Here is a 144,179-nt window from a genome sequence, read left to right on the forward strand (position 1 = left end):
GTTCTAGTGGAAACCTAAAATACAATTATGAACCTGGAAATGAGCATGATATGTCCCCATTATATGCAGAAATTGTTATTTATATATATATTTTTCACACAAATTACTATAGAATACAACTTGATAGTTTTTCCTGCCCAGACTAAATAATTTCATCCTCTCTGAACGGATGTAAACAAACAGAATACTGATTTTGTTATTGCATTGAATTGGGGAAGATTATCTCCCGAAAGCTATTATCGATTTGATTGACAATAAGTGAGTGAACATGTGGCGCTGTGAGCGTTTCCTCCTGCCTGTAATCACATGACAACAGCCAGTGTTAATCAAAGTGGACCCCGACAAGCTAGTTAAAAATGAATAATTTTCACATTAATGATTGGTAATGACTACAGATCATTTCTATTAGGAAGTTATCACCCACTCATAACGTTCAAATCATTTGTTGCCAAGTGGTTTGATATGAGCCATTTATTCTGACAGAGACTCATCAAACCAAACATTTTAATAAAAAAGAAAAAAAGAAAAACTGCAAACGCAACAAAAGCAGAGGCTCTTCACTCAGCAGGAAGCAAAGAGCGAGCTGCAGCGAGTCGCCTGACCTCGCCTCCTTTCCAACCGCAGGGGCCAACCGAGAGCCCGGCTCCCCAGCAACAAACCACACACAGCGATTTCTGTTAAAAACAAAACAGATTTTTATTTTTTTGTCTCCCTCCACTTGATATGATTTTTAACTCCACTTCATGGATTTTGAAAAAAAAAAAAAAAAAAAAGTCACACTCGGAAATAAAAGTCAAAGAAGAGACACGTTCAGCAAATAAACGGATAAAAAAAAAAAAGTACAATCATCGCTTCACAGCACTGAACACCCGTCAGGGTGGAGGACAAATGTTTTGTTCCTTTCATAGTTTTCTGTCATGTGTGTTTACATCGACGTAATGCTGCCTGTAATTCATGAAGGAACCGAACATGCCCTGTGCAGCTCGGAGAATACACACTCACACACATACTGTTAGATGCAAGCCCCTTGAATTACTCACGCTCATTGTATTGAGCTCAATACACACTTGCACATAGACGCACAGGTACACACACACACACACACACACATCATTTATATCAGCAACGTCAGAGTGGGCAAACCTGGAGTACCGAAGGGTGGGAGGGCAGAACTTTTTCACAGGTTATCTTCACACAAAAAGAAACGGAGGACAGGAAGAATGAAGTTAAACTAAATGTGTGTGTGTGTGTGTGTGTGTGTGTGTGTGTGTGTGTGTGTGAGAGAGAGAGAAAGAGCAAGAAAAGAAGAAGAAGAGGAGAGAGAGATGGGTTCCACATTCAACACCAGCCTAAACCAACTCATTCCCTCAATTATACACGGTGGGTTCTCTTCTGGTAAAATATGTTATTAGTTTCCAAATGAGACATTTTCCATTACTCTGCAGCGAGGGTTCCTGCAGTCTGTTCACTGTTATTGCCCTCTCGAGGCACAAAGCACGTGACCGGTCCCTATCACACATCCTGTCATGTATCCCAGCCTCCGGCGCACCTGACGTGGTAATAAGACAGTTGTAGCCCGCATCGGTGACTTCACCGCCAGCCTCGCCGCCGCATAACTGCAATATAAATCAGCACAAAAACACCAGTTGGTGCTGTCACTTGTGAAAGAAATCCAAGTTTCCCCTGTCAGTCCTCAGCACCACAACCAATATTTACCCCTCGGTTGATTGACAAGGAAAATGCCAGGCGTGGGCTGGTGATTCAGAGAGGCCAAGTAACGGGAGTCTTCCCGTGTTGGAGATGTGAGGTGGGCGACTTAATGACTAGGGGAGACGTGGTGGGCGAGATGCCTCCATTGTGTCGCCTGGTTCGTGTGAGCGTTGCCGTTGCTCAAGTGGTGGCGGCGGAGTGCAGCACGCTGTTAATTAGCCCAGACGCTCCTGTTCTTAGAGAGGTGAGTGATTGACAAGACGCCATCTGTGGTCGCGGTGAGGAAGAGGGAGAGGCTGACGTCTCTGTGGCCCGACATCTTTGCTGCAAGCTGAGGTTTTAAATATATACAGAACACCTGAATGTGTGAGAAAACTCAGCTAATTACTAACACTAAACACAGCACTAAAACATCTATCCATCTATCTGTCTGTCTGTCTATCTATCTATCTATCTATCTATCTATCTATCTGTCTATCTATCTATCTATCTATCTATCTATCTATGTATGTATGTATCTAAATCTAAAGTATTAACCCCCTGAGACCCGATCCAGACTGACTTTACTGTCTTTCCGAGGCTGTAGCAGGTTCAGTTTTTATACATGGGTATCATATGAAACTAGAAAATGTAAGGAATCCATTGGTGCCATGTCGTACTCTCTTGTCGGGAAGGAGGCTCAGTAACGCTCCAAAGTTGGGCTTAATTTTTGTGAGGAAAAACCGGCATGGCCATTTTTAAAGGGGTCCCTTAACCTCTGACCTCCACATATGTGAATGTAAATGGGTTCTATGGGTACCCACGAGTCTCCCCTTTATATACTGTACATGACCACTTTGTGATAATCACATGCAGTTTTTTCATGCAGTATAAATGCAGTTATTTTCGCCTATACTAAAACGGTGTATTTGAATATTTCTGCATACTGCTGTACTAAAACCATCTTGGAATTACATAAACTGGGTCTCACTGTAAAGCTGAGACTCTTGTGGATCCAATGAGCCCAACTGTATTCATCTGTGATGATGTTAGTCCTCATAGGAGACATTTCATTGTCGTGAGACCATTTTTAAAAAATTTGACCTCACTGTATAAAATGACCTGTGGTGACCTCTAGGATAATCACAGCCTCATGAAACTTTACAACCACAAACTAGAGACCTCGAGCATTCAGAGGATGGATGGCTTTCCTAGCTAGATTGACAATAAGGAGGTTTCTGAGCAGTTTACGCATCAGAAGTGCTCGCCATCCAATCGCCGAAAAATGCTATTCTTGCAGAAATATCAAAATATCAAAAGTTTTTGATACCAAATCACAGCATGGCTTTTTCTATGGTGTTCCTCAAGGTCTTGGTGTCTTAATGTGGTATTTTGGAGGGATTATTGATAATTTTTATTGATTCTTGATTGGTAAAAAAATGGTTAAATTTAGCACCAACCTGTGTAACAAATGGTATCAACCCCAAAATTGCAGCAACAGCTTATGAGACATAAGTGAGCATGAGGATGACCATCATATACTTCTATCATAAAGCTCTGACACACTTTCTCAATTTATTTGAATAAATAGATAAATTAATTCATGTTTATTTCTGATTTATGACTATAAGAACTTGACACACGGTGCTGAGCTGCATCTCAAATTAGTCTTCAGGTTCTCAGCTTTCAGATGATGTTCACCACTTCTATGTGATGTCTCCTGTTGACCTTCTATCTGCCCCTAAAGACCCCCTGTACCTGGGTCTATTGTTGGTCTCAGAGGGTTAATGAACACTGATCTTGATCTACATCCTGTGACTGTCATGCGACTCTTTAATGAACAAACCTGATGTCGTTTCAAACACCTTGCCGCGTGCTCATGCTCACTGTTATGGAGACTTTTCCTCGTCACAATCCCGTCTAGCATGCTGTTTACTAATGCACTCATTAGCTGCGGTAATGGAAAGGTACTGGGGCCTTAATAGACTTGCAACATGGACTTTTGCCCATGAGAACTGAATGAGCCTGTAGATAGTTTGGTAAACAATGGATAATTAGGATAATATATGGGAATTAGGCGTGCTTTGCTGTAAAGGACGTGAGCGGGGCATTTAGAGCGATGATGATCATTCATATATAGTTGTCTCTCTGCGTATATAGCCTTTTGGTATACCGACTGGTGCTGCAACGTTTGCAATTCCTCACAATATTCAATTATAATCTGTTACGTATAATTTCTTGCTATTGTATCGCGCGCTCACATCTTATCTTTGTGTGTTTTACAACCAGACATGAGCCTCTGGATACACATTCTCAACAGCTGCTGATATTGGCAACTGCAAAATGATCCAGGTTACATCTCTGTCATTACTGATAAAATATAATGCAACATTACAGCAGCCACTGGAGTGTAAAAGCCCAGGGAGCATGTACGGTTAACGCTTTATTATGTAGCAAAACAAACAGCAGCCCGGATTGACTCGAAAAGAAAAAAAACAAATGATTAATTCTTCATTCCCTGCATCTGAACCGTGGCTCTGAACACATAGTTTACTGAGCTGACATTACAGCTTGCCCAAATAGTTTCAGAGAAGGGTTTAAAATCGATGCGCAATTAGAGGTGTCTTGTATCAGGCATGATGAATGATGCTCTCTGTTCTAAGGCTGGTCTATAGACACTTGATCAATTCAGCTTCTGGGGACCTGGTACGGCAGGCCGGGAAGAAATTGCTCTATTCCAAAGCCATTCGGTCGAACGTATTGATTAACCATTGCATTCTGAATTGAACGTCGGTCCGGGATCTGTTCTATGTAGGGAGGGTGTTGTAGGAAAAGCTACGGCGCGAGCCTGCCACATACAAAACTGAAGAAAGCAGTACATTCAAACCCTCTCACTATTCTACAGTCTCGGCTTTAAAGCACCATCATTATTTTACTGCAACAGTTCAGGAACAATGTGCGGTATCTGTCCTTACACCCTGAAGAGCTTAATTACCTCTCAGCAAAGGCACAGTGCTCTGAAACTATTAAACGTATTTCAAAGTATTTTACAACACTGTATATGTTAACGAAAACCAAAAGTGCCATTTACAACTATATACATTCACCTCCTTTTCCACCTGTGTAAAACGATTAATTGAATCTTAACACCCTTATAACAAAAGAAGTATACTTCAAGTTTATTTTATGATGTAAGCTTAAGTATAGTTCAAGTATAATCCCAAGTATACTTTATGTAATAAGTATACTAATATCAATGTACTTCAATACTTCTTGGGACTAAATTGGCCCACTTTCTAGTTTACGAAAGTATACTTTTAAGTATACTTTAAATGTAAGAGTAGTAAACTTTGAGTACACAACTAGTTTACATCTAAGTTGTATTTTGTATTGCAACTTTATTATGAACTATACTACAAGTGAATTTATAGGTATACTGTTAGTTTACCAGTTATATACTTGTTGCCCAGTTTTTGGTTTATGAAAGTACACTTTAAAGAATAGTCTCGGTAAACTACTAGTTTAGTTTTTTACTGCAAGTATACTTGTTAGTTTTCTTTAAGTGAACTTATAATACTTAGCCAAATATACTTTTCTGTATACTTGCCAAGTAAACTTAGACTTTTCTGTATACTTGCCAAGTACACTTAGACTTTTCTTTATACTTGCCAAGTACACTTAGACTTTTCTGTATACTTGCCAAGTAAACTTAGACTTTTCTGAATACTTGCCAAGTACACTTAGACTTTTCTTTATACTTGCCAAGTACACTTAGACTTTTCTGTATACTTGCCAAGTACACTTAGACTTTTCTTTATACTTGCCAAGTACACTTAGACTTTTCTATATACTTGTCGGTACAAACCAAGTATACTTCAGTATAATTAGTTCATCTCTGATAAGTACATAAACAGTAATCTGAAAGCATACTCTCTTATTCTAAGTTTTGAAAGAAGTATACTAATAGCAGCATAACTTGGATAAACTTCTTTTTTGTAAGGGCATAAACAAAAGTACCGCTATTACTGTAAAGTGCAACACAACGCTGTAAACTGGCACTCCTGTTCGTGCTAGTTTTGTGAGCACAAAACAACAGCTTCCTTATTAACAGCGACTCTGTAAACAGATCATAACCTTCAGCTGCAGGAGCCAATCAACACTTTCTCATCAGGGTGCGCCGAATGTAATTAGAGGCCGAGCAAACGTCTTGTTTATATCACTGTAAACTCATTGAACCCCGGTTGGGGTGTTATTTATACACTTAGAAGTAGGCCAGACTGTGTTTGTGATCAAGGCTATGTTAATGCTGTTCATATTACATAGTGCAACCATAAATAGAGTGTGGTACACCTTCCCCTGGGGAAGACCACGGCGCTCAAGTTTGGAAATGCAATATGAGGGCCTGTCTGTCTTCCTCCACTAACTGGAGGGTTCACAGTCTGGTTGGTGTCATCCCATCTCCCTCTGGCTCTCTGCGATTTGCATTGTCAGGGTATCCTCCCACAGGCCCGTCGGACCGGGTGCTATCTCAACAGCTTCTACCCTCAAATTATGCACCCAGGGGGATCTGCTGCCTCTCTGCTGACACCCCCCCGCCCTCACTCGCACCACAAGTGTGACTCATTTACATACATCATGACACATGAAAACATATTTGTACAAATGCCCACATTCTGTTTATCATCACTCCACGATTTCAAGTCATATTGCCCGAATTATTCCCCTCCAGTTTTAACCCTTTACCCATCAACCCTGAACACAACATACAATGTTTGCTTGTTTCTTTTTTCTTTTCTTTTTTTTTTTTTCAAAATCCACCCACACACGAACATTGACGTGCTTTTTTTCAAACCCACATTAAGAAACATGACAGTATGTTATTTTTTTGTCCGTGTTTTTTTTTTGTTGATGTTTTCTTCTATTTTTTGTTCTTTTTTCTTCATCAAGGACAGATTATGTACATACAGATGTTATATGCCACTGACAAACCCAGTGGGACGATGACATGGAACAGTGTACAGTATTTGAGTGGGAAACAGAAGAAGAAGAAGAAGAAAAAAAAAGGCAGCATGAAAGACCGAGAGGATTGAAAAGTGACAGAAAAAAAGAAGCACTGACCAAACGACCTGCTCTTGTGCTTGAAATGGAATCCGTCATTATTTTCGGAGCAACAAGACGCATGCACAAACAGTGTGTTCTGTCACACGGACGACCCGACTACACTGCAGAGGGCAAGACTTTTTGAGTACAACATGTAGTGTTTTAGATTAAGGGCCATTTAAACAGAGCTTCACAATCATTTCAGAGTACTGTACACAGTAAAAGTACAACAACAGACTTATTTGATATACCTTGTTAATGTAATCTTTTCAGATATTACACCACAGCTTTAACCATATCGGATACCTCTTGCACAGTAGAGTTAGGGGGTTATTGCTGGTTTGAAACAAACAAAACACATTCAGACAATTGATTCAATACGGAGTAATTCCCCTTTAAGGTCGCAGTAGTCAGGGTTCAGCGGGGGTAAACTCATCTCTCCATGCAGGCTCGTTATGGCAAATTTGCATATAGTCGCTGCATGTGAGTGGAGCAGTGTTTCAGTGGAGAAACGAGTGCCACCATATTGAAATATGGGCTTACCTCCCACTGTTTGTGCTGTGCGGGGGTAGCGGATGGATAATTGTGCCTTGGGGTTTTTGTAGTGCCCATGCCTGCATGTCACAGGTACACACCGGAGGGAGGACTGGTGCACCAAGGCGAGGCTGTCCTTGAAGAGGATTCCTGTCAGTGGCAGGTATGAGCTTGATTTATGGGGGCCATCACAGGCTGGCAGGAGGGACAGGTGGAGCCCAGGCTCTTTCACTTAGCCAGCCACAGGTGATGGCTAATTACATCTTTATCTCCCCGCGGTCTGGCCGAACAAGAACCGACTCACAGCAACGATCGGAGACTGACACGGATCCAAATCATTTATCTAGCTGGTCGGAGAGAGACACACTATGATAACTGGACAGGTACGCTGTAAATGTGTGATGCAGTTGACAGCATGACAAAACAAAGTAGTCCAATACATACAAGTGTTACAAATTATAAATTACATCATCATTCACTGCTTCTGGACTTGGATGAAATAATCCCTCAGGCTGTTTCAAATGCGTTTTTAAAAAGCTTGTCATGGCAAAATAGAGCACATCACTTCGAAAACTTTACATGTCTTTTTTTTTTTGTTGTCGTTTGTTTTTTCGTTGTAGTCGTTCAATGTGTGTGACTTCTCAGAGTAAAGTACAAAAATTATTTTCCCCCACGCACGGCTCATTACCATCAGATTTTGATCTTTTTTTTTTCTCACATGGAATTACTATTCATAGTTATTCAAATACTTATTAACATCATCATCATCTGTACTATTATTAACACCAAAAAAGTAAAAGCAGGTAACCTTGCAGAGAAAAACAGACACAGTGCGGGGAGGGAGGAGAGGAGAGGAGAGGAGAGGGAGTGAAGGGAGTATGGACTCACAACAGGAACATCTCTAACCGGTACATGCTATCAACAAGCGACAAAGAGGACGGAGTCGCAGCTTTGAAACAGAAGATATTGTTGTCACTTGGACAGTCTCTTGCTGCTTCAGAAGACTGGAGCGGAGTCGAGGCTGATGGGAGATGTCGTTCGGCGCCGGGCGACTTGAGGTCGCCGGCGTGGCCTCTGCACTGCATATATTTACACTGGGGAGGGAGGAAGACGGAGGGAGGAAGAGGAGGAGGAGGAGGGGTGACACGGAGCAGAGAACACTAAAGCGATGCGAAGGGCGACTAGACAGAGCACGTTGAACAGAGGGGCGGAGGGAGGGGGTAAAAAGGTTTGGGTAGTGAGGGGGTCTACATGCGAAACCTTGGTATAAACCCCCCAAATTACATAAAGGGGGAGTTAAGACTGACGCCGTCACCACCCACCCTTTTTTATACATTTTGACATCATTCATAGCAGCTTCACTGCTACACAGTTAAAATCAAAAAGCCATACACGTGTGTTTGTGTGTGTGTGTGTGTGTGTGTGTGTGTGTGTGTGTGTGAGATCAGAGGGTGACACTTCACATGGCCACCAGTTGAACAATTTCCAAAAGGTCACATGACCGTCAGTACCACATTAGAACTATAATTTCTATAAATATCCACCATAATATTGAGATTTTATGTATCATTTCCATAAGGCAAACATTGTAGGTCAGTCATTAGTCTATGTAGTATATTACATAAATGATCGTCCACTTGTTAGATTATCTGTTTTTCTCATTGATCACCGACACAATAATCGTTAATATACACTCTTTATCAACCTCAGCCCGGTGGAGATAATGAGGGGAAACGAGGTGAGGAGGGAAGTACCGAGTCAGACTAATCTGCAAGGCATTCTGGGAGACAGAAAGAGAGAGACAGACTGTGTGTGTGTGAGAGAGAGAGAGAGAGAGGGGGAGGAAAAGATGATGACAATGGTTTGACCTCGAAATTGAATTGAGGGTGCGGGGGGTTTTAGGGGTGGGGGTGGGGGGGGGGGGGGTGGGGGGTGGTTGGGGGGTAATGTGGTCGTGTGTTTGATGCAATGATTCAATGGCTCCTGGAATAATGCATATTCTTTTTGTTCACAGTGATGGGTTCGTAATTAAAGAATTTAATTTCCTTCTTCCTTCCGTAGAGGAGGGGGGGGGGGGGGGGGGGGGGGGGGGGAGGAAGAGGAGGGGGGGTAAAGGGCGGGCGGGGACGGGGGGGACGTTTAGGGGACGATTCCAGGTGGAGCTCGATCTTTACACCTTCAGCAGAAGAACAGCAGAGAGGGAAACCCAAACACACACGCCGACACTCATCCCGGCACGTAAAGCGGTCCCTCGGCCCTGTATGGCGCCCGGTCCTGGAGGAAGACAGACGGATCACAAGAAGAGAGGAGGGGGGGGGAGAAACGTGTAAAATACACAGAAACAGTTTTACACTCATTACACCATCTGATGTTTCTTTAAAGCTTTGTTTTTCTGTTTTTGATGAGGGGGTGGGGGCATGTAATATCCTCATGGCTGTGACACGAGGGCCGACATATCGACTTCCCTTACGAAAAAGTAGTATACTTCAAGTTTATTTTATAAACTGATTACCTGATTATTGGCTCTGACAGCCGAACATGCAGCAACCGGTCATGTTGATGCCGGTTACAGTTTTAATTCAATGTTTAAAGCTTGCTAACTCATCTGGATGGTACTTCCGTTGCTGACATGCATATTTTTGATGACGTCGGCTGTATAAAATTAACGATGGCTCTGTCCCATTTAGGTGTGCCAGGAAGCCACGCTACTGATCACTACACGCACAATATAAGCACCCAGGAACTGGAATGTTATTAGTGACGCCTATTTGATACGTCTAAATGACCACCGTGACAGAGGTCTATTGAATTTCCTAATTTCGTTAGGAATGCTCACGTGGTTAATATCAAGTTACAAAGCCATGCAGTGCTGGAGTTTACATATTATAGGCTGTCAAACACAGGTGGAACTATTGACATTAATCATGGCTCTGTTCCATATATGTGTGCCAAAAAGAAAGCCACTGAGCCTGCATGCACAGTACAAGCACACAGCCATTATTAATAATAATAGTTACACCTATTTGATACGTCTAAATGACCACCCTGACAAAGGTCTATTGAATTTCTTAATTTAGTAACACGTATATGGTTCAGGGCTTACATTTTGTCTCGTCTAACACTAATAACATTGATAATTGCTCTGTTCTGAGCCAGCATACACAATACAAGCACCCTGGCACTGGGACACCTCATCAATGCAACCCTTATCAATGTCATTAGTTATGCCTGCGTCTGACAAGTCAAAATGTCCACGGTGACCAACGTCTATTGAATTATGCAATTCAGTATGTTAACATGGTGAATCTTGAGTTACAAAGCCATTGAAAGTAGCAGAGATAACCTCAGAATGGTTCTCCAGAAGGCAAAATAAAAGTTATTTCAAAATACCATCAAGAATATTGTATTTGGGACACAAAATGACATCACGATTTAAAGGGACGATTGCAAGAAACCTTCCCTCTTCCTGTTTTGTGCCATTAGGCGATCTAGTAGATTTCCAAAATGCAACCTGGTTTTTAATGTAACAGTGTAGAGTGAAAGCTACAGTAGTAGAGGCTGCCAGTGGTCTAATGGGCTCATTGGCTGAGGGTAATTACAATAATGTGCCAATTTTTGATGTGATGGTGGGTTGTTGATATTAAAATGCTACACGTGGCAGCATCTTTAAAATGGTGAACAAAAGAGGTACAAAAGCATGGAAACAAAGTCGGCGGAGGCAATGACAGTGAGGGACGGTGCGTGAATAGAAATGCCACAAAAGTATCCGATTATGGTCCGATTTGCCGTGCCTGGTCCAGAACAGAAAGGGATTTGTTGTGTTCTAATGATGGCAGGAGGAGATTAGGAAGGAAAGAGGAGGCAAAAGGACAGATGATGGAGAGATAGGCTGACAGAAGTGGCAGCGGCGGTGGAAAAAAAGGAGAGCAGGAAGATGTATGGGTCTGACGAGGGAGTGAGTCATTGAAGGGAGACTGGCCGAGATAATGGGTAAAGGAATGAAAGAAGAAAGGGGATGGATGAAGGACTCACTTAAGATGGTAATGCTGAATGCACTAAAGGGGGAGGGGGGGGAGGGGAGGAAATCGCTCATTGGGGACGGTTAATGTGAATTGGGCATGGAGAGAAATGACAACTTCTTGGGTAACGGGACAGAGCAGAGCAGAGCGGCTGTGTGTGTGCATGCAGGAATGTGTACAGAAGAGAGATGGAGGGTGAGAGCGTCAACGAACGAGAGAAAAAGAGAGAGAAAGAAAGAGACAGAGAGAGAGAGAGAGAGAGAGAGAGAGGGAGAGAGAGAGAGAGAGAGAGAGAGAGAGACGGTAATGTAGGCAAGCAAAGCTTTAATGGGGCGGAGAATAAGGAAAATGGGGAGCAAGGAGGGAGGAGAGGGCTGAGAAAACACTGTGCTGTGTGCAGAGCAAAAATGAGACGGGGCGAAAAACAGTGTGTCATTGCAGATGTATCGTATGTCACGTCTGTTTGATAGTCACATCAGATAAATGTGGAGCATTATGTGGAAGCTTGGGATGAATGCATACATGTGCACACTCTGTCATTGTGTACATGTTCCTGAATGTAACTTACGAAACAGCAGCATGCTGGCGTTGGAAGCCCCCAGACGGTTCGAGGCGAAGCAGGTGTAGTTGCCAAAGTGTTTCTCTGTCACGTTGGTGAACAGCAACAGCGAGCGCGTCTTCTCGTTTTTGATCCTCAGGGTGTTGTCACTCTCTACCGGCCTGGGTGGTAGCGGTGGGTGGGGGGAGCGAAAGAGAAGGAAGGAAGCGGGAAGAAAAAAGAGTGTGTCAGGAAAAGACAGATAACACAACGTAACATCACACCTATAGTGACTCAGCCCGCATAAGAGGCTTTTTTCCTCCGTCTCTCCAGAGACACAGTCTCCCTCCACACACCGGATCCGTCTCACCTTGTACTAATAGTGAAGTCTAACAGTCCATAAATAACAGGGCCCTCCTGCTGGGGCCCATTATACTCTATTAACAGCTCTCTCTGGCTGGCAAAGGCTCGTCTAAGTACTTCTGCGTCTTACTTTGGATGATGCCAAATCATCCAAACTCTTCTATGCTCTCTGGGACCTTTTACAAACTTGGAAGGACAGATTATGTGTGGGTTCTAGAGAGCAAATAGGTTTCCAACAAGCTAATATTTCTCCGGAGATAGCAAAAACATACATGATTATCTCAGGCCTATAGTAATGTCAGAGGTAAGGCGGATGGACGGCAGCCAAGACTGCATACATCCACAGTAAATGTTATTTATGTGTGAATATGAGCAGCTTTTTCACATTGATTTTGTAAAGATTTCATGTCCCCACTGACAGATTCAGCCCGGTTATTATGCTGAGTCTCAGCTAGTTAGATCTCTGTTCTGTGTTCCCTCCTTTTCTCTGTTATCACCTGCTGTATACACTGTTTTTTAATAGCGCTTGACTCATTCTCATTAACGTACATTCTGTTCTGTTGTCAGTAGAGCTGTCAAAGTTAAAGCGCTAATAACGCTTTAACGCAAATTCGTTTCAACGCCACTAATTTCTTTAATGCAACTTGTGATTTTCAGATTGTAGCGGCTCAGTTTTAATGCTTGAGTGAAGATGCTTGCATCATGTGAAACCTAAGGAACCCATCGGTACCAGCCATTTCATACTAGCTTATCTCGAAGGAGGTTAAATAACACTCTGAAGTTACGCTAACATTTTGGCGAGGAAAAACTGTCATTTCTTCAAGTGTGCTATTAAAAGGGGTTCTATGGGTACCCACGAGTCTCCCCTTTACAGACATGCACACTTTATGATAATCACATGCAGTTTGGGGCAAGTCATAGTCAAGTCAGCACACTGACACACTGACAGCTGTTGTTGCCTGTTGGGCTGCAGTTTGCCATGTTATGATTGGAGCATATTGTTTATGCTAAATGCAGTACCTGTGAGGGTTTCTGGATCAATATCTGTTATTGTTTTGTGTCGTTAATTGATTTCCAATAATAAATATATACATACAATTGCATAAAGCAGCATATTTGTCCACTCCCATGTTGATAAGAATATTAAATACTTGACAAATCTCCCTTTAAGGTACATTTTGAACAGATAAAAAATGTGTGATTCATTTGCGATTAATCGCGATTCAATATTTGAATCGATTGACAGCCCTAGTTGCCAGGGCAACTGATTTGTATAAAACAATAATTTTTTTACAGGCTTATAAAAGCTACAATTTAACCAGGCACGGTGTTATTGACCAATCAACGCCACAAATCAAAAATACAGGTTCATGACGACACCTGTGTGATTGCCTTTATTGACTGATTTAAAATGTGTGCTCACGTGTTGAATTAGAGGGAAAGTTGTCTTCTTAAGTTCACCTCCGCAGCCCCCAAACGGCGTCTGAGCAGGCCTACACGGCTTTGTTTCAGGAGCTCAGTTTTACACATCAATACTAAATTGCAAAGCTGGTGTTTATGGATTTTTCCACTCTGTAGAGCATTTTTCAAAAGGCTTCATTTTGTGTGTAAAAAGCATTTGCTTAAGGAGGACCGAAGGCCATGGCGAGAAAAACATGCATTTACAGATGAAGATGGTCTCACCTGTGGTCATCTCTGTACCATTCGAAGACGGCTGGTGGGACCGCCATGGCTTCGCAGCGCAATATGGCCGTCTTACCCAAATGAGCTGGCATGTTTTTCATGTCTGTGATCATGGGAGGGTCTGGCAGGGAAAAACGAGGGAGGCAATTAGTATACATCTGCATTCACCGAGAAGTGGAGTCAGGTCGCCACGGGGTCGCAAACAAGGTTGAAAACCCCCCGGAGAGGGCGAATTAAGATGTATGAATTCATACATAATAATGCATCTACAGTATTAACATATACCATTAATACATTAACAGGGAGGTCCAGTGCGACTTGAATTATCACCACTGTGCTGTTGTATGACGCAGAGAGGGATACTCACAGTTGACCGTGACCTTGACCTTGCGCTGATCGGGTGGAGCCACTCCATTGTTGGTGATGCATTCGTAGTCCTCGGCCTGCTGCCTCTTGATCTCTGTGATGTCCAAGAACTCGCCGTCACTCACTAGCCCATCTATTGACAGAAGGCAGATGTCAGGGGTCACTATTTATCAAATGCCAGATGACTCTGATTTATGGTTTACCAGTTGAGATCCCACGGCAGGCAGCCTGACACCCAACTTATAGCTAAGATGATTTAAGAACATGGGGGGAGATACATACAGTATATCACATAACATATAGTGCATATTTAGATTGATTCAGGAAAATAAGCTCTGTCAATGAATTAAAATATTCAAATTGATTGTCCATAGTTAATCTTTAATCGCAAATTAATTGCAAATTTTTTATCTGTTCAAAATGTACCTTAAAGGGAGATCTGTCAAGTATTTAATACTCTTATCAACATGGGAGTGGATACATTTATTATTGGAAATCTAATAACAAAACTAAACAATAACAGATATTGTCCAGAAACCCTCACAGGTACTGCATTTAGCATAAAACATATGCTCAAATCAAAACATGGCAAACTGCAGCCCAACAGGCAACAACAGCTGTCAGTGTGTCAGTGTGCTGACTTGACTATGACTTGTCCCAAACTGTATGTGATCATCATAAAGTGGGCATGTCTGTAAAGGGGAGACTCGTGGGTACCCATAGAACCCATTCACATATCTTGAGGTCAGAGGTCAAGGGACCCCTTTGAAAATGGCCATGCCAGTTTTTCCTCGCCAAAATTTGGCGCAAGTTTGGAGCGTTATTGAATTATAATTGAATTATCGAAAAGCCCCGATGAAATATCTGTAATCAAGAAAAATAAATTGCATCATATTTGTCACATGACCTAAAGCTTAAGGGCTTCAAACTGCTTTGGTCAGTAAAATAATGGGTCAGCTGGTGAATTCTTGATGTGAACATGATCTGACGGCAGTGACATCATTACTTTTATCGTGTCAGGGGAAATTGTAAGCTTTCCTTCCAGGCAGTGGACACAGCAGGGGGGCGACGGCCTGTTCTCTACATTACGCACTGAGAAGAATATTTGGCTGTTATTTGATGTTGACAAACTCCCAGGTGCCCCCAAACCGAATTAGTCAGTCTCGCACTCGCACTCTTTTTCCTTGGAGCGACAAACAGCCACACAATCTCTTCAGAGGGGAAAGTCGAAGGGACGGGCTACAAGTTATTGCTCCTTCATGTGAGGGAATGGATGTTGGGGGTGTTATTGGATCGACAGCGGCGGAGAGAGAAGAAGAATGAGAGTGAGAGTGCACCCCCCCCTCTCCCTGCAAGTCTCAGCAGCCAGCTGTCTCACTGCCTCCAAAACCATTAGGCCTTTTTTTTTCTCCCCTTTACCCCATTAAAGAAGCCAGACTGTGGAACACGACATAATATATAATCTCACCGCTAACAAGGAAATCCAGCTCTTAAATTGCCGCTCACTTTTCCCTTTCAAAGCCCCTCTAAACATACACACAACCACTGTCAATCAGTGGACCTTTACTTCCCCTCGCAAACACACCAATGGCGCCTGAGCACGTTTGCGAGCAACACCGACGCAAACACACACACACACACACACACACAAAAAAAGACGCTAAACGCCATGATTATTCCTGTCAGAGATTAGCGCGGCGGTTCTAATTGAAGATTATACTGGAGGATTATTAGTGTGGCTACTGAGCTGGAGACGATTATTTGCAGCTGCTGCGGCAGAGGCTGAGCAGCGAGCGACAACCGCGGTGATGGTTGCTTGTGCCACCCGAGCAAGTGCGGACAGGCGCTGTGGCGACGGGGTGGGGTGCGGGTGCAATGTTATTCACTCATTCCATTAGTTTAATAAATATAGCTCTCTTGTGACATCTCTGTCGAGCAAGAAGAGCACCCAACTTTACCAGAGGGGGGTGGGAAGCGGAGAAAAAGATAGAATCAGACAACTAGCACTGGAGAAATCACACACAAGGCTGTTACAGATGACTTCCAAGAAATAAAAAAAAGACAAAGAAAATAAAAAATGAGAGCAATGGAGCGTTAGAGAGCGAATCACAGACACGGAGAGAGAGAGCGGTAATTTGCAAGAGATACCGAGCAAGACATTGAAAGAGATACGCAGATATAAAGATAGAGGAAAAAGAGAGGGATGTCAAGTTGGGTATTTGATGTGGTTGGTTCTTTCATGGACTTTTCCTCCTCAGCACCTATGTGTGATGTAATATGACATCGCAGAGCAGACCTCTCTTTCCCTCCCTCCCTCTCCATCCCCTGAGATCTGTGGACCGGCATTGCACACCTCTGTACACTTTGGTGGGAGATCATATCTGACTGGAGCCGGCCCCTGACACTCCTACAATGGCCTGTAAAATACATCTCCATCAACTACTTATGGCTTTTGAAGGAGCCTGACTCCTGACCACCAGAGATAGTTGGATTGCACCTGAGAAGAGAGAGAGAGAGAGGGGGGGGGGTGTATGAATGAGAGGAGGGAAAAAAAGGATCAGGGGTTCTGGCCTGCCTTACAGTGAAACCGTGCTCTATTTCCCCGGCAGCACTTTGAGCCCGACTAGACCATCAGGGCACTTGATTTCTGGGCTCCTCTTATCATCATTTCCATTACAAAACTACCATCCTGGCAGAGAGGTCTGATGTCGGGTTAAAACAGAGCAGGATGGACGGACCGACCGACTGTAAAAATCTGTCCTGAGATGTGTGTTAGTTGAGCTAAATGAAGCTACGGCAGAATTTAAACCTCCTTTACATATGCTTAAAATGAATCCATAGCCTTCCATCCAGGTAGTTTACTCCACATTCTTTCCATTCCTTTTATTTTTTTTTCTATTAAAGCCTGACAAATACTGGATTTTGGTGCCCAATACCAATATATTATGTTTTATTTTTTTATGGTCAACAAATGAAGCTTATGCGTAAATTCAGTCAGGAAGACTAGGGGTGCAATCTCATTCATTCTCATTCCTTCTGGGTCTCTCTCTCATGGGCTATTACTATGTCAGCTGATTATGGGCGTCTCTCTTTTCAGTGACCAATCAGATCTTGCCATATCTCCCTAAACCAATCACATTGTTGCTGTCAAAAGTTTAAAAACCGTTCTCCTCTATGCTGTTTTCAGTGTCAGTATCAGCACTAACCGATGCGACCCTCCACCACCCCATCACCTCCACATTCATCCAATCAGAGCAAACCTGCTCCACTTCATTCATTGGATCTGCATCAATCTCTTCACTACCACCATCACCAGTGTCTAGACCCGGAGGGAATAATCCTAAATCCAACTACGGCATCACTTCCCCCTTATTATGTCACATTTGATCTAAATCGCCAAAGACTGTTACTATTCATAATTCATGCACTTTGTAATAAATCATCATTCAATTCATAGGAGTCTCTCCTGATTGAAATAGCTAAAGCCTGATATTCCTCTGTGCCATAGACCTTCATTGTTGTCCAGACTATCACAAACATGGGCACGAGTTTATTTAGAGTCAGTAATAGAGTCATTCACCGTCCTGCTGCTGTAAATACTCACTAATGTGTCTTAATCCACGGCTGAAACTAGCTCCCAACAAATACAATATTTACTCCTGTTTGAGTATCATGTGCTCAACACTACAGAGCGTGATTTATTTGTCAATTAAAAAAAATAAACTATGATTTTTCAGACCAGCTTTTCAAGATTTTTGTCTTCAGTGTGAACAAATGAGCTTGAGGCTGAGAGCCAAAGGGTCGGGAAGTGGGAGACACAGACTAACACACTGTTGGTTTTGTTCTTTTAATGGGATTTGTTAACAATATACAAAAATATAGAAAATGTCCAACCTTAACCGTTAACATAAAGCACATGAACATTTTGATAAAGACCCATTACATTTGTTCATTAAAGAATTGTGACCAAGACATGTACTAAACTGGACGTTTTAAAGTTGAAAGATAAACTTGTGAGCGCTCTCTGGCAACACTACCCTGCCTTTTCCAATTATCTGATTTTCACTCTCAACCTGCACACCTGCTGTTCATTCTCTCATCAAGCCACACCTGTCCCTCATCAACTGCACTCAGTATATAGACCCAGACACAAGCCCTTGTCCTCTGTTACACCGCCCTAACTGCTGTCACTATAGCGGTCAAGCCTCTGTTCATGATTTCTGTCCATTTCTGATTTTGTGTGTCTCCTTTTTGGAGTTGTTTGTTTCCGCTGACTGCCGACCTGTTGCCAATCTCAGTCCTGCTCTGTTGAGTTGACACCCAAATCTAAAAAATCAAGCTCCCTGTCAAATGTATACACTCTTTTTTGCTAACTTATTATTAAAAAAGGCATTCCTCTTCCTCTCAACCACCACAAGCATCCGTTCATGCATGCTAAGCCTGCGTGTAACCGTGTGTGTTTTAACGGATGGGATGTCAAATGATAAGGCCCCGATGCGCTGCTGTATTTAACTGAATGAGACAGAATGCCTGTATGTCTCTGAGTGGGTCAACTGATGGATGCCAGTGAGAGTGGCTGGGTGTGACAGATTGTATCTGCGCTTTGGTGGAGATGATGGAGGTGGAGCCTGCCAACAACAGTACAGAGCAGCGCCACTATCTGTATGTGAGTAAGGACCGGTAACTGAGGATAAGTTGCAAAGGGATTGAAGACTTTAAGCAGTTTCACCTCTAAGGTGGTGCACCTCCTCCTATCACACAACCACCTGACACACACATTTTCCACTCAATCCCCACGTCCCCTGTTCTCTCCCCTTCCTGCAGTTTCTCTATGCAGTCTCTGAGTAATGGGGACAGATGGCTGGCAGCTTCTTGCTGTTTCTTTGGGCTAGTCCACCCCTCCTTCTTTCTGCACCGCCCCTGGTCTCCTGCAACTGATGGCTTGGTTGCACAGACTCCCACGGAATAGCAATGCGGGCCCTATCTCTATCTCTGCAAGCTGAGGGGTTATTGGGGGAGAGGGGAGAGGGAGGCGGTGAGAGATGGCGGGGGAGGCTAGAGAGGGAGGATTACTGCTGACAGAGGAGAAATGCTGTAGGCTTGCAAGTGAGGACAACCACACAGAGTTTGTGATGTAAGCTTGTGTGTGTGTTTGCTGCAGGTGTGCGTTCATGCATGCTTTATATTTCTCCTCTATATTTTGGGGTGTCTGTGATCACTATGGGCTTGTCCCTGCCTGAGGTACTGTGTAAGTTCACAAACACTAACTGTGCAGAGAAGGACATTACATGCACAGCAGGCTAACCCAGGGACAAACAAGGGAGAGAGGAGGAGGAGGAACAGACCTCTGAACAAAGCTGTCTGTAAGTACAGCAGTACAGTATATGTAGGCTGTGCATTTATTCGCCTAACAGTATAATTACAGCGTGTTGAGTAGTTGTTCACACTGACCTATTTGTCATTACTGTGCTGCGTTTGATCAGTGTTTCTGCTGCTGCAGTCGAGCTACAACTCACCCGACACTGCTGTGTGATGCTTTAACTATGACTTTTTTCGACTCTGATGCAATTCCAACCTCACAAAGAGTAAATAATTTGACTTTCAAAACACTGAAAAGTCTAAAATAATAATCCTTGTTCTGTTATTGCTCCATCTGGGAAGTTCAAAAGTTCAACCGAAGATGTTTTGGAACTTTTTGGCATGCCAATATCGCACACAAAAATTCAACGTTCATATTTCATCAAAGAGGTCATGGAGCTCATGCAATATGCAATTCATTTTAGCCAAACTGATAGGAACAACACATATTTTATTAGAAAACCACACAAGCCAAAAGAGACAAGCATTCTTTATGCTGACAATTATTCATTCATTCATTCATTATTCGTGACCGTTTATCCCATTCGGGGTCGCGGGGGGTGGGGGGGGGGGTGGGGCTGGAGACTATCACAGATCTGACTCATAGAGACAGACGGCCATTCACACCTATGGGCAATTTAGAGCCAACAATGAACCTAACCTGCATGTCTTTGGACTGTGGGAGGAGGCCGGAGAAAACCCACGCTAACACGGGGAGAACATGCAAACTCCACACAGAAGGGCCTCAAGCCTGATCGGTACCTGAGATCCTCTTGCTGTGAGGCGACAGTGCTAACCACTGCACCGCCGCGCAGCCCTGCTGACAATTACTGTAGTAAAATACATTGAGGAATATTGAGTCATAGCACAATGGTATATTGAGCACATAGCACATAGCAATTTTCTTTATGTGCCAAACAGATGACACAGTGCTGCCATTACAGCTCTAACTAAAAAGGTGCACTCAGCAGAGGGCAGATCTCCGCCAGGTGTGTCTGCAACAACCACTTCTGTAATGTTTTCAGTGAATACAACCCACAATCGGCTAACCCCCCCGTCTAGACTGCAAACATGTCAGACACGTTTTTCACTCGCACGTCTCACACAAACGCTCTTATTTTAATTTATGCAGATGTCTGCACCGGCTCTGTGCAGGCGTGCTTCTCAGCTGTGTCTCACGGGCGTTACTGCTGTTTGAGGCACGGAATAACTTTGTCTCTGACCGTAGAGCAGCGGCTGATGCAGTCAGTGTACTGGTAGTTCCGCTAGCTGTTAGCGGCTGCGATGCACTCATATGTGTGTGTAGGCTACTGGTAGTTCTGTTAGCTGATAGCCAAACACACCGTCCAAAACTATAAAAGTGAACAAACTGTTTTCCAGCGGCTGAGCGGCAGCGACGCATTCAGCTGTGTGATCACTTGCGGCCCCTACTGGCCGGCGGAATGTTAGGAGTAGTGAGTCAGGATTCAGCAGTAATCAATGGCAGTATCAAACAAACAACCACGAGAGGTCCTTGAACATGCATCCATAAATGAGCACCCAAAATGGTCTGCAGTTTGGTGCAGCAGTATGCAACATTAGCTGTGGACAGACACACAGATGCACACACACACACGAACACTCTCATTATCTCCTGGCAGAGATAATAATAAAATCATACAATCTCTAGAGGCCATGTAATGCTTATTTGCCATTAATGGTGACAGAGATGGGAACAGATAGGAAGCAAATGATGTCCTGATCCAATCAAATGGATTTGACTTCATCTGTTAAGTCGTGCATCCTGACCACTCTGAACTTATTCTGATTCCACACAATGATGCAAGCTAAAAATAGCTGATTTAAGTGGCTGTTGGCACCAGTTGGCACCGTGATGCCGGTTGACAGGGTGGATGAAGACAGATGCTAATGATTACAGGTGGCACGGTGGGGATAATTACGTATAATGTGTGGTTATTTGGGACAAAACATTGGGAAAATACGGAGAGTATGAATTTTAGATGGGGACAGACTAAGCAGCTGGGTTTAAGAGTGATGACACAGGTATGTGGGATAAAGACATGGACGAGAGCTGAATGCTGATAAGCCTTCAGGAAGAAAAATAATAATAAAAAAAAGCGTATAAAAGGTGGAACAGGGTTAGGGATGAATGTGAAGGCAGGGAGATAAAGGTGAAGCTGTGAACAAGAGATCTCCGGATCTGAAGACAGGCAAACAAGAAGGGGGTAGCTTACATTTCTGGTCTTTCCAGGTGACTGTGGGCTCAGGTCGACCCACCGCCAGACAGTAGAGGTTTACATTCTCTCCTTCGTTCACCGACACGTTTTTGGAGATGTTGACGATTCTGGCCGGCACTGAAAAACAAGATCATGCTATTAAAATATGACCTCAAAATCTCCTTTTATTTCATAAATTATTGATGAGGTATGGCTGTACAGCCTGTTAAGGTGCTTAAAGCATGATGCAAATCCCTGCAGTAAGACAGAGAGGCAATCAGCTGATTAATGATCTGTGCTTACTGAACTGTGCAACAATATGCTTGTCCGTCTACTTAAAATGCGCTGAATTCTAAATTGCTGCAAATGGGCATTCAAATCTCCTGACATCTAATCCAATTTGATATTTAAAGAAAATAAGAGAATTTGTAGAAGTAGTAGTTGGAATTTTTACGTTTTCAGGCCAATGACCTCTCCTGGATACCGTTTTGCCGTTTCGTGTTGGAGCCCTATGCATGTAGTTAGTTTGATAACAAGATGGCCCTTGAATTTAAATGGCCCATTATCATTGCTTTTAATGAGCTTGGCCCCGAGATTGCTTTTTTTTTTTGCAAGACTTCTACCGAGGATCCTATTTTTCTCTATCTTGCCGGAGTTGAATACTTGCAGCGATAAAGCACAGATTGGAGTGGCGGTGAAGCCGCTCCCGCTTGATGCACTGACTTGAGGGTGTAATTATTTTGTGTGATATCAGGCTAGGGCTGGGATGGCAGGCGACTTGGAAATTAGGTATATATGGTCGTCCGTGCCAAGCTTTGCTCCCTGCAGACGGGACTGTTTGTTTGGCTGCAGTGCGATGTGAAAACTCTGTTAGTAAGCAGCGGACGTTGTCTCAGCCACCTGTGAGCCAGGCCTCCTGTTTTCATTCCAGCAGAATGTACTCTCGTATATCCTTTTAAGAGCTTTCAGTTTCATTCGGCTGGTGTACAGTATATAGATACAATCTGCACAACACACAGTCCAAAAATATGCATGAAAATTGACACATGCAGAGGAGGAAAAGGTCTGAGATCCAACCTCCGGGCAGTTCTGCGCCGATACATCATGTCACTCAGGATCAGTCAGACTCTCACTCACTTAGCTGCTGACTTGATGACTGAGTCCCAGTCGTGGTGCTGCACTGTCAGTTATTTAGTCAGGCAGTTGGACAGCCACCCCTGTGTACCAAATCTCCTCCACGCACACCCTCATCCATCTGATCAGCCTAACTTTCTGTTTATAAAGACAAGTAACCCCAACTGGCCACATGGAAATAACAAATGGGCTTGGACTTCTTGTTGAACCTGACTTCCTGGTTATCTGTCACCTGCACTAGGCTTCCTTTACTGTAGCCACACACACACACACACACACGCACACACACACGTGCACATACACGTTGGCCAACTAAGCTTTCAAGACATAATTGCATTTTGATCTAACCATAAATACTAACCTTAAATCCTCAAACATCATAAAAACATTAACCACTAAGTTTTCTATCATAACTTTAAACATGATTTAACAGAAAAGGAACACTGGAATGTAACCAAAGAAAATCTTAATTGCTTCCCCTGATGCCAAACCTCAATCACACCCAATAGACAGCCCTACGCTTGGATGAGTGACGCAATGCGTAATTAAGTCATTTAGTTTGTATCCGAGGCTGCTTGCAGTAACATCGGTGCACACGTATCTATTTTAGAAGCCGCAGTGGCAATCAAATCTGCAGTCTGTGGATAGATCAGGGAAATGAGCCAGCACTTATATGCGGGGAACAGTAAACACTTTAACTCATAACGGATTCCTGCGTTGCTCACCTTGGACGATGAGGTAGACGTGGGCGATGCGGGGCTTGTTGTTGGCCTGGAAGGTGCAAGTGTAGGGCCCCTCGTCGGTTATTTGCACCTTGTCGATGTGGATGGAGAAGTCACTGTTGTTGCTGTTGGCCAGCGTCACACGTTTGTCCAGCGACCACTTGTCCGTCCCCGTGAACAGGATGTTAGAGCGGTTCAGCCAGGCCTTGTGGGTCACCTCCTCGTCGATCCGACATCTGTGAGAGGACGGGAAGGGATTAACAGGTAAGAGACCTGTTCTTGACGTTATGTTTAGGGTTGACACTGAATTCTGCTGACAGGTGTTCATTTATCATCGGTACAGATATAGAAAGGGGTGACATATCAAAGGAAAATCCAACACTGAGTGTCTTTGCACAGTGTTGCGTACACCAGAAAAGCTTCAATGCACCTCGGAATAGATTACACAAGTCTCTTGAGGTTTACTGAAAGGACGGGACGCCATTTTCCCAAATATATACCAACTCTTGTGTTTTTATGACGGTGGGGGAGTGCTATCGAACATGTCGGTCCAAATTCTCCCATAGGTGTTCAGTTAGGTGGAAATACAGTGACGGTAAAGGTCATAGCACATGATTCACATCCTTTTCTACTAATCAAACCATTCAGGGACCCCTCCTGCGTGCCCTATAAGAATCTGCATTCGTTATCTCTTCACTCATTTTTTCAGATTTTTGCAGCACTAATGATTAAATATCACTCCTGTTACACAGGCAGAGAAAATGGGTCAAATCATACACAATATGGCTGAGATCAGTTATAGAACAGTCAACAGGTTGTGAGCAAAGCGTTGCATGAGAAGTGGTTGTATACCATTAATACCATTAACAAAGCTGGGTTTTGTCTGTAAGATAACATTAAACATGAATGAAGTCTAAGGTAAATAATATGTAATAAGGAAAGATATGACAGAGTTAATTATTATAATGGTGCAATAAATCACAGATGCCTTCCAAAAGGATGTGGCACGCTTCAGAACCAGGAACCATGGTCCAAAGGTGTGAGTTCAGTTCTTGTCTTGGCCACTAGATGTCCTTACCCAGCTTCAACCAGCTGTGGGGAAATGCCTCTGTAGTCCTCATGTTTAATTGATATGACCTGGATAAATATCACGGTCGAGGTAGATCTTAGATCACCTGCCAAGTCAGTGGCAGTGACACCACAATGCATAACAGCCACAGTGCAGGTATGCCTGGAAGTCTTTAACAAATCGGCTACAAGGCACTAGGCTGACGTTCAGGTGGACACGTGACCTGAGGACAAAACCACTTGGAAATAATGGAAAAGAACAAAAACAACATGATTTTGATTAAGATTCAGTCGGTGGCTTGGTGGGTTTAGATAAAGAGACGATACAGTAAGAAATCCCACCATAAAAATTCATTATCTGTGTACAAACACTCTATTAATCTATTTTTAAAATTAATCACTTCTGCACTGATGATGTTGCTACAGGACCGCAAGCCCAGAGGAAATGAGCACCATAATAGCATCAAATGTGCCCCGTCTTAATGGCCCACATCAAAGCCAACGCAACAGCATTGTCTCAAGCATAACGCAAGTTATTTGTGCCACTTGGGCAAAAGTGATTTTACATGAAAATGGAGTTTATTTATAAAGCTGTTTAGTCTTCTGTTTGTCAGCTATTGGCCGTCCACGGCGGACAAAACTTACACACACATCTCATTACAAAATATGCCATCGCATCTCTACCGATGAAGCCATAAAGGCAGTTCTGTAGCGTGAAATCAAACCTCAAGAATAATATATGGAGTACAGTTTTAAAGTGTTGGGAACCCCCAAACACAAGCCTGAGGGGTCGTGAGATGGTTAACAAGAGCAAAACGGGAAAATGTATTTCAGAGTTTGATCTTGAATCTTTGTGTTTTTTCTTGTGAGTTACTGGATAATGTTACCTCTTTAAACGTTTTCATATAAAACACACTCAGACTTTGGTTGAAATGGTCAAAACCTGTAGACTTATGCAACATGTGTAGAGGAGCCACAAGTAGTGCCACAGGTTGTGTTTTAACGGTCGAAAGTCAAAAAGGTTGGGAACGACTGGTTTAAAGAACTGAAGGGGATTACCTAACATGAAATATTTTTAAAGGGGACATATGCTCACATTCAGGTTCATACTTGTATTTTGGGTTTCTACTAAAACATGTTTACATGCTTTAATGTTCAAAAAGCACATTATTTTTCTCATCCTGTCAGTCTGAATATCCCTGTATTCAACCTCCGTCTGAAACGCTCCGTTTTAGTGCCTCTCTCATTAAGCCCAGTCTGCTCTGATTGGCTTGAGAGAAAAACATGGTGCACCTTTGCAAAGATAGCTCTCAAGCTGTGGGCGCTATATTCTAATAAGCCTGTTGTGACATAGGAAGGGGAGCCAACTCTGAGTGGCTTGTTGAATCACATGTTTTCTGATCTAGGCAGCCAACAAAAAACTGACTGTTGTCTTATTTCACAGCTTGTGGGTTGGTAGGCAGTCCAGATACCCAAATGTATGCAACGTATTTTCATACAACGGTTCTTATGAAATCTTACGAAAAAGTTGTTCCTCCTTTTTACATTCGTTTTCCTATTAATGTCCAGCAACATGTGTCAATTTCTGCTTGTTACATACATGCAGTTTTTTCAAAATAAACAGTTTCACAGGAAACAACTTCCTTAGGTTTAGGCAACAAAACCAGTTATGTTTGGGTTAAAATAACTCCGGAAGTTGCGTAACTTGAAGCGGCAGTGGGTGGAACTGGAGCAAATATGATTAAAAATTATTTTTATAAAACTGTCACTATATCCTGACAGTAGTGCATGAGACAGGTAATCTGAAAAAAATCATGTTCCTCTGTGTGCTCCTAACGGCATCTGCAAGATTTCACAGATTGGAGGAAAACAACCAATCAGAGCCGAGCTGGAGCCTGACATCTCTGAGCAGCTGTCAATCACTCGCGAACTCCGGGCAAACGGTCAAACCAGGCAGCGCTGATCCAATATGAATCAATATTCTGTTACTGTGATGCCTATTTCTCTCCTCAAATGTTTTCAGAAACATCTTGTAGTGTACTGTTTAACTGTAAAATTAGAGTTTGTGACCTGGCAGCCATGTTGAGATCAGTTGAGGAAATACCAAGCACCGCCCACCAGCCGGAGCACAGCCAATAGGAACGCTCTCTCTCTCTCTGAAATGACCTGTGATTGGCCAAAGTCTCCCATCACAGGCTAGATTTTCTAAAGCCTGAAAACAGAGCCATGAGGAGGAGAAGTCTAGTTTTCTCTCAGAACACTTGAATTACAATATGCTGAAAGGTTATTATGGATTTTTTTGCCCAATGATGCCAGATACATACTGCCTACTGCAGGTTTAATGTTACATGTCAAATAAATCAACGTTGACTTCTGGTATGTTTTGACCCACCTGTCCAACCCGACCTCCTTCCTTTGCAGCGCACGCCGCTCTTTACATTTCCTGGTTCTCGATTACGTGAAATACACACACATTTATTTTGTGGGATATACACAAATTACAGTGCATTACTTTCCATAGGTATAGTTACAAACAGTGTATGAGACTATAGCTAATAAAGCGATACTGGCACTGAAAAAATGAGGGTTTTTTTTTTATGATATGTTCCCCCCTAACACTATTTTATAGCCAGAAAGAAAGAGTTGCTTGTAAGGTAACACTGCTGCACAGCTGACACCAAATTGTAAAAGAATTACAAGTGACATCGAAAGCATAGATTTCACCACCCAGGTGCATCCAGTTTAGAGTTTCTGGTGTGAAAACACCCAGATAAATTCTATAGATCTGACTTCCCCACAGCATCAATAGAACAGCTTCAGGCTACACGTCTTGATGACATTATAGATCAGCATCCTGGTTCTTTGATTCCCAACTTTGAGAGAGACGTGTTGATGTTAACAAATATTGACAGAGCTGTACTTCAGAATAACATATTTGATTTTAGCGGAAGGCCTGCTCTTCTTTCAAGAGAAAACAGGGACTAAAAGAGGAATTTGTTCAGAGATCTGAAGAGGTGCAGGCTTAAATGTGATGAAAGTAAAGTTGACTTGTATTTTTTTTTAAATTTTTTTTTTTTATGTACTGCCAAGCCAGGTCGCATCCACACAAAAGGGAAAAAAAGCAAGTTGGCTTGTTTTTCTGCTTGGTTGAGAAAGCTGTGATTTCTACTTTATCACTCACAGTTACAAGTGGGCAGGTGTGGTTGGATGCGGAGGAGGTCCACCCACTGAGCTGACCTGTGCCTCATTATTGTTACATCTAAGTAAAAGGTGATTGCAGACAGACGACATCTGACAGGCAATATCATCCAATTAGCTATAGGACAGACAGAGCTGGAAAATATGGCACAATGTGGGACGCCTAATTGAAGTTATGTGATAGAGAATTGGCAATTAAACAGGTGGGGGAGGAAACGCAAACATGCTTTTCATGTAATTAGCAGGTGCAGGTGTAGGATCAGGAGTTACCTCAAAGTGACGCTTTCTCCTTCCAAGACTGTAATGTTGTCCGGCAGGTGTCCGAATTCTGCTCCGTGCACGCTGGACGCTGCCAAGAAAGATGAGAGAAGACACCAATGAGCATCCAATATTGGCACCAGACGCCGGTGTTCATCAATCCCAGGTCAGGTGCTTGAGAATCGACTACCTCACCAAATTAAGGTTCCCTTCAGGATGCAGAGCACATCCTGAAGGGGGAGTGGGGGAAAGTAATAAATATACTAAACAAAAGAGTCACAACGTCTGCACTGACCCCCATACTTGAATAATGATTCGGTTTTACCCTGCATTCTGGTGGGATGCGCGTTCATTGAACAGCGCTGATAATGAGCCAAGGGAAGAGGATTCACGCGGAGCTGCCGGAGCGTGAAATGAAGGGACAGCAACGGTAACAGAAGGCATGCTCATCCTGCCTACCAATACATACACACACACACACACACACACACTCAAGAGAACAGAGGCACATGCTTACAAAAGCACAGAACAGACACACATACTGAGAGCCATTAGTTGAAGAGCGAATACAAACTTGGCATCTGTGAGATGTGTTTCAGACACTCGCAGGTGAGAAAAACACTTTCGAATGGTTTGAAGTCATTTTCGTGAACTTGCTTGGACTGCAAAGAAAGATAACCAAAGACCTTATATGCTGGCAGTGATATTGCCCCGCTGAGGCAGTAAGACACCTGGCTCTGTCCATCTAAACTCCGCCAAATCACAGCGTGACACCAGATACCTCAGCTTGTGTCTTCCTTCCATCTCCCGACAATCTCCTTCCTCCCGCCGCCTGCAAAATGACCTCAATATCTCCAATAGGCTTTCGCTGTGTTCTAGCCTTGAGGTTTAATAAATGGAGACTTTATGAAATGAAGCCGGTGCAGTGAGGAGCTTAGAAGCACCTCAAGGTTTGTCAAATAGCCGCACAAAGACGCGTTAAGCATGCCGATTAGGAATCCGCTAAGAGATGCGACCCAAAAAATGACGGCAATGCAGCACTATGCAGGAAATGTGGGGTTTTAAATTAAAGGAGGGTCTTTGTGGAATCACGGTTTGATTACAGAGAATAATGAGAGAGGCTTCAGCATTACGACGCACTTCATGGATTGCTAATCAAAAGGTTTTCAAACCGCATAGCAGAAAGTCCTGAGAAGTGCCAACTACACTAAATATGAATTAATCATCTCTTGAATAAAGACTAATTATGCCTGTTCTCCCTTTCTGCGTGTGGTTGGGCATATCCGTGTGGATATGCCATAGTAAATATAGGCTGCGTTCATTGTGTATTCATATATTCATGTGTGTATGATTGTGATGCTCAGCAGTTACAGTAGCTGTCTGTTGCTCATTTGTGTGAATGTGTACGTTTGTTTGCTGACATACCGGTGGAGAAAAAGAAAAGAGGGCAAACTAAACTCAAAAGAAAACTGGCCCTGAAAATCTCCCGCTAAAAGCTGTAATCGCATTAATGGGTGCTGCTGCTGCTGCTGTGTTATCTAGGCCGGCCAAGGATCCCAGAACTGGCTCCATCTCTCTCTCCATCTCTCTCTCTGAAAGCCTTGGGGGAGGGGTGCAGCACATTAGCCATTGTGTCCAATGTTCAAAAACTGTCACAAGCTGTCGTTTATCTGTGGTTTTTACTACAGAGTAATGTTGCATAGCATCGCTGTGCTCTTGCTCCCTGTCTTAGACTCAGACAGTCCTCAGCTCCAGCCCTCAGCTACTCCCATTCAAGTGCTCTGTACTCTACACACTAGACTTTATTTAGGTTAATTCAATTCAGTTCCAGGGCTCGGAGACGGGTGTGACATGCTGTCACAAACACACACACGACCTCACATACGCAATCACAGACACGTCGAGTAAAGACGCTCTCTATCACAAAATGTAACCAGTGGGACAACACACATTTTTTGATTGAATGAATGATGAATGCATACGCCGAATGCTCCAAACAACGCCGCGAAGGTTACAAACCAGCGGGGAGCAATTCCCATTTCCCTACTCAATTCCCATTTTCACAGCTCGATTGGCACCTCGCATTCTAAAACCTGTATCACCCTGCCTCCACTTCCAGACGCCGCACGACGCGATAACCAGGTCAACACGTTCAGCCCACATTTCCCTCTCGCACACGCTGCACCTCAGGATGAGCCAAACAAGCAGCGATGGAGGTCCCGCCTGAGTTCATTAAGAAAACGATAACCGCGAGGATTCACTTCACATTCTTCCATTCACTTCTTTTAGACACAAATATCTAGCATTCATTCTTGCTGATTTATGCACACTGTAACCCTTTGTGACCCCCGTCACTCATTCTGAATTCTCAGCGCACAGTGAAGGCTTTGACCTTGGCACAGGCTAAGCGAAAACTGTGTGGAAATCAACAGCTTGTGTGGAACAAATAAACAGGACCAGCATCTGTATTTGAGGGATGGGAGACCACCTCTGTCCTGAGACAAAAGCTGGTGTTCATACACTGCTAACAAAGCATTGCGTGAGAAGCAATCATATATCAATATTTGCTTGACAGTTGGACTACTTTGCTTTGGCACCAATATACTGTAATATGGAAAACCTAAGGCAGACCACGATGCATACAACCCAAGCCCTCAGGAATGTGGGCCGGCTATAAACTGGCTGCAGATCATAGTTAAGGTTGATGACAATAAATCAGTCACGAGAACATGCACAGATATGGGAGAGAAAAAATCCCTGATGGTATTTTGACCACCGTGGCTCCACTCTCCAATATATATCTGAACTCTTGATACAAAGAGGCAAAGACATTTTGCAGAATTCTAATAACCCCCCAAAAGTACTGTGCAAAAGTGCAAAACAATAAATCACTTTGGTGTCTTGAATAACAAGACTAAGTACTAGCAGCACAGTGGTGCTTTGAGCAAAATGCCAAAAGTCTTTTTTCTGCTATTTTGATGAGAATGTGTTCTGGTTTGACAGCAACAAAAAATCTATTATGCACATATGATGCATTAATCTGATACAGTTGTTTTCAGTTTCCAGCCCGACATGTAGGAGTGCAGAGTATTACACATTGGCCGCAGCAATCAGCGGTTACTGCTCCTACGGATAACTGAATATAAAGTGTGTATCTGCAGCGTCTCATTAATGGGAGAGCTTTGGGTGTAAACATCATCTGGCTGAATGACAGCATGTGTCTCAAACCTTTTGATGTAATCCACATGATTTATCCCTTTTCAGGAAATAAATTCAAATGTTGCTGGCCAAACACGACGGACGTGATCAAACGGAACATTAATGAGTCCAGAGTGCGTCCAGCAATGTGCTGCTGCAACGGCCAAAACAGAATCGCCAGACATCCCTTTCAATTCCTCGGCTACTTTTGGCTTTATTGATCTCTCTCTCAAATTCTGCTTTTTCTCTGCTCCCTCCCGGGGCTCAGCGTGCCGGCCGATGAACTGCACCCCGCCAGGAGTGTTCAGGAGTCTCGCCCGTTGACACTCTAGAAACGACGGCATGCTTGCCAACGGGGAAGCTTAAACCGCCAACTACCCTGCAGACTCTAAATGCGGAAACACAAACACAATGTGAATTCCAAAAGGAAGCTTTTTGTCTTTACCGCTTTAGTGCTTTACTAAGACAAAACATGGATTTGTTTATGAGAGAGAAGAATCCTGAGCCTATATAAAAACAGCTGATAGCTAACCATGTACAGCAGTGTTGGCGGTGAACACTGCAGAGGCCGCTGGTGTTGCTGTGGACGTGGGCACGGGAAATTTCCCTGCTCGCAGTTGTCTACAGTAGATACAGTCTGGTATGTCGTGTCCTTGCTATGACCTGCTGTTTTGGCACACAAAAGGAAGCCCTATCTCCATACCATACATGCACACACACACACACAGACACACACTTGTATTCTGTCCAAATGACCCCCCTGAAGCCTTCGTCTGCACACAGCATTGAGCCTCCGGTCTGGATTTGTCTGGCATTTTTAAGAGAATAAAATTTTATGGACATGCCTGAGGGATTTACACACAGCAAAACACTGGGCTAGCAGACCATTAATGCACCTATACTGGAGGTCTTTGTCGATCACTTCAGCTGCTATAATGTACACCCTGCAAAAGCAGAAATCTGTTTTGCTCATCTGTGGATAACACTTTATCTTTTGCTGGCCCCGTAGGTAAACGTTCATATAATTCTCTCCGCTCGTGCTTCAGCGTTTTTGTCTCTGTGCTCTCCTGCATTGTGTTGCAAAGGCTGCTTGCTCGGTACCCACGAGACATCCATTATGTGATTTGTATTCTCTTGACTTTTACATGTGCCTGTTTGTAATTGCACTTGCTACTGGCAGACTCTTACGAGTAGAGCTCTATTGAGCTGTATAACTTTAGCCCGCGTAGTCCTCGCAAGGCTGTCTTTGTGCTGTTCATATTCGGCATTGCCCTTGACGATCAAATAAACACAGAAAAGGAGGCAAAGCTACTTCTGAGAGCGTGATTGGCGTTGAGACGGATAACAGCGGAGGGCTATAATGGCGGCCATAACAATAATCCGTTTTAGCGGAGGGCTGCCGTGGTTTTGAAAATGAAAAGAGGAGGAGAGAGGCACAGCGCCGGGTTAGAGGGGAGAGAGGTGGAAATAGATAGCTAGGTGAGGTCCTGAAAAGAGAAGTCACTGAGAACGAGGCACAGCTGTAGTGGTATATGGATGATGTACAGGATGATGTGGAGCAGCAACCGTAGATAGTTGTAGCAGTGTGGTGTGAGGTGATAATAGCAGTGTTGGCGTTAATAGTAGCAGGAAGAGAAGGAGCGATGGAGTGGCATCAATATTAAGGGGAGAGTTTGGTGCGGGGACACAGCCAGTAACGCTGGGGCAGAGAGCAAAGCAACGGAAAGACACACCCGCATAATTAACACCGGCATGCTGCAGCCAATTAAATATTTACAGAGGCACTTCCCTCCGACACCTTGATGATGAAGAGAGGCAGCCCAAGGATTATCAGATGCCGGGAGCCTTAGGCAAGAGACAAGGGGTTGGGGGTGGAGGGATTAAACATTAACCGGCACAGATATCCCTTTCTCTTCCTCGTCTGATCCCATTAACTCCGGATGGCCCAAATCCAACCTCATGTCCACCTCTCCGAAGCCCCATCTTCCAGCCCTCCTCCTCCTCCTCCACTCCACTACTCATTCAGTCCCTCCAACTCTCTATCGATGAAATCCCCTCCTGGCTCCTTCCACCCTCAGCACCACCTGTCAGGGACGGAGCAACGGGAGAGCAGGGAGAGAGTGATGGGCGAGGAGCGAGAAACCACCTGGACGCCACGCTCAAACAGCACAACAAGATGGATATGCAGGTCGCCCGCTTCTCACAATTGCCGGTGAGGCAAAATGGATGTCAGCAGGACTTCACTTGACAGGAAATCTGTGAAATGTCAGAGAAGTCACGCCGAATGAATTGTTTTGAGTCTGTCCGGTAAAGTAATTTTTCCATCCTCTCAGACCAAAAGGTGTTTTTTTCCCGTTGGAGAAATGTGGTGGAATGACTAAAAGGAGTGTTTACATGATCTGTGTTTAACTGCTCTGGTGAGCTTGTTCTGAGGCGTCAAGAGGATCGGCTGCACATTTAGATGCTCGATATTCAAGGTCATATATTTAGCTGGTCTTACTGGCCTCCATATTCCATCCATTCTGACACACATCGAACACAACTTGATCTCAGAAGCCTGCCAAAACCATCAGCACTTACAGAGAAGCATCACCCTCGGGTGTCTGACTTGGCCTTACCAAAGATGTGACATCTGCCCCTTTCTTTATTGTACACATGCTGCATCCACAATTCTGCCTCTGGTCGCTCTGCCCACCCCTCCCTCCCTTCCTCGCTTCCTCCCACCCAGCATCTCCTCCGCTCCCTCCCACCCACCCACCCACTAATCCCTCTTCACACATCAATCAATAGAGCACTGCAGAGTGCACGGAGCCATACAGTACTCAATGCAGCAGTTGTACAACTTCAATGGGCAGCCGCAGATCTTTACCATTGAATCAAGCATGGCCGGGGAGAAAAGCCGAGCGTGCTAAAACCAGGGACGAGCCCCGCTCCGCTTTCTTTTACCCCCCATTTTCCTTGGACTGACGCCTAAACCCCTTAGCACTCTTGAAATCAATACAGTAGTTAAACTGTTACTTCCTTTCCCAGTGAGTAGACACACACGCCAGCCTTCCACAAGGCCCTGTAGACCCCCCCACCCCTAAATACACCCTGTGCTCTGGTAATTTGACAGATTTGCCGTCAAGCGCTGTCACTGTTTTAAAAGAGACGCTTTAAATACAGATGCACCCAAAGTAGCTCTGCATCGAGCATCCTCTAATAACTCTATAAGCAACAAAAGGAACAAAATAAAGTCATGGTGCCTTCAATAGCGCTGAGTAAATCTGATCTGTAAATTCACATTTTAATGGTATGTTATAGTAAAATCATACAGTAAAGGATGGATGGATAGGCTGAAATATTAGTGTCAGTTTCATGTTCATATTCATGTCTACTTTACTGGATATTGTGATAAAAAACATCTGTATTATATTAAAAGTACTCTTGAGGTTTCTTGAAAAAAAACTGTTTACATACAAATTGATGTTTACATGCAGTGTCTCCTCCCAAATGCATTTTCATATGTCCTTGAGGTCTAATAAACGTGTTGATTTAATTTCCTTCCTCAGAGAACTTGAACATCCTGCATTGTTTACATGTGTGTCTGCTAGCACTTTTCTCCTTCCGTTCTTCCTCTTTTTTCTGGTGCATTCACACATTTCTTGTTGCCATAACGTCGCCGCTGACTGTTGAAATCGTCGACAGGAATGTGACTTGGGTTCATGCGTGTGTAGAAAAGCACAAGATACAACGGGGACCTGCTCTTCAAAGCATTGCTCCGTATGGTGAAAAACTAAAAAAACATTAATAGGAATATGTTTCTGTCATAATGCACAGCAAACACTGAGATGTTGAATGACTGATGACACTCAAGATATTCCGTTAAGGTTAAAAAATAGTTTGAAAATGATGGGACGACCTCTAGCTCACCACAGCATGTAGACTCAGTCTTAGTAGCTCAGGTTCGATTCCGACCCGCGGACCTTTGCTGCGTCATCAACTCTCTCTCCCCCCTTTCCTGTCATTCTCCAGCTGCTCTAATACAGGCAATAATAATAATAATAATAATAAAGATAAAGATAATAATAATAACGCCCCCCTCCCACCAAAAGAAAAAAAAAGTTTCAAAATGAAAGTTGTGCCGATGTCCGGGACGTTGCCAAGCAATCAACTGAACGTCGTTGCTGGACGTTCTATAGAAATATGTTGCTTCCACGAACGTGCTATTTTGCTAAAGTTTATGTTTATGTATCTGGCGTGGAGAGGAGGTCGTGTTGCTCGGGCTCGTTTGGCGTCGAGAGGAGGTCGTGTCGTGTTGCTCTGGCTCTATCTGTTTGGTGATGCCGGGAAGCTGCTTGACATCCTCCTGGATCCACCTTCTCACATAATGTTCACATTATATGTATTATTTTTTGTCATATGGATTGTCTGTGTTGTATTTTCATTATGTTGTTACTGTGTACACACAACATCTATTGCACGTCTGTCCATCCTGGAAGGGGGATCCCTCCTCTGTTGCTCTTCCTGAGGTTTCTAACATTTTTTCCCTGTTAAAAGGTTTTTTTTTGGTTAAGTTTTTCCTTATCCGATGAGAGGGTCGTACTGTAAAGGACAGAGGGTGTCGTGTCCTGTACAGATCGTAAAGCCCCCTGAGGCAAATTTGTGATTTGTGATTTTGGTCTATACAAATAAAATTGACTTGACTTGACTATGTTCACGGTGTGCATTCATCAGCTTTATACATCCTAAAAACGTACGTCAACTAAGTCTAAAAATAGTAAAGGTGAATTTGGTTTTGTCTGTCTCTCTGTGTGTCAGCCCTGTGATAGTCTGGCGACCTGTCCAGGGTGCACCTCGCCTTCACCCAATGTCAGCTGGGATCGGCTCCAGTCCCCCCGCAACCCTGAATAGGATAAACGATTACAGTTAATGGATGGATGGACTTGTGGTTTCACACGGGACACTAACCCCGGTCTCCTCGGAGAGTGTTTGACCCATTCATCCACCACGACCTCCCCTCAACATGGACTTTGTCACTCTTTTTACTACATCACCTGACTTTCTGGATGAAAGCCCCGAAGGCAATTGTGCGATCGAAGACAGCTTGGATTAATCTGAATCTCACAAACACCACCGGCTTAAAACAATGAGACAGGAATATCATTTACATGTAGATATACATAAATGCAAAGATGTGTTTTTTAAGTTAAAAAAATGTCCGTTGAGTAATAAAGTTACTGGTCTTTGGACGTCACAGTGTGGCTGTCTAATCACAACCATTTTACAACCAAATAAATTGTCAATCAAATGTTGTATTAAATATAACAGACACATGTGTTCACTTTTTTCATAGCAATAATATGATTAATATTTCCTGGTTTGTAACAAAAGAAGAAATGTCACGCGTCATCATCACGGGTACAACACGTGCACAATAAAATCTGGTCGACATTTGCCGATATTGAGCCAATAGCAACGCACGACCTCAGCTCCAGTGCGCCTGCGTCACACCCCATAGCTCAAGACCGTGTCCCAGCCTCTTTCCATAAGTCTTGGTTTGTAAGAGAGGGTCTGACTAGAACATTATTGGATGTGGAAACAGCGTCACAATCTGGCCATCCACCTCATAACCACGTTGTAGCTTTTGGCATCCGACCGGGACCATTTTTGGTCAGAAACACGACGTCCCCTGCTGACCAGTGTTTGCTGAATATCTATTATAACATATGGCAATACACAAAATCCAACAAGTCGTCCAAATCAAACTGATCCGATCCGACATGCTGGACAACATCATTTGTCAGCGCCTTCAAAAACTGTTACAAATCGCTGTTGCACAAATGAAACAGTTTTCTGGCATTTGCTGAAACAACTAATTCTGTCATTTTTTCCTGGGAGGACCGGCCTTAGACTATAATGCCAGAATAAATAAATAATAAAACTGTGTAATAAAACTGTGAATGTGTTGTGGTGTTCCATATCTTTACTGTTTATAGGAGCTCTGTCAGATGCTGCGAGACTGAACAAATATTTCCAGCCATGCGGTTAAGCTTCCAGCACAGTGGCGAGGCTTACCCTATAGTTTACACTTGAGCCTCTAAGAGGCTACAATAAAAACAGCAATTACTGGGCGATAGTGACAGCAGACAAAGGAGTGTAATAGCATGGGAGCAGTTATTTTCGATAGGACCATTGGCTGTAAAGTGGAGTCAAAAAGAATGAGGCATCAAAAAGTCAGTTGAGTGTTGGGCAGTATGTGTGTGAAATGGATGGCCGTGCAAGCAACGCAAGCTGCCAATGGTCATTTATGACACACTTGAAAAGTAGGACTAATGGGGGGGAAACAGAGTTTGAGAATTAACTGCCGCTGTTGTTAAAGCTTCAGTAGGTAACACGTTGTTGGCATCATTGGGCAAAAATTCCATCATAACCTCTTCATGACTCTGTTTTCAGGCTTTAAAAAACTCTAGACGGGAGACTTTGGCCAATCACAGGTCATTTCAGAGAGAGAGCATTCCTATTGGCTGTGCTCCGGCTTGTGGGCAGTGCTTGGTATTTCCTCAACTGATCTCAACATGGCAACTTTCTCATTTTACAGCTAAATAGTACACTACAAGATGTTTCTGAAAACATTTGAGGAGAGAAATAGGCATTAACGTAACAGAATATTGATTCATATTTGATCAGCGCTGCCTAGTTTGACCGTTTGATCGGAGTTTGCGAGTGATTGACAGCTGCTCAGAGACGGCAGACTCCAGATCAGCTCTGAGTGGTTGTTTTTGATCCGGTCTGTGAAATCTTGCAGATGCCATGCAGGACACCGGAGGACACAGAGGCACATGTTTTTTTTTTTAGATTACCTGTCTCATGCACTACTGTCAGGATATAGCGAACGTTTTATAAAAATTACTTTTTTAATCATATTTGCTCCATTTCTACCTACTGCTGCTTTAATCTGAACTTTAACTTACACTGAAAGAGTTGAAATGATGCAATTTCCATCAAAAACAAAATACGATGTGCTGAAAATGCATTCAGTGAATTTCTAACAAAATCACGAGTCAATGTGGAGCCGAATAAAAGATCTCATTTAGCTTTTGTTTAGATATATATATATATATATATATATATATATATATATTTGCATGTATAAGCTTTTACGGTACCACCACTGACTTAGCTTATTAATCCCCCCATCACCATCACCATTCATTTCGTACTGATAATGACATATTTCTGTGGAAATATGCAGAATATGTAATATACTCAAACAGAGTAATAAGACCAGTTAATTGTGATTACTGAATGGAGGGCAATTAGCCGCTGTCTGAAGCCGGCGTGGTAATGAGCAATCTAAAATAAGTCATTCTTTGTCTGTGCCTTTTGCAAACAGCAAAACAAAAGGGAGCAACATTTTTGGCTACAGGGGAGCAGCAACATTTTCACATCAACACACTCAATCTCAATGACTGCACAAATAACTGCTGCTGGAATGTGGCGGCTTCAAGTGCACCTGGGTTACATCTCGGCATGTGTGCGTCCATTCCTGGCGTGTGTGTGTTTGAGTGAACATTTTTAAAGTGTGTGTGCGTGTATGTAGGTCCATCTCAGCATGCATGTGTGTTTGTTTATATGTGTGGGTGGGCTGATGTGGTGTTCAGCACCACTGGGCAGCTCGTCCAGGGGTCTCGCAACCTGCACCACATGGGGGAGGTGGTAAGAGAGTGGGATGAAAGGAGGAGATCCGTACAGGGAGGGAAGGATGGAGGGTGCAGGCAAGGAGCGGGGAAAGAGTTGGGGGCAGAAGCGGGAGGAGGTGAGGCCCAGAGCCCAGGAGTAAGGTGCTGTCAGGATAATTCACAGCAGCAGTAGTTGCTGCGAAGAACAAAACAGAATTACCTGAGGGAACAGAAATCCGCTAACACCTGCTTAGGAGGGAGCTCCTGAGGGACGGAATGGGAGAAGGAGCAAAAAAAGAGGGGAGGCATGGTGCAGTGCACTAAGACGCTGGCAAGTACAGATGAAGTACGCATCGCTGTGTGTGTGTGTGTGAGAGAGAGAGTGCTTGTGTGTATTTGCAAGCTTGTGTAAATCCGTTTGCTGCGTGCGTGTTTGTGTCTGTTTCAGTGTGTTTTCGTGCACGTGTTTGCATACTTCCGTCTGTTTGTGTGCAGTCGGATTCCGCCTGGCTGTGCCCACAGCCATCCTTACAGCTGTGGATGGGCTTCATTTGCATTCTGAATCACAGCAGCTCTCGCCATTGTCGCTCCACTGCTGTGACTCGGCACCCGCTAGCTCCTGCAACACATAAGCCGCCGGTGCCAGTTATGTTTGGCTACAGCTGTGCTGGAGAGCTTGTGGCAGACAATCAAAAACCGCCGCCACCGCCACCAGGCTCGGGCATCGGGCTGGAAGTTGGAGGGAGTTTGGTTCAAGTCATGTTCCTTTGTGGGCTACCTGGTTCGCTAGGCTAGAGTGCACTCTCCTCCAACAGATCTTGGAGCTCCCTTCGCTTTCTCTCTGCGTCCCTGTCTCACACCAGATGGAAGGCAGATGACACCCCGGCTAGCTGTTGGCGCCTCCGGGGTGCTGTCACTGCTCAATTGCAGGAAAGCCCCTTCCCATTCCCTCGACAGCGTGATAGTCTCGCTCACATGCTCTTCATCTCGTTGAGGAGAGATGGAGTTAAAAATATACCCCGACTTTGAACACAAGTCTTCCTCCCTTTTCACCCTCCAACCCCTTCTCTCCGCCCAGGTGATGACATGCTTTTGGTATTTCTTTGAGGCCAGAGAGGCTGGTGTATTAAAGAGCAATCGATAGAGAGCCCATTTAATCTTTGCAGCTGAGCAGAGCTGAGAGGGGTCTCGTGTATGACATGCAGAAAAAAAATATATCAGAGAATCAAGAACGAGAATGGTAAAAGGTGAATTAAATTGTCACAGTCTTTTTGAGGAGGAAACAAGCATGCAGCCAGTTACTTGGGGCGAAGCTAAGCTGTGTGTTTATGTGAGCCCTGGTGGACCGAGCCACTGATGAATCTGCTGGCTCATCTTACTGATGAAGCTGTTTTACCGAAGCCTGAGGCTATCGGGGAACATGAAGAAATCGGGGGCATAACTAAAGCTGTGATAGAAGTAATTAAATACAACGCCACTGGCTAATTTGCCTTTCATTTATCGCTACACATCAGTTTCTTGGGTGTTTTCTTATTGTGTTTTCTCGCAGAAAGGGTTGTATAACTCATATTGTGGAGGTTATTAATCTTTCACTGTTACAAACATAAACAAATTCCTAAGTCACCATAAGTTATTAGGGGTCCGTCTCCTCGGAGCTGTTTGAATTGGATTAATGCTCCTTCATGTGGAGCACTGAAAATGATCTCTGGCTCCCGTTTCCCTCATGTGTGAGTGAGCTGCAAAAACAATTTTACTACCGTGCCACAAGCACACGCAAGCATGTGACGACTTCAGACATTCCTTATGCATATGCATAAACCCACATAAAGATGTAAAAGCAGGCATTATATACACATATAGGCTACACATACTGTACATTTTCACTTGCTCTGTCACCTTGACAGTTGTAACCGGAGAAAACCTGGAGAATCATTTAAATTTCAAATGTCTTACACTTTACAGTCTACAATACACTAGGGAACAAAGGGGCATCAAGACGTAGCCATCTTCCTGAGACATAAGTTGAAATATTAATAAGAAAACAAGCACAGCTGCCAGGAGCAAATGTCAAAGACTGAGAAAATATGAATGTATATGGCAATGAATCCTGGCCAAGTAAAAGTTTACTGTGCTAAAAGAAATAATTTCCCCCCAAAATACTACAAAATTAACAAACTCTGTGAAGTGTTAAAGAGGACCTATTGTGCTTATTTTCAGGTGTATACTTGTGTTTTAGGTTTCTACTAGAACATGTTTACATTCTTTTATGTTCAAAAAACGCTTTATTTTTCTCTTACCGGCTGTGCTGCAGCACCTCTATTCACCCTCTGTCTGAAACGCTCCATTTGAGCTCCTGCCCCGCCCTCCCAAAAAGCCCAGTCTGCTCTGATTGGTCAGCTGGCCCACTGTTGTGATTGGTCAACTGAACCAAACTCATTGGACTCTGCTTCAGCTCTGCGCTAACTAGCTTTGTTTGAGGGTAGGGATGCACCGATACCAATACCAGTATTGGGTATTGGGTCCGATACTGTACTCATGTGCTCGTACTCGCAACACGGCTCCGATACAACGGCACCGATACCACTTTACGGTGGTGCGCCCGACCTCGCTGGGCTGGGATCCCACCTCAGCCGGCGTGCGCTGGCCCTCAATTTCATTGCGCCACGGGGTTTTGCTTGCACCCTCTGACTCGTGCGTGCGTTAGACTCCTTGGTCCGTGTTTCAAGACGGGTCGGGTGGGTTGGCAACATCGCCGCAGACCCCTGGCGCCTTTTACGTTGGCCGAGCCCCGATCTGCAGCACGACACGGTTGGGGCGCACTCAGGACAGTCCGCCCAGGTTGACAGTCGCACCGGGAGCAGGGGGTATTTGTACTCGGTCTGGAAAAAAGTGGTATCGGTACATCCCTATTTGAGTGCATGTGAAACTAGCCAATAGGTATGTATTCTGCAAATGTGTTACTTAGTGACATCATCACGTTACGGAAGAAAAGGCAGGACTTCAAGTGAGGTTTTTCAGGCAGTTCAGCAGCAGTGTTTCTGTGGAGGAGAGTAACTCCCTTTTGCAGACCTTTCACATGTATACAAATATAACAAACTAAAGGAAAGGGAAAAAGCACAAAAGTATGATAGGTCCCCTTTAAAGCTGCATGCTAATGTAGCAAAACATTTGTTATATAGCCTCAGTTTAGTGTAAAAGACACTAAAGACTATCAGACAGCTTCCTTAATTTACATGTCATTCATTATTACTATTCAGCAAGTGAGCAAGTGCATGTGTCATAGCGAGATTGCTTTTTAGTACATAATTTCTAACCTTTTTACGAGCTGTCTCATTATCTTTACTCACTCCGTACTGCATCGGCACCGACTTCATCTGCAAATGACCCGACAAAACATTAGCCAGATGTTTATTCGCCACATTTGCACAAGAGTCTGGAATAAAAGATTAAAATCAACCCCCCGAGACATAAGTTAACCTCCAGCAAGACATTATTGTGCCTGACTCAGTACATTCAGAGCCTGATTGAAAAACAACTCTTTGAACAAAGAGACGATGATGGAGAAGGTCGGGTGAATATATTCAGGGAAAAATCCTTCCTCGGATTCTTTTACACTGTTGCGTAACTTATCATCAATCTGTGATGTTCAATGTGCTCCAGGAGTTATTTTGTGGTGAAGTAATTTCCATTTTTTCCTGTATCGGCCTCATCCACTTCTGTTAAAGCTTGAGATTTCATGTGGTTCCTGGTATTGCAGGAAACGAGTGTGATGTGAGATTGAAGAATTCTTACTCATAATACAATATGTCCTTGAAACGTAACTTTCTTTCTTTAACCTGGTTTGCAGTTCGTTCTGAGGCTACTGTCCACTGATGAATCTCATGAACTGAAACCAAAACTGCTGATTTTGTATGCGATTTTGTTGAGTAACAGAAACCACAAAAGTGCAGAATGTGTTTTAAAAGCACGGTGCAATTTGCCACGAGATCACGCGAGAATCGCAGGATCACATAGCATACAAAAATCCATCTAGTCAGTCTTAATGTAATGCGTTTGTGTCCGGCAAGCCAGATCACGGACCAATCAGCGACCTGTGAGGTGCTACTGGCGGCTTCGGGCGTGTCTTAGGTGTGTTCGACGCGACGACACGGAGAGGCGACTGTTCGTTCTAAACAACGACGGCAGCTCCTGAAGAGGTTAGGATAGATGCTGCAGTAGCATGAGTTCTATCTTGATTGAAGGACGATGTTTTCGCTCTTCTCCCGACATGGCTTCGGCAAGACTTTGATTGACAGATCATCCGATCACCTGCCAAGTATTTTTTTGAAAGTGCCAGCCCTTTTCCAAACACTTTCCAACGACGGCTTGTCAGATGGTTCTGTGTAACAAACCATCTGGCACGTCAGTTTAAGTCTCTGGTCTATATATTCCTGCCTCTGCTGAATTATTTTTACCCTCCTCCCCCTCATAGTGATTAATGCTACTTCACCTAAAGACCATATAATATACCTTAGAGTAAATTTTTCAAAGTATCAAAGTAAAGTTCTGCAACATGAGAACAGTCTAGTGCAAACAACAACTTTCACTGTCAGCGCTGGACCACCTCCTTCCCTGCACAGAGTTTTGCAGAGATGTGGGTAAAAGAGGGTTCGACAGGCCGCTGACGACCCCTCTACAGGAAAGCAGAACAATACGTCAGAAGTCCGTCAGCAAAGCAGAGTGTTTCCCTAGTCTGACAAGTAGGCATATACTGAAGCCTCTTCCATCTCCACAGTATGTTTTTCTATTAAATGTTGTTCTTCGCCTTTCGGATGCTCCCGTTAGGGGTCGCCACAGCGGATCATTGATCCGCTCATTGATGTGGTATAGGTTTTACGCCGGATGCCCTTCCTGACACGAGATGGATGCGGGGATACATGTTTTGGAACACGAGGAGAACATGCAAACACTAAATAAGTGTTTTGCACGCCTGGCTGAGTGGTGCTATCCATGGTACTGAAAGGAGGATTTAATTCTGGCATGCATTTAACCTTTTTCTTTGTTATGATGTGTATGATCACACCCCCTTTGTGTCCACATGAGGAAAGGACAAGGCAAGACAGTGAAAATATATATAATATAATATATAAAGTGCTACTTGATGAATTCTATGGATTCAAATATTCCTGCCAATGCTGTGGTTAAGTTTCCAAAATTGTTTTATTAAAGTTCACAATTATTCTATAAATGTTACTTTAAACAGCTGCAAGGAATAACATAAAGGCTTCATCGCCAACCGTGGTCCGTGATTTATATTCATGAATAAAAACGTTTCTGAAACATCCCCCCTTATTTTTTCACAAATCGCACTCTGTTCAACAGCATTAAAATGTATTTTCCTCGAGGAGGAGGAGGAAGATATAAGAAGCTGACAGGAATGAGCTGCTGCTTTGACTGTTCTCCCTTTCTTTACTGCTTCATCTTCCTGTTATTTTTCTGACCTCACACCTCCGGATACGAACGCTTTACCTCCTGCAGCAGTTGTTAGCTGTATTTCTGTCAGTTGCAGTCCTTTATGCGCTGAGCTGGACACATTGTCAGAATCAAATTTGATGTTTTCTTCACTCTGCTTTCTCCTCATTTATCTCTATGTAGCTCTATATAGTTATTTGCATAATTCTTTTACTCTGTGTGTGCGGCTGTCAATCTCTATGTTGTCTGCCATAGGGTATACAGTTTATGTTTGCATACAATGTTGTGAGCTTGCATGCAGAAGCCACATATACTTATGGTTGATGCACATGCATGTCTGAATACATATTAATCTGAGGACTGACTATTCAGTTCTCTAAACATCTCCCACGTACACAGATTGTCTCAATCACAGCCTAGCAACTCTATTTCTCCACATGTTGATCCAGTGTGCATGGTAAGAGCATTAGTATAGCAGAAGTTTGGAAGGTGGCATCTTAGATTTAGTCTTTCCAAAACGAAAAAGCAGGAGAGCAAGAGGGATGCATAAAACAGTGTTTGGGCTCTAACTTGCATGTTTGGCTAACTAGTTTACTATGTAACCAAGTGCTAAGGCCTTTACACACTGTGGTGTGACGAATAAACAACATGAAAAGGCAAAATACTCGCCTGTGAATTAACATATCTAGGGCTTTTATTGTGAAAGGTAAGAACGGGAGGAGTGGATCTGGTCTGCGGTGCCTTTGTCAAGGTTGAAAGGATTTATGCAATTTGCCGCCTTGGTTCAGACTACGGAGCCTTCGTGTTGTTGTTTTATAATCCGAAGCGACATATTAAAAAGAACGTTGCTTTTTTTTTTGCTTTTTCGCCAGGTAATATTTGCGCTCTGTGTTTTAGAACTCATGACAAAAACAACAGTTAAAAAAAATATATTGACATGCAAATTAATTTCATGAAAGGCCTTTACTCCCGAGGCCAAAGAGCTTAACTAACTACATTATTTTTGGGGTTAGATCTAGAAGTTAATTCACGACTAACATATCCTCTGTACGGAAATTGGATGTTTTCAGACATTAGCAGCTCTACTCTTACCCTAACCCTAACCCTAAGATAGAATGATGTTTGCCAAGCATGTCAGTTAGTCCTCATCCTAAATGCCTTTTCTCTTGTAACATTAAAAATGAAACATACCATTTTGAAAATACAAACAAGTATGTACCCTATAGGCTCAGCAACCAAACTGGCTTTTGTTAGAACGAAATAACCGTTTGATTTTTACTTTTTGTATGTAGCTTAGGAGCAGTCTTTTAGCACAGTTGTGCTAAACGTGAAATGAAGTGCACAGGTAAGACCCCTTTAATAAGATACTTGTTTTAAAGGTCCAGTGTGTAGGATCTGGCGGTATGCTGTAAGAGTAGCGTAGGTCATATGGAGTAGAGCCAGTGCACAGTGTGTGTTTGAGGGAAGTGAGTGGTGAAGCAAGAGAGAGAGAGAGTGGCGACGACGACGGGAGTGAGTAACGTTATCGACTCGACCCAAGCAGGGAAAGTTAAGAAGAGTTTGATTTGTCCGTTCTGAGCTACTGTTGAAACGTGGCAGTGCATCATGGCGGACTCCGTGGAGAGGACCCGCTCCGTATGTAGATATAAACGGCTCATTCTAAGGTAACGAAAACACGATTCTTACTATCAGGTGATTTTACACTAAAGAAAACATACCCATTAATATTATATTCAATTTCTGCCAATAGATCCCCCTAATTGTTACACACTGAACCTTTGATATAAATCAGCTGGAAATATTAAAGAGTCAGCGTTTTTAAACCATTTCATGGAGCTATTAAAGGTGAGCTTAATTACCTATATCGAGCTATAGCTGTATTTCAGATGTCATTTTAGATTTCAGCAGCCAAAATCAACAGACGCTGGCAAGAAATGAGAGGCCTGCTTTAACGACCCAATTTTAAAAATTACTTCAGATTTCGAACTGTAAATCTGCCAGCGTTGTCTGAGATGTCGACAAGCACATCAACCATAACTGTCCTCATCTCTTCCCCTATCCTAACCTAACCTCTTTTCTCTCCTTTTGCCATCTTTGTTCAACCCCCTTTTCCTCCTCTCCTCTAACCTCCATACTTCCTTATCTTCTCACCTCCTTGCTCATCTCCTTTCCCCCTGCAACGCCACAGCTGATCGCCTCAACTCTCTAATTCAGCAGCTTATCTGAGCATGCAAGTTCCACAAAGCTCCATGATCCCTGTCACCTCGTAGCCGTCGTGGGAATCATGAGTCAGTGCTGCAGATAGATGACGGGGTAAGAGGAGGGGGATGGAGGAAGGTGGGAGGTTGAGAAGGTGACAGAAAGAGAGAGGCGGAGGAGGATGAGGAAGAAGCGCTGCCGGGGGAATGCTGAGGAAGTCAGAGAACGAGGAGGAGGAAGGGAATGAGGAGCAGAAAAGAGGGAAACGATAATAGAAATGTGAGGGGTCACAAAGAAAATAATGGAAATGAAAGAGAGACAATAGCATCCAATAAATGGGCAGCATTATCTGCAGATTATGTCAAATAAAGCAGATATGCCATGAAGAGAGAAACAAAGCAGAGGTAGATAATGGATATAAATTTAAAACATATATGGAGAGAAAGAGAGGAAAGAGAGTGAGAGACTTAGCTCCCTGGATAAAGACGGAGACAGACAGATTGTCGTTGTTAGAGATTTAGTACAGATGTGTCACACAAATCCTGATCTTTAGTCTGACAGGCACAAAGAACATCTCGCTGCCACACAGAGACCCCCCGTTAGACGTCCTCCTCCTCATCATCTCCCCCTCTCCACAAGCTCCCCTCTCTGTTGTCACTTCCTCTCATTTCTCGCCTCATTTCTCCATTTGCTTCACTCCATTCCTCCCGTCTTTTTTTCCCTCCTTTGCTCTGCACCATCTCTCCCTTCTCTCGTTTGCTCAGTTCACCTCAACCTTCTTGACTCAATTTCCATGCTCCCGGTCCGTCTCTTTCCTTCGACTCTTTTTCCTCTCGTTCCTGCTCTTCTACATCCTTTTTGAAAGCGGGCGTTTCATTAAAAAGCTTCAGAAGCCAGTTTCTGCTGCCCTGTCTGCTCTGCTCCTGCTCTCTCGGTCCACTCTATTCCCTCCTTGTCTCCCGGTGTGTCACTCTCCTGGTGGATTCTCCCTCGCCTCTCTCCACTAATGAATTTTGGGCACTTTGCAGCCACAGATGGTGCAGCAGGCGGCCGCTGGCGGCAGGGCCCTGGCTTAACAAAGAGGGAGAGAAAGACAGAGTGCTGCAGCGGTAGACCGTCTGCCATCACATCTTTTAAAAAAGAGGACAGAAACCAACTCATCGCTATATACAGTATGACCTCACCTAAACATCCCTTCCTCCCAGTCGCATGGAGAAACTGACATTCGCTCTTCAGCCAGAGCTCGAGGACCACTTACTCTCTTTTAGTGTGTTTTCTCTTTTTGCTCTTTTTCCCTTTTTTTTCTACGTGGCTCTCTGGTTAATTGTAAAACCTTGTTTTCTTCCTGGCAAGCTTGTAACCTCCTTCCCTTCAAGGGAGCTTTGAGGCAAGGACAACAACCCCCGAAGTCGTGCTTCTCTCCCGATCTTTTCAACCAATAACACCACACCCTTATCTTTTCTCTTTTTTTTTTATTCAACTCACACAACTTGAAGGATTCAATGCTTAATTCATTCTGCCCTTGGCCTCTGAGAGTCTAAAAAGGTATCAGAGTGGGTGAAGGCACCCGTAATGGAAGTGTGCATACCGTAAGGTGATGGAGAAAGTGAGGTTTGGAACAATTATTCGTTCAGTTAAAAAGAAAACATCCAAGGTCTCAAAGAAAATCTTAAGTGTTATTCATGTGATAACATTTTTCTTACCAAAGTAATTGCTGTCAACTGGAAACATGGCAACATATAACACGCAGTATATAGATAACTTAAAACTAACCTCTAAAAGAAGCATATTATACTCAACTGAAACAATCTGAGAAGGAAAAATCTATCCGTGGTGGAACATACCAATTTATTAACATGTTACGAGGGGCTGCAAGAATGTAAAAATGTTAGCAGTCACTGATCTAAACGACATTATTTGGAGGTAAAAGCGAAAGTGAGCTCACCCAAATTTACATTTTGGTTGAGCTCACTTTCCCATTTCCAGATTTAAAAATCTCCGTGCTACTAAGACTCAATAGGGTGGGTTTAATAAATAGCAATTTGTGTTGGAGTTTTATACACTGCATTTGGTAATGCCGAGTTATCCAACGCTTCTGGAGAACAACTTTGGAATATTTGAGCAGCTGTTTGGGAAGGAAATACCATTATCTCCAAGATTAAGTTTACTATGGGACAGAAACCAAATACACAACATACCATTAAGAAGAAGAATTTTTATTAATCATGGTGGGCATCCCAGTAGCTGCTAGGACAATACTTAAGATACTGGAAAACACCCAAATCTCCAGAGTTAAAGGGACTATTTGTAACTTTCAGAAATGCTTGTTAACAGCGACACCTGTGGCCGTGAAATCAACGAAAGTCAGCGTCGGGCTCGCGCTTGCTCGCTCTAATTATACCTGAACGAGCATCGCTCAAAACAGTGAGGCGACACACGTCAGCTAAAACCACAATATCACTCTATATTTCAGCTGCTTGGCAGTAATGTTAGCTGACCAGACCAAGGTCTCTCCATGAATCAATGCTGATCCTAGTGTTGGCTTTTCCTGTCTCAGTGCAGGCTGAAGCAGCGGGGCTCTGCAGCGTGTCTCCCTGCACTCTCCGCCCGCAGCCGGAGAGAGCAGGGAGACACCGGCACCCAGTCGGTAACGGGATGACAACGTAACTCTCTGCAGAGCTCCGTCACTTCACAAGACACGGGAAACCTCTGTTGGTCTGGAGGAGCTGCAGCATTTATTTCTGCACAAACGTCCACTGTACATTCACTAGATATTCTCAGAGCTAAACTAACTCTTCTGCAGTGTGGAGTGTGCGCGCGTTCACGTCTAGAGGTTGAGCGAGAACGCGAGAATGCGCGCGCTATCTGAGTGAAGGCAAGCAGGCAGAGGAGCGGGGACGCCGGCCACACGCGATCGCGCATATGCGAGCGCGCATGTGTCCTGACCCGGTACATTAATACGCTTACAAAGTTACAAACAGTCCCTTTAAGAAGCTGGAATCAGAGAATTTTAACTTTTGTTTTTCTTACAAAATTACTCCGATGACAATTAATGAATTATCAAAATAGTTGGCGATAATGTAATAGTTGACAACTAATCGATTAGTTGTAGACTATCTAAAATTACACAAAATAGGTCCGTTAAATGATCCTTTAAGAGACGCATCCGCTGCTACTGTGCTGAGCTCGGGTGTCATTGCCAGGTGAGCATGTTTGGTTCCCTTGGCCCAACCTTCCGCTCTAGCATCATACAGAGAATACTGTACATACAAGGACATCGGAGAGAAGACTGTGTACTCAGTGTATCTTGTGTGGGCGTTCCTATATGGTCAGCACATCCTGAGGTAACACTGAATGATTTATGAATTCTGGAGGATTTAACAAGCTCAAATGGTACTGCTCTACACGATTCTATGGTAACCTCCATAGAGAGCTATGTATAGTACCAATGGGCATATAGGTTAATTGTACTAACTCAAGGGCGTCCCAGCTGTGGTTCACTTGAGAGTTCTACTATTATACATTTTAAGGCCAAGCAATCCCTCCCCCAAAGCTTTCCTCTCCCCTCTCTTCTCTCTCTCTTACCCTCCCTCCTCTCCCATCTCTCTCCCCTCTGCGAACAAACTGCCTCGTCATCATCATCTTCTCCCTTGACAATGATGGTTGCTTTCGGTGCCCCAGGTGAAAGCTGTTCTCCCACGCAGAGGTCAGAAGTTCAGGTCCTCTGTCTACTCACAAACTTTCTGGGAAAGTGGGCAACATCACCTTGCTGTGCTTTTTGTACTCTTGACATTATAGACAAAGTACACGTGACGAAAAAAAAAAAAAAAAAGAGGCGAAAAAATGCTGGACTCAGGATGTTCAGGGACACAACACACAGAGTATCGATGTAGACTTGAAGTTCTGTCTGTTCCCCCGGGTGTGACAGGATTTTCAGTGTGGCCGCTGCACTTCCATTTAAAATCTCACACCATTTCTGGAGGTGTAATGGCAGACTTACGTGATGAAACATTAACAAACATGTTATATAATAAAGTATTTAATTTATTTTTTAATAATTGTCTCACATGGTTTAGCACCTCTTTTAGGAAAGCAGAGCATTTCTTGTACTGCTCGCTTTAATCACCGTTAACCTTAACAAACTGAGCAGTGGGCGACGTGAATAGCATTTTTTATCACAGAATATCTAATTTCAAATCATGATAGTGCAACGTACCCTCATATAACGGCTCGTATGATATCTTACGAAAAGTTATTCCTCATTGTTTGTGTGTTTTCCTACGAATGTCCAGCAACACGTGACGCAAGTGTCAATTTCCGCCCCCAGTCTTTTCAAAATAAACTTCCGTCTTTACAGGAAGCAACTTGGTTAGGTTTAGGCAACAGAACTACTTAGTTAGGTTTAGGAAAAGATTGTGGTTTGAGTTCAAATAACACCGGAAGTGATGTAACTTAAGTACGGAAGTTAGGTGACAAATAAATCAACATTGACTTTTGGATTACATACAAATTGATTTTGTGGGATATATATGAATTACAGTGCATTACTTTTCATAGGTATAGCAACGAACGGTGTATGAGAACAGCCTGGATAGTTATAATGTCATATAGTACATTATCTTATCTTATTATCCTTATCCTACTATCTTATTATATAAAGGTTAACTTTGGTATTTTTCTTCCTTGACCCTATTTTCTCATGTTTCTGTGTTTAAGTGAGAAATAAAATGTAACGTAAAGCGAAGGTACCAAGTTGCCCCAAAGGATTACATTACAGCTTGTTTAGCGGCTGCCGTCTGCAGCGTTCTCCCTCAATACTGGACCAATTTTGGAAATTGTTGTCCCCATCAGTCACTTAGACACAAAAAACATGGGAAAATAGGGACCAGGTTGAAAAATACTGAAGTTGCCCTATAAAGTTTAAAATAATAAATTAGCAAACAAAATGCATGCACTTCAGAACAGAAGTTACAAGAGACAGAGAGAGACACAAGTCAATAAGTAAGAACAAATAGTGTATGATCCATAAAATAAAAGTGGTAAAATCAAGGGAGCCAAAGAAAACAAATGGGCTTCAAGATGGTTTTAAAAGACGTCGACCGATTTGGCTCCTCTAAGACTTAATAACAGAAATAACAGATGGGGATGACTGTGTTTGGCTAAACGATAAAGAAACTCTAATAGCAATCGAGTTCAACTGATTATTTTCATCGACTCATCTTTTCATTTTGAGCCCAAGGTCTTTAGTCCAAAAAGCCAACAAAGTCCTTTTCTTACAGTTTATAGAAGATGAAGAAAAGCAGCAAAAATCCCAACATTTGAAAAGCTATGAATGATTTATCAATAATCAAAACAGCAGAGCTCACTGATTTGAAACATTGCTCCAAATGGACAACAAGCTGTGTTTTTAAAGAAATAGCTACCATGGGTCAAAGTGGTTAAACATAACATCTCTAACCTGTTGACAAATCTCGCTTCAAGGTTGTTCTATCTTCACATCTCCCAACTCTAAACTGAACTACTTCATCCAATCAGAGCAGATGATGACTGTACTCCATCTCCTCACTTGCTTTTACTAACACATCACAATCCTCACTTGCCCATATACAGTCCCTCCTTCTATCTCCCTCCAAGAGGAATAAACAAAACCACAAAACAAGTTTGCTCCAACTTTTTTTTTTTTTTTCCAATTCATCTCTCATCATTGCTCTTCTCCTTTCTGCTTCTCCCTCTGTCGTTTTCTCATTCTCCATCACTCCCCAAGGTAGGCGGCGGTGCGGGGGAAACTGACAGCCATCATTGCATCGTTTGTCGGCTCGGCTGCTAATCTGCATGGCGTTAATAATTGATTGAAGCCTGCAACCACAGATCTATGATGGACTCTCTCCCCCTCCATCTCTCTCTCTCTCTCTCTCTCTCATTCGTTCCATCTTTTCTCCTCCGCCTCTAAATATACTCCCACTTCACTTCCCCCATGCTATCAAAATGCATTTTTCTAGCATTTTTCTTCATTCTCTCTCTCTTGATGAATCTACCGAACCATCCTAATTCCCTTTCTCTCTCTCATACATACGCAAACACACTCTGTGCCCTCCTCTCTCTCGCCGTGAAACCTTTTACGTCTCTGTTTCAGCTTTTCATCCACCTGTTCAGTTTCTCAGATGAGCCTTTTCAAGTCGTTCAGCTGTCTCTGTCTTGTGAGGTGGCTTTATGTATCCCTTCTCCAACAAACAGCGACTGAACAATGCTGTGTCAATGCCTCGCCACCTGTCCTACCGTAAGCAGCGCCACGTTAGACACACACACACACACACACACACACACACGCACACACACACACACGCACACAATTTTTTACTTGACAACATAATCCTGCCATGCTGCTGTCTGTGATTTATGAGACCCAGTTAAAAGGATGTGAGGGTTCTCTCTTCCCTTCACCTCTCTCTCTCTCTCTCTCTCTTTATATCTCCAATGTGTGTGTGTGTGTGTGTGTGTGTGTGTGTGTTGTGAAGGAGGGGGAGCATCTATATGAGGCGCAGGGTGAATCAAGTCACTTGTGTACCCCTGTGATTTCTAACCACAAGCTCTTGCACCAAAGCACTGCAGTGCTCATCACTCACCGGCCCGGTATACGTACATACGTACACACACCAACATAAATGCATGTAGACTGAAAAAAAAAGCGCATACGTGTGTGTGTGCATGAATGCTCGGTATACTTAAAGCTGAAGGAGGTAGTATATTTTTGGCATCATTGGTTAAAAATTCCATAATAACCTTTCAGCATATTGTAATTCAAGTGTTCTGAGAGTAAACTAGACTTCTGCTCCTCCTCATGGCTCTGTTTTCAGACTTTAGAAAATCTAGCCTGTGACGGGAGACTTTGACCAATCACAGGTCATTTCAGAGAGAGAGAGCGTTCCTATTGGCTGTGCTCCGACTGGTGGGCGGTGCTTGGTATTTCCTCAACTGATCTCAACATGGCTGCTGGGTCACAAACTTTCTCATTTTATAGCTAAACAGTACACTACAAGATGATTCTGAAAACATTTGAGGAGAGAAATAGGCATTACAGTAACAGAATATTGATTCATATTTGATCAGCGCTGCCTAGTTTGACCGTTTGATCGAAGTTCACGAGTGATTGACAGCTGCTCAGAGACGGCAAGGCTCCAGCTTGGCTCTGATTGGTTGTTTTCCTATGCGCTTATGCACACATCATAGGCGTTTTCATCAGGAAAGGGGACAATTATTTCGGCGCTTAGTACATTTTATTAGCACATATAAAATGCTCATTGTATAATTTTTGAAAAAGACCAGCTACACAGTCCATGAATCAAAAGCTCTGGTGGTGTTTCACCAGATGGAAGGCAAAAGGTCCTCTCCTGAGCTGCCCGTTTCAGCTCTGGCGCAGCTGTCACTGGCGCTGCTTCTTGCTTGGAGCCGCGGCTTATGTTTGGCCGTCTAAATATGATCTTTTATAGCAGCATTGTGCATGACCGAAAATGTGACCGACTTTCTCTTCGGCATGACAGCTAACTGTTAGCGTACTGACTGCGTTCTGACAGAAAGAGCCGCAAGTGTCATAGCAACAGCCTTAACAACGACACATTGATCGATCGATTTGGTAGTGAATGTTGAAAACCGTCTGGTCACCGTACTTTAAGGGAACTCCTGCATATTAGTCTTAAGACACTGTAGAGTGGCCATATCTCAAAATCTCATTTCTTATTCTTCAAGGCCACCTTGGGTGGACCTCAATACTTTTTTGGTACCTGCCGTACCGCTGTAATGTGTCCATAATAACACTATGAACTCAAGTCGCAGAAGATGGCGTCGAATGTCTGGTCAGTTTTGTAATCTTGTGTACTTATTCTGATCCAAAGGAAAGTAACTAAGTACATTATTTCAAATACTTTACTGAAGTACAATTTTGAGGTAATTGAAATTTACTTGAGTATTTCCATGTTCTTCTACTTCAATTCAATTCAGAGGCAAATACTCCACCACTCCACCGTTTTACTCCACCAGTGTACATTTATTTTAGAACTTTAATTACTAGTTATTTTGCAGATTCAGATCAATAATACAAAATATAATCAACAAATAAGCCACTAATTTCTTTAACGCAACTTGCGATTTTTAGGTTGTAGCAGGCTCCGTTTTAGAGTGAAGATACTGGTATCAGATGAAACTATAAAACCTGATGAATCCAGCGGTACCAACCACGTCATACTAGCTTGTCATGAAGGAGGTTAAATAGCGCTCCAAACTTACGCCAAATTTTGGCGGGGAAAAGCTGGCATGGCCATTTTCAAAGGGGTCCCTTGACCTCTGACCTCCAGATGTGTGAATGTAAATGGGTTCTATGGGTACCCACGAGTCTCCCCTTTACAGACATGCTCACTTTATGATAATCACATGCAGTTTGGGGCAAGTCATAGTCAAGTCAGCACACTGACACACTGACAGCTGTTGTTGCCTGTTGGGCTGCAGTTTGCCATGTTATGATTTCAGCATATTTTGTATGCTAAATGCAGTACCTGTGAGGGTTTCTGGACAATATCTGTCATTGTTTTGTGTTAATTGATTTACAATAATAAATATAAACATACATTTGTATAAAGCAGCATATTTGTCCGCTCCCATGTTGATAAGAGGATTAAATACTTGACAAATCTCCTGTTAAGGTACATTTTGAACAGATATGTAACGTGTGATTAATTTGCGATTGATCGCGGTTAACTATGGACAATCATGCGATTAATCAATTTTAATGGATTGACAGCCCTAATAAGACAATACCTTTAAATATATTTTAATGCTACTTTTGTACGTACTTTTACTTAAGTAGAAATGTGAATGCATGGCTTTTACTCGTAACAGAGAATTTTTACACTTTATATTGCTACTTGTACTTTAAGTACTTCTTCCACCCTCGTTTGTACACAAACAAGTATCAACAAGTCCCTCAGGTATCACATCAGCACGAGTACTGGAGGATTCTAAACCATATCTACGCACAAACATTTGTGTTTGTGTCAAATTACAAACTATCAGACACAAAGCAAACCTGGGGCAGTATAATATTCTAGCAGAGCACAGTGCTGGATTTCAGCATCTCTAGTCTGCCATGTGCACTGTACCTGATGGATACTTAAAAGCAACAGGATGCATACTTAATGGGAGCACATAAGGGGGGCTGAATAGCTAATTTCTGCCCCGGGGCCCCCTTGCAGGTTAACACGGCCCTAGTTCAGCATTTTCCTACGCCGTACACATGTATGCTCTTTCCTGCTGCAGTATTTCACATCTGCACCATCAATCTCATCTGTCCATACAGATGCACTCGGCACATACATGTTTGTTGCACTCGCACACACATCATCTACCCTGCGGGCATTTAAATTCATAATAATGTCTTAAGGCAGCCAACCAAAGCAACATAAACACATTTAGAGGAATCTAAGCAGCAGGAGACACAGTGATGTGTTTGTGTGTGTGTGTGTGTTGGAGTGTGGTGTGCACGGGGGCTTGGCTTGGGCCGGTGCTTTGGCAGCAGCCAATCTGCCCAGGCTGTTAGTCACGACGCTGTGACACCCCCAGCTCCCAGGCACTGCACGGGTCATTAAGGAGCAGCAGCACAGCCGGAGGATGACCATCACACACACACACACACACACACACACACATGCACATTGACACACACAAGCACACAAACATAATATATTGTGTTTGTTGTATCCATCTCTTAGTCCCCTTTAACCACCCCACAAGGGTGCTGATGTACAGCTCATGCCACACACAATACAGGCTACTTCAGCTATCGTCCACAGGGGGAGCCGGCACGGCACGAGCCGGCCAAATGGGAATCCTCTATTCAATTACTTAATTAAATCCAGAGCCCCTGAGGGCCCGGGAGACTCAGGAGGAGGCTAATTGAGAGGATGGGATCCTCGCCGCAACCCCGGTGTTGCTCTGCATCCTGACCCTTGCCATCGCATGTTACTGAGGCCCAGCAGGACAGCACGGGGACGGGGCCCCAGATATGATCTCCAGAGTCCGAGCGAGAGGGGTCAGAGCTGTATGAATCGATGAGATTAAGTGGATTAGAGTTGATTTCTGCTTCCGTTGGCTTAACTTTGAATCTGAGGTGGGGTAGCAACAGGATAGATAATCGTGAATAGTTGTTGTGGCAATATATCTCCATTGAGACCCCCGGAGAGCGGTTGTTTACCATAGCAAAGGGGAAAAAGGCATTTTTATGACCCCCTTTTTGGACTTTAATTGCGCTGATGTATAGGCGTAATAAAAGAAGCTGAGAAATAATCAGTGTTCCAGGGAGCGTCGGGCGGTTTCTCAGCCACCAAAGTGAGATGCTCCCCACCCGGAGAGGAAAGTTGTTTCTGTTAAGGGCAATGGAGGAGGAGGAGGAGGAGGAGGAGGAAAAGTTAAAGGGCTTTTAATTAAATTTTAATCAAGAGATCATTTCCCCTTCTCCAAACCGGTTAGGAGGAGGAGACGGATAGACCTGAGTAGAAGGCGAAAGAGGGAGCCCCATGGCCTTGATGGATTGGATGTGTAAACCCTGCAGAGAGCCCATCACTGGTGTCTTGTTAGAAATGAATTGATCAGTTGATTCTCAAATACGCTGCCAGACCTTAAAAAAGATGAAATTCTTCAATCCGGCTTGCCCCTACTCATCTGAGGACAGTCCCAAGGGGAAACCTGTTGTGTTGCTTTAACGTCAGGTCAAAGGGAGGCTTTGTAAATATGTTTGTGCTCTGAGAACGAACACAATTAGTCTTGTAGTCCCTTTTGGAATTCTGACATTACTGTTGATAATGCCACCACCTTCTGTACAGCCAACATATTCGCTTGGCCATCAAAAATGACCCGACCTTTAAGCAAAGCCTGGTGCTCAATACGACTTTATTACTTTATTGACTTGACTGGCTTAGCAGTGCCAGTGCTGCACAGTAGACATTTCATCCCGAATGTCAGACTGCTGATGTCATAGTTGCTGGACCTATCTTCATGAAACCATAGAGCCATGTAATCATCTAAACCCCTCAACTCCCCCTCGCTTTGCTCCACTCTCTGCTCTTTATGAGGTGCTTGGTGGGGACGGGACGGGCAGGCTTCGTTCTGGCCTGGAGCCTGACCACAACATTACATTCTCCTCACTGATGTGCTGCAATATAAGGAAGCTCCAACAGTAATCACATTATTATATTCACGCAGCATCTGTGTGACTTAAAGAGGAGCGGCGACTAGCTGCGAGCTGGATGTTGCATTTGGATTACATTTCAGCTGAGTGTTTCCCGCCGTTACGGATGGCTATTACTATTATCACCTTCCTCACTAGGCGGGATAGGCGCGCAGTGGCACATAAAGTGAAAATGTCACGGGGGTTTTAGAGGGTAGGAAGAGGTTTGCAGGGGGGAGTGTGGTAAGAGGCTCCGGTGCACAGGGCAGAGTGTGTTTCTGACATGGTGTGTGACGAGGGGCATCGCGCCGACCCCTGCTCATGAATAAGACATGGGCTGAGAGGGCCGCCGGGGTGCCCGCTGTCCATTTGCCATTTGCACGCTTGGCCAAAGCCATGGAGGACGACTGGTGAGGGAGTGCTGTACGGAGTCGCTCTAGGAATACAGCGTGGAGATGCAGAGTACACAGAGGAGACTGCGGCGTGCAGCTGTGCCATTTGTGGATTGAGGTTTTGAGGTCTACTACACTACCATAATTAATGAGTGGCTCGCCTGATTACATGGGCAAGAACAGCACGTCAATTTGACTGTGTTTTTAAGGGAAAGCATCTGGGATTCTGATTCGTGTGGCTCTGGGTCTCCACAGCACTCTCCTCCTGTATCGGCATCCTATAGGAAAACAATACAACATGCTCTGTATTCCTGTTGAGTGTGTCAAGCATATGACACCAGTCGAACGTAGAGAGAAATAGCTGCAGGGGAAGATTTAGTAATGCAGAGCAGTGCATCTCCAGTGCTTACTTCGGATACGGATATTTGCCTTTATCATTTCCGAAGTTGGCCTTGAGCTATCGAACTGATTGAGGTATCTTTTGGAATTCAAATAAAAACTAAAAAATTATCTTTATTTTGTTTTTTAAAGCTCAGGCTGGCACACCAGAAATGGTTAACGACTTTCATCCGAAACGCATCCGACCCCCACCCCCCCCACGGGAGGTCAAGCCACCATCGATCCACCACCCTCCCCCCCGTCTTTCTTCATTTTCTCTTTTTCTCCTCCCTTTCCACCCGACCAAGGCAGATGGAAATCAATAGAAAATCAAGGAAACAGCCGGAAAATAAGTTGGTCGTGAAATGTTCCAGACTGAACTTTCACTTCAAAAGGAACTTCTGAAACGGGCAGGAAGACGGACGCACCAGTCACAGGAACTTTGAAGCCCGGGCCTTGTGGATGTGAAGCAGCAAATTGAGGTGAAGAGACAGAGGGAGGATGCCGGCAGCTCAGATAAGAGGTCAAAAACACTACAGATGAATGGGACAAATAAGTGCTGTGCTGTTAACACAACCTGACACCTGCACAGGAAGGCTAACCCTTGTTCAACATGGCCGTGATTGACTGGCTATTCTCCGGACAAAGGCTTGTCGAGGGGGTTTTCAGCTCGGACAGGAGCGTAATGACTGGAATCACAGCACCAGTTATGCCTCCTCTGTCTTTCTGTTGGAGCTCTGATTGGAGTGTGTACAGTCCTCCCGTACAAACAGTGTGAAACTTGCCCGCTCCCCTCAAGGCTCAAATGTAAACAACTCCAGCTGGTTGACACAGCCTTAACCTCCAAGCCCATGGGTCTCCTCAAGCTTTTAATACACCTTTCAACTGAAAAATGTGTATGTCAGGAGGCAGCAGGATAGTTCACAGGAGCTGTTAACCGCTGACCTTGTGGCTCTCAGTGCCTGTTAGCAGATTGACATGTCTAACCCAAATGCACTAGGCCAAACGAATTAGGCGATAAACCAGGGGAAGGACTGGGGGCACCCAGCTGAAAGCTTCAGCCACAACAGCTCCAGTTGGGTCCAGTGGAGAAGCAGCTGCGGCCCCGTGCTAAAATATCTCTTATATAATGGAGTGCTGAAGTGGAAGGGAAGACTATTTGCAGGAAAACCCCAGGATTGATTGGGTCTGTCTAGACAAACCTGCAGAAAAACAAACTCCACAGTCTGCAAATCAAACAGCCACGCAGCTTTTTAACCCATACGTTCAAAAAGGAACACGTTCGCCTCAGCGTGCAAACAGTTGGTTAAAGAAAATGACTCCAGTGTAGTACAACATTAGAAGACATAAATGACAGAGATACCCATTAGCAAGCGGCTGGCATTCATTATGTAACAGATACGTATTTAATGAGATCACACTACATGGCTGCTGCACGCTCAAGGACGAGGACAGAGAAGTAGAAAATGGGTGTTCATATCAGAGAGCCTTTAATTAGAGCTGAGTGGAAAACATCTAGAGGACCAGGAAGCGCGCTCAGCGGGGACTGTGGTTGGACGGGAGGGGAGGAATGAGATGAAAAATATTGAGAAACAATTGGGTTAAAAAGGAGGAAGGAAGTTGGGCGGTAATTGCGAACAAGTTGGAGAAAGGTAAACTTCTGTTGGAGGATTGATGGAGTAGGTGGAGGTGTAAGACAACAAAGGCCCCCAGCCCTGTAGGAGGGAGAACTTTGGTACAGTAGGTAATCAAAGGTGATAAAAGCAGACTCTTCCAAGTGAGCAATGTAATGGAAGAAGGAAGTGGATGGAAATAGATTGAGGCGCGGAGGCACACAGGTGGGGGGTGGGGACAGGTGGCAGGGCTGGTGATGTGGTGTGGTAATTGGTTGGCAGGCAGCTAGGCTGAGCCTATTTCTGCACTCCGCGGCAGTTTGGTCTGTGTGTGTGCTGCAAAAGGGAGAGAGAGAATTGATCATCAGATTTGTTCATTCCTGTGGAACGTCTGGAGTCAGGACAGGATACCAGGGGGTCAGAAGAATTGGGCTTGTCTAAGTCCGATCGAGGGAGAACAAAGGTAAACAAGGGAGACATGGAGAAAGAGAGAGAGAAATAGTGGAGGGAGCGTGGAGATGAAACAAGCGGCAACAAGGAGAGAAAGAGAAACACTGACTCATGGGAGGATTAGGAGTCGAATGCAGCGGTGGAAAAATAAGAAAAACTCATTTACAGAAGCCCGTCAGAGGCTTCTTCAAAGTTTCGGAGTCGATCACAGAATTTCAAGTTAGCCAGCCAGATTTCCGCGAACTCACTCCGAACACCGGTCCACTGAGAGAAAGACATCTCTTTCCATTTAAGTGGCTCAGACAGCGGAGGCGCATTATGTAGTTCACTCCAATCGTTCCTGTCCGAATTATAACTTTAAATAGTGCAGCACTGCTTTGACATTTTTATTTATTTTTTTTTAACAGGAAAGGCAGGAAGGTTGTCGAAATGTTTGACTTCCTCCCAGAAGGGCCGAGGAATTGGAGTGCTGTAGCGGAGCTTACTGTGTGATGAAGATTGAGGTACAAGTCTGTGATGAAAAAAAAAAAGCAGGGTTTTCTTCCTTCCATAACCCCGGACACACGCCTCAGCAGTCCTTGCTCAATCTGCAATGCTTACATAAACTGTCAGCGAGCAGCATTATCAAGCATCCCGAATGTCTACCTTAGTACAATGTTCGAGTTCAACCTTCACAAATATTGTGGGCTCACACCTACACATTCTACACTTTACCTCGTGAGCCGGCTGATAAGCGTGCACACCTGTAAACCCATCGGGATCAAGCGGAGGAGAAACGCTGTGAATGAAATGTCTTCAAACGTGTATGTCTTGCTTTAATGTAAAAAAACTTTTTTTTTTCATTTTTTTAAATCTCCCATGTGCAATGGGATTGCGTTTGGATATGTCAATCACAATCATTTTGAAGTGTAGCTGGAGAAAGAAAGACACCGCGATAGAAGGAAGGGTAACAGGACGACAATGAGTGGGAAAAGAGACACTGTGAGTCTAAGCTAAAGCAACCAACGAAACGATAGAAAAGGAGAACCTCAGATGTTTTGTCGCAGTCGCATTGCAAATCTCTCCAGAGAGGAAATGAGGTTAAGGGAGAGGATGGGCGATGAAGACATTAATATTGCACTAAGTCAAGCAAGACTAAGGTGTGAAAATGGCCTCCAGTTGGTTTCTCTAGTACTACTGCCAACCTATCAGCCTATCCCCTTCAGGCAAATTCCCCACAACACTAACAGACACTCATATTCATCGAAAGAAAAAAAATGTTTTCCTTGCGGCAGATAATCAAGCTGCAGTTGCGTGGTGGTGCTGCATTCCTAATGTGTTTTTCCCTGCTTAGGGTGATAATTCAGGACTGAAGGATTCTCAAACATAGCCTTGGTCACTCCGCTGTCGAGATTATACTGTAGGTGAGACATTGATAATCTTCCATGAAACTGGCTCAAAAGTGAGCAGAATAATTATACAAGCCCAGAGAGAGGAGGGAAGGAATTGCAATGGGAGAGCGAGAGACAGAAAACAGACACACTGGAAGAAATGAGCAAGCTGTCTGTCTCTGAGCACCCTTGACCTACATGTCAGGCCTTGAGGCTGAGCCACAAAGCCCACCCCTCATTTGCATGGCAATACATTTTGGCAGCAGATGCTTTGATGTCAATCAGGCGTCCTTCATGAATTTAAACAAACTGCTTTTATCTGAATGAGGAGCGCGAGCCAGGAAGACGGGTAAACAGAAAGCACAAGGGAGAAGGAATTCAAGGCTTGAAAGACAGGAAGAGAGAATAATTGGTCACTGTACTCTAAAGTAGCGTGCTTCTCCCATCCTGAAATCCCCCCCCCCCATCCTGCAGCCACCCTCTTGAACCCCAAGTCTTTAACTCCACCTCCCCCAACTAGCAGCAGCCCAGTCCTCCAACCATCCCCCTGCCCGCCCCCTGGAGGCCGCTCATACTTCCTGTGAGTTTCCACTTTTCAGTGCCAGAAACTGGAGCTTGTTGCCATAGAAACAGCCTTGTATTGGAGGGGAGGGGGAAAAAAAAAAAATCTCTGCCGCATTGCTCGACTTGGATGAGTGTTTTGTGTGTGCGTGTGTGTGTGTGTGTTTGTCTGATAGAGACCTTATGAATGAGTGTGTAATCAGGCACTTGTGGAGACGGGATGCTGTGTGTGTTTTTGTGTTTGAGAGAGAGAACAGAAACAGTGTGCTTATTAATTATGTTTCAATGTACATTATGAAGTAAAGTCAAACATCAGCTTGTCCATCATCCCACTTAGTATGCTGTGTATGTGTGGTCGTGTCCATGGACGTGTGAAAGTGTGTTACTGATCCCATTTCCTGCCCATTAATGTATAGCATTAATGTAAATGAGACAGGATGTTTGATTGGTGACAACACTTACATTTGCTGCATGCACGCCAGGCTCATTACGCGCCGCGGCCCGATTTAAAGCCTCTCAGCCAATCCCAGGATTGCTGTGGTGGAATTGAATCTGTTCAATTTGCTTTTGGATCCCAAAGACCTTAACAGCCTTTACTGTTGGCGGCCCATCCCTCTCCCACCCCCCATCCCCCAACTCCTCTGGCTCAGCCCCTTTGGTGACTGAGGTGACATATTGTATTAGACCATCAGAGGAAGGTTACGGAGCCTTGGTCTGCCCCCCCCCCCCCCCGCCTTCTCATTCAGGCCCAGCCTCGGCCTCCTTCGCCTCTCCAGCCGCTCAGCAGCCCCCGTCCTCTATTGATCCCACAATCTCATCAAGCACGTTTCCTTGAAGATGCAATTTCCACCACATCAACACACACAGTGCCCGAGCACTTTGTTCTAGCCGCGCCCGTCGTGTCATTGATCTAGTTCGCCGCTTGCTCGCCGGCTCCCCATCCTCTCCTCCCCGTTCGGCCATCATCGTACTGTTGCCAGCGTCACCTCCGGCCCCCAGCCTCCAGCCGCCAGCCGCCACCCCACACAAAGACAGCCACTCCCCACCCTCCGACGCCCCGTGAAAAACACCTCTCCGCCCTCCCTCCACCTCGGCCAACGTTCGCCCGCTGTTCACTTTCCATCGCTGCACGCACTTTTGACTGAATGAGGTTCAGTGGAGCGGTGAACCATAGTGCCCCCGCAGGCACACACACACACACACACACAATGCGTATAAACACACACAGAGGCAAACACACAGACACACACAAGTGCAGGCATATGCCCCCCATCAAAGCAGTGGCAGCAAAGGCCATGAGGGACTCAATGGAGAGGTATCCTCGCTCTGGAAAAAGAAATCCTCCACAGAAAACCGTGTCACACTCAATCAAACCTTTACACACAGCAGCTCTCACCCGCTATTTATACTGTACAGTAGACAAAACCACCAACATAATCATTCTCTGCAACCTTATTCCCTTTTATCTCTCTTTGTTTCACACACACTCTTTAGTACACCCACACAAATCTGTGCACAAAAATATCCATGCATATGCTCCAATACACACACCTCATCTGCTGGGCTTCAGCGGTGAGGTCATGGCGGTCTAAGTCTACACCTCGGGGCCTCCGAGACCTCATCCAATTCCTGCCTCCTCCTACTCCTTCTCCCATTTCTCCTCCCCCTCCTCCCCCCCTCGGCCCTCTGTAATCCGCTTCCATTTCTCTTTATGTAATCTTGTTGCAAACACGTTTCAGATATGACTAACACATCCTCCCATCCATTCCCCTTTCTTCCACTCCTCTCTCGCCTTCTTTCTTTAATTACCGAGGCAATCATATTTACCAATTCCCCCCACTTGTTTATCCCTCCCCGCTACTGTTTGAATATTGAAATTGCAATATTTATTTGTCTTCTCCACTCTACGTTCTTGGAGAAAAAGAGAAAATGTAAGAAAGGAATCGTGGGGGGATTTAATTGAGTGGGTCAGTGGCTTTGGGATGAATTATTAAATAAGCAACAAACATCGGCGACATGCAGGCGGTGGCACTGGTAAAATAGTGATTAGAAACACCACACGCTCGTTCTGCCTCCTCCCTCTGCTCCTCGCCTCCCCTCCCTCCCACTCCTTCTCACCTCATCCCACATATTGGATGTCAAAACTGTCTGTCACAGTTCTTTTTAGCAGGCAGACAAGACACAGACTCCGCTGCGAGCGGCCTCTGAGGCACTAATGTCAGTGTTTATTTTCCAGTGCCCACAATTATGCTACTCGATATTTGATGACAGTGTCACCTTGAGTTATGCCATGAAAACGGGGTGGGACAGACATGAAAGCAGGTGAGGACTCAAACAACTGCTGAATATTTTTAGGTACGCACAAGACATTTGAGTGCACGCATGTCTTCCTGATTTACCTGCTGCCGTTGGATGCCTCCTAACTGATGCTGCAAATCTGCAGCTTTGATAGCCTCTGACATTGTTTTTCCTGCAGAAACAGACCAATTATCACATCGCTGTTCACACACAGAAGAAATGGCGCTACAGTGAGAAATGATCTGTTATTGTGTGAAAGGCTGTACAGTAGTAACTGCAGAGTGATGGTCCATTTAAAGGATAAATAAGACGACTCTTGCTTTGAGAAGTCACGGAGCGGCAAGCGGCGCCCGCTATCTAAATTGAGAATCATCGGCCATGACGCACGCGTAACCGGACCCTCATCAAAGATTGTCACTGTTGACACATTTGGCAATCAGCACAGAACTCCTCTGGTGGCCGGCCTGATTACCCCGCAGGGGGTAATGACATTTCTGAGTGTAATTAATCACGTGTCGAGCGCCGCTTTCCTCGGCAGATGCGAATCATACGAGACATACATACTGAGTCCATTTCAAAAACAGACACCTAGTGACTACTTTTCCCAGCTTGTGTTCCATTTACATCCAATTACCTGGTGGCGGGAGCGACACACACACAAGTGGGCTTTGTTTCCAAGAATACATTGACCTTGTTTCTCCTTGCTTATGAAACAGAAATTAGAAAGCCTCCACTGTCTGACCAATCCCTCCAAGTGTCTCGTCGCTGTGCTCTTGGTTTTAATCAGGAAAAGGATGGGACTTGCTGGCCTGTCTGAGGTAATCAACATCAGGGGCCATAAAGCGATGCTAATTGAATGGTCTCCTCATTGTCATGCACAGGGGGTATCTCTCCTCGCTCCCTTTCTCCCTTCCCTTTCCAATCTGACTCTCCCATCCCTTTTTTCTCTTGTATGCCTCTCATACAAGTCCCTTGGAGACCCTCCATCGCTGGCGCTGGCTTTTCCCACCGACAGCTCTAAGAAAACAGGCCTTGTTTGAAGTGGATGGAGGAGCTGCTGAGAGAGTTTAGCCCCAGTTTGGATTCAAATTTGAGGGGCGAGTGGGGGCTGAGGAGAGTGGAGGAAATGGTAAAAACATTCTAAGGAGATCAACAGAGGAAGTGAGGTGAACATGCACGAGAGGGTGTCAGTTGGTATGTGTCAGACATACACTAAGTGTGTGTAAAGTTTCCCATGTGGTAGGTAGAAAAAGAGGCTGCCTACACAAGAGTTTGTATTGAATTTAATTTTTTTTTTTAAAGATTTATGAGGATGTCGATTGCAAAAGTTGGTCATGTGAGGAATTCCACTTTGGCTCTGCTGAAACTGCTAAAATCTATTGACTGTTTTAAGTGTTCTTCCCTTGTGGTGGCCCCTCGCTCAGACCCACACAGCGAATACCCATACAGACAAGCCAGAACCGTGACCGAGCACATTGGCTAGAACAAAAAGGCCACTGATTTCATATCCAGCTTTGCAGATGGAAGGAATTAGAGTTACATCACATACCAGTGACTCACATGGAAGCAAATATTGTGGGAGGATATGTTTTTTTTTGTTCCAGACATCGTTCGACAAATTCATGCGGTTGCATAACGAGTCCGCTTAACCTGAACAAATGGCGTTGCTCACACTTAGATCGCCGTCTCTTCCGCATATGGAGGCGATCCCCCATTGAGACTCTTCCCTCCAGGCTACCATGGCGGAGGGATGTCATATGGGAAGGCGCGCACGCCACTTCCAGAACCAGAGGCGGCGTTCTCCAGCGACGACTCCTCAAAGCCGAACCGTCGCCACGGCACCTCCGGCGACAGAGCAGAAACCACACAGCGGAGAGGATGCATGTGTGTGTGTGTGTGTGTTGCTCAGCGGCTCAGCAGGCAGACCATAGCATGCTGCCGACAATTGATTTTCTTTTGTGTGTGCCCATTTTCACCTGGAAATGCAACAAAACTGTAATCATCCCCACGCTCCCCATCTTCCTACCCGACAACTCCGCTCCCCCCTCCATCATCACCACCCACCCTCCCACCCCCCAGGCAGCTGCTGCTCAGGCTGCCATCTGGAGAGAGGCTGACCACCGCTTATCAGCCCCTGGCTCATCACACAGCTGGCACAGTGGCACAGAGAGAGAGAGAGGGAGAGAGGGAGAGAGAGACAGAGGCGAAGGAGGAGAGGAGGAGTTAATGAAGGAGGGGTGGATGGCGAAAGAGATGTAACCGTGGAGAGATAAAGGAGGAACGGAGGAAGATGAAGAGTGACGAATGGAAAAAAGCCGACACTGGAAGATGGATGCATAGTTGGACAATGTGACTGCCAAATCAGGAGATAAGCAAAGATGGCGCAAACCAAATGACAATGAGGGAAAATCAGAGGAGAAAGTGTGAGAAAAGGTAAAAAAAATACAATAAAAGAGAATCAGACGGAGGGACCTCAGGGGCAGGGGGTGGACAGTTGGAGCTGAACCAACGTGTCTGTCCTTTATGCCTCATAAATTGTCTTTCAGGGCATCATTGTAGGGACTATTGATCTGAAAAAGACAAACACACCCCCTCAGGTCTGGGGAGACGGCTGCTCGTTGCCTCCATTGATGATGTCGCCATTCACTCACTCTTCCATTACGATCCATTCACCTCTCGACCAGAGAAGAACGATCTTTACACACAACCTCCTCTGTTGGCTTCTTAGCATCGTGGCCTACGCCTCCAGGAGTGCGGGGAGAGTGGGAGGCTCCAGGAATAGCCTCCTGGGTCTCCTCTCCTTTCCCCCTACCCGTAATGAGACTCTGTGTTGCTGTGAGTCACAATGTCAGTCAGCTCGCTGGGTCGAGGCAGTGCGTCTGTCAGACAGCCAGCGTGAACCGGGGGAGTGTGTCATGTGGGTTAAATGGTACACAGTCCACTGTATATCTCCCCATCAGCTGTCACAAAGTGCCTGACATTGATGCAGATTAAATCAAAAGCCCCCAGCTTTCTGTTTCCGCCTAAATACCCCGACGTTGTTTATGAATCTGAGGGCCTCTCTCTGTCGGATGGTGGACGGCGCATGCTTGGAGCCGCGATTTCCCCGGAGGCTTGAAAACCTGCCTCCTGTTTGGCTCTGCGGCGTTCCTCCTCCTTGTTACCCAACACGTATTTACATCAAGGCGCTGCTGGAGTGCTTGCATAGCACATTGAGACCCAGTTTCACTCCTGCAGGATTTCATGATGAGATCAGTGAGTAGGACTGGTGAGAAATTATGTGTTTCATATGCTCAGCCAGTCCTATTATTTCCATGATTCAATCATCCAACTTGGCTCTAAATTGCTCCTCTAGTGCCGGGAACTCCTACTGGGCCTGCAGCTGTGGGAGCATGTTGAGCCTCCGTGGGCTAGAGCATCTCTTAGGTTAGCCAGCACCAGGTGTGGTCCGACGGCCTCCTGAGAGTCCAACTGGCTCGCTCATTTCCACTCCACTCCCGTCTTTCATTACTAAATTCAACTGGTCATTTGGATAATAACTCACACTGGCTGTTTTTAAGTCTTGAAGACGTGTCCTAATGAGCTGATAATTAAACAGTACCTGAACTTGCGTGCCCCCCGGAGGAGTGACATTATCTCTTCCCTTGGTTACACTTGATCAGTGAGATGCTGCCAGATCTCCCCCCTGTCTTGGAGGCAGGGAGTAAACCCACTCGGCGAGAGACAGCCAGAGCAACCTGATTAAATCAGCAGATTTATTTTTCTGCGTTGGTCCCCGTTGTCTCTTTGTTCCAGTTTGCTTCCTTTCCAGAATGCTTCTGATGGGGAAGAGGGGAAACAAAAGAAGCAGCAGCAGTAGCTTTCTTCTTCTTCCCTCTAAAGAGATTATAAGTGCTTGTGAAATGACTTCAAGGAAAAGCGCGTGGAATTGTCTTTTTTTTTCACTTCATATCAGCCCGCAACCATGAGCATGAGACGGCTTCCGGGGAGACAAAGTGGCTTCAGACATCTTGCCACACACAGAGTTGCGGCACACAATGGAGCAGCCTTGTTTTAAGCCTGTTCCCCCAGCCACTGCAACCATCTGGATGGTCTAATAGCTTGTTAGCCTGAATCCAGCGGACCAGTCTTGTGTAGTGAGTAGAGTTGGCCGGCTAAAGGCTGAAGGTCAGAGTGTTGGACGGGGCTCGTCCGCCGGGCATCCACAGAGATGATTTACAGTGATCCCTTTAATTAGTCCGCTCAAGCATGTTACTCCTCCTGCCATGCAGACTGGACGTATTACACATGCACTGGACAGCCAGCGCCAGTGAACTGCATGCTTGGATTTACGAGATGTGCAAGGGCGCTGGTGAGCTTCACTGTGATTCCTTCCTTTAATACTTTTTTGTACGCTCACTTTCTCTTTGCAGTTGAATCTGGCCGGGGACAGTCAGCGCCGCTTTGCCAGGAGTTAGCATTAGCGTGGGTCTAAAGCTCATCCATCAAAGCAGGTGTTTCGTGATGCTCCCTGCCTCTGATGCTACCTGTTTCTCGGCTGATCAGTCCGCTAAGCCTGCACCACCATCCCAACGCTCTCCCTTGTGAATTGCTTCTCCAATCCAAAGTGACTGATCCAATTCCACATGTGATAAAACTTCTGGTTCTGTATCGACGTGTGTGGGGGCTCTATTCGCTCAGATCTTTGAAAGTCAATTGTATCGCCTTACTCCCTGTTCCCTCCATCCCGTGACACTCATTTCTGCTCGGTGGAAGTTCTAATGAGTTTTTGGCATGGCTTTGGCTGATGCACGAGGCGCTGGTATTGGAGGAGACTTTGATGCCAGGTGGCGAATTGCTCTGTGGAAAATAAAAAAAGACTTGGACATGGTAGTCCTCAGAAGAATCCCGTCCAGCTGTATTGACAAATTAAATTTAATGACTTACTGTTTATTTTAGAGTTTTAATTGAATTAGGCTGGGAAGAGGTTCAAATACATGGTTGGGTGCAACATTTGAAGAATAATATTGGGAGTGGTATCCAGGTGGTTCCTTTCTTCTCAAAGCCTGATGACACGAAAATGGGCTCGGATTCGTATCAAAATATTGTGACTAGGGCTGTCAAAGTTAACGCCATAATAACACGTTAACGCTAATTCGTATAAACGCCACTAATTTCTTTAACGCATTAATGCAACTTGCAATTTTTAGGGATTTGTTTTGAAGCTAGAGTGAAGATACTGGCATTATAGGAAACTAGAACATCTAAGGATTTCATCGGTACCAACCATGTCATACTAGCTTGTCGCGAAGGAGGCTAAATAACGCTCCAAACTTACGCTACATTTCGGTGAGGAAAAACTGGCCTGGCCATTTTCCCTTGACCTCTGACCTCAAGATATGTGAATGAAGACGGGTTCTATGGGTTCCCACGAGTCTCCCCTTTACAGAAATGCATGTGTTAATTGATTTCCAATAATAAATATATACATACATTTGCATAAAGCAGCATATTTGTCCACTCCCATGTTGATAAGAGTATTAAATACTTGACAAATCTCCCTTTAAGGTACATTTTGAACTATGGATATCATGCGATTAATGGCCCTAATTCGGCACCTTTCTAAATGAATGATCAATTCAAACACTAACACATTTTTCGAGGGCGGTTCTCATGAAAACTCTTCTCATTGTATTCATTATTTGCAGTCAGAGCAAACAGTACATGTGTTTCATGAAGTCAGTAAACATGAATCAAAGTTATTGATGCTATGATATTGCTATCTATTACAGTGGATAATTACCACTTCTGTGTAATTATTAGCCAATTTGTAAGAATATGAATGGATTTGAGTGTTGCTCTGATAAGCACCGCCGTAGTCGTATGGATAATGGGGATTTCCTACACTGCCAGGGAATACATTAGCTTGGACATAAATCTTGACACAACAATGCGCAGATGAACTCTCGTCAGAATGAGGGAAAAGGGGATATTGCTAATTATAGTTATTAAATGCATGCCTGTCAGTATCAGCGTGCTAGGAGGCAAACATGATGGGCTTACTGACTTATATAGGGAAACCACTTCATTTGCTAATTATATGAACAGCCGGGGCCACTCATACAGCTTCCTGAAAACATGACACGTGCTGAAGCACGAGGTCCGTGTCCGTCACTGTCAAACAGAGGTCCTGAGCTGCCTTTTAGTGCCTCTACCCTGCCGGGTCAAGTCACACTTGTAAACTTTTTAAAGTCATTCAGATGGGTATATCAACGCTCATTTCCATTTGATGGCGGCATAAAAATGCACGGTGGCCCGCCGCTTAGTGTGAGGATATGAAAAAAAAAAAAAAAATCCTGTCAACATGAGCGACAGCCGGCAAGCCCGAGCCGACGCATGATTGCACTCCGCAAACCACCTTCTGGGGAAAGGGTCAAATGAGACTGAAATCCTGACAGGATTCTTAAAGTCGGCAGGGCTCATAACTCATAACTAAGTATAATTTAAGGGAGACAACAAGGGCTGCAGCTGAAAATAGCAGCTAATGAAACAGCCCCCGGAGTTGTGATGTGGACGGAGTGACAAAGTGATGATAACATGATGGGACATTTGATGGGATGAGAGTTAAAACAGAAAGCAAGTAGGAGGAAAATGCCACTTTACTTTGCTCTCTCTCTCTCTCTCTCTCTCTCTGTCTTACTGTCTTTCTCTCTCACACACACACACACACACACACACGCACACACACACACACAACATGAGCACACATTGACCGAGTCAAGTAAAGCAGTCCCAGTGTTGCCCCGGGTGCTGCCCATCAGGGACAATTAAACCCAGTGATCTGTGACCTCCTTGCCACTCCATGTCACTGGTTGCCTTTTCAGAGATATACAGAGATTCACTGGGGGCCACAGTCACATCAAGGAAATCTTAAGTATCTGCAGTGACTCATACGGTGTGTTTCCTTTCTCTTGCTTTCTCATTCACTGGCTACGTTTGCATGCACTGATTTTTCTCCTTATTCTGAAAAAACACTATATTGCTACTTCTTCACACTACACAACTTGCCGTCTTTTAATCTGGAGTCTTTAAGTCGTTGTGGTTTTCACACTACAGGGCTGACCGGTGACAGGGGGTCACACACTACAAGATCTTTCACCGGAAGGAATCTCCGATGAGGTCTCCGAACTACGTTTTGAGAAATACGGTAAATGACGTGATGCCGTACGCGAGACACATTGCTGATGTTGTTGTTAGCACAACACCCCTCGTCCCTCAGGATTCACCTCAACCCGTATCTGGCGCTCTCATTGGCTGTAGCTCGTGGCCGGAGTCCCTGACAGGACCAGATATTTAACATGTAAGATATCTGGAATGTGTCTGCGAGGCGTCAGTAAGCCTCTCGGCTCGCGTCTTTGAACAGTTCACGCGACGCTCAAGCACCGATGTGCGAGCGGCGAGCCAACGCATACTTGCCTCTGATCTGGGGCTTTTGTCGGGGAGCAGAAAATCAGGGCTAAAGTTGTGTCGTGTGAACTAGGCATAAGCCGTTTAACATGGCTAATGAAAATGAATATTTCACTAATATTGCCGTTTACATGCAGCCGTGCATACTACGATTAACGTAAACGATGGAGGACTTGTTCAACCGTGCAAAAACAGCCTCCCTCTTTCATTCCTTCAACCACCTTCATGAAAAGGTCGGTGTTGTGATATTTGTGCATATCCAAAAACCTGTTGATATCCAAGTCTTTCATAATGTTTAACATGAGGTGTGTGTTCTGACCAGAAATGTGGGCTTCAATTGGACTCTGCAAACTATCCGTTAGTTGGTTTGTGTACAACGCACAGAGCAAGTCGACACAAGAGGCCATGTGTTGCAAACCCCAACTGAGATGCATATTCTGAATGTATACACATCTCCTAAAACCTGAATAATATCAGCATATCCACCATGTCTTAATTAAAAAATGCTCCATTCAGAATAAGGCCAAATTCAGAACATTCAAATGGTGTCCAAATATGCTGTTTACATGACCCGCATCAAGTTCTGAATATTGTCATATTCAGAATAACAGTGGAATATGCATGGAAACGTAGTCAGCGTCTCTTCACCTTCCATCCAGAGTCTTCCAAATGAATTATAAAGTCAGGAGTGTTCACCTCTTAAAGTGCAAGAGCATAATTTAAAATGCAACAGGATAAAAAAAGCAAAGCGTGTTTTTATGAGCATGTACCTCCTGTAATTAGAAGTGTTGAGCATGAGAGCGGCTGAGCAGGATGTGGAGGAGAGGAGTGGAAACTCCCCACAATGCTCCTGGGTGACAGTGAGGAAGAAATGATGCTGCCATTAGATCATCTTGTGGTTGTTGTTTTTTTTCTGGTGTTCTTTTTCTGCTGTCTATCAAGTCCATCATCCCACCGTCACCCTAAACGCAGCAACCTGACATGCATACGAATTGGCTGATTTGTTGCTTGCTCTTATTTCCCCGCAGACTCATTTGCGAGGCCTGGCGTCTGCCGAACACAAGCTGGATGCACACCAGCAGGTTCACAGTCAATTAAGCTAAACACAATGCTACGGTGATGAATAGAAAGCAAATGGATTTGACGATAATTTTTGCCCTTGTAACACCATTTGTGCAACTTTGCTTCTGAAGCGATCTATGATGCTGTTATCACTACAGAGAGAGAGAGGCAGAAAGAGAAAGACAGATCCCATGGAGCTGCTAGCATCAGCATTCCACTTGTATAACAGCCAGCTAGTTATGAAAAGCCTGGGCGCGTGTGGGTGTTCTGCTTTTAGTCAAGTGCAAACATTTTAGCCTTAAGAGGGAGATCTGCTGGAGTCCACTGCCAATATGAATGCAGCATCAACGCCCACGCCATTTCCAGCAACTCAAGTACACGCCTCATACATATGAGCAGCGCAACAACACACGCTCCAAACAAGCTCTCTACATACTATTACTCATGTTTTTCTGCTCTCATGTGCATTCCACACATGCCTCGACGTTGTAAAAACATGCAAATATGCAAATACACATATCGGGGTAATTAGTGTGTTGTGTCACAGTGCAGAGCCCGGAGGGTAATATAAATAATGGTCTATTATTATTTTCTTTTCTTCTCCTCTGAGGCCCGTTGGATCACCCCAAGCCAGACAAACCCTGCATGAAACTATACGGTCGATTTCCTAATAAAACTCCTGAACTTCATACTTTTTAATGAGTTCCTTCTTCTTATTTGACATATCCTCAAGTAATTTCTTAGTGCACTAGAGAACCTTATGACCTATCCCAAAAAAAAACACAAAAAAGACTAATTCTGTATGAGCATTTTGTGATGTGCCAGCCCTATTATATATGTAGCTACTAAGGCTACTTGGTTACGGTTAGGAGAAGATCACCCTTTTGGTTAAAAGAATCCACCTTTCCTCCACAAAATACTATATATATATACTATATATACTGTATATATATATATATATATATATATATATATAAAATTGTGAGTAATCACACATTTTTTATTTGTTCAAAATGTACCTTAAAGGGAGATTTGTCAAGTATTTAATACTCTTATCAACATGGGAGTGGGCAAATATGCTAGCCCTATTATTGGAAATCATTTCACAACACAAAACAATGACAGAACTGCAGCCCAACAGGCAACAACAGCTGTCAGTGTGTCAGCGTGCTGACTTGACTATGACTTGCCCGAAACTGCATGTGATTATCATAAAGTGGGCATGTCTGTAAAGGGGAGATTCGTAGGTACCCATAGAACCCATTTACATTCACAGATATGGAGGTCAGAGGTCAAGGGACCCCTTTGAAAATGACCATGCCAGTTTTTCCTCACCAAAATTGAATGCAAGTTTGGAGCGTCATTTAACCTCCTTCACGACAAGCTAGTATGACATGGTTGGTACCGATGGATTCATTAGGTTTTTCTAGTTTCATATGATGCCAGTATATTCTCTCTAGCTTTAAAACTGACCTACAATATATATAGCCTATATATGTATATATAAATGCTACGCTACTTACTTAATGTGAGTGACTGAATATAATATAATTTCATGCAACTGCAAGATATTGCATGTAAGGAAAGTTTTTGAGAAGTAGGTATATATTGACCAGTGCCATTGTTTTTCAGTCCTTCATCATTTTTAAGTCAACTTCTTTGGATTATAATAATGGAAAACTAAATGTTGGGAGATGTTTATGTCTGAGATTTTTTAATAAACTCTCCTGCTCTGAGAGTCTACCTGAGTCCGTCCAGGCCAGCGCTACTGAAGGCTCCGTCAATCAACATAAATCTCCTTCAATCAGAACTGTTTGCAGCTCTCTGCTGGACCACTTGTATGAAGGAAACAGCGAATGCAGCAACAAGGAAAATATTCTATGCACCTACACTTGTCAAATTTGTATTTTTATTCTAAGTATTTAGAGAGCCAAGAGTGTGTTAATTTTTTTTTGAGGGGGAACACCATGTGATAAATCTAATTTACCAATTTGATGAGTCAATTTAAACGCAGAGGACACGATGGATAATGTTCCTTTCTTGTCGCTGACAACATCATCACGCGCAGGTCACTCGCAATATGTAGGACAACGAAAGAAATTTTGAGCATATTGCGCGGTAATGAGTTTGATGGTGATTCTGGGCTGTCATGTGTGCACTCTGTGGGTCCCCATCTGTAGCAGTGAAGGTCGCCGCGACATGGCGACGGAACCAGCGAAACCTCTCACCCCGTCACAGTGACGGGCACGCGATGCTGCTGGTCCCCATTACAGATCACCTCCTCGCTGATTAATTAGGCTCATTCTGCTAATTGAAAGTCACCCCTCACCCACTGTTCTGCTGCGAGATCGAGGGCAGACAGAGCGATTGCGAGCGTCCCGCTCTGGAATGGCGAGCCACTGAACTGCCACACTTTATTAAATCAACCGGCGACTGCCACATTTATTCTCACGGCGTTTCCTCCTGTTCCCTCCCCTTCGTGCCTCTCATTGGTCCGGGCTACTCCCCCCTCTTTTACTGTTTGTGGAGGCCTCCGATGAATGACAGCCAGCCCACACCGTCTGCCCTGGGAGCAATCGGCGTAATAAGCCAATTAACTAATTAAGACCTTGTTTGGAGGCATAACGAGGAACACGGACACTCATTTGTGTAAATAAACAGGGATTTTTTTTTTTTTGACGGCATTTGGAGAGCGCGTGTGTTCTTGTGCAGAGGTCAATAAATGAAAAACAAAATAACAGAGGGTGTACACAGGTTTCTGCCAATAGACGCCTCCTCCTGTATGCAAGCGGCGAAGAAGCAGAGACAGTGCAATATGGTGATTCATTTATTCTAATGATACTGCTGACATCAGCCAAGCGAAGGAGCGGATCAGATCTGTCTTATCGCAGTAGGGAGAGGGGAAGCTCTCAGCCTCCTGACTGTCAACGCGTCGGCAGCCTTTGTATCGTAATAGCGCGGCTGCATACCAAAGTGTAAACAGACGCGAGCTGAATTGTTACTGATTCTGCTGCCGTCCGGTATCAATCCCCATCAGGAGACAGGACGTCCATTAATCTCACATCGTGGCGCCTGTTTTGATGAAAACGCTCTATAAATTAGGACTGCATGATGGAGAACTGAACATGTAATGCGCTCCCACTTTGCTTATTTGACAGTGAACATGCAATGCATCGAATCACAGGACCTCTGTATTGATGCTCCAAAACGTGTGAGAGCAGCCATCATCAGGAGATAAATAATACTCAGAATCCTTTTACAGCTACAATGCATTTCCTGCCAACACTTTATAGTAACCATCATTTATAAATGGTAAATTGATAGTTAATTAAACATAGTTAATAGTAGAGTGTAGGCTCTTTTGTAGTAATGTTGTCTGGTGTCTGGTGTTGACATGCACAGCGCTGCTCGCTAACGGAGCTGGTTTAATCCAAAAAGGCACAATGCTTTCTCTAGTTGGTCCCGGATCGAGGTCCGATCATGTTCAGAACCGTACCGCAGTTCGTTTGGAAGCGAACCGAGACCGCCCCTTCAAGAAGGTCTCGGTTCGCTTGTTTTGGTGCTGCACCCGGGTGAGATTGTTGCGTTCACACCTGCCCTAACGAACCGCACCGAGAGGGTAAAAACACTCCAGGGTTCCATTCAACCGAACTAAACAAGGCAGGTGTGAATACGCCCTAAGTGGACTACAGCAGTTACCGTAGTTTTGTTGCGTGCCGTACAAATGACACACGAGAAAGGCTAAAAAGTGTCCTCGTGACGCGGCCTGTCCTTCTAATGTAGTTCTTTTTAAACGCTTTCCCATGAGATCGGGTTGGATTAAATACAGTATCTCCAAAATAACAGGGTACAAGTTAAGGTGTCATTATCATCCTCAAAAAGACCTTGATTTGTTTTCATTTTATTCCCTTAATAAATCTCTGAGGGTGAGTGTCTTTTTCTTTTTTAAATGACAGATATTGCTTTTGTAGTGAGCTCATTCACTGTTTTTATAAACTTGAGTTATCTACTGACTGGAATAATGTGACACCTGGAGGGCACCAGGTAATGAAAGATGATGGGATCCGATAATTGGCACATGACAAAAACCTCTTCAGGTTGAAAATGTTTTACTGGTGGTGCAGAAATGATTTGCGATGTGCAGGTCTCTCTCATTACTACAACGTCTTCAAAAAAGAACCGACTCAGTTGCAGACACGTATACAGCATGAGATGAGCAGTCCTGTCTGCCCCGCAAAGCTGAAATACAGACGTCAAGCTTAAGACCCCAACATGTGTGTTATTAAGTGTCTTGTGTAAATCCTCATGCCACAGATTCAACCTTGGCAACCGCAGAGACTCTGATCAAGTCTGTGGCTAATCCCCTATGACTGAGCCTCCAATACGGGCTGCAAACAGCAGGTGGGAAGACAGCGAGGGATGGATGTGTATGTGTGTGTGTGTGTGTGTGTGTGTGTGCATCCGATTACCCTGGGCAGCCCTTTTTTTTCATATATTTCATTCAATTCAGGGAGAAATTGATGAAGTTAATTTAATTTTCTGAGAAGCTGTTGCATCACGATCTTTATGCAAGATTCACAATATATTTTCAATGCGATTTTGTTAGTCTCTTCATGCAGTGCATTTGTAATTTAACCAATCAAACCACGGCATTGCAGTTACACTTTGTTACACGTTTGTGCAGTAGACTTTAATAATACCCTTGCATTCCAAATCACATCTTGACAGAATGTAAAAAGGCTACTTTATTCATCGGCATAACTAACAAGTCGTCGCTCGTGACAAAACCACATGTTTTTTTATGAAGTGTTGCTGTTGGTTGAAAGCTGCATTTGAGCTATATTTTATTCATGCTCGAGAGGCTGACTGAATCTGGTCCAAACCCTCCTGCCACAACAGATCAATAGGCCGACAGACAAGACAGGACACTACAAAATATTACAGGAAACCATCTGGAAAGTTCACACTGCTCGCAATAATTAAATCAAAAGATATCACGAGTGACAGGGACCAGGACCGGGAGAGGTGGGGTGTTATGTGACGTTGAAAAAAATACACATAATATACATCACCCACCTGGGGAGGGGGGTCAGCACCTCTCCTTCAGTCTCCTCAGGACCAGCTGCTCTTACGTGCAAGGCACATCAATCAACAGCAGTCAGTGAAAACTTGACTTGTTATAGTTTGTTTCCTGTTTTAGTTTGAAAGTCCTCTCCCCTTGTGTGCTGTCTTGTTTTACTTCCTGTCTTTTTTTGTTTCCTGTCTGTGTAATTGTCTGCCCCGCCCTTATGAGTTTCACCTGTTACTAGTTATCTCCGTCCTTTCCTTGTGTTTTCGTACTGCATTCCAGACAACTCAGAACTCGGAAGATTTCCGACCTCGTACTAGAAACAGTTCAATGGAACACCACTCGATGTAGGTAACGCCACTTCACAAAGAAGCAGTTGTCTGATGTCATGCAACGATTGAAGCACACATTGTAAATTATAAACAATCAACTAAAAGACAAAGTTAGGTATATTTCCCTGTATTTAATTAAAATAATACATACTATCATATTCATTCTGCATGTAAATTGATGTCAAAATATGTCTCCATGTTATTAGGTGGCTGGTTACAGTAAATAATTTATGAAAGTTATCTTCTCTGCACGAAAGTTATTCGGTAAAATGTAAAAAATGTCAGAAACGTGTAGAGGCTGCACTGCTGGGAGTTCAATTCTGTGTACGCTTGTTGTGTTTTCTGTTATGTTTGCACCTGGAACGCTTCGAGGTCGGAACTTGGAAATTTCAACTGGCAAAATTCTGATCTTCAGGTTGTCTGGAAGGCAGCATTAGTCTCTGTGCTCCCCTTGTCTTTGGTCAGTTTGTCTTCATTGCTGAATGGAGTTTTGTTTCCCTGTAATCTGTACTGTTACCTGCCTGCATCTTGGACTCTCACCTTATGTTTAATAAATCATTTAAAACTGCAGTGGGTTGAAATGGAGCAAATGTGATTAAAACAAGTTATTTTTATAAAACCTGACAGTAGTGCATGAGACAGGTAATCTGAAAAAAAATCATGTGCCTCTGTGTCCTCCGGTGCTCCTAACGGCATCTGCAAGATTTCACAGACCGGAGGAAAACAACCAATCAGAGCTGATCTGGAGTCTGCCATCCAGCTGCCGTCTATGAGCAGCTGTCAATCACTCACGAACTCCGATCAAACTAGGCAGCGCTGATCAAATATGAATCAATATTCTGTTATTGTAATGCCTATTTCTCTCCTCAAATGTTTTCAGAAACATCTTGTGACCCGGCAGCCATGTTGAGATCAGTTGAGGAAATACCAAGCACCGCCCACCAGCCAGTAGGAACGCTCTCTCTCTAAAATTACCTGTGATTGGCCAAAGTAGATTTTTTAAAGCCTGAAAACAGAGTCATGAGGAGGTGCAGCAGTCTAGTTTTCTCTCAGACCACTTGAATCACTATATGCCAAAAGGGTTTTGTGGAGTTTTTGCCCAATGATAGCATTTGGGTCCTTCTCCTGCTCCCTGCACTCCACCCACGATCAAACTTTCCTTGATACTTATTGCAGTGGATGCACCAATTGTTAATCAGTGTAATTCTTTTTTTTTTTTACTTGAAAATTGATTTTGGTTTGGTGGAGGTGTGGAGGTTTGGAGGTTGAGGGGTGCGTAACGGTGGGGCATGCATTGCATCCCAATACCCCCCCCCCCATTCCCACCCTTGGGCCTGTGTGTGTGTTTGATCGTCTGTGTCAGTGTACATGGGGCAATAGATGTGCAGAGCGAAGCAGAAAGGAGCAGATGCAAAGAGGACAGGGTGAAAGATAGATGGGCGGGAGGTAGAAATATGAGAGATGGGAAGGGGAAATTGGAAAATTGGATCTTGGGATGAAAAAAAACGCTGAACAGGGGAACAAACACGGGAGAAAGTCACATCTGATATCGGTTAAGTGTTGTCGGGAGAGAACGGGGTGAGATGGAAAATGGCAGGTATGATCATGGGGAAGGAAGAGGGACCAAAGAGTGGAGGAGTGACCTGTATTGTTGATGGGTGTGATAGCGGAGGGGTGGGGGAGAAAAAAAAAGAGCTGAGGGTTTACTTTTTTTTGTCTTTCTTTATTTTCTGCCTGGAGTCAGCAGGTTTGGGTGTGGACTGCGGGCGAACCGATCGATGTGAGTTTCTATAGCCAGAATACCCTACTCCATCTCTGACAACCGCCATGACGGCGTGATAGACCAATGGGATGGAGGAGAAAGATGGAGGCAGCAAAAACAAGTGAGTGAGAGAAAGAGGGGAGGAAAAGAGTGATGGAGGGCAAGACCGTTGAAAACTTTGCAACCAGGATTAATAAATACCAGGGCTGCCAAACATGCGCTAAATTTTGGCGAGGAAAACCTCCGACCTCAAAATGTGTGAATGAAAATGTGTTCTATGGGTACCCACGAGTCTCCCCTTTACAGACTTTATGATAATCACATGCAGTTTGGGGCAAGTCATAGTGAAGTCAGCACACTGACACACTGACAGCTGTTGTTGCCTGTTGGGCTGCAGTTTGCCATGTTATGATTGGAGCATATTGTTTTATGCTAAATGCAGTACCTGTGAGGGTTTCTGGATCAATATCTGTCATTGTTTTGTGTTGTTAATTGATTTCTAATAATAAATATATACATACATTTGCATAAAGCAGCATATCTGCCCACTCCCATGTTGATAAGAGTATTAAATACTCGATAAATCTCCCTTAAATGTGATTTAATTTGTGATTTTTATGCGATTCTAATATTTGAATCGACTGACGGCCTTAATAAATACACTATATCTTTCATGCTAATGATTAAAAAGTCCAGCTAACATCTGCTTTCCCTTCCGTGTCCTGCCTCTGATGGATTTATCTCACCTGGACTGCTTAATCCACACACACACAGCTCCATAAGTAAAGCATAACTAGTATGTCCTGAATACTGAATGTAAAGTAAGGTCTGGCCTTGGACTGCCACCCCAGAAGAAGTTAACAAGCTGTATTACGTGAGCAAGGTTGACAAGGTTGAACATGCTCATCAGGGCTGAACACACACACACACACATTGAACCTCACAATTCATAGTCTCTGCTCTGCCAGCTACTGTATATATATATGATGTTAATGTTAAGCCACAACTGTGTCATTTACTAGATAGCATTATGCTCTGCCTTAGGGCAGCTACTGAGAGATTTATGTTTGTCTTTATTTCCAGTACAACCTCACTCTGGGCCTTTCCTCTCATGCAGTGTGATATACTGTCCAGTCAATAAAGGAGAAAGAAAGTCGTGAAAACAAAAGGCTGTGTTTTGGAGTAGAACCAGGCCATTCAAGTCTGCAAATGGGTTTTGAGCCACCTACTGAGGAGCCCCAGCGTGAAGTAGCCCTTGCATCCACACCACACTGACGGGTGGGGGGAGGGGAGAGTAAGAAGTGTATAAGACAGCGGATAAGTCCCAAGATGAGGGAATGTGTAACGGTGACAATGCCCTTCAGGAAGGTCCTTAACCTGGCCCACTCAGGCAGTTCTAACTCGCTAATGTGCACTGTATGAAAAATGTAAGTGGCTTAAATTGCATTAGATTAAGGCAGCCATGAAGCGAATAACTGACAGAATAAAACAATAAGTCTCAATGGGAGTAGCACCGGCAGGGAAAAAAAACATGTGGCATGTCGCTTTAGTCCCCCAGGCCTGCTGCTGCCGCCGCCGCCTCCACGCCGCCGACAGCCAGTTGGACACGCGCCACAGCCAGGTGTAGGGGATTTTATGCTTGTTACCTTGTCCTCTGTGCAAATATTGAGTTAATTTACAATCCTATAACCTCAAATGTGTTCTAGCGACTTTGTTTTTTATTTATTTACCGTACCTCTACGGCAATTTATATCACAGTGGCGCCATGTGACCGCCACACACCTGAAAATGGATCAAAGTGCTGCATTGCATTTTTCTTCTTTTAGTTTTTCTGCAGTGCCAGGTAGAACCGTGCTTGGTATGTATATAACACAGCAAATCATAGCCAGCTCAGTTTTTCTTTGTCCCCAGCTGTGTCCCCTGATCCCAAACTGCTCTGCACCAAGTCAAGCAGCGAGGAGGAACCTCGGGGGTTGAGCGCAGGATTTGCTTCATCACATTTGAGCTTTTTTTATGCGCCCCGTTATCGATCGTATAGCCCTTCAGAGAGTACGTCTATCAGGTTAATAATTAGAATTCAAATCACTTTACATGTCCTCTTTCAAAGCAGTACTTTGATTTCACAATGACACAAATGTTTGTGTACGCCAGGGATCGGTCTCTAGCAGCTCTTTGTGTCAGCACATGTTCTATAGAACAAGGACGACACTGCAGGCAGAAACTGCAGGGCAAACTCCACTCTACATAAATATATGACATTACAGTCTCAGCTGCAGATGGGATACAATGAGACTTCATTAGTGCAGAGCAGCATGAGAGAGTTTTAAATAAGATCAAACAAACACAATGTGTTAAGAGAATTTCAGAACGTCGATGTAAATCCTGCGGTTGTGCGTTTCACGCTGGCATAACGCGTGCACACGTTTTCGCTAATGAAAGACAACTGTGCATATCTGCTACTGCATATTTCACAACTTGAAATATAGCTGACTGTTAACACCCACACAGGTGTTTTCAGTTAATCTAGCTGATTAGAGCTCTTCTACAGGACCGTGTGGGAGTGTATAGACTCTAATTGATTGACACCTTCCCGAGTTTTCTGTTAGCTTTGTTGCACCTGTTAGGGCGGGACAAATTACACCTTCATCATTCTTATTGGTAGATGAAGATTCATGACATCATAAAAGCTCCGGCCCACTTTTGACCTTAGCCGAGGTCTAATCAGCCACCTGTGTGGGGTATTCAGAAGCTTTAACGTATCTCTAGCAGTCACTGAGGAGGGAAAACATGTTTCTGTCACAGCTTTCAGTGGCCTATAACTGACAAAAATAATAAAGTAAATTCTCAAAATAGAGACTAGTAGGTTAGCTAATTAGAGCCGAGCCCCACAAGTATCATTTGCGCAACAGATAATATATCACTAATTGCCATTTCTTAATTTGGATCAAGAATGAGGCTTTTTGCCTTCATAGCTTGAAATGTGTCTTACATCTTGAGCGACTGAAAATGAAAGGACGTCTAAAGACTAAACAGCAACACACAAGTTATGATCCTTAGACACCAAAAATAACTGTTACCACATCTTAAAGATATAAAGATTACATCGGAGTAAATGCTGATGATATGACTTTGAGGGACGCGGAAAGTTCAGCTAAGTAGGCCAAGTGTGGATGCTCCCGCTCACCTTGGGGCTCTGTGTGTGTGTGTGTTTCGGTGGAAGCTCGTAAAAGCCCAAGACCTGCCAAAGATCCCCTTTGTACAGAAATAGAAACAAAGCTCTGCAACCATAACACTTATGCAACATGTAAATAGCAATGTAGCGGGATAATGAGTGATATATACAAAAAAGCAGATTTTAAATTCTGATTAATTTGTTGAATAATGTAACTAAAAGTAAACAATGCAATTACCATTTTCATATTCCCATTGGAACGCTGCTGTAGCGGTTGTTATTATCCTGTTTTATCTCAATATTGACTTTACTGATAACATTCTCTAAATATGTTACTGAGTGAAAATAATTGAATCTAATGTGTCAATATTAAGACAAAAAGCGGTTCATCAAATAGATGTTGAGGCGCACATCCTCCCATTCATCCAACACTAAAGTCCTGCCTGTAGACTTCGACAACACAATCAGCTAATTAGACAGAATACAACGAGACACTATTGAGTATTATCATTAATTTATTTCCAAGTAGAACGGCTTTAGCTTGGTTCATTGGCCGGTTCCCCTCGATGCTCTGAAATGATCCTTTCCTAATGATCCACTCACAATGATCTGAAAGGCAAAACTAGTTATATATTGTCTCCTTTAGTTGGAGAAACGCTGCACGGTTTCTGTTTTCAAGATGCCACCAGCTCAATGCTGAACTTTGGCATTTTTAAAATGTTCAGAATAATACGGACTAGATCTGAGCTGGGTAAAGAAAATAATACCAGTACCCTTAAAGGGATAATGATGCCAGCTCAGACGTCTCCGTGTTCAGAGCTTAGACTGTTTATAAAGATGGACGACATGACAGCTCCCCAAAAGTGAAGCCAAAACATCTGGATCGCCCCCTGGTGGCTGGCTGCAGTATAGGTCATAAAGCCCGCCTCCTCCATCTTAGCGGATTGACCAAATTAAAACGTCAAAGTACACGTCAAACACATTTTTCCCAAAGATGGTTTCTGTCATTTTAGGTAGTTCTTTACTCACTGATGAATGTTCAAGTGTTCATTTTTCTGATAAGTTTGGTTTTAATTAGTTATTTGATGCTATAAAAAGGGGGTGAGATGTCGTGATTGACAGCTGTGAGTCTCTCTCTCTGACAAGCTGCGACCGTGCTCTGCTCGCTTGATGTCAAAATCTCAAGATGGCTCCTGTATACGGGATATTTTGGCTTCACTTCTGCACAGTGGGAGGAAGTGGAGACGTGTCGTCCATCTTTATATACAGTCTATGGTTCAGAGCTGTGTGCAGGCAGGCAATCCCAGCTGTACAGGTCGTAGCTGCTGCGATAGTGGGCCAATCACATGTCGCTTTAACTGGAAGAACACTTGCGGTGATTGGCTGCCAGCAAAACCATACAAATAGTCATTGTTTGTGGTACAAATAGGATCAATTGCAGGTATCATTTGACTGGAGAAGTTTCAATACTACTTGAGGAAATCCATACAGTACTGTTTGCTCTGTCATGAGGACAAGTGGCAGAATCCAAATGTGCAGACTTAACTGCACTTAGAGACTTAACACGCGTGTTCCCGGGAAGTCTGTGAGTGCTGAGGGCTGTTCAAATCCACCATTCTTAACGCCCATAAGAGGCCTCAAGTGGTCTTTCTACGGCCTTCCAGAAGGTCTGCTTGGGATGCAGATTTCACCCAGAAAATTACCCATAATCCACTGAAATATGGGCGTGACCATAATTATTTTTGAAGACATATGCTTTTTGCTTTTTTTTGTAGTGTTATGTTGTAAGTTTATTGATGAAAAGAGGTTTGGGAATGTACACAAGGAATATGCAAAGGCTGAATCATTCATTGTTATGGCCTGATCTTCACAGACACAAGATACAAGTACAAAGCTTGCTTTTCATCCATGTATGGTGTGATGATCCTCATTTGAGGGTTTTAATGTGAATATAATATTAGCAGCTCATGAAAGGGGAACATTTTACTGCACATTCTGACCACATGGACATTTGGATTCAACCTGTGTCTGTCCCTCATTTCAGCCTCAGACCTCTCTATCTTCTTCTTTAGGCCTTTTATTGATGGAACTTTTCAGTCCTTGTCCACCAAAAGCTCTCAGATTTTCCCAGTCCTCCATACCGTCCTGCACACCTGATCCTAATAACATCATCAAGCCACACCTGTTGCTCATCAATCCCAGTCAGTATATATACCTGCCCACAAACTCTTTCACCTGTTTGCCCTCCTGACTCACTGCCTGTTGCTGACCTGTTTCTGAACATTTACCTAGTAAACCTCTTTGTTAACATTACCTGCTCTGCCTCTGAGTTCTGCTTTTGAGTCTGCAATCAAAAGTTACCGTCAAATTGGTAAAAATGTTTCCTGGTATCTATCAAGAAACGCAAAAAATGATGCTGACTTAATGATACATTATTTAAACAAAGCTCTTGTGTGGTAAAGATGCCATCAAACACTGAAGCTTTGTTGAGGTTGGCCTATTTTGTGAGATCAACAAAAGGCCTTAAAAGATTCCTCAGTTTAAGGCATTTTAAGTATTGGCAAAAAAACTGATGTATTGTTTGCACTGACAAAGAAAAATTAAAAAAATTAGCGCCCCCTACCTGAGCCTAATTTTCAAGCAGGACAGCTGGCAACAAGCATCAAAGTAAAAAAAAAAAAAAAACAGCCTAAAAATTAAGTCAAATATTTCCTCTCAATAAAATATTCCTATGATATTAGAACATCTTTACTGAGTCAACTCAAGGTACAGTGTTACCTATCAGAGCTGCCCTGTGTATTACAACCTTTAAGCTGTGTATAAAAACACATCTCTTTCACATCAGCACTGCCACAATCTGAGCACATCTCTCAGCACTCATCTAATTATGGGGGTCAGTCGGCACCGCAGACGGAAGAGGAAAACTTGACAGATTTGCATTCATGCCATGAGTGGAGTTCAGATCATTTGCAAAGCCATCAACTGGATGTCCTTTCATATCCTAAGTCTCTGCTGTCCTATCACTCCTACACGCTAGGGATCTTAATGATGGCTCTCTCTTATTTGCAGTTATTTCAGGAAATTCAATGACTTGCTCGCCGGGGTCATGAGCAAAATGAACAAGACAAGCATCTTTGAAGATTATGATAATGGAAACGGAGGGCGAAATTGGAATTGTTTTAAAATTCACCCGCACGTTCCACATCTTATTATCCCTCCACTTGGCAGCCACCCATTTTCAAAGGCGTGATAAAAATACACATTAGATACATTCACTGCCACTGCTACGAAGCAGAGCATTTTATGGCCTGTAAAGTTTGGCATTTCAGGATGAGAAAAATAAACACAGCAAAAACTAAAAGACACGAATCAGAGATCTACAGAGAAGACGGATGTTAGTCCATCCACAAAACAGTCATTAGGATTTACTCAGCACAGCAGATGAAATGCAGTCCTACGACATATAATTTACTCTGGTTTTTGACGCTCAATGCTACAGACGCCTATAGTGAGAACAAAATTGAAACCTTCCGTTCTTGGTGGGAGAATGACTATTCAGTGCTTGATACAGCACTGAACTAAGGACCAGATGGTGCCGACTAAAACATACTTTAAGAGGGAGGATGTTGTTTCAAAAGGCAGACTCATGCAAATCAGGTCCACAGCGAGGCTGTTGACTCATGCAATTTCACAGTGTTTACCAATAACAAATTGGAATGGAACATTAATAGTGCTTTCTGAGCAAAAGCCCAGATAAAGCTGAATGTTCAGAGGAATGCGTCATTACAGCTGACCTCAGAACCGACGCGCTACATTAGTGAATTATGAAAGGTTTAGTAGGTGCCCCTGCATAAATGGCTGGGTGAGAAAAGGACGCATCGACCTCAGAGAAATACAAATGCATTAAGAAAATGTCAGTTATGGCCTTTGATCTTTGGGAGCTAAACAAGTAGTGACTAAAACATATGCAATTACATCAGCTGGGCAGCCTCTGAGGCCACATGTTCAATAGTGTCACAGCAGGCAGTCTGCCTCGCCGTAACATTATTCACCTTATTCTGAACCTGCTTCTGTGCTTCATTCTTCCAGCCACTAATAAGAATAGACTGTATATAAGAAGTGGACGTAGTCACTGGGATGTCACCCATTGGTTTGTGGACTGCGGTTCTGAAGCCTCAAGTTCGACATTGTGGCGGTAGTGGCTAGAAGGGAGCAAACTGGGGAAACTCTCGTGAGATTGTTAAGGTTAGCCAAAGGCCTTGGGCCAAGGAGTTCATGTTCTCACCGGCGTTGGTTTGTCTGTCTGTTAGCAGGATTACTCCAAAAGTTTGCGATGGATTTGAATGTAATGTTTTGGAGGGGTGGAGGGTAGCACAACGACCAATCCATTAGATTTTGGCAGCTGTGAGCTGTGATCTGTTTTTAAAGTCAGGCACCTTGGCGGAGGTCTGCGCTCTCCGAGTGCTATTCTAGTTAAGGTTAGGATAGGTCATCGGGGAGTTAGTTGCAGATCTCAGATTAGATTTCGCAATTTGCGGGCTCCCTTCTAGACATGACCTATTTTGGCCGTCCCCATCTTGTTTTTTGCAACCAGAAGTGACATGAGAGGGTGGAGCTAAGAACAACCAGATAAAGCATATTTAGGCGACCAAAATGTTAGAATTAACTTTTATGAACTGAAAACACACTGTGAAAGGGTTAAAGTTTCAAGACGCAAACACGGACAACTCCCAGACCGGACAACGCCGTGGTAGCGACCTGTCAATCACAGGGTAGCCCCGCCTTAGAGCATCCCCTGCTTTATTGTCTATTTGACTCTAAATGGGACCATAATTTACTAAATGAACATCATGCTGTATTGAAGAAGACTTGAAACTAGAGATTGAGACCATAAACTCATGTTTACAATGTTTACTGAGGAAATAAATCAAGAGAGAAGTAGGCTCATTTTCTCATAGACTTCTATACATCAGATTTCTTTTTGCAACCAGAGGAGTCGCCCCCTGCTGGCTGTTAGAAAGAATGCAAGTTTAAGGCACTTCAGCATTGGCTTCACTTCTCAGACCCGGAGATTGCTGTCTGAACTACACAGAATGCAGAGTTTGCATACGTTGTTTTAGTAGGAAACAGAGAATCCAAATACATTTTGAAACAATGCACAAGCGTCTTGTGGGCTGTATAGCATTAAATCAAGTCAAAGCATGAACTCGCATGACTAGACTATTTACAAAATGTTCACAACCACCTCCGTCCTCCATCCTGTTTTCCATCTGGAGTGCAGCAGTAGCTGAAGGAGTTTGGAAGGACACGGCAGACTGCAGGGGAAGACAGGTAGGTGTACAGTATGCGGGGGGCGTGAGGCAACCAGGTGCTGTGAAGTGTGAGACTCTGCCATCCCCGCTCAGCTGATGATCAAAGACAGGCATAACTGCCACTGATGACCATGGCTGCTGGCCAGACCAAATGCACAATGTGGACTGTGATGTCAGCAGAGACGAGTCGTATCAAGGCCATGCCAGCTAGAAAAATACTATTATTGTGGGCACCACAACAACACAGTGGATCCACACAGAAACAAAAAAAAAACTTAATAATGGCTCATCAATTATCTATGAAATCCTTTTGTCTGCTTTTACTAACCTTGTGTTCCCTCATTTAGTCGGTAATGACCGCTCTTTGGTTGCACATTTTAAAGAGGGTTTCGTGGCTGGGGATTACTCAGGACGTTGCAGTGGAATTAGAGAGAGAATATGTCCCTCCAGCCAGCCAGCCAGCCAAGATAATGTTAATGATGTCTTGTGGGATCCTCCACTAGAAGGACTCTTGATCTAGATCCACGGGGATCCACTGCGACTTCTGGCTCCACTCTGGAGCTCCCGATAACTCCTACTATTAATTCTCCTTTAATAGAATTAAACTCTTGATAAAAAAAAAAAAAAAAAACTTTCAATTAGGCGATTATCTCTCATGTCAAGTTATGTGAGCATAGGTCCTCTCGGGTCTGCAGAGGGAGAACCTTCCCCGGTTACTGAGAGGGCTCTGTCAGGGGATCTTATAGAGGAAGAATAAAACAGTTTGACTGAATGGGAGATAGATGTCATGGTGTCCCAGTGCTCTGTTGTGAAAAAGCATCCCTGTGGACCATAATAAGAAAAAGACCGTTCATTGAGTCGATGGCCCCGGGCATGATCTGAATGCCTTCACATAAAGGAACATTATATTGCATCAGGACATAACACAAAACCAGAACTGCCTTGTAAGGCAAGGTCAAGTGTATTTCAAATGCAACCCAATTGAAATGCAAAGTGACTTACGTTGAACAAAAACATAAATTCAAAGGATGGAAACTGACCTTATTTTAAAAGTATCAAATAGTGACACCAGTCAAAGGATGTATTTTACTCCAAAACCACAGAAAGGTATAGAAAAGTAGTATTTGTAAAATCATGTCATCCTGGAATCTAGTGAAGAGACCTGAGAGCTGCTGTGATGCACTCAGCGGGGTAAAATAGGACTGTGCACTATCTCTGACTATTAAATTCCATTAGTAAAGTCAGCATTTCATGCAGTATTCATTCGACATAAAGATATGTTGACAGCGACGCCGTGCGCTGCCTCCACTGTGTGGTTATAGTGCACCGTGTCTTAAAGCCATGCCTGGGTGTATTCCATTGTCACGGATGACATTCCCTATAGTAAAAGCACTGAGAGATCAATGCATTCAGGGGCACCACCTGTGCTGCCTGGAGCCCCACTAAAAGCCTCTGTGTCTCGTCTGAAGACGGAGCTGGCATCCCCGGGGACTCACCTTCCAGCAGACAGAGGGAAACCCCACCCCGCACCCAGCCCTGCATCATAGCTGTGGAAAAGCTCCACCGTACAGTCATCCACTGCTGGGAAATCAACGCGACTCCTCGTAGCTACCCTGGCTTTTCTCCCTTTTTTCACTTGTGTGGTTCGAGCAGGCCTAATTAACTTTCTGTAACAAAGGGCTCCACCACCGTCGCTCCGCAGCCTTTATTGGGCGAGCTCGTGGCATGATAATACGAGCTGAATGTCACGCTCTCCTTGGGCCGATCAATCCAGGCGATCAGATATCAGACACCTGAGGGATGGCTCTAGCCACAGATCACTCGCGCGCACACGTACAATCGAAACACATTGCCGGGCACGTTGCACACAATCAACACAAACACGCACTAAATCACGGCCGGGGCCAAGGACGAGATGCTCGTCAGACAGACAGACAGACGGACGTGCTGAGCCGAAAGCTTTTCCCAAACATTTAGTCTTCCTCCTATTTCAGCCGTATTATTATCTGCATGTCAGCTTGATGAGATGAGTCCCGCGCTGATAAGACCCTCTGTTCAACGCTATTGCTGCACTCGTCACATGCTCACCGATTGAAAATTGCGCACCTTGCTCAAGGTCACAGACAGTGGTTTTCCCTCGAGGGGGAGAGGGAGCCAGACGTGCAACTCCCTCTGTTCGCATGTCTGCGCCTTTGCTCCGATTCTAATTGCCTCTGCGAGAGGTTATGGCCTGTGGGGGGAAAGTGGTACCGACAACAGCAACCATGCCTGTATTAGTCATTCAAAAAACAATCAGCGATGGTAAACATGCAGTTTGCCCTCCCTGGGAGTGTTGATGGCAATCATTCTGTTAGCAGATCATCTGCCTCTAACCTAGAGTGATAACGACGACTCCCTTATGTAAACCTATGAAGGGATGTCGCTTGCAGCGTTAGGATGTACTATAACTATGTACACTCCTAAGAATACTCACTGACTCACTTGAGAATGAATGCTTCATTCGTCTAAATAACACTATTGTCCTCCCATCCATTGCTCCTATCCATCAGTACTCGGTTTCCAGACAGTCAGTGGTTCTCTTTTTTTCTGTCTTTCCCAGCTCAATCAATACAGTCAGCAATAATACATGAGTCGAGCTTGCCTCTCACCCCTTCTTCGTCTCCCTCTCTGATTCTTTCTCATCCTCACAGTACAATATGCGGCTGTCTTTTCAACCCTGACCACCTCATTATCCCCCTCCGCCAATCTCTCCCCCCCCACCTAACTCTCATTTGCGCTACCGAGGCTAACAATACTCTTCAGTGTTTCCGTCATCAGCAAAGTGTTTTCCCTTGACACTGCCATGACTTCTCGTCCCCATTACAACAAATACTCTTATTGTTCTCCCTCTGTCTTTCCTTTCTCTTTTCTTCCTCCCACTCAGTTTTAGTTGAAATGTATGGGAGTTGACGGGGACCCCGGCCACTCTCTGTGGCGCGTCCGCGACCCCTCTTAGCAGCCAGGGAAGGCTACGGCGGACAGGCTTCAGTCTCCCACTGAGCTGCGGCGCTAATCCGCCCGGGGAATCGCATCAAATAGAATTGCTCTCATGTGTCATTTGTGTGAAAAACCAGCCCAGAATCATGGCTAATAATCCTTGCAGATGTACTTCCTGTAGGAGATTCACTGTCATTAAATGGCGTAGCCGACTGCAACTGCAATTCCTCCGAGACTTCCGCCACAAGTCACCACAGATGACGCATTTGTTGGCCAGCGCTGCATAAACACACTCAGGCGAGCTCTTAAGACGCACATTAGGGGTTAACCGGAATGGGTTTTTCAGGATAATTTGGCGGTCAGGGAAACACTGGAGAGCAACAAGCGCTCCAGTGACGCAGGCCGCTAAATCAATCCCTATCTGAGCATGTCCACTTAACTGCACTGCCAACATATTGAGCAAGCGTCTTCCTGGATACTGGGAGTAATCCAATCAAAATGCATCACGGGGATACCATTATGTGCTCATTTGTACAGCTGCAAAGCATTCTCTTCGAGGAAATATGCAGAGTTCAAATTAGGTTTTCGGAGGAAATCAAATGAAAGTTTTGTTTTTACTCTCACGGCTGAAAAGAAAAAAAAGACTCCTGCTTATCCTAAGTACAACAGCGGAGTGAATAAGAAAGGTCGTATCGTTCAATCTGAGCTCGGGATTTTGTTCCGCAGTTAAACTGGTAAAAGAATGAAAAGGCAGAAGATACGGAGCGCTCGCGAGATGCATCGTTTTTGCTTTCTCTCGTTCCCTTTCTGAAGGGAAATGGGCTTAGGAATTCAATCAGCTTTGGAGAGCCAAAGCTGTTTGTGATCCAGCACCGCCTTGGTGTCTGTGTCCTGCGTACACGAGTGAAAAGAAAACAAACAAACAAACAAACAAAAACAGATCAAACAGGGAGAAAAGGAACCAAACGGCAGCGGAGCGTAAACATAAAAAAGCCACAGATGTCCTGGCCGCATGCACCTAAATTACTCTTTCAGGAAATGGAGACAAAATTAAACCTACAAAACTTTTTTTTTCACAAGACCATGTCCTCTTGCCATCTGGCTCAATCGCTTCAATCTCTGTTACACCTTTATGCTGTTGGCTGAACACAAGCGAGTGCTGTGGTATCGATCCAGTCGTATACCCCCTTTTATTATCTCTTCTCCCATCCAAAGGCAGCTTTCCGCTTTGATAGCACCACTGTCGTAGAAAAGCATAAATTCTCAAGCCCATTTGCTGTGAGGGGGCGGATAAATGGATGTGAAATCAAGCCATGAAAAGCCAACATGGCATGGTGGGGAATTTTATCCTGAGCTCATTAGGAAAAGCATGTTTCCTTATGCGCGCACCGTAATGCTGCACAATATGCTGATAGAATAATTTCCTCTCTCTGCCTCCCACATTTCCATGAATGCTTTTTTAATTGGGAATGTTTGTTTGGGCTTTTGTTCCGCAGATATTCTTTGGCACACTAGCCGTGGGAGAAATCAAGCCTGGCTTCGGCTTGTCAAACTAACAGTGGGCCATAGAGGAGTTGAGGAAGAGGGTCCCGAAGCCTCCCCGTGCTTTGTTGTGACAATGGGGCAGCTGTGTGTCAGGGAGACCAGAGTAAATAGGGCTGTGTGGAGTCACAAAGATGCCCTGATCAAAGGCGTCTCTCTCAGTTTGCTGTCACAGTTTCTAACGTCCTCTCTGCTGCTTCTCTGCCCAGTCTGACTGGCAGACGGACTGGACTAATGTGAGCGGAGGATAGCCCCAAAAGAGAAAGGCACTGCCTGCAACACACTGTTATACCTTAACAGCGAGTGTGTGAGTCTGGAGGTGCAGCAGGTTGGCTACCCATTATAGGACCAGTGTGTAACATAACAAACTAACCACCACTATCCATCTGCGTCTGTTCTGTATTTCCACTAGTTGAAGTTGGCAACGCTGCACAGTCACACACAGTTTAGTAGGAAAGCCATCGGCAGAAAATGGAACTGCTGCCCGCTGAGTGCAGGGAGCGTCATCTCTTGCTACATTCACTTGCACTTGGACATCAGAGTTTCACTGTTGTAAATGTTCGATGTTTTAATTAGATTGTCCAAAACTGGGGTGGCAAGGCATTTTTTAAGGATGGCAGCTGCCACCCTATGCCCCCCCCCCCCCCCGCCCCTCCGGTAGATCCGCCTCTGCGAGCAGCGCCTGTTATTTTCTTTCAATGTACCTTCACCATGCTCCCCATCTCCTCCTGCCTCTATGTCTGAGAAAACTGCACACGTGAAAAAGAAGGCCCTGAGGTGCGTGGTTCCAACAGGTATGCTAATAAGATTCACTAGAAGGAGGAATTTCTCTCTTAGCTTTCTTTCCTCATGGATGTGCCATGCCCCAGGGGACTGCTATGCATATATTACATTACTGCACATGGTGGAGTTTGTGGAAGGATATGTATGTGTATGTGCTTTTGCCTCGGTACGTTTATGCAGAAGCTCCGTGTTGCGTGCCCTCAGAGAAACACACATACCCGCAGAAGATGCTCAGAGGGCTTGATGTCCTACCTGCCCATGTTTTCTTCTTCTGCTCATCCATTCCACCAGAGCTGCAGGCCATCTCCAATTAGAAGAGCAGCACAGCCCAGTGTGCATATCTTGCCCTCTCTCCCACATGGCGGGATCGCAGCGAGGTGATGCGTGACTGCTCATGATTGAGCCCTCTTTAGCTAACAGGTGCTATCATCTGTGCAAACGTCCGCCGGCGGCTCACACTCATAGTCCCCACAAAAGGTGTAAAAGAAGAACAAATGTATGATCACAAAGAGAGGCACAGCGTGAAATCCCAGACTGAATGATAATTGAAAAATGGGCAGTTGGACTTCAGGGTGAAAGCAAAGAAAAAGTGCTGAATATCAGAGGTGTTTTCCTGGATTTGTGTAGGCAAACCCTGGTGATTTCCACAACTGTTGGCCCAGGAAGACATGAAATGGACACGGCATTGTGATGAATGAAGTAGCCCAGCTTTTAAAAAACACTGTCCTTGAATTAGGACGGGTGCTGGGAGTGTTTGTTCCCAGCAGGGTCCTTAAAAATAACCCCGAACCCTCTTCATTTATCAGGATAACACGTCTCTATTGGCTTATAATTTTGAGAGGAGGCTCGATAAACTTTACAAGATGGCTGGTGAGAGCCTGGCTCTGTTACCGGGACGAGGTTTAAGAGCTCCCTCTCTCCATGCCCTCGTCCTTATCGCTCTCTCCACTTCTCTACAACATCCTCCTCCAGGTTTCATCTCCGCTTCCCTCCCTCCAAATCACAGTCTTTGCACCTGTAACCCCTGGGTGAGAGATGATTACACCTTCCGAAGCAGGAATTGAACTGAGAGCTCGGCCCTGACCTCATTCGCACACCTCCACCTCCACCCACTTTGATATGGAAACGCCAAAACAAGAACCCTTAAACACAAGTGTGCACCTGCAGAATTAAAAAGAAAAGTAAATGTGAACATATGCTGTGTGCATAGAAATGAAGCATCATGTGTGTACATCTTGTCAGTGCATTGATAAGCACATCACTCCACAACCGCCATCGCCAAAAGCTGTTTGGAGCTAGGAGGACAGTGGACCAAAGGCTGCGATTCCTAATTCACTTATCCCCGAGGCCAAATGACATTTAGCCAATGTCCTGCTTCTCTGCATGCTATATCTCCCATGGAGTCGGCAACAAACTAATTTTCCCCACTAGGCAGAATCACAAAGACTTTGTCGGCAAACCGCGAGAGCAGAGACGGAGGAAGAGAGAAGTAGGCATAAACAGCATGGGGAGATTGAGGTTGAGGGCAAGAAGGGGGAAAAAAAATGGTGGAAAGATGTGATGGATTGAAAAGAAGAGGAAGGGCGGTTTGAAGTGAGACGAGATAGCGTCAAGGTGGGGGGAGGGAAGGGGAGAGAGAAGGAGGAGAGGGTGGGGGGGGACACTGAGAAAGCGACACACTTTCCGGGCTTATTTACACGTAGCTGCCAGTATGACAGGTAATTTGGGCAAATTCTCCACAGAGCCTGCAGCAGACGGCGGGGGGATAAAGACGAAAGGAGAGAGCAATAAGAGAGAAAAAAGGGAAGGGAGGAGAGCGGGGAGGGGGAGCGAGGGGAGAAGCACTGAGGGCGACGTGCGCAGACTACCTGACACGGCCCGAGTTGGGTCTGAGAGCGAGACACCAAATGGGTTTCCAGATTCCAATCAGAGGAGAGGGGTGGGATAGGAGGTGGGGGCGCGGAGATGGAAGGAGGAGGGTGAAACAGGGGCGGAAGTCATCCTGTTGACAGAGTTTGATCATTTTATTTATCTGCAGCACGGAAGAGATATCAAAAGCACTTTTTAATTCAATTTCTCTTTTCCTGTTGAGACTGAAAGATCAAGCAGACGGCAGGAGCGGATGAGGAAAAAGAAAAGAGGGGGAAAAAAATACATATCTAGATCTCCCGATTTATTCAGGCTCTGATTTATTCACTTGTTTGTCTAACTCGCGCTTTGCGTGTGTGTGCATATGTGTGCCTGTGTGAAGGCAGGTGTGCATTCCTCTCAGTACACTTCACGTTGGGGTGAAGCAAGCCTGTTAAGACTGTATTTATAGAAAGCTCTTGTTCTTGTTCGGCGCGTGGCTGTCTGTCAGTGCTCAGAGCCAATTAGAAAACACTTGTTAATGGAGCGAGCGCTCCCCTTCCCGCTCGGCGCGTGTGGGTGTGATGACTTTATTCTCCCTTGCAGTGACAGCAACGGAGGTGTGGACGACAGTAACCGAGATAACGATGAAGGGGATAACGAGGTGTTTGTCCCTGTGGGTGGAGGTTCCCGCAGGGGGTTTAGGGGTGCGCGCTGCGCTGGGCCCTCCGCTGGCTTCCACTTCCTGCGGTGACTCATGCTTTATAGGAGGACGAGCGCTCGCCCCGTGTTGACCTTTTAACCCTGCCTCCTTCTGTGCTCAAAGCCTCGGGCTTCACAGACGTGACCGTCCTTTCCTCTTGTTACACACATACACGTGCCACGCAGCTATGAGCACATACAACACACACATGTATGAGTATTCCAGTGTGCAGCTCTCCTGACATTAATCAGTTCTTCTTCCAGGTTTCTGGATTCACTTAAGCCGATTTATCTCATGAACTAATATCCGGAGAATCAGGTCCGCACATGTCTGGAGTTTCCCTTTCACACATTTAGCACACAGCAGGAGATCGTCCGTGTCAGACGCATTGTCACTAGGGATGTCAATAAACTCGTGACAACACCGTTACCGATTGCACCGGACATTTTACAAGAAAAGATGATGCTTACTTTGATCTTTAACGTTGGACGGCTGTGTGTCTGGCCTCTCCAATTGAGCTTTCGCTGTAGGGCCGCAGGTTTCCACCTGGCGCCGCTGCGTTGCGCAGGCAGACTGTGACCGCTCTGTCCTCTGCTCGGCGATTGCCTCATTAACGTTATGGTTCCCTTATAGAATTGGGATTTAAATCCGAAATATTGCCAAATAGGTATTTTTTTTTACTTTTCATTTTGACATCGCCTTGTTTGTCAACTCTCTCTCATCCCGTGTGTGTGAAATCTGACTCTGTGTGCGTTGTCTGACTATGTATTGTTAACACGGCGCTGATACACGAAAATGAACTAAATGGGTTTTATTTCTATTAAAGAAAGAGCAAAACTACGGTGGGGCGGTGGGTAAGTAATGTAATTGTTTATGCCGTAACATCGACTACTGCGGCAAGCCTGGTTCTCATTCATTCTCATTTTCGTTGACGCCTTTGTGTAAATGACCCTTCTTCTTCACCCTTGGATGTTTGTTTTCTTTCGGTTTCGTGCCAGCAGCGATAGAAACATCCTTAACACCTCCCCGTGAATTCTCTGGACAGTGAGTGGCTCTATTTACACATAGGCTCAATCGGACATTACAATGACTTAGTACTGGCAGGATAAAGTCGGTTTAATGCCTGGTCCGGATGATTCATACATTTGCGTTCTCGCGTACAGTTCCTTCGGATAAGAAAAGATAAAAAGATAATTTCAGGGTTGCAGGAGGGCTTTAGATTCCCACTGGTTCCGGCCTGGTTAACAAATGTGCACATGCACACATGTGCATGATGGCAAAATACACACACGCAGAAATGTGTACAAACACATGAATGCACAAACACACTACCCCTCCAATTCAAGCACCAGTAGCCCTGTTATCTGCACCCCAAACAGCGCCTGCTGCTACACAGCAATCTCACAGTTTATGACACAATAAGAGCAACAGAAGTCCAGCACATAAAAATGAAGAGACAGAGGGCAAATTGAATAAAAAAGAAGTGGGGAGCAGATGGGTTGAGAGAGGAACACCCAGAGGAACCGAAAGACACTTCACAAGAGAAACAGAAAAACAAGGAAAGAGGTTTTAAAGAAGAAATCCAGTGACGTAGATGAAGCGGTAACTAAGGGGAACCTAGAGTCAGAGACGGACAAAAAGAGGTCAGGACGTTCAGGGTGTCCACATCTGGAGGTGGCTGCAGATTCCGCAGATTCCAGAGGAAGGGTGCATGGCTTTGAAGAATGAGTGCAATGAAATATAATCAGAGACAGTGAGAGAAAGGATTACCTCCTTTGCTTCAGTGGAGTATGTAATTGTGGTTAAAAACACAGTGACTCGCTGTGACAACAAAACACAATTGTGCTGCAGAGCCCCGAGTGCGATGCTGGGAATTAGCAGCAGTGATAAAGACGGAGATAACAGTGAGAAGATGGGGAGGAAAGATTGGGCTGATTATCAGCGCTGATGATAACAGTGTTGGTGGTTATCATAATGAAGGTGGCGAGGATCAAACGTGGCATAATGTCGTGATGATACGACAAAAAAAAAGATTGAAACTTGATTAAAATTGCCTGTGATGCCAGTGATGATAGTGGTATTTTGTTGGCACAATTTTAATCACAGAGATTCCAGATTTTACATATTCTGTAGGCTAGAGCAGAAGGTGGTTTTGCATCCCATAATTCCCTTTGGTTTTATGCATTGTAGAACACACTCCTCCATATGACTTCATGAATATTCAAGCACCAATACTGCCCTGGGGTATCAACACTGGTGTCATTCATTTGCTTTTATTTTAAATCTAGTATGACTGCTAACCCTACAAATTAAATTAGGGCTACATGGCCATTTCATACCTACAGAAGTGAATTATTTTAAATTTAATTAACTTTAAGCTTTTAAGCTTTTCCAACCTCTTTCCCTTCAGTCGGCGAAGGTCCCACCCCAATCCTGGTCACCCATACTGATGAGCTGTCCACTATCTAGCCTGAGGCTGAGGTAACCAGCATCCATAAAATGCCAGCAAGGGTGGGGAAGAACATGAAAAATGGAAATCTGCAACATCGATAAATAATTTCACGAGTTCTGCCTGCGAATGTTAAGCCCCAAAGGCCCAGGAAAAATCTTAGAATTTTTGAGCTAATGCCATCTCGTGGTCAGATCCAGAACAACTCTAGTGCCAGAGTGTATTACAGGCTGATTAGAGGAAGGATCTTTACTTGGGTCCCTTGGTACTACAAGAGGGTTATTACAGTGTGTTGTCTGGATTGGGGATATCAAGTGTTGTGAGTGGGGAGGAACTTGTGTCTGTTAACGTCTGAGTCATGTTATATGATAATGTGATCCTCGTACATGCAGTAAATCAAATTCTACTGTGTACAAACCTGTTTTCACAAACTGGAGCTACACCAGTAAAGGTGGGGGAGGGCTGACACAGACACCATTTAAAAGTCTTGTTGCATTTAGACCCTGCTGTCAAAGTTAACGTGATAATAACGAGTTAACGCAAATTCATTTCAACACCACTAATTTCTGTAACGTATTAACGCAATCGATCTGGCATCATATGAAAATAGAAAAAACCTAAGGAATACATCGGTACCAACCACGTCATACTAGCTGGTCATGAAGGAGGTTAAATAACGCTCCAAACTTGCGCTAAATTTTGGCGAGGAAAATCTGCCATGGCCATTTTCAAAGGGGTCCCTTGACCTCTGACCTCAAGATATGTGAATGTAAATGGGTTCTATGGGTACCCACGAGTCTCCCCTTTACAGACATGCCCACTTTATGATAATCACATGCAGTTTGGGGGCAAGTCATAGTCAAGTCAGCACACTGACACACTGACAGCTGTTGTTGTCTGTTGGGCTGCAGTTTGCCATGTTGTGAGTTGAGCATATTGTTTTATGCTAAATGCAGTACCTGTGAGGGTTTCTGAACAATATTTGTCATTGTTTTGGGTTGTTCATTGATTTCCAATAATAAATATATACATACATTGGCATAAAGCAGCATATTTGCCCATTCCCATGTTGATAAGAGGATTAAATACTTGACAAAGGTACCCTCCCTTTAAGGTACATTTTCAACAGATAAAAAAATCTCGATTAAATATTTGAATGGATTGACAGCCCTAATTCAGACCTAATATAAGGGTTGATTGGGTAGACACACATTTCAAAACCTGAGCAACTAGAGAGCATCTGGCGATGGGATCACACCAGCTGCAACGGAGCTGCAGTTAAGGAGCATGTATGAAGAACTCTCAAGAAGTAAAGCAAACAGAATTATTAATGACTCTTCTCAACCACTGCACAATGAATTTGAACTCGTACCCTCAGGGAGACGTTATAGATTACTGATGGCAAATAGAAATATCTACAAAAAAAAAAAATCCTTTGTTCCAATTACTGTTAAGGTAGGCTAATAAATGAGGCTAGGACCTGCCCCTAAGACTACGATACAGGGCGGTGCTCCTTTGCTGCAGTTCTCTGCACAGTAGGTTCATTTCCTGAACACTTGTTTATTGTGTATATTGCAGACTTGTGTATTGAGTTTCATTTTTTAAGAATGTGTGCTGCTGAGACGTCTCTTTTTTTTACATGTCCTCTTGTTTGCATTTGGTGTAGACCTATGTATGTATGACTACATGGCATGTTTTATGGTGAATGCATGTTTTTATGTTTGTATGTCTTACGGCATGTTTTATGGTGAAACCGAAGGCTAATTTTCACACTGTGGATTATAAAGTTTTGGGGCCAGGGGCATGAAGTGGGGTGGTCAATGGCCCTTCCACCATCTTCAAACTCAACATTCATTTTGATCTCAACTACACACCTGTTTGGTGACTGCATCTTGCACGGTTGTGACGCTATTGCGGTGACAAAATCCGTCCACAGACATTATAAACACCTGGCAAAGTACTCAAAACCTCTTCTGTAGTACTTCCTGCTACAGTAGGTGTCTCCAGCATCACACTTTGCCATGATGACTCACACACACAGACCCACAAGGTGAAAACAATACCAGCGTCACTATTGTGGCTAGAAATAATTACACATCTCCAGAGGGTCATTACATGACAGTTCAGGGTGCAACAAAAATAATGTCACTTAGATAGGACCAAAATAAATAACTTGATACCGGGTAAGACAACCAGTGACCGATGAGTCATGTTTCCATCGGATTTAGGTTTCACCTACTGTACTACACACTTTTATTTATTATCTTTTGAGAAGCACGTTGTATTGCATCTTTTTGTATGAAATGTGCTATGTTAAAAAAAAGTTGTATTATTATTAGGGATGCTAATTTTGAAAAATGTTTCCTAACCGATAGCCGACCCTCGTTAACCGATTATTGACCGTTAACCGACAAGATTAGTGCGTCTCATGCAGCGGTGCTGTGGTTCAAGTGCCTAACGAGCCGCCCAGCTGCAACGATAAGCCGATGCGCAAACAGATTAAATCCATCATTTATCACCAGCTGCAGTGTATGAGCAAAACAGACACCTGAGTCCCCAGTTCAGTCGTCCGGGAGAGTTAGCAGCCAGGAAGCTGCGTGCATTGTCGTGGACACGTGCAGCCACTTTAGTCTCTACCACATCATTCCGTTTTAAACAACGGTTTACTCCTGTCAACCAGGCGTAACTTTAGCGAGTGTCCGACAGACCGTGTGTGTGACAGTGAATATGAAGTTATCAGTAACGTTATAGCTGTGAACGTAGCGGTGCAGTGTGTGTGTACAGTTTGTCGGTGAATAAATTCTACAACTCCTCAAGACCCAAGCCAAGCTCCCCTGTCTGATTAAAGTGAAGGCGGTTAGCCTAGAAGCTAGCAACACATCTGGTTCAGGCTCACTTAAGGTGGTCTGTGAAGGTGGACCAGCTATTCTCCTTTAAGTTACAAGCCGCTCCTCTGAGATTTGCTCAGCTTTTTATTTCATTTTTAATATTTCTGTTAACGGTTTAACCGATAATACCGAGTATAAAACATTTAAAATTCTTAATGTCGGTTAAACGGTTAATTATCAACATCCCTAATTACTATTATTAATTATTAACGACCACATTCACAATCTTTTAAATTGTACACAATTAAAAATGTTCACGTGCACAAGCAGGATCAGAAACAGACTGATGAGGTATGAAAATAATTTTGTATTATTTTAATGTCAGAATTTGCATAGTGTAGCGTTCTGGTACACGAGTACCAATCTGATTATGTTGACTCGCTACCTCTGACTGGAAGCTCTGTAAGGTGAGCATAAACAAAGCTTTGATTAAGTGGTCTCTACTCTGACCCCAATCTTGGAAAAGCCCAGATATGGCGTAACTCTGCGTTGCTTTACACAGGTAATATACGGCAAGGTCATCCGTCAACCCTGTGTAATTAACTGGGTGGCCTGAAAATGCGCCTTTAGGATACCATTAACCCGTGCTAGCCTAACAAGGCTGTGCAAATACAGACTAAATACACCAGCAAACACACATCTTTGAATAGAGTGAGTGGGAGAGCGGAGAGGAAAATCCATTTCATGAATATTGGATTTCATTATGAGGGTGAAGAAACAGCTTTGCTGTGGATCATTCTTTAATGACCCAAAGTCCACATGCATGAATCTTTTAGTAGAGGCTGTCTGTTCGATATGGGTGGAAGGAATAAGAGGGAAAAATGAGGGGAGAGCTGCTTCCCCAGTGGGTTTTGACGGACCATGAGACGAGACCAGGGTTGAGCACCTGGATCGTGGACTCAGACATTTGGACAGGTAGGTCGTCCTGTTGCAGAAACAGAAAGAAGCCTTGTGGGGATTCAGCTCAGTTTCTCTTATTTATGGAAACCAGAAAAGGAGAAATAACAGTTTTGGGGTCCAGATTTAATGTCAACCTTCGACGTGACTCATGTTTTGGATGCTTGAAGATGATCTTATTTCTTTGTTCAAGGTTTGTTTTCAATATGAGAGGAGAAGCTTGCCATCGAGAGCCTCTCCTTCCCTCCGAACTGATCCTCACTGATTGGCCAAGAGGTCAGACTCCTCACTTTACTCCCCTCGTCTCTCGGGCCACTAGACTCCATCACCCTTCAGTTTGGTTTGTCGCTGGCAATTTACAAACAACTCACCTTTCTGGCTAGGGCCAAATTTGCACCGACCCAATTTTCTGAGAATGTGACACAACAGACATTTGAGTCTGATTGTGCAACTCAGACATTTTCTTTGTGTCTTATTTTGGAAACTGAGGGCTGTCATATTCAATACATTTAGACCTAAAATATTTCTATTTTCACTCTAACAAAGTCTCCTTCAATCAATCAGTGACTCAGAGGTGATTGATATTATGATGAATAACTTCAAGGGACGCTGGAGAGAAGTAAAGCTAACATGCCAGGGAACATGATGTAAGCTAATATTAGTCAGTGCTGCTGAGTTGATTTGTCACCTTTAGTTATGTTGCAACAAATCAGGATTTGTGGTTCTATCAAAGCACATCTGTATTCAGCGATACAACCCAGAATATCTGAAAAAGGAATATATGAGATCAAAAAGGCCAGTGTGTGCACAAGATCAAAAGCTTAACGCCAATACGGAAAAATTAAACATATTACTAATCACTTGTAATTACAATATATGCCACATCGCTGTTGCTTTATTCATTTTTTTCTACTGCAGTTTGAGGGAAAGCAAGTGTTTCGTGTTATGGAGCTACTTAAAATCCGCAGCTTCAACTCGAAGTCGCAGGTGGAGTAACACAGGCATGAAATGAATGTGGCAACCAACCTGGCAGAGCTAATAAATAAAACAACCAACCACAGCCAGACACAGCGCTCCATATGGTGTGCTTCTGTGTCAACCAACTCTACCTGGCTCATCCAGCCTTTGTGCAAAGTACAGTCCCTCCCAGGAGTGGCCTTACCCTTTCCAGCCCAGCTAATTATTACCTCCTGTAATACAGCATTCTTCTCACCTTCCACTTCCTTACATGCAGGCGCCATTACAGGTGCTGCTGCATCTCCTTTACCTTCTTCACTAACCTTGAAATGATTGACACATGTACAATGAAAAATATTATTAATGCAGTTTTTGGAATGGCAAATTGTCCTTGTTCTATTAGTTCTTGCCACTGCCAACTCGCTCTTTTGTTCCGGGGACGATGTAGACAATGCGTCTCCTCCAATACACCTGTATCCCTCACTGGCTTCCCAACAGCGACATTAAAATGTGTTCAAAGGAGCACCAAGCCACAATCACTGCAATCAGGGATCAAACCTGTGTCTTTGAACTGGTTTGCGAGTGTTTTATAGTATAATAATGAAGTTGTAATCATAATCATAACCCAACATCAAATGCCAATCCCGTTACTTTTGCACAGGAATATCAAATGTTACCGATCGTTAGCAAACGGTGTCAGGTTTTATAAAAATCTGAGACTTTACAGACAATTGAGATGTTATATTTGTGTGTAAAACTTTTATCACAGTGCAATTTGTATAGCGAGTCCCTGGTTCTACTGAGTGAGGTACCCATCATACCATTGACATTTTTGTATGTGAGTGACGTAAGGCTTGGGCAATAATTCAGCGTTACTATATCTAAACTTTTGGTGAAATTGGACCATGACAGTTTGTTCATATTGTGTTATCATTTAAAGGTCAGCTGTAATGTTAAAAAAAAAATATATTTTCCTCAGACTGTCTGCCTGAATATACCTGTATTTACCCTCAGTCTGAAACGCTCTATTTTAGAGCATTTCAGCAGAATCGCAAAAAAATTGCGTTGGGTCCATGTTTACTTCCTGTCAGCTGATGTCATTCACATACACTGCAACTGGAAATATGGTGCCTTCAAATGGGGTCGTGTTTACCGTGTTCACAAGATGAGTCCATCCTCTTGTGGTATTAAGTGGAATGTTTTTGAAAGCTTTGAGTTTCGGTGTATAATACGTTAATATATTTTAATTTTAGTATGTTGTTTTTCTTGGTAATTTTATAATAGAGGGAAATGTTGATATTCCCAACTACCTAATCTTTCTCCTCTGTCATTATGTCGACAGTAATGTTAATATTGCCATTGCTTAGCAGCAGTGTCCTCGCAACTTAACCACTTGAACGCCAAGCATATTGGGCACCAATAAACTGGGACACATTTACAATGTTCCCGTTTAAAACTATATATATAGTATATTTGTGATATCACAAAATTACAGAAATCCTGACGGCTCTTTTAAAGGCAGAGTTTCTGAATATGGGCTGAGTATTTCTCTGTGGATTGAGTGTTTCAATACTTTCACAGTATTTATATAGCACTTAAACCTGCTTTAAACTAAGAACAAATACATGAAAATCTTATTTTTTATAATATGGGACCTTTAACAAAAAGTTGTTGTAGAAAATAAGGCAACTTTTATGATTCTGAATGTTTTAATGAAACCTTTTCTCTGATGTAATGCATAAAAGTGAATACAATTGGATTAGTTTAAAGTGAATTTTCATTAATTTGCCATATTAAAAGAAAGCTATTGGGAAAGTATTTCTCTTATGTTTATTGTGATATTGATAAGAGCCACATTGCCCTGCCCTAGAGTGGTTTCAGCATCATGTCGTATATCCACCAACACCTTATGTGATATTTTTACATGACACACTATTAAATGGTGTCATCTTTTAACGAGCATGAATCAAGTTATTCATATCATTCCCATTAAACTTGTTGCTAAGGGAGTACGTTATAGCGGGCGCCACAGCAGGGGAGGCACAACTTTTATTACTTTAGAAGTCGTGGAGATGTGGCGTTCCCAAGGCAATCAGGGCAGACACACAAGGTTGACAACTCGGATGGTACTTTTTATCACATATGTCCATCTCCCTGTAGGCGTCAAGTTGCCCCAGAAAAAAAGGCAAACAGATGGCCTTAAGGTTGTGCGCTTGTGTCTTTAAGTGTGAGCTGAGAGCAGGAAGTAGCGACGGGTGAGTGCGCCCAGTCGGATGGCCGGGGGGTCCCCGGGGCTGAGCACCAAAGCATAACTTATACAACACAAACCGGCTGGGTTTCACATTATCATAAATGTGGTGCTACTGTAATGCAATTCTATCCACTATCCATGTTTGACTGTGTAATTGTTGTCCTCTGAATGGCTTTGAAATACTGTGTCTTTGAAACGGCAACATTTCCATTCAGCCTATATGGCTTGACAACTTGTGTTGTGCCATCTTAGCGTTCAGCCTGTGCAGCACACTTGTATAAAAGAGAATCTCTGCTCATTTAGAAGTCCCCGCTTTAAGAAAAAAAAAAAAATCCCTGCGCTACATCAAACTGCATTGTCAAAATGCTGACAACGGACATCTATATACTTGAGAATGAAAAACCTATCTGTGATGAAGGGAGCAGAAATGAGGCATTAAATGACAAGACGTTGGCTAAAGCGTTTCTTATTCAGCGCATGATATCAAGCGTATTTGCTCGAGTGCATCATATTCAGCACTACAGCAAATTTAAGAGGCAAAACATACTTTAATCAAGTGCAATCAATTACACATATGATGTCATTGCTTTAACTGTCTGAAATAATTGAACCTTAAGGCAAGTCTCCTCCTGCCATCATAACCCTCCACATTAATTCACCGCACAAAACCAGTCCAGTAAAAAATCTAATTAAAGGGAAAATCAATCGCACCAGCAGAAGTCCTTCCAACATTGTTGGATTTATAAACGCTCTGTAGGGTTGAATTGAAATGCAATTCTTTGCACTGTAGTCGATCGGCTACTATCTTTCTTTTTCTCTCTCACATCAAACAAAAAAAGCCTTAATAGAAGCCCAATGTCAATAAGGCTTGATCATGATGGATTCAAGAGAGGATCAATCACGTCGGCCTGATTGAGAAAACACCTGCACTGTCTGCCCCACATTTGTCATGTCTGATTTGGCTGCCTCCCTGCAGCACACAGATCAATTCTGATTACAGCTGTCAAACCCAAAATAACAAACAAAGGTAACTGCAGGTTTGATAAAGCAGATATTTACGATAAATAGGCCAACATGGAGCTTAATAAGAGTTGAATTGGGTTGTTTATCTTCTGATTTAAATCTTCAATACTGCGGGTCTTGCTCTGACGACAGCCTGATTTCATTTTTGTTGTTTTGCAAAAAACAAAAGTTAAATCTTGAACCTTCTCACGTTTTATTTTGTATTGGTGGCCTTTCATCACATCATCACTCAGTCTAGGTCTAGATTTGTCATTCTACAGTTCTATTTAAAGGCATCTCTATCACACATACACCACCATCACACTCACCGGCCACTTTATTAGGCACACCTGTTCAATTGCTTGTTAACACAAATAGCTAATCAGCCAATCACATGGCAGCAACTCAATGCATTTAGGCATCTAGACGTGGTGAAGACGACTTGCTGAAGTTCAAACCGAGCATCAGAATGGGGAAGAAAGGGGATTTAAGTGTCTTTGAACGTGGCATGGTTGTTGGTGCCAGACGGGCTGGTTTGAGTATTTCAAAAACTGCTGATCTACTGGGATTTTCACGCACAACCATCTCTAGGGTTTACAGAGAATGGTCCGAACAAGAGAACATATCCAGTGAGCGGCAGTTGTGTGGACTGAAATGCCTTGTTGATGTCAGAGGTCAGAGGAGAATGGGCAGAGTGGTTGGAGATGATAGAAAGGCAACAGTAACTCAAATAACCACTCGTTACAACCAAGGTATGCAGAATACCATCTCTGAACGCACAACACGTCCAACCTTGAAGCAGATGGGCTACAGCAGCAGAAGACCACCCGGTACTAGTAAGGTGTACCTAATAAAGTGGCCGGTGAGTGTATATATATTTTTTTTCATCCAGTCGATCGCAGCAGAAATGCATAACAGGTTTGTTTTTAAAGGGGTATAGTGAAACAGGTTCAGCTGAGCATAAATCAACAAATTCATTTCTATAATGTCAACAACTCCAATAACTCTCGCTGTGTTTCAAAGTACAGCCGTTGCTGTCAGGTATAGATATTGACTTGTCAGCAGAACTATGTTATATGTGTTGTTCTGTGTTGTATTAGAGTACTGTTGCCCAACATTAAGCAGCTAATTGCCCTTTTCTGACACCTTCATTATTTCTTAATGGAATTGGAGGTCTGCTGGCCAGATAAAGGTCACATCGATACAGTCGGTGCCTCCTTGATGGGGAGAGAGTGTGATGTTTTGCTGCTGTGACAAAATGATTTTCACAGAGTCATTTCTGAATGGAAATTTTCTAGAATGTGTTTGTTTTTATGTTGCTGAGCCCTTTGGGCACTTCCAGCACTATATTTGATCAGTATATCAAACATAACCCAGAACACTTTGTGAATATCTGGTTTATTGACACATTTACATGCACTATAGTGTTGGAATAACTGCTGCGGCTACAGTAGGAGCAAACAGCAGCTCAACAAGGACAGAGTGATGAGGAATTTTAATTGGAAATTTGAATCTCTGGAATGATATTGTGCATTTTAATGAGTCGGATTTGGCCAAATTCCGTCATATTCAGTGCTGCTCTAACACTAGAGGAAAGAAAAACACATAATTAAAGTGAACTACAGCCTAGAACGGCCTTGAGATGTCTATAGAAAGAGATTTTTGAGTGGATTTTGTAAATCACACTTGCCCCTTATGAATGTTATTACACAACATATTAGACTAGCACCCACGTCCCTTGATGAATAAAGGGACGCAATGTGATTGAAACACAATTCAAAAGCACACCACATCCTTGAGATGTCTTAAATAATGTCTGCGTGGAATATTGTGCTCACAATGATGCAGGTCCAAGCGCTAATGGAATTTCACTCATTGCATTACGGAACTGGGAAGAGCAGCACAGGCTTTTAGCGTTATTCAACCCCACATCTAATTAGTGAAATATCATAACACAATAACACAGCAGCGTCTTCTCCCAAACCCAATTAATGGCCTATTGCAGCACAAATGTTTGATGAAATCGCACCTAACATCCCAATTACCACATTAGCACAACAATATCACTAATATGATATTTTGTTCAAAAAATATCCCTGTGATCTTTCGCTTCAAAATGTGCGCGGCAATGTTTAACACCTGATACCCAAAGGACACGGTGAAGGGAATCAAAGACCCTGTGGAACATTTCCTCTAAGTCCATTTATGGGCTGTCACAGCCAAATCCTTGGTGAAATTCTGCCTAACTGAGTCTTACTGTCAGGATGTCGCACTAATATGGACACTTTATTACAAGAAAATCCCACCGGCACCTTCACAGCCGGAGCTGGAGCCGCGCACCGGCCTTAAACGATGGGACATGTGTGGCATATCTCTAAATCGCAGCATAAGCTCCGAGTGGAGGGCGAAGACGACGCCAAGCGCCGAATACCACTGGGCATCGGCACGGTTTGTTTTCCTAATTATGGAGCTTTCCAAAGAGCAACCAAAACATGTAATGTTAGTATTTGATTGCTGTGTGTTGCTGGCAATTTTAAAGAGTGTCTAAATATAATGTTCTATGTAACCTGTGGATTCTTGACAAGCTCCAAACCACTCATTATGATGTGGGCGCACTGCATGAGCGTCTTATTAGAGGTGTGCTGCCTCGCTGGAATGACTCCCGAACCAGTGGCATATCACATTAGCACCAGCTCCTTAATGCCGCAATATCACACAACAAGTGACCCTGAAACAATTTCACGACTCCCACTCACAGCAATATCACCCAAACACAGTTTTCATTGGCAGGATAAACCTGCCATGTTTTTTATTCCACCTAATCATCTGCCTGCAAAATCAATCCATCTTGATCACTGCCTGTTGCGGGTCTTTGAATCCCTCCTCCTCTTCCTCCCTCACACCATCTGTCTCTCTTCCCTCGCTTCCTCCCAGCAGCCCTCCTTCAATCATTTTTTCATAACTCCTCCATCTCTCCAGCCTGTCCACCCTCATAAGCTCTCTCTGTCTTTTCCCTCCCGCTGCTTCTCACACCCTGCATTAAACATACGTACCCCGCTGCATGTAAAGTGCGTCTTGTGTGTGTGCAAATTTCACGGCAGTGGCGAGAGCATATCTGCTAATGATTGGAGCACGGCGGCGTTGACACCGGCCACGCCTGCAGCAGCAACACGTTAGCCGTCTCAGCTGCTGACCGGCTCATTATCATTTAGAACTGCTCGCTGCACAAACTACACACCCACACGGTCTGTCGCTAACTCCTGACAGGAATTAGAATTATGTGAAAGAAGAGAGAGATTCTTACAGTCACTATTATGTAGTGCCAAAGTCCAGGGACCCAGCCTCTCGTATGCCTCTTTTTGTTCCCATCGGAGACAATGTTTGTATGTGGTGCTCGTTAGCACACCCTGTGTCGCTTCTCCACCCCTCACTCAAGCCTTCTCTCTCTGTCTATTAAAGCCTGGGACACAATTATCCTCATTCTCTGCCTCTCTCTTTCACCCTCCATCTCTCTCGCCCACTGTGAATGAGAGTCTGGAACACAATTACCCCTGTTCTCTCTCTCCCTTTCTTGCAATTCATCCATCCCTCCCTCTCTCTATCTCTCTCTCTCTCTCTCCACCTCTTATGGCTTCAGGAGAAGTCTGTGAAGGGAGCAGCTGCTGAAATATTTATTGATCTGTTTTCCACAGTTTTATTTATTTCCCTCTCTTCCTCCCTGCCCTGCCTTCCCCTTTGCACAGACCCAGCAACACCTCCAGCGCCATGAGATGTCAGAAGCGGCGGAGGGACTGAGCATCCACAACATGAAACCATTATTTAGCATTTGTTGCGCCTGGTAGTTTTACCTGTGTAAACAAAACAAGAGGCGCGAGGACGGAATGAAGGCAAATGTGAGAACAACAGCAGCGTCGGCTACGCCGAGAGCAGATGCGGCACAGATTGAGCCGTGAGACAGGTGGATTGTTTGGCATATTTTGATGCCGGCATCCGCTGCAGGGGGTTGTTTACAGGGAACACCAAGGTGCTGCTCTCTCTTTTTTTTCAGCGTAAAGGAAGTTGTACACAACCGCAGGCTATTGAAGTAGTAGTAGTCATGGCAACAATGCCCTGAGCAATTAGGATTTCAATGGTAACAGCGTTAGTGCCGGACTAAATGGATTCACTGATGAATCTGACGTTATCGCTGCGTAATTTAAGGGCTTCCGTGCCTTCGTATGTCCCCGTGGTAAATATCAGAGCAGTTAACCGGGAGTTTTGAGGTTACTCCAACGGCGAGCAATTCAGCAGTCGTTTGAAACTAATGTTTTTCTCCAGCCTTCTGTTGTAGCACAAAATGATTAAACTTCCACACACACACACACACACATGGGAGGGATCACACACATAAACACATGCACACACTGAGACGCAAAAACACACAAAAAGCTAAGTCCCATCACCAGGCATGGCCTGCATTAGTGCCTAAGCCTTTTCCATTGATTTGCCGGCGAGCTCCTTGTCTTTTGGTAATGAGGACAGGGAGAGAAGCGGGACCCTCGTCCCTCCCGGCTCCCCTAGGACAAGCCGCCTGCACTAATCTGAATTGTGTTTCCAATGATGCTAACTCCCTGGCACAAAAAGACTAGAAGGAAGAGGAATAGAGGGGAAAAAAATCACACAGCGCTCTCTCTCCCCTCTAACAGTATTCATTCCCCTTAAATGTGTAACATCTGCACATCACCAAACAAGAAAACATCTCTTTCTCTCCCTCTCTCTTTTTCCCTGCAGATAGCTCAATCTGCAGTGTGGACTGAAGCCTTGAAAACCAAAGGGAAGCAATTTGCACTATGCTGGGAGTTATTCGATTTTCTCTATATGAACGCTATTGAAAAGAGATCAATGAGAGTTATTAATATCCACGCTGATGTGTGTATATATATAAATAAAGATGTCCCCCCCCCCCGTCTCCCTCGTGGCTGGGCTCCATTGGTTTTCCATTGATTTACCTCTCACACCTTTAGAGGGGGAATTGTTGAAATTCATCTTCCCAGTGGCCCAAAAGTGCTATTCCACAGTGTATGCATGCATACGTTTATTTCTCTGTGTGAGAGTATGTGTGTGTGTGTGTGTGTGTGCCTGCGTGGGCGGTGGTTGATGCGAGTACACGAGCCACCACTTATTCCTGCTTCTACAGCCACTCTGCTCCCTCTTGAATGATCCTTCCCCTGCACTAAATAAAACATAGCCTTTTTTTTCATTTGTTACAGCGAGAAGCCACAGTCAGTGTTCATATTCACACCCAGACCGAGTCGACGCAGGTCTTTGAGCTGGGACTGGGACGCTGGGAGTACGCGGCGGCAAGGTTGTAACGCAGCAAATTACTACAGTAATTAAACCCAGTATAACTACCTGTCCCGAGCTGAGAGCTGTCCTAGTTCCTTTCCATTACACTGAACTCCATATATTATAACTGTGATTATAATTGCAAACAAGCCCTGCTGTAATCATTATTTATGACACTGACGCTATGTGTAATTGCCAGCCCCCCGAACCAATATGAGAGGCCCAGTGAAGTGTTTATCAAAGCCGACAGGAGAAATCTCAAAGGCAGTGAGGTGTTGCCGCGCCCGCCTATCATCCGCGGCAACACCGTGGCTAACCATCCTCAAAGGATTTGAACCTGTGACCTCTCAGTCACCGCTCTGGCCAGATAGCTGCTAACACTACGAGATGCAGAGTTCGGCTTCAACCTGGCAGGTCGCGGGGTCACCGGCTCAGGGGTTATTCATCTCTGTCTGGCCTGTAATTGGAAATGCTGCAAAACCCAAGAAGTGTGGGGGGGGGGGGTGGCATGATAATAAATACAACTCGACAATCCTCTCGGTTCTGGTCTTTTAGTATTGCCACTGATACCTGACACCACTTCAAGTTTGAGCTGCTTCCTTTAGGGCAGAGGAACAGACTCCCCAGAGCCAGACGCAATAGATTACAATATTTCTTTTTAAAGCTCACTTAAAGGGACTCTATGTAAGAATCAGAAATTGCTTGTTAACAGTGACACCTGTGGCCGTTAAGTCAGCGACAGTCAGGGTGGAGTTCGTGTTGGAGTCTGAGTTGTGGTGGGGGGTGATCGTTTAGCATTTAGCGGACACCATTTCTAACCTAACGTTAGCTATGGCTGCACATTGTTAGCCCCGTAGCAGAGTTGAAATAAAGGCACTTGTGAGCGTGCATGATGTCACATCCGTTGGATTTTCCCAGAAAAAAAACGGGCCCTGGTTCTTCACATTAAAAGCAGTCTACAGGCTGATAGAGGAAACACAGAAAATCGCGGAAGGTCTAATTTTTTAGGCAATACAAAATGATAAAAAAATGTTTATACGTGTAAAAACGTACATACATTCCCTTTAACTTACAACCTTTGTAGTTGCCAAAGTTGTCTTATTGTCCTATTTGTTCTTACTTACTGGTCTTACGGCTGCCGTCTCCTAGTCGATGAGTCGACTAATCGGTCTTTTTGTTCTCAGTCGACTAGGACTTCTTTAGACGATTAGTAGTTTTTATGCTGTTTTCATGCTGAATGATTTATTTCCAAGAAACACATGAGCACATCTCTGGTAAACACAAGATTTAAAGTGGTGCTTTTGAGTGATATTTTTTGGAGAAACTCAGTTTTACAAATGTATCTTTACTTCCAGTACTGTTTCTTTTTGTATCTGTTTTACTGATGGGTAACTCTGCTCTGGTGTGTCTCTTTTGGCAGGCTGTTCTCATTCTCATTCTGTTTGTACTTATATGAACAGTAATGCACTGTAATCTGTACACAACCCACATCATCGTGAGCCAGCACATGCAGGGCTGCCGCTAAGGAGTTCAGGTGACGTAGTATAAAGAGCGACAAAGTCCGCGTAAGGAGGATGTCGGAGTGGACGGACTGGTCAAACAAACACAGGACTTTCACCCAGGAGAGTGCTGTTTGTATGTTGTCTGAAACCAAAAGTCAACACTGCCTTATTTTAACTTACTTTTGCTGCGTAACTTACGTATTTAAAGCTGAAGTAGGAGAGATTGGAGCAAATATGATTAAAAAAAGTTATTTTTATAAAACGGTCACTATATCGTGACATATACATGAAACAGGTAACCTGAAAAAAATCATGTGTCTCTGTGTCCTCCGGTGCTCCTAAAGACATCTGCAAGATTTCACAGACCGGAGGAAAACAAGCAGTCAGAGCTGATCTGAGGTCTGCTGTCCAGCTGCCGTCTATGAGAGCCGGCTGTCAATCACTCGCGAACTCCGACCAAACGGTCAAACTAGGCAGCGCTGATCAAATATGAATCAATATTCTGTTACGTTAATGCCTATTTCTCTCCTCAGATGTTCTCAGAATCATCTTGTAGTGCACGGAGCACAGCCAATAGGAACGCTCTCTCAATGAAATGACTGGCCAAAGTAGATTTTCTAAAGCCTGAAAACAGAGCCATGAGGAGGAGCAGAAGTTTAGTTTTCTCTCAGAACACTTGAATTACAATATGGTGAAAGGTTATTAGGAATTTTTGCCCAATGATGCCAAAAATATACTGCCTACTGCCACTTTAACTAACGCCACCTAGTAGGTACTTAATAAGCGCAGATATTTTACGTAAATATATCCTTATTTTAACCCAGACCGCGATCTTTTCCTGAACCTAACCAAGTAGTTTTGTTGCCGAAACAACAGGTTCTGCAATGCAGGGGCTTGCACAAGCACACTGATCGCTCGTGTTGCTGGAAATTTGTAGGAGAAAGCACAAAGAATGAGAAATAACATATCGTAAGATATAGGCTTCAAACCGTTGAATGAAGATACCTGTACGTTGGTTTTGACGATGCTGCAAGCCAAATTTCCCAGAACTGAATTGGTTGTATTTCACAGGCCTTGATGTGGACCTTAACACCTTGAAATCCAGTGACAATACTGTCTGTGGCCGTTAGGTTTGACATGATTCTTTGCATTGTAATCAGAAGGCTAAAGTCATACAACAGCTGTTTCCCCTCTATATTAAGCTGAGTAGTAATTCAAGTCAGATAAGAGAAGTGATTCTACTAAATCTTGGTATTTGACTCTTTTCATTAACTACATTTTCTAAATGTTTCTGCTGCTTTGAAATTAGAAAATCTAAAGATTAGATTACCGTTACAGCACTTCTTTACTTAGCTACACCCAACGACACTAGAATATATCAAACATAAATCAAATTTAAAACCCGTCTCACAACTCTTCCTCAGTAATCCATCGCTTTATTCGGCCATTACCGTTATCAGGGTGACGAGGAGTTTTAATTTTGATTATCAATGATTAACCATTAATTAAAGTGACGTTTCCATGCAGCAGCTATTCGTTTTTCATCACAGCACCTGCCTCTGCCAGTCCTAGGTCAAAACACAGCTAGATTTTCTTAAGGTACTATCTTGGATCCACTAAAGGAATAGATTCAGTGGAAGGTGTTGGATGCACAGCACCACAGGCCACCGCAGAGCAGCAAGAGAAATAGAAACAACGTGAAACCCAAGGGAGAAACATTCAGACTGCAGACCCACTCCAGGCTGGTTAAACCTCCAACCCTTGTCCCCAGGCTCTTGAGACCAAACCCAGGCCCTCTCACTTCAACACTTGCAGATAAATAAAACTCTGTTCTAACTATTAATATATTTTAGGTTAGAAGAAAAAGGATTTCATGGAATTATAAAACCTATTTCTTGTAAAAAATACAGATTTTTTTTGCAAAACTTCTGAGAGTTAATGTATATTTGGTCTTTTGCAATGTTTAATTGCATGTTTATTTTGTGTTTTATATGTAAATGGTCTTAGATTTATGGTACTTTTTGTAATGACAATAGTAATTATCTGTACTTAAGCTTTTCTTTTTCGAGGTGTATGACTGTATTCTAAATATATATATGTAAAAAGTAAAATATTTCTTGTATAATCACAGTAATAAAGGCTTATTATGGTAAAGATAATTAATGTTTTTTTTTTTTTTTTTTACTGTTTTTTATGTACATTATTTGACAGTACTTTCCTGTTTTTCAACAGATATTTTCCAGCACCCCTGCTGCCGGACATTTCTGGGTTTTTTTTTACAGTGTAGATTTTCTTAAGGTACTATCTTGGATCCACTATGTGAAAGGAATAGATTCAGTAGAAGGTGTTGGATGCACAGCACCACAGGCCACCGCAGAGCAGCAAGAGAAATAGAAACAACGTGAAACCCAAGGGAGAAACATTCAGACTGCAGACCCACTCCAGGCTGGTTAAACCTCCAACCCTTGTCCCCCAGGCTCTTGAGACCAAATCCAGGCCCTCTCACTCCAACACTTGCAGATAAATAAAACCTGCCAAAATGGCAGAGCATTTCTAAGCCAAACATAGAGAACAACAGCACACAGAAACCACAGATTTCAAAGGGAGGGAGAAAAAGCAGAGTCCCCTCCAGAATAGGAGCGCAAGGCATCTGTTGATGCTGGCATCTCCCTTCTCTTCATCTCCAAGCCAAGACTGGTGATCCAGTCGAGTGTGTGTGTGTGTGTGTTTATGTGTGTGTGAGGCGGCAGGGACAAAAGAGGGTGGCTACGTGCTAACATGTGCAATGCGCATTGACCCCACTTGGCCCCCATATGTTGCAGAAACAAGAAGGATGGCGGGCTACAACGCGACCCCACCTGTTTTCACCTGTGTTCCTGCCTTGTACACTTCCTCTCACCAGAACCTCCATCACAGCGGTGCATGTTGGTGGGAAGACCCATCTGTTGGACCGTTTGAGCATTGGTGGTATGCAAGTACAGTGTGAAGGTGGGATTTCCTGCAATAACTGCATTAATGGACATCTGTAAGGCAGAAATATGTTTCTTAAACATCTAAATATATAAATATCTTTGATATTTAACCTTAAACGTCCTCTGCGGAGACACATGTAGCCCCGTAAGCGGAAGCAATTTCTCTTGTCATCTTCACTCTTCACTGAATCAATGACGGCATTATTCTCATTATCCGATCTTGCAGGTTTCTGTCACAACAGAAATCCTTTGAGCGCAGGCTAAATTGTTTAATTTCGTGTGGAGGTGTGTGTGGATACACTCGCTGTCTTAATGTTTCATAAGCCTCACACAGTGTCTGGTCTCCCAGATGAAACAGGTTTTGATTAATTGCAGACAGCTTGTGTGCCAGAAATACATAGATATTTGACTATACGTGTGAGCGGGCGCTTGGGCGTCCACCTTTCTCTAGAGTTACGGTTCTCAACGAAAGAAAAGGGGGAATAAATGTGGAAGGGACAGGCCTGACGGCATGCCAGGAGCTGGCCATCGCACCCATGAAGTGGTTTGTACGTTCGCACGCCAAGCCAGTAGGAAACCTTTGAATAGCCTAATTGTGTTTTGCAGCAAAGAAAAAGGCCCTTTTCAACCTGGTTGGCATGCCATTGTACAGGTCTGAACACACATTTTACTATCTGTTTTCTGAAGGTATGAAGATAAAACGCTCGTAAGATTTGTTGTGCATAATGTGAAGTGGCTAAATGAGAGATAATCACTGTCAAGAGGAAGAAATATCTTCAGGTTCATAAAATACCTTACAGTCATTCAGGGGAATTTGTCTTATTCGTCATTAAGCGATAATAACTCATCAATCTGCCAAACAACGGTGGCGAGGCATTTAAGCGACCACACTGGCCTGACTTTTTTTAGAGGCACAGATGCGAAGGATTATTTCATCGCTGCATGATTTATCAAGCGGCGGACGATGCCCTTTTAACAGTCATGTTCTTCCTTTATAATGCATGCGTTCTACCTTTAAAGACGGATGTGTTGTGGACCCACGGCAACCCAGAGCAGCAGGCGGGATCCCTCTCCCTGAGATGAATCTGATTCACATGTGCTGCAATGTGCACAACTACACATCAATAACCAATCATTCCTCAACTGCGGCTTACATGATTGGTCTCACTTTCACATCGCAAAAAAAAACAACAAACCAGCAGGTTACAAATTCAGGGGTCTGAGGGCTGAAATGAGACTCAGTATGGTTGTAGGATTGGTTTGTGTGGTTGTGTGCTGTGTGCGTCCTGCAGGGCTGCCCGTCTGCTCGCTGCCTCGGTGTGGAGAAGGGGCTTGCTGTGGTAAGTCAACCGTGACCAGCTGGGGCTCTCCTGCCCACAAGGAGCTCAGGAGCAGGAGGCTACAGCCCGTCTGCATCTGCACACTGTTAACCTCACATGTTATTGCACTGACACATCAATTATTGTTATTAAAGGCCGGAGTAATTTATTTATATACTGATTTCCCACAGGATGAAGGCAGGACTAATTGAGCCAGGTGTGTGTGTGTGTGTTTGTGTATGCGTATATGTTAGATGGGCAGGGGGGGAATTGGATGGCGCACGGCAGGAAAGCACAAATAATAATATATGGCGGGACATCCCACAGCATTAGAGGATGATGAAGAATGCAGATAGATTTTAAATTCTCCCTGGTCAGCGTTCCCTGTGGACAATAACATCATAACAACACTGTGTTGTTCATAATGAAGCAATCTGGTTGTGCAAGTTTCTGTGGACGCTGTAAAAGAGCAGATGAATGAAGTGTGGAGCTGTGGGGAAGACGTTTTATTGGCAGAGATAAAAGAGGGAAATTCAGCTCATGTTTGACCCCCTCAGCCGTCCCATCTTTCTCCACTCGTCTCTCTCGACCTTGGTTTTGAAGAGAGAGAACAAAACAGTCTTCCTCTCCTGAGCCTCTCTGCATTGCTTCTACCCGTACTTAACCCCACCAACACCACCACCACCACCTCACCAACACCACCCACAACACCCTCTCTCTCCTCTTTGCACTGGTGGTGCGTCGTGTGCGTGGGATACCAGAGCCATTCAAGTCACGTAAAGGAATGCTCTCAGATCAGAAGACTGTGGGGGTTGGATGGATGGGAGTGTATTTTTTTTTTCCATAGTAAACATCTTAACATGCATCACTCGTTGCTCACACTGAACCACGAGGAGGTTGGCTCGGAGATGAACCTGGTGCACACACACACACACACACACACACACACACGCACGCACACGCACATTTCTGTCTAGCAAATGGAAAAGCTGGAGGAGCGCAGTGGCACAGCAGATGCACGCGTGATTCACATGCAGGTAGACCCCCCCCCCCCTCCTTCTTTCCATCCCTCCCCATCCCTCCATCATTAGTATTCACCTCCACAACCGCTTCCAGAAAATGAACAGGAGAATGCACGCGTTAGAGCTGCAGCAGCTGCACGCACAAACCATAAAGTAGCTTCAGTAAAGAACTTACCTTTCGACAGCAGAACAACAAGGATGAAACCAGCAGCGAACGCGTTCCGCAAGAGGAGGCAGCCCATGATGGAGTTGTGTGTGATTGATTTCTCTGCTTGTTTTCGCAGCCTGATAGATAGATGCCTTGGTATTCCTCCTGTACGGTGGCGCAATATGCAGTGGGAATATCTGTATATATATATATATATAAAAAGAAGCGAGCCAGTGGATGAATGTCAACAGCAGTAGTCCAACGTGTGACTGGACGAAAACATCCGTCTTATCCACTTTTTTCCTTCTGATGACGAAGAGAGAGACAGAAAAATATCAGAGCAAGAAAAAAATATCCCAGACGCACTTAGTTTCTCTTCTTAGTGCCTTGGAGGAAAATCTTTTAGAAAATGCATGAGAAGAAAAAGGTATAAACTGTCCAATGACTTGCACAAAAAAAATGTTTTTTGTATTTTTTATTATGTCAGAGAACAGGATGGAGTCCGCGCGTCCTGACCAGCCAACACTTGTGCGTAATTAGCTGCTCCAGTGTGTCTCAGTGTGTCTCAGTGTGTCTCTGTCGGTCTGCAGCGCAGCGCGTCTCGTCGCTCTGCGCGTCGCAGCAGCAGCAGCAGTGGACGCGACGCGCACAAGAGAAGCGCATGATTGGCAGTTCAAGGATCGCTCCTCTCTCTCCCAATCACCGGCTGCAGAGGAAGGAGGCGGGATTTACGGTTGCACCGGTTTCCCAATCGGAGGCGCGCGATGGGCGGGCAGAACGCGAGGCGACGCAGCACGAAGCGGTGATAATGCAATGTGATTTATAGCCTGCTCGGTGTTGCTGCAGTACTCAGAGAAAACAGTCCACAGGGGGACAGGAGGGCTGTATAACTACACAGGGACAGAGGGACAGAGGTGGTGGTGGTGTGGTGGGTTGAGGGGCACATGGATAATAAGGCAATATTTGCACTATCTGTTTATATCATGTTTTTTGTTTATAGCTTATTTTTTATATTGTATATTGGTAGAAAATTAAACATTTTTTTTTATTTTATTCTAATGTTTTTATCTATTCTTTTGTTATTATACTGTTTGACTTGCACCAACAAAACCAAAGCAAATTCCTAGTGTATGCCTCTTACACCTGGCAATAAACACGATTCTGATTCTGATGGAGCCATATGGGCTCCCGTGCCGGTTTTTGGTGCCTGAATGAGAACAAAACGAGGTAGAATAATAATAATAATACATTTTATTTATGTAGCGCTTTTCTAAAAACTCAAAGACACTTTACATAGATAAAAAGATCATAAAACAAGTACATCATAAAAAAGATATAAGACACACAATATTAATAACACATTAAAAGCAGTTCTAAAAAGGTGAGTTTTGATTTGTGATTTGAATGCGGACAGTTTGGTGCAGTCTCAACCCAGTTTTTAGAAAAGCGCTATATAAATAAAATGTAAAATGGATCCATCCATCCATTTTCTTCCACTTAACCGGGGGCAGCAGGCTAAGCAGGAAGTTCCAGACGTCCCTCTCCCCAGCAACGTTTTCCAGCTCTTCCTGGGGGACCCTGAGGCGTTCCCTGGCCAGACGAGATATATAATCCCTCCAGTGTGTTCTGGGTCTACCCCGGGGCCTCTTACCGGTTGGACGTGCCCGAAAAAACTCCAAAGGGAGGCGTCCAGGAGGATCCTGATCAGATGTTGAACCACCTCAGCTGGTCTCTTTCGATGCGAAGGAGCAGCGGCTCTACTCCGAGCTCCCTCCAGATGTCTGAGCTCCTCACCCTATCTCTAAGGTTGAGCCCAGAAACCCTACGAAGGAAGCTCATTTCAGCCGCTTGTATCCGCGATCTCATTCTTTCAGTCACTACCCAAAGCTCATGACGACAGGTGAGGGTCGGAACGTAGATGGACCGGTAAATCGTGAGCTTTGCCTTCTGACTCCGCTCCCTTTTCACCACAACGGTGCGGAACAGCGCCCGCATAACTGCAGACGCCGCACCGAACCGCCTATCCATCTCCTGCTCCATTTTAAGGACGACAGAAGAAGATATTCTGGAGTTTGGAGGTTCTCCCAGTCAAAATAAACTGTAAGCAGATCAGTTTTGTATAATTATAACAACCAGAGAACAAGATATAGAGGTACATTAACCCCGTCACATCAGAGCAGATTGGAACAGCACTGCAGAAAGCACCCCATCCGACTTAATCACACTGCTGCCTTAATGGCAGGCGACATAAACCCATGTAGGAAGACACTTTATATTGATGCACAAGTACTAATGAGCCATTTATAAACATGTTGGTCTCTTAGTCGCTGCGCTGCATCTGGTACTAAAAGTGTGAGAAGCCGTTGCTTCTAGTGAAGATCTCATTTTCTTTAAAAGGCCTTTCACACGGCAAGATAATCATCACGAAAGCTAGAAGCTGCAGACAGGAAGCTGTGAAACTCACAGAAAACTTGATTGCCAAATGTATGCATACTTCCCCAACACGTGGCAGCTCGTTACAGGCATGTTGCATCATATCAGCGGACCTCCTCGGTCAGAAACACAACATACAGCTCCCGCAGAGCCCATCGGGTCCACTCCTTGCAATATTTACTCCATGCCTGACATGATTATTTCCATATTAGCTGATGTATTGTTCTATTTTTTGACTTGCTTCTTTATTCCCCAAATAACCAATTAATGCTTTATTACTGCTGAGTGCATGAGTAACAAACTATTTGCTGATTTATAGTGTTTGGACAGAATTACAATAAATACAGTGGGGGATTAACTGACTGCATATCTGCCCCGAGATGAAAGATGGAGAAAGATGAGCGGGCAAGCAGTGAGAAAACCCCGGACTGATTAATGAGTCAGCTAATCAAAGCCCAGCGTTACTTACAGTGTGTGATTTGTTTGCAAATACTTATTATTATTCACTATTAATTAGATTTGACACGGAGGAGTGAATCAGGAGCCAGTCGTGTTTGTGATGTTAACCACTGGCTCATTAGGCCGTTAGTTTCAATGGTACGTGCTGGTTTTTGGGTAACTGATGCAAATTTATGGATACTGCAGTAGATAGATAGATAGATAGATAGATAGATAGATATTAAGTATGTTATTAGTATACTTCTTTAAAATCTTAAAATAAGAGAGTATGCTTTCAGATTATTTTTTATGTACTTATCAGAGATCACCTTAACAAAATTATACTTACGCATACTTGGCTTATACCGACAAGTATACAGACAGAAAAGACTAAGTGTACTTGGCAAGTATACAGAAAAGTCCAAGTGTACTTGGCTTATACTGCAAAGTATACAGAAAAGTGTAAGTATATTTGGCTAATTACTATAAATTAACTTAAAGAAAACTTACAAGTATACTTGCATTAAAAAAAAAAACGACAATATAAAGATAATACAAGTAATTGAATAAAGAGAACTGGTCTAGTCTTTAGTCTGAGGGAAACCCTAATTCAACATACACCCTTAACTATATGCACAAAACAATGAAGCTTTGCACAGTATGCTATACTGTTCCTCTAACCAGCACGTTCTCCTCCTCCTCTTCCTTTAGACATCCAGTATTTGCACTGAAATGCCGCAGGACAGTTGTTTTGTATACGGCTTCTACATTAGCATAGAAACACTGCCTCTGCGTGCCGCTCCAAAAAACGCTGTATGTGCAGTTGCGAAGCTTCATTAATGGTATTCATGTCTGCAATCAGTAATTCAGCTGGGTTTCCGTCAACTCGCGGAGAGATTATTTATAGACCTGTCACAAGTTGCAGTTTGTTTGTACTCAGTTGTTCTGAGTTATTCAATAAAAGTAGAAACACCTGCGAAAATGTTGACACAAATTTGCATTTTGACTCAGGCTTTACAAAGCCAATTACCCTCAGACCTCGCCTGCTCCCATCACACCGTATGACATCCCGAGCACAGTGGGAGCGGGCTCAGAAGAAGACAGGGGAATATTTCTTCATTTTGGAAAAGACTGACGTGCATCAGCGTTAGGGAATGGTGCTGCATTTTGCATTGTAATCAAAGGTAAAAAAAAAACATATTTACACATCCAAAACTTTCTGTAGATACACATGTACACATTTTGAGTGTCTGTTATATTCAACCCGTTCTCACTCCCAGCTCGTCAAATACTCGGTCAGCGCCCCTCCACGTCTGATACCGATGCACCGAGACGCCCGACCCCGTCATTATTAGACGGTCATGTAGTGTGTAGCCGTATTGCATAGAGCAGAACAATAATCAGTCATTCATTTATATCAAAATATGTTTCTATAATTAATAACCCAAAATTATCAATCATAAACCCATTAATTGTCATAAGAGGTGAAGGAGAGTGGTGACACTCAGCTTCAAATATCACACACAATTAGTTTTAATATTAGACTTTACCCAGGCGCCACCCAGTTTTATAAAAACAGGGAAAAATTCACAATTTGATATTAATCAACTGAGTCTCACACTCTTCTTTGGTTCTTGGGCCTGGTGTGCAACAGTGATTTGACTTGGTTATATACACACACAAAATCAAGTAACCGAGTTCTTTATAAAATTAAGTGTTTATTTGACTAAACTACTAACAGAATATAATTGAATAAATGATAACACAAAAGGAAAAAGGAATTAAATGAATAAAGGATGATGAGATTGGATAAGGAATACAGTGAATACAATGATGAACAATAATGGATTGAAACAAAATTAAATGTGACCAGGTCAATTCAGTGACTGATAACTCTCCGACTGAATTTGACGTCTGCCTATCAACTAAATTTAGTTTTGGTATTAATGCGACGTTCAGCAGCAGAGAGTTTAAGAAGCACCGGGGAAGATTGAGAAGCAGTTTCATCTATACATTTAGGCGTGGTCTAATTCAGGTTTAGAATTTACGGATGGATTTCCTAATTCTTCTTGCGTCTAATATTGATTATCCATTTTTGTAAACTGACCTTATTTATTAATTGACTATAAATTTGTTTATAAGTCTAATCATCAAACTCTTTCACTTCTGAAAATGCATCCATCCACACCCTCGCTGAGTAGGCTGGTGGATGGAGGTTGTGCTGTTCGGAGTTGAGTGGCGACAGATTTTCCGTCTGGAGCATTTTGGATCGCTTGGATCCAATTGTGCGACCCGGATTGAGTCGTTTCTCTTCCTCGGTGGCTCTCTTTTGGCGTCCTCGGGCATCCTCGGATATGGTCGGCTGGCATGTTACCTCGATGCGTTTTTCCATCTCTCTCTGTCTGGTGCGGTGTCTCTGTGCCGTTTCTTCAGACCCCCCAGTTCAGTCATCATTCGCTACAGTCGGAGCAACTGACGTAGTATAAAGAGCAAGAAAATGTGTGTAGGGCGGGTGGGAGTGGAGCATGGATGGGTCGAACACACACAGGACTTTCACCCTATGGACCGCTGATTGTGTCCCGTACAGAACACAGCAAAAATGGAACAAAAACAGGTGAGGCTTAAGAGACTCAATGAGGAGTGAAGTGGATTTTTTCAGCTCGCTCTCCGGATGGTTGCCTTTAGAAACCCTGCACATTAGCGCATGGCGTGTATGTGTGTGTTCCTGTGACTTCAAGTCAACGTTGACTTATTTTACAGTAGTTTTGTAACATCAGTTACGTACTTTGCTAACGGCAGTTACGTAACGAACATAGTTATTTTATGTAAGAAACATGCTTATTTTAACCCAAACCATGATGTTTTCCTAAACCTAACCTAAGTACATTTGTTGTTTAAGTAAAAACTAAATAAACCTACGTTGGAAGTTTATTTTGAAAATAATAATAATAAAATAATAATAATCAATTTTATTTATAGAGCGCTTTTCAAAAAAACTCAAAGACACTTTACATGAGTAAAAACTGTCATGAAGAAAAACAGAAAAGAGACGATATGCATGTAACAAGCGTAACCTGTGCCTTTCCTGTGAGCACGGAAGTTTATTTTGAAAATGACACTATGCATATAATGAGGGGAAACTGACACGTCCAAAACTGATGCGAGAGAGGTACCTAGAGCGTCACAGTTTGAAGCGTAGGGCCGCTGACCAAGCGTCGGTATTTGGAGTGAGAATGTGTTGTTATGTTACTTAGAGTGGTTCTCTACTCCCTGCTGGGGACCCCAGACCTGTGAGCCAATGGAAACGGTCCCCACAAGGGATTTGAGGATTCTCTCCTTGGCTATACCACAAAGATAGAAAAGAAAATATGATTAATTTTCTGAGTTTTTAACTCCTGAAGATGGGAAGGGAATGTTCCCAAAACTTTCTGAAATAAAAAACCTGCCTGCCTGTCAGAAAGCCACTCATACAGTGGACCGTCAAGTACAGCTGGGCAAATGTACTTTTATCAGCCTTTTATATAGATTCAGGGAGACTGTAGTTTCACACTGAAGCAGCACAGTGGAACGAAAGGTTGCTGGAGGTCAGGATGGTGAATATGCTCATTAACCTTCAACTCTAATGAACCGGGCTCCATCCACAGATTTGTATTATGCAGAGAGTTGAATTCTTTTTAACAAATTCTTTGAGTTGCCTGAACTCGACCGAAGCTGGTTATTTCTGGCCCAAAATCCCAAACAAACAATGCTATTGTTTTTCTATTTTTGTCTTATTTGTGTATCCAGTGTATCAGCTATCACAATGATTGGTTTTAGGTGTAAAGGTGTTTCACTAGGGCTGTAAATCGATTAAAATATTTAATTGCGATTAATTGCAAATTAATTGCACATTTTTTATTTGTTCACAATCTACCTTAAAGGGAGATTTGTCAAGTATTTAATACTCTTTGTGGTTAACATAAAGTGGGCATGTCTGTAAAGGGGAGACTCGTGGGTACCCATAGAACCCATTTCAAAAGGACCCCTTTGAAAATGGCCATGACAGTTTTTCTAAGTTTGGAGCGTGATTTAGCCTCCTTCTCCACAAGCTAGTATGACATGGTTGGTACCAATGGATTCCTCAGGTTTTCTAGATTCAAATGTTACCAGTAGCTTCACTCTAACTTTAAAACGGTACAGCCTCCGGAAAATCAATTGCGTTACTCCCTTAAAGAAATTAATAGCGCGTTATTATCACGTTCACTTTGACAGCCCTAAAAGAAAAACAGGAGACGAATGACAGAGCCAACTATATTAATGTCACGTGAAAATAAAGCAGCACAAAGCTCATCATTTAATCTTGTAATGGAAATGTGCTTAGCTGGCCCCGAAAGCACTCACTTCCCCTTTCCTATAGCAATGTGATGTTTTCAAACCTGTCTTGCACGCCAATCTAGACTAGTTTTTGTACGCCTGAATGTTCTTGCATGTACGACTTACTTCTTGTAAGCTAAGTAACCGCATCCTGCTTTGTTAATGGATAAATAGATGCCTCACCCTTATTGCGGGTGTTGCTCTCTGAACAAACTTGCAGACTGTGTATGTTCTGTGTGTTTTGTTGAACAACCATTCTTGCAAGAATAATTAAAACAAAGGCATTTAGTTTTCAGTACTCTTTATAGACAGTTACTCATCTATTAAGGTTTAAAAACGTTGTTTGCTTTCCCCTAAACTCGACCACACTTTGCCCCAATTTAGTGCCACAGATGCTCTTTTAAGAGTGGGTGGCAATTTTTCCAAATCCCATGTCGGAACAGCCCAAAGAAATGATTATGTATTGAATAGATTTCTATTATCAGTTGAAGACTGGAATAAACAGGACTGGACAAGAGACAGTTATTATCTCTTTATATCTTCTGGCTGCTCAGTTTAGTGTCATCTTGGCGGTTACGTCTGCTGTAATGTTTTCAAATGTCCATCGATTTATTGTGTTAATTTGTTTTTTATCCAGAAGCATTATTGTCTCCGATTTCATCCCTGAAGGCAACACTGCAGAGAGGAACATGAACAATCATATTAATCCTGCATCAACGTACAGGATTAATATGAGTGTCCAGCTGGACTTGAGGGCTCCAAGAGACTTTGGAGGGTCCGCAGAGACTCACTAAGATGACTGATAGTGGACCCTCATTTCAGACTACATGCAGGGGAAAGACACATAACGGTGGAGTGGGCAAATAGAGAAAGAAAAGCACTTAAAAAGAGGAAACGTTCAAAGATAGGAAGTACACGTTTAATGTTAGAAATGTGTATGTGCTTGCTCAGTAATTTAAAATGTTGGCTGAAGGGAAGCAAAGTCATTTTTAAAGACACGTGGCTCAGTATGAGGGGGAATGTTTAAAGAGGATGTAATGCTATGGACAGGACAGCTTCTTAGGTCTGGGAAAAGGAAATGCTCCAGTAATATACTTTCAGATGAGCCAGAGAAGAGTGGGGCTTAGAGCTTTCTGTTACTCACAAAAGAGCACAAGACTTTCTTTTTGAAGAGGAAGACCTCATCGTCTACTAATTAGAGTGGTCATCTTAGAGCTCAGACCTTTTGTAGACCTTCTGTTTTTTACCTCCAGTCTTTAATTTCTTTCTAAGTGAATGTTCTTCTAGCTGTTCTGATAACTAATGTTTGACTTTATAATCCCAATCATTCCTGCAAATGACGTTACGCTCTCACCGTCTCTGTTTCTACGGTGCATGAGTGACCGTTTTCTTGTAGTCCGTCTTGTACTGAGATAATAAGCTTTGCCTTCGCTGTCGTGGTGCAGTTACAGCATCGCACAATCATTATTTAATTCCTTTGGCTTCCTCGAGTACGAGGTGGAATCTTGGAGCCACAGTAATCAGGGTTGTCTGATGCGTGATGGGGTCACGATGCATAGAGTGCATCGTAACTCATTCGGGGGAGGAACGCTGAGGTCAGTTTGATGGATTGTAACTTAACCACACTTTGCAGCTAGCTATTTAAAATTCTAAAAGATGCATTGTAGCATATGTGTGCATTATGTTTGTCTGTATCAGCTTATACTCTGAGGTCTTTACACTGGCTTCCTGTCTGTCAAAGAATTGATCTCAAAATACTATTGTTGGTTTATAAAGCACTGAATGGTTTATGCTACATTATGAAGCATCCAGGTGGTCTGGTTGGTCTGCTTTCTGTCGACAGAGTCAAAACTAAACATGGAGAAGCAGCGTTCAGTTTTTCTGCTCCACATATCTGGAACAAAGCCCTGCACATACTTTTATTCTTGTGTTTTATACCTGTCTTATTCTATTTTCGCTTGTTTTAATTGTCTATCCTCTTGGCTCTTTAATGTGTTTAATTGTATGTGAATGTCAAGTGGTTAGCACCGTCGCCTCACACGTCATGTCAGCGTGGGTTTTCTCCAGGTTCTCCGGTTTCCTCCCACAGTCCAAAGACATGCAGGTTAGGTTTATTGTTGATTCTAAATGTCCCGTAGGTGTGAATGGGAGTGTGAATGGTTGTCTGTCTCTGTGTGTCAGCGCTGTGATAGTCTGGAGACCTGTCCAGGGTGAACCCCGCCTTCGCCCCAATGTCGGCCGAGATCGGCTGCCAGCCCCAGCGACCCTGAACAGGATAAGCGGCTACAGATAATGAATGGATGGATTAATGTTATGTCAAGTCAAACTTTATTTACAGTATATAGCACGTTTAACCCCCTGAGACCCACATCAGACCCGTTTTGTCTTTTTTAGAGTGCTTTTCAGGACTGTGTGTCAAATTATTTTAGTAATAAATCAGAAATAAACATAAATAATTGATTAATTAATTTAAATAAATGTTTAAAGTGTTAAAGGGTTGATACCATTTGTTACACAGTCTTGGTGCTAAATTTAACAATTTTCTACCACTCGAAGATTGATAGAAATGATCAATAATTCCTCCAAAATACCACATTAAGACACCAAGACCTTGAGGAACACCATAGAAAAACGATGCTGTGATTTGGTTTAAAAAACTTTTGACATTTGAAGAATTGCATTTTTCGGCAATTGGGTGGCGAGCACTTCTGTTGTGTAAACTGCTCAGAAACCCCCGTATTGTCAATCTAGCTAGGAAAGCCATCCATCCTCTGAATGCTCTAGGTCTCTAGTTTGATCCATCCATCCTCTGAATGCTCTAGGTCTCTAGTCTGATCCATCCATCCTCTGAATGCTCTAGGTCTCTAGTCTGATCCATCCATCCTCTGAATGCTCTAGGTCTCTAGTCTGATCCATCCATCCTCTGAATGCTCTAGGTCTCTAGTCTGATCCATCCATCCTCTGAATGCTCTAGGTCTCTAGTCTGATCCATCCATCCTCTGAATGCTCTAAGTCTCTAGTCTGATCCATCCATCCTCTGAATGCTCTAGGTCTCTAGTCTGATCCATCCATCCTCTGAATGCTCTAGGTCTCTAGTTTGTGGCTGTAAAGTTTCATGAGGCTGTGATTATCCTAGAGGTCACCACAGGCCATTTTATACAGGGAGGTCAAGTTTAAAAAAATGGTCGCCAAAATGTATCCTAACTTGGAGCGTTATTTTACCCTCCTTCTCGACATGCTAGCATGACATGGTTGGTACCAATGGTACCTTCACTCTAGCTCTAACACTGAACCTGCTACAGCCTCTGAAAAACAGTAAAGTCGGTCGGGATCGCCCGCAATCCAGCAGGTCTCAGATTGAAACAACCGCAGTTGACCAAAGTGCTGAACATGTACGTTATACAAATGAATACAAAGCAAGCAACAATAAGAACAGAGCAAAAACAATAAACATAATGTGCACATAATAGCAGTAAAAGAGTTGAAGGACAACAGACGATAAACTTAATGAAATGCCAGCGAGAAGAGGTGAGTCTTCAGCAGCGTCTTCAATTTTATGGCCTGAGCTGTTTTAATAGGAAAACATATAGCTGTCCAAAGAATAGGGGCAGACACCGCAAAGGCTTGCCTCTGTTTTTGAGTCTAGTTCTGGGGACATCCAGAAGCATTTGATTGGTCGACCTCAGTGCTCTAACTGGGGTATGAAAGTGCAATATTTCTGCTAGATAAGGTGATGCCAGCTCATTTAAAACCTTCAAAACAAGCAATAACATCTTAAAATCAACCCGGATACGGACAGGAAGCCAGTGGAGGGAGGCCAAAAATGGTGACATGTGATCACATGTCCTTTTGTGGTGTGTTTCTTTTGCTTTTGATGTTTCATGTAAAGCATCTTGTATCGCCTTGTTGCTGAAATGTGCTATATAAATAAACTTGTCTATACATAAAGTATATGCCAGAGCCTATACCACCCACAGTCACTGAGACACCTTGAGTGCCTGGGCTGAAATGACAGTAATTTCACACCCAATTAATAGAGTATAAAGCAGACCCATACTATAATGTCAGATGCTGGCACCTTGGCGGTGAGGACAAACACAAAAGGACACCTCGCCAAGCTTGTTTGAGGAGCGGGGAAGTTTATGCAAACATGTCTGACTTGGAGTATGTCCGGTTGGGGGGACACGTCCCTGAAGTGTCTGCTGTAGAGCTACCAGTTAGGCTGAGACGCGATCACCAGCCTGTTTAGTATGGTAATGTATGGAGATGCGGGCACGGGCACTTTTCCCCCTCCTTCCCCTATGCTCCATGTTTAAGCTCTGCACATTAATTGGCATGGCGGGGGCGTCAGTGACTTGGCTGTAATCATTGTCCCTCAGAGGACCCCACTGAGAAGGATTGAAGGAGAGGGAGCCTTTGGTCTCGAAAGACTTGTCCTATGAGTTATGTTATCCCAAGAGGTGCGAGGCAGCAGAGAGACTGGGAGGAGGGAGAGGTATATATGGAACAAGGAGGGAAAAGACCGGGAGAAGCTGGAGAGGAGATTGTGGTGTGAGCTCCAACTGCTCCCGGAGAAATGGAGGACTGCAGATGGAAGGAGAGGGGAATTGGATGGGAGATTCATGTAGGGGATTACGGATGGAGATTGATAGCTGGATCGGTGGGAAAAGTGGTAGGGGGACGGGGGTTAGGATGTTTGAGCGACATGAAGAAGATGAGAAGGAAAAAGAAGGGAGTGGTGGGTCAGAGGAAGATGACAGAGGTCGATTGACGTTAAAGCTCCACCTGTTAAATTGGTTTCATCTAAACTTTCCAAACTGAGAGAAAAAAAGGAACAAGCCTCACAATTCTAATTCAAGAAAATTGATTTATTAACCATAACCTATTAATTTCCACCGCTGACACAACCCTGTTAGCGCCTCACAAGCTGATGTTGTTACATCCACTTTAGGCGCACAATTGTTTTCACTGATGATTGCTGCCGCCGCAACGCGCCACGCTTGTAAAGCACCTTGAAATTGAGGAGCCGCATCTGAGTCTGAAGAGGAGACGACAAAGAGAGCCTGTCAAGAGAGAGGGAGGAAGTGGAGGGAGGAGAAAAAGTACAAATGTAGAAAAGCTGAAGGTTTCTGGCTTTTGAGGGTCAAAATGTAAATGCTGTACTCCATCTTGGCCAAGGCTGCTAATTACTTGAACCGAAGGATGAGTGTGTGGTAAGTGTATATGCTGGCACAAGCGGGCATATAAACATACATGGATGTGTTTCCCCCGAAGGCAGAGAATGATGGATGGTAAATGAATGATGAAACACAGCGCGGGGAGAGTCACCTTAAGAAGCGAATGGAGCCTGAGCGCGCCAGAGAGTGCGGCCTTGAAGCCAGATCAAAGCCACGAGCTGAGCTGTAATAGATGATGGAATTTAATCATGTCTGCTGCCTAATGCTCTCTCTCTCTCTCTCTCTCTCGCTCTGTTTTATGGCTTTCAAAATGCAACTGCCATTTTCCGTTCATTTTAATTCGCCACTCCATCAAACTTCTTCCATCACTGCACTGCAACACTCTCACTTTCTAGATGCAAGAAGTCACTGACATGGACTATTGAAGTACAATGACACAAAATAAACATCAGTGTAATAACTGCATTAGCGTAGACTGATGTCGGATCGGCCGGTCGTGTTTCATGTCACATCAGTGCCTTAGTTAGCGTCCGCCGGTCGCCTTCTGGCCATGAGGAGGCCCCTTTGCTGCTGAGCTCTGTCGTTTTTCCTCTCAGTCCGGGAATAAGTGCTGCGTCTCACTCCGCAAACCATCCCCTACTAATTAAAAACTTCTTAATGATAGTACTTCAAGAGCATTCCTCGTGCCATTAATCATCCAGATATCCCATAGATCTTAAAACAAATGGGCAGCAAAAAAACTGAACTTTTCACAGAAAAAAAAAACATGTGTTTCATTATCATCAAGAGTAGTTTTGCATTCATTTGTATCCATAACTGTTGCACTTTAAGCAGCATCTCATTAATCAGTGATACGTTTGTAGGGATTATTGAACTCTGACTCAGCCATAAAACAGCAGCAGATAAGAAGGGTCCAAAAAGAAAAAAAAGCAGTTTGGTTGGAATTAGTCCAGTCAGAAAAGGCATATAAATGCCCCGATAATGTGTAAGGCATTTAGCGCGCAATAAGTTTGCCTTTCTTGATTTCCCCGTGTCACTTGTACACAGTGTATCCTCTAGGGACGCACCGATTTATCGGCCAAGAATCGGAATTGGACGATATTCGCCTTGTTGACAGCCATCGGCCTATCGCAAATGAGATGACATTCGCCAACGGCAGTTGCCGATGTTTATCTGTTGTGTTGCATCAGTTTCGCGTTGGTACATGTTGTGTTGTTTATTTGTGGTCGGCCCAGGACAACAGGAACCGTGCACACGTGTGGTTTGTTTAAAAATAAAAGTCGCCCAAGTGGGAGTATTACACTGTCTCAGAGAAAGATCAGCGATGAGAACGTTGTTATGTTCAATGAAAGATTAAGCAGTAAAACAACGGCTTACAAGATGTATTAAAAACCTCACTGCGGTCTGGATGGGAGCGAACGTCGTGTGTGCATAATGTGTCCAACAAGGGTAGTACAGTACAGTGGGAACATCCTCCATGCTGTGCAGCCCGGGCAGCAGTCCATCCCTCACTCTGCAGTCCTGGGTGAGCAGAGTGCAGCAGCACTTCGGGGCCGCCGCATCGTAGTCCCGCGTCTCCGTCGTTGGTCCGTCCGGCCCGGACAGCTGAGGCAGCGAGGCCCGAGGCTGCACCAGCGGAGCAGAGCTCTTTATCTGCTCCCAGATGGCGTTCTGCTGTTACTAGTCCACTAGTTAATCGATCGTGGATGATGTTGTTCTCTCAGGTGGATACACTAGGGTGGCCGTTAATATAGCCTAAAGGCGGCCTGCACAAGTAAAGTCTATATGTGAGAAACACTGCTCATGTTTCTATTCGCTTTTACACAAAACAAATATCTTTATTGGGTTATATAAATACTGAAACATTCTTCTCATTGAGTAGGTTGTATAGCAGCTGAAAAGTCTTTTGAAGCAGTTATTAAAAAAAAGAAATTATATTTTCATGTGAAAGAAGGTTATATTAAAGTCTGTTTCATTAATTTGTATGATTGAATTGTGCTCATACAAAGAGAATTTAATGAAATGCTGAATGACTTTAAAACAGCTCAGTTATTTATTTATTTTATAATGAAGCGGTCTTTGTTTCCCTGTCACAACAGAATTTTGCAATTGGTGTCCTGTACTGACTGCAATGTAAACACAGCCGCAAATAAATGCTGCAGTAATAGTTAGTGACGTAGTATAAAAAGTGAGGAAGACCACTTAAGGTGGGAGGGCGGCGACGTGGATGGGTCCAACAAACATTGGACTTTTAACCAGGAGACCGGTGTTTGGTTTTGTAAGTTACGTTAGTGACGTTTGTGACGTGTTGCTGCACCCGATTCGACTGTTATCAGGCCATTAAATAGGCGTTATCGGTCGCTGTAAGCACCGTAGACGTTCAGACACGTAAAACTGAAAGAAACTTCACGTTCTGAACACAAACGAAAAGGCTTCTTCAGGTCTAGGTAACAAAACTACAACTTCTTTAGGTTTAGGCAACAAAAAACACTTGGTTAAGTTTAACTACACATTGTTGGTTTCACACGGCATGCGAACTTCGGTCTCCTGGTGAAAGTCCTGTGTTTTGTGTCCCATCCATCGTCCCAACCTCCACCCCTTGGAGTTTCACACTGTTTCTTTCACACTACAGCGCCTGACTTCCGCTTCTGCTCCTGTCATAATTACTACGGTCGCTAGAGGTTGCTGTTGTGTTCTTTTATACCTTCTTTTGGTGATCTACCATGTGAATAGATGATACAATCTATTAATGGGTGTAGTAGGCCCCTATTGACTCACGTCTATGGGGCTTATAGCGACTGATAACGCCTACTTGATAACCTGACAACAGTTTAATGGGCCGGTTTTCCGTCGTTGTGTTACATTGTTTCCGTAGTATTTTAAGACCAACCATGATGTTTTTCCTTAACCAAACCAAGTGGTTTTCTCCCCTGAACCTAACTGCGAACGTTTGCGTGGTGTACTCATGACACGCGGAACATCTTCCTGTGAGACCGGATTGTTATAGGGGAGGCCATGAAGCACTTTGCTCTCAGCATGAATTGGTAGTCTGGCAGCCAACAGAAACATGGCATTGATGAATAACTGGGATCTGAAGGTAGATATCTATCATGGATAACCATGCCAAGTGCCATAGTTTTAAGCTCTGAGCATGTCTGCTTATGACTGGCTCACACATCATCTTAGCCACTCCCGAGCTCCCTAATGGATTCTCTGCCCTGCCGTCTGTCTCTCTGTCTCTTTTGTCCTTTTTTCCATTTAACCACACTAAAAGCGAATCGCTCCTTATCTCTGCCTTTCTTTGATTTTTTTTTCCAGCTGTTGTCTCTCTCCTCCTTTTTTATTTCCATCTCCGTCACCCATTACGACAGTCTTCCCTCTCCAGCCGAGTGTTTGTCTGTCTCCCCCCTTCTCACTCTCTCTCTGCTTCCCAGCTTCTCTTCTGTCTCCCCCCAGCTTGATTCAGCAGTAATGAGTGCAGCTTAAGGTGGGGCTGGCCCGAGGTGAGCTGGAGAGAGGCAGGGAGGTTAATGAGGAGAGCAACCTCGCTTTTTGCCTGAGGTGTAAAAAGAGAGTGAATGGATGAGTGAGGGAGAGCAAGGGGCCAGCAGGACAGACAGACAAACTGACAGACAGCACTAACGTTTGCAATAACGAATTTAGCTGATGCACAGAAGCACTCATGTCTGACAGAGTGACCGTCGGCCGGGGTTAAAAAGTATGGTGGTGGGCTTGTGTCAAAAAATAACCACCATTTAAATCCCTTTTATAGAAATGTACAACTTTTTAAGATTCGTGATGATTAATAAACCAACGGTCAATCTATTATTAATAAATGTATTACAATTCCAGTACGGTAAACTATTAATCTCCCATGTGGGATCCTCAGAAAGGCTCCGCCAAGGTTCCTACGGATATGAAAATTAAAAATCAAACGAGGACACACGGTGTCAAATAGATGAAGCTGCCCACACAGTTCAGCAGCTCTGCCAAGAGGAGGCGAGTGAACGATGCTGCTGCTTCTTCTGTAAACCTTCTCATTCATCCCAACAACCACTGGGGACAGATTATATCTTACTATGAGTCAGAAACTAAGAACAGATGAATGAGAAAAAATGAATTAACAAAAGAATTAACAAATGATGTCAGCGCCTCAGATCTCAAAATACAAATTAGACCAGAGCAGAAAAAAAGATAAAATCAACTTCAAACTGAAACCAAACTGGAAAAATATAAAGCTTTCTTTGATTGACACATTAAATGTCTGCTTATAAAGTGTTCTGCATTTTACAGGTTTGACGGTTTGTCACTTTTCCTCCTGTGGCTTCCAGTCACCTAGAAGTGATATCTCTTTTTCTGCCATCTTTCCCTCCTTCTCACTCCCGTACCTGCCCTTGTCACTATTTCCTTTGTTTCACTCCCAAATCAATCTTTCTCATTTCGTCCAGAATTGATTTCGCCACCTCTTATCGTTGACGCAATCTGCTCCCACAGCCTCATCCAGTCCTATCCCGCTCCATCTTTTGCTCTTTTTCTCCTCCTCTATCTCGCTCTCCATCTCTCCCGCTCTGCATTCCACTCTGGCTCATTACAAACGGGGGCTCCTTTGCTCTGTACTCTAACTTGGTAACCTCTGCAGAGTTGTGGAACAATGTCTTGATTGGATGTGTCTGGCATTGCTAAGCATCCTGTGCTGCAGACTTGGTGCCGTGCATAAGATATTATGTTGGCAGCCAGCAGTGTGTTATCACCGATACAGCCCTGATACACTGGGAAGATAGATCACCAATCAAATCAGGATGGCTGTGTCAAAGTATACTGATCCACTGCATTTTTATTTTATCTCAAAGGGTCTACACATTATTCACGTCTATGATAAGCTAAACATTTGAATACCTTGTATTTTAACAGCTGCAGTGCTGTAATTAAACTGAGGCTGTCAAAGTTAATGCGATAATGCAAATTCGTTTTAACACAACTTGTGATTTTTAGGTTGGAACGGGCTCAGTTGTAAGGATGGATTGAAGATACTGACATGTCATATGAAACTAGAAAACCTAAGGAATCCATTGGTGCCAACCATGTCATACTAGCTTGTCGCAAAGGAAGCTAAATAACACTCCCTACTAACGCCACATTTCGATGACGAAAATGGCCATTTTTAAAGGGGTCCCTTGACCTCTGACCTCAAGATTGTCACGGTATGGCACTGTATCCAGATGCCTTCAGACTTTTTGTAGAACTTGAGTTGTTTTCTGTGTTTTGGCTTTTCTGTACTCTCTTTTTCCTCCTGTGTTCCTGTACTTTTCCCATCTACACACCTGCTCTGCATCAGCCTCGTTAGTTCTTCCCAACCAATCAGCTCGTTTCTTGTTCCCAGTGTTTTTCCCCTGCCAATCAGCTCCTTGCCCATTCCTCGGCCTAATCACCTCATTTCGCTCACCTGAGCTTCTCCGCCCATCTCTCCACCTGCACTTCATCCTCTCGTCAGATCAGTTTGTATTTAAGTCCTGGTTTTCTGTTCAGTCTTTGTTGGATCCTTGATTTTGTCATGAGAGTTTTCTGTTCTGCCTTCATTGGACATTTAATGAAAGTTATTTTCTCCAAGTTCCTGTTGTCTGATCCTGTTGTGATCTCCTGCATTTGGGTCCACCTGCTCCACTCTACCTGACAAAGATATGTGAATGAAAATGGGTTCTATGGGTACCCACGAGTCTCCCCTTTACAGACATGCCCACTTTATGATAATCACATGCAGTTTGGGGCAAGTCATAGTCAAGTCAGCACACTGACACACTGACAGCTGTTGTTGTCTGTTGGGCTGCAGTTTGACGTTATGATTTCAGCATATTGTTTTTATGCTAAATGCAGTACCTGTGAGGGTTTTTGGACAATATCTGTTATTGTTTTGTATTGTTAATTGATTTCCAATAATAAAGATCCCGATCAGCTCTGACTGGTTGTTTTCCTCCGGTCTGTGAAATCTTGCAGATGCCATCAGGAGCACCGGAGGACACAGTGGAACACGATTTCTTTCAGATTACCTGTCAGAATATAGTGACTGTTTTATAAAAACAACTTAATCATAAGTTAATTTAATCATATTTGCCACTGCAGATTTAACTATGGACAATCACGCGCTTAATCGTGATTAAATATCTTAATCGATTGACAGCCCTAATTTAAAAACCACGTATGTTCGTAGAAGACAGCAGCTCTCACTGCTTCAACACCTGCAGTCCTACAGAAGGCTTACATATACTACAGATAGTCATTTTAGTTAGACAAACACAGAGCAGCTCTGGCAGCAGAATAATCACATTTGTCGACGGGGCAGAGCCAAAGAAGCGTTGCCCCCGGGGACGGAGCTGAGCTGTGGTGATTTTGGCAGAATGGGCAAAATCACACGGTGCACATGCAGGTCGTGTGATGCTCCGAGGCTCAAAGAGATTTCTTCCCGTGAAACTGTTTCATGAAAAAGAAACAGCTGTGAGACTGTGATGACTATATCCTGGGACACAGATTTTGAGAAATATCAAGGCTCTGTAATATCCTGACATTTCTATATTTCTATTATATTTATTTCAGAATATGACATTATTGATTCTTTTTACCCCGTGTAACGAAGGCTTCTTCTGTATAAATTCCACACTGGAAGTGAATCAGTCTGGAAATAATTGAGCTCGCATTTGTAGTAATAGTAGCAGAACATCACAGGGTCAGCGTTTAACATTCAATTTTCTACAGCTGAAGTGAAAGAGGGACTGAAACAACAGCGGGCTGTCTTGTATGCGTTGTTACGACCCTGAATGTGTTTCTAAGCTGTGTCCAGTTTGCTCCTGTGTTTTGCGTGGCTATGTTTGTGTGAGAGTGTGTGCTCTGTTCCTGCAAGGCTCTTTGACAGATATGTTAAGAAAAGATACACTCACCGGCCACTTTATTAGGCACACCATTCTCTGAATGCACAACATGTCGAACCTTGAAGCAGATGGGCTACAGCAGCAGAAGACCACCCGGTACTAGCAAGGTGTACACCTCATGATTTATGTCCAATGCCAACATTCAGTACTAATGCAGGAAGAGAAGTGCCCTAGATGTAGCAAAGCGGACTGTAAGGGTGTGGAGGTCAGGATGGTGTATGGGCGTGTTGCACGTTTGACTTCCATACAGGAGACAGGAGTTGCCTCCCATCACGGACCTGCAAGTAACCTGTAACCATGTTCCCTAACCAAGTGTTTTAGTTGCCTAACTTTAACCATATTTCATTTACATAAGCACAATCTTTAATCATACCGTAGTGGCCATGTGCGGGTATTAATGTAGGAAGCAAACATTTTAAAAACATTTGCATTAGACGTAAAAAACGTATTACTGAATGTAATCCGTGGTGATGTCCGTGTCTGGTGATACCGTAGAGTTCGAACTACAGAACCGATTCATTTCTGAAGAGTATGTAAGAGGTAATATCAACAGTCAGGGTTCAAACAAATTTGGAAAAAATGTATATCAGGGGATCTATTGCCAGTAATGGGATATAATATAATATGGGATATATTAATAAGTATGTTTTCTTTAGCGGGAGCTTCGCCTTCCTTTGCTCAGACCACACTCATCTTCAAACTCGGTCTTCAACTAAACACCTGTAAAGTTTTGTGACTGCATCGTGCACAGTTGTGATGCTATTGCATTCACAAAATCTGTCCACAGACATATAAACACCCTGCAAAATACTCAAAACCGCCTCTGTCGAGGTTCCCGCTACAGCCGGTGTCTCCAGGACCACATTCTGCCACGATGACTCACACACAGACTCATAAGGTGAAAACAATGCCAGCGTCGCCAGCGCAGCTGGTAATCATGTCTGTTGGCTCTGTTTAATCCAACAGACGAGATGAAGACTGCCTCTGGAAGAAGCTTTGAAACTCCAATCTGTAAACATCCACTGAATGATGAATCAGGCTTTCAACACTACAAAGGCACACTAAACATGCACTCGCTTGTTTTGTACCATTAACTTCAGTGCTGCGTCATTGTATAACAAACAGCCGTACAAGAACGGGAGAGGGTCGATATTGATTCCTTTAACTTAACCCTCAAACTGTGTTAGAGAAGCAGCTAAATGGCCTTACACACGGATGAGTTGCGATTCCATTCTCAGTCTCTTTGATAGTTGTCTCTCAGTACGCTGTCGCAGCAGTTGCTGGGAAATATTTTTTCCCCTGAAGAGGTACTGCAGTGAAGGATGTCTGATGGAAAAATTAATGAAAATTGATGAGCAGCTTTTGGATTGACAGCCAGAGATGCATACAAACACATATACACTCATTATCCAACCTGATCTCATGAAAGGCGTATAAATAGCACAATATTCTATGTGTCAAGATAATGCATTTTAGGCTTTTTACTTGTCGTTTAACGCTACGTTGTTACCGTGAAACGGTTGTAATTATGTTCAGACAAAAAACACATTTAGTTAGGTTTAGGAAAAACATCATGTTGGGCTTAAAATATGTACGTTAACAACGTAAAATGCGTATGGAAAACACGTCACAAACGTCACTAACATAACTTGGTTGAACCTTGGCGTTTGGTACCGGAAAACACGCCTCAGTGTCCTCCGGTGCTCCTAACGGCATCTGCAAGATTTCACAGACTGGAGGAAAACAAGCAGTAAGAGCTGATCTGAGGTCTGCTGTCCAGCTGCCGTCTATGAGAGCCGGCTGTCAATCACTCGCGAACTCCGACCAAACGGTCAAACTAGTCAGCGCTGATCAAATATGAATCAATATTATGTTACGTTAATGTCTATTTCTCTCCTCAAATGTTTTCAGAATCATCTTGTAGTGCACGGTTTAGCTGTAAAATGAGAAATGTGACCCAGTTTGTCAGCTGGCAGCCATGTTGAGATATCTTGAAGGAAGGCCAAACACCGGTCACATGACCGGAGCACAGCCAATAGGAACGCTCTCTCTGAAATTACCTGTGATTGGTCAAAGTCTCCCGTCACGGGCTAGATCTTTTAAAGCCTGAAAACAGAAATAATTGAATTACAACATGCTGAAAGGTTATTATGGAGTTTTTGCCCAATGATGCCAAAAATATACTGCATACTGCCACTTTAACTACAATGTAAACCCATCCACGGCAACAGTAAACGTGTGCCAGCAGTGTGTTGACGGTGGTTAAAGATAATAAAAGACACACACCAGTTGGGCGGGAGGAGAGGTCGATGGGTCCAACAAACACAAGGCTTTCATCCAGGAGACCGCTGTTCGTGTCCCGTGCATCACGTTACAATCAGCTGTCCATTCATGTCCCGTGTTCACAACGTTCAGTGTCATTTTCACTGTTCAAACGTGGTAGTTTTAAGCCCAACCATGTAGTTCTTTCCCAACCCTACCTGGTTTTGTTGCCTAATCCTAAAGAGACACACAGGGTAACTATAGTGTTTTTTTATGCCGAAAATAAAGTGACGCCAAGGGGCGTGACAAAGCAGCAGTATGTGACGAGTTGGGATGAGAACATGTTAGGTTGAAAGTTTGTTGGACGTCACTAGCTCTGAGCGTAGCATACTCTCGCGGTAGGGTTTACATTGCAGTCAACAGACTACATGGCACACCAAAAGCAACAAAAGCGTTATTATTGCACGCAAAATGACTTACAAATCATGGTGTCATTCATACGCCATTTGAGACCGGGCTGCATTATCAAGTAAAACTTCTCAGTTTGAAGATTTAAAAAAACAAAAACATTTCATTATTAAATTCAGATTTTCACAAGAATGCAGCAGAAAAAGCAGCTACAGTCAGCTGTTTGTGCAGTGCAATCAGACAAGCATACACTGGTAGATTTATCCATTTCCCCTCAACGCCCAGCAACATCCGTACAATGTGGCGGTCTCCGATGTATTAGTCGAGACCTATAATCAATCTGTGCCATGCTAGATTTTCTCGGAGGGTTTCTGCTGTGTTTGTGATGCTTGAAGAGAAAAGAAGAAATGGAATTGAGAGGTGAAGAGAGGGAGTTTCAGAAACGCAATCATTTTTGTGCACAGTTGAAGTATTAGGGGTTTCAACATGATAGTGATAAGGCTACAGCGCATTAAATTTATCCAAAAACAGATTCTGCGCTCCTGAGACTTAACTCAGTGGCTTTTAAAATTGATTATTTTCAGCCAACCGAGTTGCTAAGTGGAATGGAATGTACAATTAACTGTTTGATTGTTTATGGCGCTGCCATTCATTTCGCTGGCTGTCTCCTAACCCGTTTACCACGGTCCATCAATACACATTTAAACAGTCGTATACCGGATATGCTATGCTGTTAATGTCACGCTTCTGGCGCGTTTGCATTGCGCTTGGAATCGTTCCCGGTGAAATCATTAATCAAAGCAGGACTGTCATCAACATCTCCGTGTGAGTACCGCACGCTACCGTAATGAATGTATTGATTGTAGACACGGCCACGCTTCTCTACAGTTTGTGTCACAGTTCCGCCCATTCCCTCTGCCCTGACCCTGCTTAATCCTCTTTCATATAGCCACCCCTTGTTTTGCACATTAATTAAACACATCCTTCCCTTCCCAAGCACGAGGGAACACTTGTCAATACACTCTGAATCGAAATCCTCAGTGCCGATGTGGAATCCATCTTGGCTATACGAGAGTGCCAATCAATGACGCATCACCCAGCTCCTCAACTCGTCCGTCCCTGTTGCTCTGCATCTCAATCACTCAGCTGATATCATCTTCCTCTCGGTCCCTCCAGCCTTTACTTCCATCTCTTTTTGACCTCCCTCGAAATCTCTCTGCTCGATGCACATTGATCATATTTAATCAACAATGTTTCAGGTTACACTTTATAAACTGAAATATCATTACTCAAATGACACAAAACAGTTTTGGAGCTGAAATGGATGCTGAGACTCGGTGCTTTGTCTTGTGTGATAGAGTTGTCATGACAGGTCAGCAGCTGTTGTCGTAACGTAGTTCACTGACATTTCTGAAGCCGGCAGATTTGCAACTCAGTGTGAATCTCATTATCATACATTTGCAAACTTGCATCACCTTTAGGATAATCTATTTTGGCATCAGGGCCATGTCAGTGTGCCACCTGTTAGGAGGAAAAGGCCACCTTCTCTGGAAACCCTGGTTTTCATTGACAAAATCATCAAGTAGAAGGATGATGGTGGTGTTATTATTCTTATTGTCAACAAATCCCATTAAAGCGTTAGTCCGTCTCTCACTTTCCCTTCACAATATGCCATAGCAACATTAATTCAGCGCCCCCCCCGTCAATGGACAGCAACAAATAGTAAATGCAGTGCCCTCCTAATCAGTAGACAGAATATGAAACTCATCAATATAAGACAAGTCTAGTCGGAATAGTTGGAAGCTTCATCGTTGACATTCAAATTCTTAATCGATATTTGAATGCAGTGCAGCTTTAGTTTTTGTCTAGTCATTCTGTTTAAACCCAGTATTTCTGCACAATTACAGATAGAGATCAGGCTACACTTATATTATTGGTGTTATACTCTTTGTAGAATAAAATAAGTTGAGCAGGCGCACCTGGCTTTTAAACAAAACTCACCTATGATTAATTAAGAGGCTAAATACAACCCATTTGCCCCTTGCGCTTTACTTTGCGCCCAGATTATGCACCGTTTGACTAGGAAAAGTGGAGTTGGACTCGCCCTAAATGCACTTTAGACCATGCACTATAGATGGTTTAAATAGGGCTCTTAATGTCATTGGGGCTCCCTTGACTTTTCCTCTGGTGCCACCATGAGCATCATGAGGTTGACAATTGTGGTCTGGAGTGAAATGCCTAGCAAACTATTGGATGGCTTGCCATAAAATATGTCAGGGCTGTGGTCATGGGATCAACGGAGCAGGTGGAGGCCTCAGCCTTAGAAACTAGCCACTTGAGGGTTCGGCAGGTGTCTCCAGGACCACATTTTGCCATGATGACACACACACTCACTCAGGTGAAAACAATACCAGCGTCTCT

The 144,179-nt window shown here is 43.7% G+C and overlaps 1 protein-coding gene across 1 annotated transcript; it reads right to left on the minus strand.

The window, feature by feature from the left end:
• Positions 1 to 6,342: 6,342 nt before the first annotated feature.
• iglon5 (IgLON family member 5) lies at positions 6,343 to 120,514 on the minus strand. The gene is made up of 8 exons (XM_037785093.1): positions 119,795 to 120,514; positions 28,259 to 28,337; positions 23,726 to 23,958; positions 21,885 to 22,004; positions 14,294 to 14,425; positions 13,927 to 14,047; positions 11,911 to 12,062; positions 6,343 to 9,597 (listed from the first exon to the last, which is right to left on the minus strand). The coding sequence occupies exons 1-8, from the start codon at positions 119,859 to 119,861 to the stop codon at positions 9,494 to 9,496; spliced, it is 1,008 nt and encodes a 335-aa protein (XP_037641021.1). The 5' UTR covers positions 119,862 to 120,514; the 3' UTR covers positions 6,343 to 9,493.
• Between the last annotated feature and the right edge of the window lie 23,665 nt (positions 120,515 to 144,179).

This window comes from Sebastes umbrosus, chromosome 11, assembly GCF_015220745.1.
Source record: "Sebastes umbrosus isolate fSebUmb1 chromosome 11, fSebUmb1.pri, whole genome shotgun sequence".
NCBI lineage: Eukaryota > Metazoa > Chordata > Actinopteri > Perciformes > Sebastidae > Sebastes > Sebastes umbrosus.

Coding starts and splice junctions, on each gene's coding strand:
- iglon5 (XM_037785093.1), bottom strand. CDS start 119,861: ATGGGCTGCCTCCTCTTGCGGAACGCGTTCGCTGCTGGTTTCATCCTT. Junction 28,338..119,794: donor TGTTGTTCTGCTGTCGAAAG/GTAAGTTCTTTA, acceptor CTTTCTTGGCAG/CGTCCAGCGTGCACGGAGCA. Junction 14,048..14,293: donor GGTCAAGGTCACGGTCAACT/GTGAGTATCCCT, acceptor TTTCCCTGCCAG/ACCCTCCCATGATCACAGAC.